The following is a 120,482-nucleotide window of genomic DNA, read 5'->3' as shown; positions in this document are numbered from 1 at the left end:
TAAATAAATAGTAAGTAAGTTAATAGGTTATTTAGGGGTGGGGGTGGAAATGGAATAAGAGAGGAAGAACAGGGCTTCCCCTGGTGGCGCAGTGGTTGAGAATCTGCCTGCTGATGCAGGGGACACGGGTTCGAGCCCTGGTCTGGAAAGATCCCACGTGCTGCGGAGCAACTAGGCCTGTGAGCCACAACTACTGAGCCTGCACGTCTGGAGCCTGTGCTCCGCAACAAGAGAGGCTGCGATAGTGAGAGGCCCACACACCGAGAGGAAGAGTGGCCCCCGCTTGCCACAACTAGAGAAAGCCCTCGCACAGAAACGAAGACCCAACACAGCCAAAAATAAAAAAAAAAAAAGAACAGACCAACTGAAGCAGTTGGGAGAGGTGTGCCTGCAAGGCTTGGTGAAGAAACAGAAATGGGTCAGTGGGTACAGTGAAATGGATGAGATGCTCCAACTGTCTCCCTGCCTAAAAAAAAAAAAAAGGAAAATCTAAGTAACAGGTAATTTGGATTTTCATGGAGAATTTGAAAGAAAATGGCTGAACTCATTTTTAAATTAAAATAGAAAAAAGCTCTCTGTAAAGGTTCTTGTGGCCTGTTGCAGGAGGTGGAGGGAAGAAGATGAGAAGCAGGCAGTAGATGGAACCAGAAAGAAAGAAACACAAGTTAAAGAATTTTTGTTTTTTAATTATTTTTGGCTGTGTTGGGTCTTCGTTGTTGCGCACGGGCTTTCTCTAGTTGCGGCGAGCGGGGGCTACTCTTCGTTGCAGTGCGCGGGCTTCTCATTGTGGTGGCTTCTCTGCTGAGCCCGGGCTCTAGGCGCGCAGGCTCAGTAGTTCTGGCTCACAGGCTTAGTTGCTCCGCGGCATGTGGGATCTTCCCAGACCAGGGCTCGAACCCGTGTCCCCTGCATTGGCAGGCGGATTCTTAACCACTGCGCCACCAGGAAGACCAAGTTAAAGAATTTTAAACTTTTTTTCACTTGAGTTGTCTGCTTCGTTGGTATTTCACCTCTTAGCTTGGCCCTTAGATTACATCTTTTGAGGACCTCTCCGAGTGTGAAGAGCAACAGTAGGCTGACTGAACACCCTCTTTCCAGAGAAGGGGCAAAAGGGAAGATAAAATTAGCACCACTGGCCTAAGTGTAGGTGGGACCTGTGAGGTTTAGGAAGTTGCTCCCCTCTTGTGGCCAATCCTGGAAACAACAGCCAAGAAACGTGTTCTAGGGCCGTGTCTTTTCAGTGTTTTCCAGATCAGCAGTCAGCAACACCTGGGAACTTGTTAGATATGCAAAATCTCGGAATTCATCCCAGACCTGATGAATCAGAAAGTTTGCTGAACCCCACCCCCAATCTCTTTTAAAAGCCCTTCAGATGATTCTGATGAATGCTGCAAGTTTGGAAACCACTATTCTCAACCTATACCCCAATATCCCTACCCTCCCTTTCCCTCTCCCCCCAAAATGTAATCTCCTAATTTCTAATTACAAGAATAGCAGAGCTTCCTATTTAAAGTTAATCCTCTCCCTCCATATTCTGGACTCCAAAACCTCCTGTCTCCCCAGGAATCTTTCTTTTTATAAAATATATCTTGAGGGCTTCCCTGGTGGCGCAGTGGTTGAGAATCCGCCTGCCAATGCAGGGGACACGGGTTCGAGCCCTGGTCTGGGAGGATCCCACATGCCACGGAGCAACTAGGCCCGTGAGCCACAATTACTGAGCCTGCGCATCTGGAGCCTGTGCTCCGCAACAAGAGAGGCCGCGATAGTGAGAGGCCCGCGCACCGCGATGAAGAGTGGCCCCCGCTTGCCACAACTAGAGAAAGCCCTCGCACAGAAATGAAGACCCAACACAGCCATAAATAAATAAATAAATAAGTATTAAAAAAAAAATCTATTAAAATATATCTTGATCCTACATCTTCTAGCAGCAGGCCTATTTCTCTGTACCCTGCAGAGCCCCTTTTTTGGGGGACAAGCAGGATCCACCTGTTTTTCCTTCCTTCCCCAGAAACTGCTCTTAGATTTTTCCTTTTTCAGCCACTCTTCCCTACTCCTCCCTTCTGCCCACCCTCACCTCACGTAAATCCCTTCCCTAAGCTACTCCACGGGGCTGGTAGGATCAGCTAGAATGGATGTGCCTGCGCCTTCTGCAGCTCAGGTGATCTGTGAGCTCTGCCTTCCCCAGCTATGGCATTTTATGTTCAAAGTACTCCTTCACCAGTATTTCACTTAACGCCAACAAAGGATTGAAAACCACATTCCACAAAGGTTTGTACTAATGAACTTTCAACAACAGCTGATAATGGCTTTTTTCTTTTTTCTTTTTAAACAGTCCAAGCACACCAGGGGTTAAATACTTCTCTTTCCACTGTTTATTATTAATGTACAAAATATACAAAACCAAAAGAAAAAAGAAAATACTTATCCTCAAATCCATTGTGGCTCTAACCCAAGACCCTGCACAAAACCCAACCAATCCAGTTTTCATAGAAAACAACTGATGCTGAGACAGGTGAAGGAGAGGGCTGGGAGAGGGCAGGTCATCTTATTGAATCCACCCAGGAAGGCACCTGGTGGGGATTCAGAGGTGGCTGACAGGGCAAGGGAGCTGGAGGCTTCACACCCACAAGGTTCCAGGTGGGGGCCAGGAGCGTGCTAACTCCCAGAGGCAGTGCGTGTAGTGTGACTGGCATGCCCAGCACGCCGGGCTTCAGTTGATGAAAAGCTGGTCTCACTGAAGTGTTTTAATTTCCAGAATGAGCTGCAGGCAAGGGTGGACCACCACCAATGGCCTCACCTATGCCAGCTAAAACTTTTCACCAGATGCCGATGTGAATTTGCCATCATTGAACCTAGCAGACCCATGATGCAAACTTGGGTGTTCACGGAAGATTGCAACGTCTTACTTGAGAAAGGACTCAATGTAAAGCCTGTGTCAGGGGAGGAGTGGGGATGATGTGTTCCAGAACTCAAATCCAGCCTGATTGAGTCCTCTCAGTGCAGTGGGATACACAATACCCCTTTTACCATCTCCCCACCCCATGAGGAAGCATGAACTTGGCTGGGATGATTTCATAAGTGCAGTTGATCCCGTGTCAGAGTTCTGTGTGCATGTGGAGGACCCACAAGAGGAGAGTAGAGGTGTTCTCCAGGATAACCAGCTTTAGGTTCTCAGGCATAAAGGGTAATACCGGAGAGGTGCTTGGCATAAAGGGCAAATCTCAAAAAGTGAAGCCAACAGGGTCTCCTCTTCGGCAGTCCAGGGTACAGAATGTGTCCAGTCTCTCTCCTCCCCAGACTGGAGGAAAATATGTACATCAATGCGCACCAGTGATCAGAAAACCCCCAGGAACCCAGGCAGGTGGGCACTGAGGGGGCCGGCTCCTCATCAGCTGGGGAAAGGGGAAAATGGGCCTCACAGAAGCCATAAAAGGGCGGAAGGAGCAAGGCTGCAGTCCACAGGGGTGTGGGCGGGGTGGGCAGGTGGTCCCTAGGGCAGGGGGGGCCCATTGACACCTGGGTGGTAGAAGGCACAGTTGTTCTCATAGCGGCAGTTACCCTTCATCATGAAATGTCGACAAACAGGGCGATTTGACATGTCTGTGGGAATGATGGTGGAATAGTTAGATAGGAAATGGCCAAGAGGTCAATGCCACCCTCATCCCACCCGTCCAAGGCATCCTGAGAACTGTCTTTGAGAGAGACCTAGTCTTGGGGACCTGGGGGAAGGGCTAAAGGAAGGAACTGCCATGCATGCTGGGAACTGGGAACGAGGTGACCTCATGTTCTGCCTGGCAGACCCGGGGTAGTGACGTTCCTCAGAAAGTTGTGTGGGACACCAAGAGCCATGTGGGGGACAGGGAGCATCCTCACCTCCTCCATGGCTGTGGCCTCCATCGTGCCCTCGGTGGCCCCCTCCGCCATGGCCAGGGCCATCATGGCCACGGTGCTCATGAGGGGGTGGCCCTCGATGGTCGTGGCCTCGGTGACCAGGGCCATCATGAGGCCGGTGGCCATGGGGTCCCCCATGTCCAGGGCCTTCATGGGGCCGATGTCCACCACCAGCACCCATTCCTCCACCAGGGCCTTCATGAGGACGATGGCCACTGCCACCACCCATGCCGCCGCCAGGGCCTTCATGGGGGCGATGTCCCCCACCCATGCTACCACCAGGGCCTTCGTGGGGGCGATGCCCACCGCCCATGCCACTGCCAGGGCCTTCATGGGGACGATGTCCGCTGCCACCGCTCATGCCCCCACCAGGGCCTTCATGGGGACGATGCCCACCACCTCCAACCATGCCCCCACCAGGGCCCCCTCGTCCATTTGGAGGTCCTCCTCCAGAGCGCCCTCCTCTGGCCCCTCGGAATGGAGGAGGAGGAGGAGGTGGTTCATTTCCTCCTCGGCCACCACGGCCTCTATGGTATGGCCCAGGACCCGGTCCTGGGCCCCCACGCATCGGGCCACCCCGCATGGGGTCACCTGGGCCATCCCAGAAGGGATCTCCCCCCCGGGGAGGGGGTGGGGGACCCAGGAGACGTGGACCCACTGGCCCACCAGGGCCCCCAGGGCCTCCATGGGGACCTGTTGGGGGAAAAAAAAGGGAGAGAGTATCAGCTACCTGTTGCACCCAGGGACCGCCATCTCCCAACCCAAACCAACCCCCGGCTTTGGTCAATCCTGTACTGTTACCAGGCCGAAATCAAGCAGACAAGCCCATTCCGACCTCTCACTCACCACCTACCTGGCATAGGTCCGCCAGGTCCAGGGGGGAAGTGCTGCATGCCCTTGGGGCCCCCGGGGCCTCCCGGTGGGAAACCATTGGCTATGGGACCAGGGCCTAAGAGTCCATGAGGCACTGTTAATGAAAAAGGAGTGAAGCAGTCAGCAAGATGATTCTAGAAGAGCGGCATGACGTCTTCCCGCTTAGGTGTGCCCAGCTGACCCCCTCAGACCAACGTGGCAGAGCACTGCTCTCTCTGTCCAGTCTTCCCCTCCCATGTCTTGCCGTCTAGTGGCAATACCCCTGCTCCCCCAATTCCACTGCAGGCCTCCTCGCCCAGGCCCCGGGGCCGGCCCTGAGGATTACCCAGCATCTGCTTGATCTTGTCTGAATAGTCTGGTTGCTTCAGCAGTTCCTCTGAGGGATGACTGTTAGGGCTACCCTGTGAGGCAAGGTCATTAAGGGACAAGGTCAACAGAGAATAAGGGTGACACCCGGCAGAGAAGGGAGAGCCCGAGGAGAAAGCAAGCGGGAAGGTGAGCAGAACGGGAGTAAGGAGAAATGGAGACAGTGGGGAAGAAAAGGGAGGCTCGTACCATGATGGAGGTGAGGATCTCCTGCACATTGATGCCTCCTCCTCCAGGACCCTGGGGGCTCTTCCCGGCACCCATGCTTCCCATAAGATTGGCCAGAACAGGAGGTAACTTGGAACCGCCTGCCCCATCGGGTGAGCCACCGGTCCCCCCAGGCTCCAGGGTCTCAACATACGGGGTCTCATCCATGGAACATTCCTGAAAGGACAGGAGAGAACAATCAGGACCAACAAAGAGTAAAGAGACAGTCTCACATGAAAGATGCATTAATGTCAATCACAACCTCCATCACCACATAACTCACCTCATCTAGGGGGATGAGTTTTGGGGGGATAGGCTCATAGGGCTCAGGATCAGGCTCGTGAGGACTGTCAGGAATGCAGAAGGCGATAGAAAAAAAAAGAGTGACAGTCAAATTATTTATTCAAGCCCTTGATTTTCTTCCTAACCCCCACCCCACTTCTAATTACCCCAGGGCACGTTCCCCTCAAGGGCTCAATACCTCAGGAAGTGAACCCCATTCTGCTCACCTTTCCTTGTTGAGGAAGAGCTCCTGAAGGATCCCCTTCTCCCGCTCAGCCTGGATGTACCGCTCCTGGCTGTTGCTTCCAGGGGTGACGAGAGGCGAGGGCAGCACAAGGGGCCGGGGGCACACCCAGGGCACCTTCTCCTCCATGTTGTCGTGGCTCAGACGCCGGGCCGTCTCAAACGCGTGTCTGTCTGACAGTATCTCTCGCTTAGCTGCCTCGCCGAAGTCCTTGATCTTATTCACATTCACTATTGCCAAGGAGAAAAAAAGCAAGAGGGAAAGTAAGCCCAACCAAGTCCTTTTTAAACTCTCTATACCCCACCTACTATAGAGGAAACTGGATCTCTAACCTCGTTCGGTTTCATCCAGTTCAAAATAGAAATACTCTCTCAGTTTGCCCTCCTCAGGCCAGGTCACAGTTTTCCTCTTCCTGCCTTTCCGGGTCAGCTGGCTAGGATCTCCGGGACTCTCCACTGGCTTTGCATCCAGAGCTCCTGGCTCCAAAGAGGCTGTAAACAGAAGTAGTTTCAGACCAGATCCTTCCTTTCAGAAAACCCTGAAACCTGAACCAGTTTCTAGACTTACCAGTATCCATGAGCTCTGGGACTTCAACAGGGGGAACTGGGGTCCCTGGACGTTCTGTGTCCATAGCCTCAGAAGGAGGTGCTGGCTCTGGGGAAGAAGGTTTGGCTGTGCTCGGTTCTGTGCTCGTTTTCCCTTCAAATGGGCTTGGCTATTGTGAACGAAAAAGAAGTTAATGAGCTGACAGGAAAGGCAAGGTCAAGGCAAGGCAATTAGTCCAGGGTCCTTGGGAGGATCTCCTAACAGTTCCTATAAAGGAAGACTCTGTCTCTAACAGTGCTCTGCTGCCACCAGTCTACGTCTGAGACACAGCTCCTCTTGTCCTCCCCAAGCATCCTAGCTGCTGGGCCCTTCCTTCACCTGTACCTTTTCTACCTGGTCACTGGCACCTACTGCACAGCACCCATACCTTGGCAGCTGTGGGTGACAGCACCTTCTTCTTCTTCTTAATTTTGATGCCTGGAACAGGGGCTGAATTGAGTGCATCCAGAAAGCCCAGGCCCTCCATAGCTACAAAAGAAAAGAGCATAAAATGGAATCATCAGACCTCCTTAATAATCCTATTCCTATAGACAAAATCTGGGCAGAAAATTGGCCAGTAGAGACCCTGCCTCAACTCTGGACACAATAAGCTCAAGGTGACCAGGAAGCATATGTAGGAGGATTCACACAAGAAATTCTTGTCATTATTCTATCTTTCTTTCAAAGGCAGGCAAGCATGGCTTTGGATAGGAATCAGAGCTCAGGTAATTGACAAAGCCAGCCCCCATGAACATGACAGCTGGGAGCGTACCCACCAGTCACTGAACAGCACACCTCCCTACTTCATCTCTAAAATCACTCCTAAGCAATCCTATGAAGGACTCCTATGAAGGGAGTTCCAGGGGCGTAAACATTAAAGGACACCAAGAAACCAGATGAAAATGGAGGAAAACACTTCATTTCCATGAAAAGAGTTTGCTCTCAATGCAAAGCACATCCCCCCAGTTTAGACTCACGCTGTGGCGGGATGATCTTCACTTTGATCTCTTTGGTGGCATTGGGTGTTGTGTTGAGTGGCTTGTATTTCTTCTCTGCAGGGGGCGCAGCATCTCCTGGGGCAGCTGCGGAACTGTTAGAAAGGGACCGGTCAACAACACCTGACTCACCCACTCTTTTCCCCTCACGTCCACAGACCCAGCCCATTCAAAAACCAAGAACGTGGTCCATACCTCTGACGCTTGAGGGGGATGGGTTTAAGGTTGTACTTGTCAGAAACCACCACTGCACTGGCATTCTTCTTCACAGGCACCAAAGATGGGGTCTCCAGCTCTAGTCCTGGGGCAGAAGACATGGTGTTGGGGCTGGACTCACTCCACACTCTCCTGACTCTTCCTCCCTTAACGTTCATCAAGCCCTGTAAACTCGCACAACGCTCCATCCACTAGTCTTCCCTCACTCCAGATTTACTGTACCATTAAGTCCAACTCTTCCACCATAAGGCCCGGGCTGTGCACCTACCCACAGACCCTCCAGAGGCCAGACGGCAGCCTTACCGGTAGAGCGGAACTTGGCGTGACTGGGCGCCGTGGTTCGGAGGGACTTGGGCTTCTCCCTCTTCTTCTCTGGGGCCTCCTCAGCCCGAGTCTCAGCCTTCACCTCAGTCAACGGTCGCTCAGGAGGGGTGGTTCGATTCTTTCCCTCTTCTTTCCGTTTCTTCTTATCTTTCTCTGTTGTGGAAAAACAGAGCAGAAAAGGATTTTATTTAGATAAAGAAAAAGACTGTCAGTCAGAGGTAGAAAGCAGGTTAGAGGCACGGAAGGCCACATCCCAGTGGGAAAGAAAGAAATACAAGGGATAAAGGGCCAAGGAACTTACCAGCAGGCTGGGTACTGCTCTGGGAGCGGATGACAGCCATCCAGTCGCTGACAAGGACTGAGGCCAATTTCCGGAGCTCTGCAGGTGAGAGAAAGGGGAAATGCCTAAATAATGTAAGAGACACTGAATCATGGAATTTTCCTCTATTCAGATAACTTTCAACCCTGATGCCATTGTAACACTGGGGGCGGGGGTGGCAAAAAGAAGGAACATTTATTAAAGTATGTTGTAAAAACTACACTAGTTGCTTTGCATACATCTCATGTAATTGTTATTACAACCTGAAAATTTTTAATCTCCCTTTATAGACACAGAAGCATGGAGATTAAAGTCACAAATCTAGAAGATGGCAGAATGAACCTAGTGCCTATGCTCTTCCCCTAACCACTTATTACAATAAAATAAGGAGAAAGGCAGAGGGGTTCAAGTATCCAAAGGGCTACCAGATTTTAAAAATTTCAAGGAGGCAGATTTAGATCCTCGTAAAAAAAGATCTTCTAGGGAAACTTTTTTCCTAGAATGTCACTAGTGATGACAGCTCTTAAAAAAAATAAAATAAGTGTTGCAAGAGTGAAAAAAGAACTTAAAAACAAACTGATTTAGGATGAAGGAAGCAGAGTTTATCTAGAGAAAAAAGATGGTCAGAGAATTTAAAGATAAAAAACAGAATTTATTTCTAAATATATGGAAAAATGCATTTGTAGCTCTTTCCTTCTGTACTTGGCAAATAATATCTCCTATCTATGGGACCTCTCTTCTTGCCAACATTTCCATTATGGGCTGATTTAATAATGAAATTGTTGTAGAATATTAAAACTTAACTTTTTAAAACAGTCACACAACTGCCAACTCCTATACCTAATGCAATATGAACCCCAATGCCCAGTGGGGGAATATCCTGAAACCTCTTTGGCGCAATCGATACTACGGTCCAGTAACACTTAACTACAGTCAATAAGCAATGTACAAATTTCAGTATCTAAAGGAAGCACAGAATAATAATTAAACCTATACTCAAAGACAGCAACACAATTAAGCCAGCTGGAACAAGGACCAATATACCTCAGTGAAGAAACAAAAGATAGGCAATGATTTAATGGCATCTTCTGTGTTACAGTTTATCCTACAAAGCTACTCTGAGATGTCAGAAAAATAGTGAAGTGCTCATTATATAAAAGGACCTAAAAACAGAATTAATACGACTAGAAGAACGCAAAGCTAGGGAATGTTTTTCACTTAAACAATACTGTGAGTTAAAACAAAATCGTGATCCTTTATACTGGAAAATGTTCCCAGTGTTTTCTCCTCTAGCTAAACTTTCCAAAGGGACCTAGCATACCATTCCCCATAGACAAAGAGCGGGGATCAGCTCTGCTACAATACTGCTCACTTGTGGGAAACCAGTGTCTTGTGCTCCCTGGTTTATGCCTTGGGTATAAAATTTTTGGGTTAACTCTTGGATATAAACCCTTTTCTTCTCTAAAGAAAAGCCTGTGACTTTCTGGAGCCAGGCTTTGTCTTCAAGCCAGAACTGTATGGCCCTTGCCAGGAGCTCCAAAACCCTTTGTCTTAGCAAAGGAAAGAATCTGTTGCTATCAAAGCTATGATATACTCCAGCAATCAGGATTCTGCCCATGCCCTACAGCAGGGTGTTTATTGGTAGAACAAGCATACTTGTTGTTAGGAAAATAGACATTGAGGGTCCCAGAATATGCTCTATTTATTGATATTTAGAGAAACAGAAGTAAATGATGACGAGACATTCTAGGATGACACTATTTCCCCCAAAGAATTTTAAGTGTATGCCTTTTACACCAAGAGAGCTTAAGAAATGAAGGTAACTGAGTGGAAGTAACGGAAGAAGGCCCAGGACACAGAAGAAGGGACTGGCCCCTACCTTCATCCTCACTTGACTTGCTCAGCTGCTTCACCAGTTTGGCTGTGTTGTTCTACGAGAGGAAGGGAGCAGCAGGATGGTAAGTGCCAGAAGGAAAAGCAGCCCACTCAGAGCTAACCACTCCCACAAACGCGCAATCTCTTAACAGCCACTAACACTGAGATAGACCTTCTCTCTTACAAAGCCCTTGGAGACATTCTTACTCCTTAAAACAACCCAGTTAGGTAGGTTCAATCATTCCCATTTTACAAATGAAGAAACTGAGGCTCAGATATATAAAGTGCCCCACGTCACACACCTATTAAAGGACATAAATTTGAACCAAATCTTGATTCCAAACTCCTACTTTTTTCTACCATTCTACCTCACAGGCCCAAGACTGCAGCCACATCGGAGCCGATGTGAGTTTTTCATCGGTGAGCCTAAACCAAAAAGGAAGAACCAGGATTATAAAGACTGAAGGTACCTGCTTGAGATGGTCAACAGTGAGTGGTAGGTGCTGCAGGGTCAGTAGAATTTGCTGCAAGAGGGGAATGTTGTTGGTTGTCTTTGAATATGTCAGCCAATTGTTAAGAAGCTTGTAACCACCAACGTCAATAAACCTGCAGGCAGGGAGGAGGCTCTGTGATGCCCTTCCTGGGTCTTGGGAGTATACCCCACCCTCCTAGTCCCCCATCAACAACTCAGGAACCCCGTGCCTCACCTCCCTCTGCCTTCGAAGTACCCAGCCACCCAGGTCCCCACTTACTTGACCAATATTTCTGGTGAACGGGTCTGCAGGAGAATGTTCAAGTAAGTGCACCGACTCACCATCTTTCGTGCTTCCTTCATCAGACTGTAAGAGATGAGTCAAGGTTAGAAATGTAGCAGCCCGAAAGCACCTCTTCTTTGAGCAGAAGTCTCTAATCTGCGGGAGTACCTCGAGATCCCTGATGACTTGGGACTTCGCTACTGGGTGGGGGGATCACACAGGCCCCTAGGAGGATGGGGTGGATCAGGATTGATGTGGAAACACCCAGAGGGATGGAACACAACGGAGGAGATGCACTGAAGTCTCCGATCTGAGGAGGTAAGTGTCACTGCTTCTCTAACCCACAGGACACATTTGATTCTGCTTCCAGGTGAAGAGCCCTAGCCTTCAACTACCATCTCTTCGGACTGGCTTAGTCACTCGCTTTCTCCTGGAAAACTTGAGGATCCCTGAAGGAAAATGACATTTGGGGCATGCAGAATGCAACCCAAAACAGAACTAAGAATCCTGTCACCTGACTCCCCTGCTTGCTTCCTTCCTTCCCTTGGGACTGTGGGTCTCCAAATATCCAGATGCCATAATGACCAGGGATCAAGGGGTCATCTTTTCCTATCACTAGTTCTAACATAATTGGATTTGAATCCTATTCCACTGACTCCCATTCCTCTTAGGGAACATTTTCTGCTATCTGCCTTAATTATAGTCATATTACAACACAAAATATTCTCCACTCACAACGAATTCAAAGGGTACAGACTCACCTGAAGATCTTCGAAATCCCATCCACACTCTTGACTTCCCCATCTCGGTTAAGGAAGCTATCCAGGCCCTTGAGAAGCTCTTTGGGGTCTATGGGACCCGAACCCATGGTTGAGGTTTTCTAAGATAAGAGGATAAAACAAACCCACAGAATAAATGGGTGGCAAGGACAGCCCCAGTTGCCCTCTAATAAATTCCATCTCTGTGTTTGACAAATTATTAGTGATTATTTAATCTACATTCAACTGCACTCACCATTATCTAGATAAGAAAAATCAACACAGACCATTGTCCCTACTGAGAAAACAGCCCTGGCAAGTGAAGCACTGTGTTAATACATGACTGAAGGGGATGACAATCAGACTGGAGGACTAAGGCAGCATCTCTCCTCTCGCTCCCAGTTACATCCTTCCTAGGACAGCTGAACTTCACCAGATGGTATCAGAGCTAAGATTCACATTCCCAAAACAAACACTCAACTCTCCAAGTCATTTTTGCTTATTAGGTCCCGTTTCTCCTTAGTTGCTAATGAATCTAGCTTAAAAAAAAACACCAAACCCATAGCTTGATAAGAACTGGGCCAATCATGGATGTTGGGCTGTCTTCCAAAAGTCAACTCCTTTCTATCTTAGCCCATGAAGAGTCAACCGCTTGGGAGATTGGGATTGACATATATACACCAATATGTATAAAATGGGTAACTAATAAGAACCTGCTGTATAAAAAAAAAAAAAAAAGAGTCAACTGCCACAGGTAGCAGGATATGTTCTGCTTGCACCAGCAGACAATCGTCTAAAGTTGTAGGTGAAAGAGAAGGAAACAAAACTTGAAAACAGAACCTCTCCCCTACGGGAGTTAGCGGTGGCTCCCAGAAATAGAGACAAATGGAGCAAAGAAAATCAAGCAGGTCCTCCTAAGCCTTGAAAAAATGTCACTCATTAACCAAACACTGCATGAGTTTTTATTGTTTCAAAGTTAAGGGAAGATTGGTTTGTGGTTTCAAAAGCAAAGATGCGAATCTGACTCCTACTCCCCACCTAAATCATAACACTATCCAAGATCCCCAAGGAGGGCCTGAAATTAGAAACCATGGAGCCAAAAAGAATGGAACAAATAAAACAAGAAGCTGGCAAAATGCCATTAAATTTTAAGTAGCTGCTTTAGACTAGGTTAGAAAATGAGTTAATTAAAAGCTGAACACAGCTGTTACGGGACAGAGACATGTGAAACAATTTCTAGGCCAGAACTGAAGTTCGAGAGAGGTAATTTAGAATCAATATGGTTCTGATTAGGATTTTTATCCACAATGCCTCTAAACATTGGCTTCTGAGAAGCAGAAAAGAAAGCCACTTTAGTAATATCGACATTTGGGAAATAAGACGAACACTGGGTAGGAAGGAGGCAAGAAGAAAGCCTCCTGAATCCCACATCTAGTACAGAGATGAAACACATGAGCCAGGCAGAAGGGTGGGAAAAATCAGTGTTTTACAAAGATGATTATATTTTCTGCAGAAAACAGGTTCCTTATAAGATCATGTTAATTAGTTCTATTTGTTCTCAAGCCAAAAGAGAAAAACAAGCATAACACTTTCAACCTTTTAATTCTCACAATAAAAAAGTCAATAAATTTCTACATTTACAGGTCCTAACAACCTAGGCCAAGAAGAGGCGGAGGCACGGGGGGAACTTGGTTCCTGAGATCATAACCTGTGGGCTGAATACAGGGAGAGGAGGTAAGGTAAGAAATACTGAGAGGTGAGCAAGTCTGGGTTAACTGTGCTTTGCTGCTGCCCTGGAATCTCCACGAGGACACGTAGAACCTAAGGTCAGAGGAAAAAACATTCAAGTCCAATACCAGATAAATTAGAAGTCCACAGGCCAAATCCACTTAAGTGTGGTGATTCTTATACACAGAGACAGACATGGGGATAAAGGAATTTTCCCCATGTAGTAAGACACTATAAAGTGAAATATAGACACTATAAGGACAGAAATACAATAAAGGGATACATAAAATAGATTCCCCATTTGCTGGAGACTGGAAAAGCAATGAGCGAATCCAAAGTAATAAAATATATCATCAGTAAAAAAAAATATATGCAATTTGACAAAAAGCTTTCAATTAAACTAACTTCACTTCCAACCAATGCCCCCTAAATACACCTGGCCCCTCAGATTCAAACCCAGTTGAATACACAGCACCTTGGAAAAGTCCCTTTTGCACACCCACCCACCAGTTAAGTCAACAGGCCTGCTCCCCCTACTTCCTTCAGAAACAAAAACTGTCACCTGAGCTCAAATGTTCCTTTGCTTAAGAGGGTAGCAGACAATAGAGAATAACCATCTTTAGAGAGAAAAGAAACCAGTGAGTACACAGCTAAACTCTGTCCAGTGCCTTCTGCTGGGAATGGGACCCAGGGACAACTTTTTAATTCCCATTCACAACAAGCAAGAATAAAAGACATTAACAGTCAAGGAAAACTAGAAGACAAAGCAGAAGAAATGTTAAATATTCATTTTCCACTGCAGTTTTCCTATTATTTACATTCTGGAAATATAATTAACAAAACTATAAATTTTGTCTCACAAGCACCAATCACGTGGTTTTAAAACGTAAGGGGGTTTTCTCATGACGGCTTCCTCCAGGCAGATTAGTTTTCACTCATTTAAAATTAAGGACCCCAAGTGTTTTACAACCTATTTCCTTATTTTGAAGTCATTACGTTTAGAAAGAAGTTCCAAGGCACTCAAGTGGAAAGGAATGAAGAGCCTAAATTCTCGGCACAGCCCTACAGGGGAAAAGGCAAACGACTTTACCAGGGAAAGAGGGGCAGTGACCAATTGTCATTAACATATCTGGAGCCTGGAACAAAAGCTTAAGGAAGCTTTCTGAAACCAAAAATAATCCAGGGCATGATATGTTTTAATTTCCTTGAAGGCAGAACATACGGGGTGGCCGGTGGGGAAGCAACCCCTGGCATCATCTCCACCTTGTCCTAAAGCTGGGCTCTCCTTATGGAGGATGTTGTCGGCAGACACAAGGCACTGGGGAATTTTCTTTCTTACCAGAGATAAAATTAAGTCCAGAAGTGACACCAACTCCTGCCTCCAAAATAAATAAGATGAAAAATATCTAGCTTGGCTAAAGTTACTCCATACCCATCACCAATGAAACAGAACTGAACTGGTTCAGGACAAAAATTCTAGGCGAGTTTAAAAACAATCACAACAATCTTCTAACAAAGGAGGAAGGTGTCCAAGTTTACCTTCACTTGGAGGTCTTCGCACTTCTGGAAATGAAGTGCTTTGTAGCTTACATTCCCCCCTTCCTTTCCACGGTAATTGAGGCATTTCCTAGTCTGACTCCAGAGTGGACTGAATTATGTCTCTCAGGTGATTCACAAGGTCACACCTCTCTTCAAGTAGTAAGCCCCTCCCCCTCAAAATCATTCCAAAACCGGGTAGCACATGCCCTTCCCAAACGCTTATTTGCCTTTCAATAAGGGTGTAAAGTCACCCCCCACCCCTGCCCTCACAGGACAGGATCCCAGATAGAACTGTGGCCACAAACTACAAGGATCAGGTTCTCCGAAGTTCTCTGGATGGATGTGGTTTCCCTAGAAGACTTTTTTTCCCATCTCCCATGTTAATGCAGATCTTCTTTATTATAATCCCCTGCTCACTAGAGCTCAGGAACCCCAGTGGGTAGAATGTTCAGCTCCCAAGGAAGGTATGCTGCAGAGGCACATGGCAAACTGCTTAAAAGATAAAAAACTTGTGGTCAGTAGGACATGTGGAAGAGTCCCTCCCATCCAATCCAGAAGTAATAGTGTGAGAATCCATACCCAGTAGAAAATTAGCCCTAAAGTCTCACCAAGTCACCACAGAACAGTTGTACAAAATGGCTTTCCAATTCTGCCTAGAACCTTCACGCTTCAGGGCAGGACTTTAAAAAATGACAAGTATATGGAAAGTCTGATAAAGATTTGACTTTGAAAAAGTTGGAAGAAGAAAGGTAAGAAAGGGACAGGACACCCAATACCACCCTCAGGTAGGGCACAGCTTTCGAACATGCACCAACTGCTACACCGCTGCACAAGTTGAAAAACGCAGAGGACATTATTTCCCCATTGTTTTTAAGGAATTTCTTTCAGAAGGGAAGGAAAAAGAAATTCAAAAAGGGTGGCTCTTTGGAAAAAAGAAATGAAGGTTGTGAAATGTAATACCAGAAAGGTTTTGCTTACCAGAAACCGTAGCTTGAATCCCCCTGCCTTGAGTTTACAACTGCCGCCTCCTTTCCTAAAGATTCACTTCTCATCCTAGTACCAATGTACAGGAGCTAAGCAACTGGAGAACGTGATACAGCACTGAACACAAAGAGCTTACCCCCAAACCCAGAGGCGGGAATAAGGGCGATTTAGAAGAAAGTCCTAAAGTACCCACTCTCCCCCAGATTCTCATCATACAAAGCCACCAAATGCAAGAGGCCCAAGGACTGATTCCCGAGCAGAAACGGCACATTTCAGTGTCATTAGGCCCCAGTTGTCTATTCCAGTTACTCATTCACAAGCCCTTGTGTCTTCCTCCAGTATCCCCCAACACACAGATAAGACACACACACGCTCACACACACTCCCCTCAAAAGCTTCCAGTCCTAGTATAGCTGTTTTGACTGGTTTCCACCCCTGGCAACTGAAGCGGGGAAAAATTCCAAGCAGTAGTGATGAAAGAGGGTGAAAATAAAAGCAACAGACTCGGGATCTTTAAATACAAAAACTAAAGCTGCCCAAGGAGACGGACAGCTTCAAGACCTAATTCCTATAAGTTTTTTTCCTTTTAAGATAATGGCTATAAAAGGTTTTAAAGAAAATAAGGAAAATGGCTTTTCCTGTCTAGCAGCAGCGTGCACAAGAGTCCAGAAGGCATCTGCTCGGGGTGGAGTTTAAAGAGGGTGGAGAAAGGAGGAAGAAAGCTGATTACATCACCTTTCAATGCTGCTCCTCCCCCTTGACCAAGTTTCTAGGGCGGCCCTAAGCTCTGGATGGCAAAAGGGGGAGAAAAACAACAAAGCAGGGACGCCATCTTGTTACGCAGAAGAGGACTCAAACTTAAAAAGCTATCCCGGCTCTGCCGGTAGCTTTTTACATTAAAAAACCTTTTAGTGAAAAAACCAAAAGACAAAAAGCAGCCCCCATCCTGAATAGTCTTTGACCTACTTTGAGTAAGAGCAGTGTGAAAATAAAAGCAATTAAAATATTAAAAAGAACAATTTTCTGCGGGGAAGAACTGAATTTCCAATTGAGGTTCAACTTGCTACTGTCGACCACCCCCCATCCTCCCTATAAAGGGAAAGGGGGGAGGACTTGGACCCCTCTCAACAAATAGGGTTGAGGTGGGAGGACAGGAGAAAAATGGGTGAAGACACAACCTGCAACGCCGCTTGGAAGACAAAAGGACAAAGAAAGTAGCCATATTGAAGCAGGGAAGAAAAAAATTCCTTTTAACGACACAAATCTTTTAGAAAGCTAGCATTCAATTGCACTAAATGGCTTTTAAAATTATACTCCTGAATTCCACATTTCCCCAACCTTTCCACCCTCTACTTAACTGTATTCCCACCAAAAAGTATCAAATTAAAATGTTAATCACTTTTTTTTGCTTTTAAATAACCTACGCAATCTGCAACAATTACAAGACATTCTTTACCTCCCCAGTATCTTGTATGTATTGGCACTAAGATTATATTTTGCCCTGAATTAAGTGTCTTGCAATCTTTATTCCTAGATTGCCACCTATATTAACCACACAAATATACCCCAAACAAATTACATTAAAATTGAGAGTTAACAATCATTTAAAAAGTCATAGCCACCTATTTCTCTCTGCCCATCTCCTTACCCTGCAATCTTTATGTACAGATTGCTTATTAATCTGGCAAATTGAAAGGCGCCCTGCTTGTCTCACACACAAAGAAGTGGGACTTCTGGGCCACAAAATCCACCATCTTTTGTATGTGAGCTCATTAACCCTTTTGAAGACTGCTAACGAGAGGAAGGTAACCATACCTCCTTATAAAAAGCAAACACTTATGGCTTTGGCAGTCTGGAAATTGGCTGGATTACCAAGGGTTAACCATCAAAATCTTAACTTGCGGGCCCTCCCTCCACCCTCTCCTAGCCTGCAGCAAAGCAGGGAAGAGGCAGGTGGTAGGGGAGAGAGAACACTGTTTAGACCCAAAGGCCCTTTTTAATGGAGATTAAGTGACCGGATCGGTCCTTCTCCAGTTCTCTATTTGTTCTACGGTCTCATTTCTTCCTCTCATTATTTTTGGTTTCACAAAGGGAAACGTTGATTTCTTGTTGCAAGGCTGGTTTTTGAAAATTCGACACTTACTATCCAATTTTTTTGCGACGTCAGCACCTCGGGCTCAGGGGGGGAGGGGGTTAAAATTTTGGAGAAAAAAAATAAAACCACCAACCAGGACCCAAAACTCAATTATTTGCGGGGCCTCATTGGATCAAAAAGTCTCCTTAAAAAAAATAAAGGCCAACTCAGTATTCATTTCCCCCCCACCCAACTCCATGTAGGGAGGGGGGTCGTAGAAAAAAAGTTCTGAGTGGATTAAAAAAAGTAAACGCTGGATGAGTGAATTTGGGTGGGTTTGGGAAGGGAGGGTGGTTGATTATTTTTGAAGTTATGTGGTGACGGTCCTTCGGCCACAGATTTCAAGTCCCAGGCAGCGTGGGCTGGTGGGGTGGGCAAGATAGGTGGGAAGGGGCAGAAGACACAAGTGGTTGGGCTGGTGGCTGCTGTTTTCCCTTTCCCCCCTCTCTCAGGATCCTTTCAAGGGCTTAGATGTTGCTGCGGCTTCTTTTCTCCTCGTGGCTGGCCCGTCTTTCTCCGAGAAAATTCAAACCTGGGATAAAAGGAACACAAGGGAGAAAAATATAATCAGTATGGGTTGCTCTTAAACACCCAAAAATACAATCTCTGTTGTCCCCAAACTCCTCCATGTCCCATCCCGAACACAGCCGCTTAAAAAGAGTCACGGCTCTCAACCGAGTCCTCGCCTAACCCATTTCCTAGGCCAACTGTCCCAGCAAAATTTTACCCTCCAACCAACAAAATGCCGAGACTTACCTCTAAACGAACCCCAGAATGGCGGCTGCCCGCTCGGGCTGAGTCTTTTATATCCGGACACCGCCCAACGCGCCCAAACGTGCTAGTGAAACGCCCTTGCGGCGAGAGACTGTGCGCGGGGCGTGAATTCATTGGTCAACCAGTAAGACAATTCGCCAGCTGATTGGCTATCCTGCCTTAACCTTCGCTCAGCCCCTTCCCCCGGGTACCCTCTTCCGCCTCCTTCCTGGCCCCCGAACGCGTGCGCTTGACCTAGCGGCCTAGCACCTCCCTTTCCTCTGCTTCCACCACTTCCGCCCTCGAGATCGTTTCTCACCAAAGGTTGGTAGAATCGGACCGGCGCATGCGCAGTGAGAGGATCTCGGTCAAAATCGACTTAAAAATTGCTTAAAATACAAACTGTAAGAATGGGATCTAAGAGTCGTAGTGGCTGGTTCAGCAAAAACGCAATTTTGAGGCCGAATTCGACAGTGACGCAGTTGAAATTGGCCTCTCCCTACGACTCCCCTTTCACGCTTCCGTCCTGACGCAGATGCGCTGCCGCCTTCCGCACTGCGGGGTCGTCCTTGGCCCTACCCTAATCTATTTCCTGGAGCATGCGCAGTCGCTTTTCCTGCTTTGTGCGTATGTCAAGATGGCTGCCTCCACGTTGAACGTGTTGCTGAGGCGCCTTCCTAGCATTTCGCCCTTCAGAGGTGCCTACGGAGTTCAGGTAACTCCTTGGGGCACATTTTGTACAACCCCAAATTTGGTTGTACCTTTTCAAGGTCGTCGCTCCACTGCTGGGAATCCAGGAGCGGAGACCTTCCCAAGTGCTTCTGCCTTGGCTGTCAAGGCAACGCTTTGCTTCCACCACCCTCCTCCTTCCCTTCTCATTCCTCAATACAGCGCACGTTTTCTAATCTCGAGTCGAGGGTAAAGAGCAAGGGTTGGATGTCCTCCTCTTCCCAAGTTTCCATCTCGGCTGAATAATTAGGCGGTGGAATGGATTTCTTGGCCATACACAAACCAACTGTCAACTGTACAGGTGGTGTCTAAATCTTCGATGCCAGGGAGTGTTCTTGGGTTGAGGGACACTAACTTCTACCAGCCCTACTATCTTCCAGTAAAGCCAGGATACATTCTCATGACCTGGGACCAGTTACTTGGCTCTTTTTCTCACTAAATCAGTTTCCTATCAAAGCATACATGAGAGCTTAACTTTGGATTGAGTTTTCCCTCCAGCCTCACATACTCACCACCCTGGAGGTTATGGGCAGGGCAGATTCTTGGTGGGGCAGGGTGAGATGGGAAGGTTTGCCCAACTGCCAGTCCCTAAAGTGGGACTGAAAAGTGGTGACAGGGGTCACCACAGAGTTAACCACAGGTCTGGTAGCTTTAGAGGTAGTGTTAGGACTCAAGTTTGTTCTGCCATATGGAATGTTGACCTTCAACTTCTTAGAAGGCTGGGCAACTGAGTGATTGGATTGGATCGAGTTGGAGACTCGCATGTCCTTTGCATCCCCTTCCTGCCACACATCTTAATTCCAAGAAGATGGACATTCTCCCTTTTCCTCCAGTAGACTGAGTTCATCCCAGAAAACATGAATGCCTTATACATGCCAGGTTTTGGAGTTGTCTTTTCAAATAAATTTGCTTCCCAGTCACCTGTGCTAGTTTATCTTCTAATGTTACCTTTTCTTTCAAGATCCAGTTGGAGGTAGGGATAGTCGTTGTTGATGTAAACTTAATCTCCCACAAAATACTACCTCCCATATACAGCATATTCCTGCTGTATTTCATTTACACAGTGGGCGTGCCTTCCCCTTTCTCCCTGAAGTGTGGGCAGCAAACCAATCAGGTCTTGTCCTTGAACTCATTGTCTCATTTCGCTTCTGCTCCTCCTTTTATAGGTTCCCCTCCAGACTCTTTGCACCAAAGCCCCCCCTGAGGACGATTCTTTGCCCCCAGTTCCCGTTTCCCCTTATAAGGATGAACCCTGGAAATATCTGGACTCAGAAGGTACTTCTAAATGGGGAAGGGGAGGGTCAAGTGAGGTCTGAAATAACTGGACAGAGACCCGCTCATCACCACCACCCAGGAATAACTTGTATGGTCTTTCATTTCAGAATACCAGAACCGCTATGGTTCTCGCCCTGTCTGGGCTGACTACCGTCGCAACCACAAAGGTGGAATACCCCCACAGCGGACTCGAAAGACATGTATTGTGAGTTTCTGAGTGTGGCACGTGGATGTGGAGTGGGGCTGGAGGCCATAGTGATAGCGGCAGCAGCACTCTTTTTTTTTTAAATTTATTATTTGTTTTATTTATTTTTATTTTTGGCTGCGTTGGGTCTTTGTTGCTGCATGCAGGCTTTCCCTAGTTGCACGGAGCAGGGGCTACTCTTTGTTGCAGTGCATGGACTTCTCATTGCAGTGGCTTCTCTTGTTGTGGAGCACGGGCTCTAGAGCGCAGGCTCAGTAGTTGTGGTGCACGAGCTTCGTTCCTTGGCATCATGTGGGATCTTCCCAGACCAGGGCTCGAACCCGTGTCCCCCTGCATTGGCAGGCGGATTCTTAAGCACCGTGCCACCAGGGAAGTCCCCAGCAGCACTCTTTCTGACAGGGCTTTGAACAGCTTCACCTGCCAGTTTCTTCTCTCTACAGCGTGGAAATAAAATTGCTGGGAATCCCTGCCCCATCTGCCGGGATCAGAAGTTGCACGTTGACTTTAGGGTAAGGAGAATCTTTTCTCCAGGATAAAGACTTGGAGACTTTTTTGCAGTGCTAAAGAGATTACCTTAGGTGCCCCGCTCTTCATATCCTGGTGCCCCTAAAGTCCATTTTGTATTGACTGTCTGGTAATATAAAAATATTCTTCCTTCTAGCCTTTTGCGCTCTACTATGGGTTTTACCAAAAAGTTTCATCTCTTGTCTATGAAATTTACAGTCTAAATTGGCAAGAGAAATGCTTGTTTCTAATGTGAGGGCAATGCCCAAAGGTTCATTTATATCAATCACAGTTGTTAGCAAGTAGATTGGACTAGTTTTTTCCTGAGATTTTCTTTATTTCGTTGTCATGTTGATGTTTGGTGGCATGCTGAGACTTGGGGCTGGAGGGCAGATACATGAAGCAAGGTATAATCTAGTTATTTTTTCAAAAAACCTTCATTGTGAGAAGGACAGAACTTGTTCCTTAACGGATTCAAAAACCTTATAAAGATGATAATGGAAAAGTGCCCTTCCGAGCTTGCAGTATTACAAGGTATTAGGGCAGAAGCTGAATGGCTGGTCATCAGGGAAGTCAGAGGGCATTCATGTGTCAATCAATCAGCAGATGGGGGTGTCTGACTGCTCTCAGGCTCCTTCTGATACAGGTTGTAGAGGAGTCCAGAAGATACTTCTCAATTTCAGCTGTGTATAATTGGTTACCAAAAAAAGGCTATAATCATTTGTATACAGTTTATAACAAATTACATGACTAAGGGAGAGAGAAAGATTACAGATTGAAGAGTGAAGATGATTCTGCTTGCCATTCCACTCCACAGATATACCTGCTTTTTCTTTGGGAGTCTTACCACCTGTGATTAATTACTGGCTGGGAGTCATTCTAATAATTAAATCTCTAAAATTGATTTTAGTAAACATATACATTACATATACCATGCTTTTATATAAGTTAATCATTTGTAAATGTACATTATAACACGTACTACATTTTCTGGGTGATTTCAGGGATTTTCCAACAGACTGTCCCTAATTTGTTGCATGAAGGGCTGACTTTAGAACCTAACCCCTGCAGAAGAGAATTCTATGTGAGTCTCAGTGACAAAACGCAGGATGTGTATGTGAAATGGTTGGAAGGCCAGGAAAGGGAAAAAGTTTGCAAGAATGTGTTCAGTAAAGGGATGGGGCTAAAACCAGGACCTGAAGGAAAGTAGCACCTGGAGAGATGTAGACGGGTCAAGGTCATTTGTGTGGGTGTGCAGGGATTGTGCACTTTTAGTCTCTAATCATCTTGCTACCTTCCCTTCCCTTTCTCTTGTTTCTCCACCACTTTTTCCTACAGAACGTGAAGCTCTTGGAACAGTTTGTCTGCGCCCACACGGGTATCATCTTCCATGCTCCATATACAGGTCAGCCCATCATCCCTGTCACCACTGGAATAGCTTTTCCTTACAGCACTTCTTATATTTATTAAGACAGACAACAGGTATTTATTTGGTGGTTCCTACTAATGGCCTAAAAAATGTGATGGAATCTTTTGGAAATCTTGGCCTAATGGGGATACTCACACGCTAAAACAGTTACATGTGGACAAAAGATACAGGCGAGTACCAGTATAAGCAAACTATCTAAATGGAACTGTTAAAAGGTAAATGGTGCTGATTGTTTCCTTTCTATAGGGTCTGTTCACTTTTACGGAAGGCTTTCTCATAAATTGACCTTACTTTTATTCCATTGACAATTCAGTTAGATCCCCCAAATTTGGTGTAAGCTCACTAATTCAAGATTACATCTGGGGCTTCCCTGGTGGCGCAGTGGTTGAGAGTCTGCCTGCTAATGCAGGGGACACGGGTTCGAGCCCTGGTCTGGGAAGATCCCACGTGCCACGGAGCGGCTGGGCCCGTGAGCCACAGCTGCTGAGCCTGCGCGTCTGGAGCCTGTGCCCCGCAATGGGAGGGGCCACGATGGTGAGAGGCCCGCGCACCGCGATGAAGAGCGGTCCCTGCACCGCGATGAAGAGTGGCCCCCACTTGCCGTAACTGGAGAAAGCCCTCGCACGAACCGAAGACCCAACACAGCCAAAAATAAAGAAATAAATAAATAAAGTAGCTATTAAAAAAAAAAAAAAAAAAAAAAAGATTACATCTGTTCCCTAACTACAGTCACAGGCCAAATCTGGCTCACTGTCATGTTCATTTATTTTCATATTGTCTACAACTCCTTCCAGGCTACAATGGCAGAGTTGAGGAGCTGAGACAGACTATAACATATGCCTAAAACATATGCCACATTGCCTCCAGTATATGGCCCTGTACAGAGAACATTTTGCCAACCCCTGCTCCAAAGCAAGATAAATTTGCAAAGAATAATCGGAGTCCACCCTTTCGTGGCGTGGTAGCATGATCCGTGGAGTTTGGTTTGTCAAGGAGTTTGTTTTTGTTTTGGCTTAGTTTGGTTTTTTGTGGGGTTTTTTGGCCACACCGCACGGCTTATGGGATTTTAGTTTCCCAACCAGGGATTGAAACCCGGGCTCGCGGCAGTGAGAGCACAGAGCCCCTAACCACTGGACCGCCAGGGAATTCCCAAGGAGTTTTAAGAACAATTCTATAGTCAAGCTGTAAAAGGCTGTGAAGGGACTATTTTGCTACTTTCTCAGATCGTCTTGCCCAGACCTGAAATCCATTCTTCCTTTATTGAATCTTTCTCTGTGGATTGTCCAGCTCAGCCCTTTAACTAACCACACTTGCCCTGTGAATTGTGTTCTGCTCCCTGTCTTGAAACCTTTACCGTTAAGTGGCTTCTCTATAGTGGCTAGACCCTCCTAAGTCTTCATCCTGGTTCTCAGAGAGAGAGAGAAGGTTCTTCCCACTGGGCAGAAGGGGAAACCGAGCCTTGCGGAGGGGTCAGGGGAATGGGGTCATTAGGTAGAGCTAGGTCTTCCAAATCTAAGCCTCTATCACCATGTAGAAGCAGTTGTGTTCTTTATTTACTGTGACTTATATAATGATCTCTGAGTTACCTTTTTTCACAGGGGTCTGTATGAAGCAACACAAGAAGTTGACCCAGGCCATCCAGAAAGCCAGGGATCATGGTAAGCATGAGAAGGGGCACAGGGCAGTTTTGTCAGGCATAAGGAAGGTGACTTAGGGCTGGAGGGTGGATATAAATGCTTCCACTTATCTGAGAAGGTAAGCACCCATGTTCTTCCAAAGAATCTCTTCTTTCATCACTCCACTGTCCCTTGTTTCCTCTCCTGAGTCTCTTATCTTGTCATTGCCCTGTCCCCTTTTTCTTCCTCTTTCTCTGCCTTCTTATTTTATAAATGTTGTCCCAATGCCATGTCTAAATCATAGGAGGAGCTTTGTATAAATTTCTGACCCTGGGCTCCATGACACTTTTGCACAAATTAGGAAAAGGTACCCCTCTGTTAAGGGCAGATGCAGCTTCAGAGCCCTGTCACAGGCCTGCACAGCTTGCCAGGCAAGAGCCTGGGCAGCATGTCAGCCCACACTTGCCCCCTTGGCCAGTTGCTTCTGTGCAGCATACCACATGCATAAATGTACCCAGTGGCTCTGACTGGTCCCTCCCTCCCTTTATAGGTCGTTTTTCTTATTATCTGTCTTAATCTGAAGTACCTTTCCTCCCTTCCCTGGCATTCTCTTTTTTTTAATCCCCCAGGTCTCCTCAGTTACCACATTCCCCAGGTTGAACCCCGGGACCCTGACTTCAGTACCTCTCATGGAGCTGTGAGTGCCACTCCGCCAGCTCCCACTCTGGTTTCAGGTGACCCCTGGTACCCATGGTACAGCTGGAAACAGCCACCAGAGAGAGAGCTGTCCCGCCTTCGTCGGCTGTACCAGGGCCATCTCCGAGAAGAAAGTGGCCCTCCGCCTGAGTCAATGCCCAAGGCGCCCCTCACAGCCCCAGTTGAAGCCTCCTCCACTGAGCAGGCGGGCCCCCAAACTGCTCTGTAGGAGCTGTAGACTAGGAAGGGAGCCGGAGGGTCCCTTACACAGTATTTCACCCTGAAGAGCTGTCTACATTGTGGCCAGTGGCAGGCCCAGGGCCAGAGAAAGGAAATGATTGTTGGTGAAAGGGATAAATACATCCGAGGCTGAGGGAGGGCAGTACAGATGTGTATCAGAAGCCCCAGCCCCTGTATGTTGTCAATAGATGGGCTATACATTCTGCTACTGTTTCAGACCTGTGCCAACTGGGTTTTTCCACAATAAAGCTGTATCCTGTCTCTGGGCTGCATTTCAGACGAATGCTATGGAGGATTGGGGGGTAGTGGGTGCTGCTGGGGGGAGAGGAGTGGTCAGGCTTGAGCCAGTCCGACCAGTGCCCTCGGGACCAGAAGCCACCTGGCATGAGCAGTTGTGCCATTATGTGATGATCGCTTGTGCCCCCCTGTGTCCGATGCACAGTGTTCCCACCATACCCAGCTGTTCACTGAGGGGCTAAAGGGTTGGAGAATGAGACACTAGGCCTAAGAAAAATGCGTTGCTATGGCACCCGCTGCCGTGGGAGGCGCGGATGGGATGAGTGGCGTTGCTAAGTGACAGCTGGTCTGGCAAAAAGAACGGGGTCTCCGGGCCGGCTGCCGGGATGCTGGCAGGTGGTGGGTGGGGGGCGGTGGTGGTGGAGGGGGGTGGGTGGGGCGACCCCCCTAGGGACCCGGGGGGCGCGGCAGGGGAAGTAAAGATTGCAGTGGGCGGAGCGGTGGCCGAGGGGCGGAAGTGACGTCGCGTGGGGCGGGTCCGGCCGCGCACAATGGGCCATGGAGTTCCCGTTCGATGTGGACGCGCTGCTCCCGGAGCGGATCACGGTGCTAGACCAGCACCTACGGCCACCGGCCCGCCGACCCGGAACCACAACGCCTGCCCGGTGACATCTCAAACCTGCCCCCACGGCCCTTCTCTCCCGGTTCCTCTCGAAACCTGGTCCAGGCACCACGCCCCCTTCTCACTGACTAGTGTCTGCTCCTTTTGATGTCCTGGCTCGCCTTTTTGGTGACCTTTGATCCTAGAACTAGTGGGGTTGATTGGGGCTTGAATCTGTCACCTTTCATCCCTTGGCCCCATGGTGGTCCCAACCAAAGGATGTGGTTGACCTGCCCTTCCTGCTTCCCCACAATAACTTCAAGGGAGGAGGGAGTGTACCACACTGAAAGGAAGTGTGGCAAAAGTTTGGGTTCCAGAAGAGTGGGGCGGGAAATCAGGTTGGAAGATTCCAAGGTAAAGGCAGAGGGCCTGAAGTACTGAACTGGGGTTGCGGTTATCGCCCAGATTCCCAGGGAGTGAGTGCCCAGGACCCTCTAATTCAGTGAGTATCTGACTCTTGATCTCCTCTCTTTCTGTAGTGTTGATCTGCAGCAGCAAATTATGACCATTGTAGATGAACTGGGCAAGGCTTCTGCTAAGGTAATGGGGAGTCTACATGGAATAATGGGAGGCCTCTCTGGGGACAGTTGGTAAGGGAGGCCTGGGTCCTGTGGAAGGGACTTGTAGAAGGTCTGTCTTCAAATTCCTGGCAGGCCCAGCATCTTCCTGCTCCCATCACCAGTGCATCAAGGATGCAGAGTAACCGCCACGTTATGTATATACTCAAAGATACTTCAGCTCGACTGTGAGTGCCAAATACCGTTCTACCCTATACTTAATTCCTCCCTCTCCCAGCCCCTCTCCCTATTTTGACTCTACCTCTTCCAGATAGCTGCTCATTATTGTTATTTTCCCCATCCTACAGGGCTGGAAAAGGAGCCATTGTTGGCTTCCTTAAAGTTGGATATAAGAAACTCTTTGTACTGGTGAGTGTCATTGGAAACTGAAAGTTCATATGGCTTGGCTCCTGAGAACAGAAGTGCTGGAGATTGGAAGGTGGCAATGATGTCTGGGTCCTAGAAGGTCTTTGTTGTTCTTTTACCTCTTAGGATGACCGTGAGGCTCACAATGAGGTAGAACCACTTTGCATCTTGGACTTTTACATCCATGAGTCACTTCAACGCCATGGCCATGGACGAGAACTCTTCCAGTATATGTTGCAGGTATTATTTATCTCTTCACCAGTTCATCCAAAATGGAGATCAAAGGCCCCTTGTCCTGAGTCCTTCCAGAGGCCCTGCCTCCCCACCCTCCCACCCCCCATGTTCCCATATCCTTCCCAGGTGACTGGGTTCCTGTTGGCCTGCTTTGCCCATGCATGCTCCTACCCTGAGTCTCCTGTTCCCTGCAGAAGGAGCGAGTTGAACCACACCAACTGGCTATTGACCGACCCTCGCAGAAGCTGCTGAAGTTCCTGAATAAACACTACAACCTGGAGACCACAGTCCCACAGGTTAGAGGTTTCAGAGAGTAGACCCCACTGAGCATTCCCACTGAATTTATTTATTTTTTGCAGGCAAACAAATGGCACCTTCCAAGCACTCCTTATTCCCCATTATATAGGACTTATTTTATACAGCTAAGTTCTGGGGGGCAGGGTACCATCTCTCATCCTGCAGCTGTTTCACTCTCATCTATTTTTATTCTTCATCATGGGCTGTTGTGTACACCCAGAAGTCTGTTTATGCCCCAAACATAGTCAGCTCATTTCCATCTCCTTGTTTTCACATAGACCATTACCTAGTCTATCAAGATTTAGTAAGGGCTCAGAATAATATACATTCCCTGTCCTCAGGGAGATTTGGTCTATTTTGGGCAAGGTGGTTTGTTTATAAGTAGATGCAATATAATGGTGCTAATGCTGTCCATTCATTCAACATATATTTATTAGAGTAGCTGGCACTGTTCTGGGCTCTAGAAAGACTTTATTCAATGAAACAGATAAAAGTCTCTGTTCTCACGGAGCTTATATTCTACTTGGGGAGACAGACAAACATAATAAACAAGTATATACTATGATTGATGATAAGTGCTCTAGGAAAATGAGAGCAAGTAAGAAGGCTTGGGAGTGCCATGGTGAGGATGGGAGTGTGTGGGATTGCAGGTTTAAATGGGATAAGCAGGAAAGGCCTCACTGAGAAAGTGTCACTTGAGCAATAACTTAAAGAGGTGAGACTATGAGCTAAGTAATATCTGGAGGGGGAGCATCCCAGGCAAAGGGAATGGCTAGTGCAAAGGCCACAGGTGGGAGTGCGCCTGGAAAATTGGCTGGTGTGCCTAGAGCAGCATGAGTGAGGGGGGAGTCTGGTAGATGAGATCAGAGCAGTAATGGGGGAGGAAAGACATTTAGGATTCTATAGGCTATTGCAAAGACTTTGGCCTTTACTCTAAGTGAGAAAAGGAGAGCCATCAGAGGGGTTTGAGCAGGGGGAGAATATGATGTGACTTACTTTAAACCAGAGCACTTTGCCTGTTAAGAATAGGTAGTAGAGGGGTGAGGGTACAAGCAAGTTAGGAAGCAACAATCCTGCTGAAAAATGGTGGTGGCTCAGTCTAAAATGGTAGCAGTAGAGATGGTAAGGAGTGGTCAGACTGCAGGTATTTTGAAGTTAAAGCAAATAATTTTTCTTGATAGATTGTTTGTGAAGAAAAAAGAGGGAGTTAAGTGTGATCCCAAAGTTGTTGGCCTGAGCACTTGGAAGGATGGCATTGCATTAACTGATGGAAGGTGGAGCAGCTTTGGGGGAACATAGTAGGAGTCCATCTTGAATATGTTAATTGGAGATGTCCGTGATGAGTCCAGGTTGGTTACTTCCCTGGAGTTCAGAGAAGAGGTTTGGGGTGGAGAGTTTTCACCACACGTAGGGTACTGAAAGCAGTGAGACAGGATGAAACCGCCATGGAGTGAGTATCTATAAAGAAGTGGTCCAAGGACTTGAGCCCTTGGGCACTCTTGGAAAGTCAGGAAGGAGAAGCAAATGCAGCTGAGGAGTGACTAGTGAAGTAGATGCAAACTTAGAAGTAAAGTGACCTGCAAGGCCAGTGAAGAAAGTGTTTGCAAAAGGAAGGAATGGCTTACTGAGTCAAGTGCTACTGATCACTGAGGTAAGAAGAGGTCTGAGAAGTGACCATTGTATTTAGCTGCCTGAAGCCACTGGTGTTCCTGACAAGCGGTTTCAGCACACTGGTGGGTGGAAGCCTGGATGGAGTGGCTTTAGGAGATTGAGAAGCTCAGAACTGGAGGCAGCAAGAATAGGCCACTCTTTTAAATGCTGCTTTAATGTGAACAGAAATAGAGCAAGAGCTAGAGGGGGTTATGGATCAAGAGAGGGTTGATTCTTTTCAGTTGCATAAAAATGAACAGCATAAGAATGACTCAGTAGAGAGAAAATCTGATGATGTCAGAGAAAGTGGGAAGAATTGCTGAAGCAATGTCGTTGAGTGGGCTTGGGATTGGGTTGACAAGCGAGCCTTGGGTAGGAGCACGGACAGTTAATCCCTTGTAACATGATTAATTGGTGTGCTTACAGAGGGGGCATAAAGTGAGTTAGGCTTATCTTAATCTTGAAGGGTGTTCGTCAGGTGGACAGAAGTGGGCAGGCTAAGGTGCTTTTCATGTAGGAACCAGCACGAGCAAAGTCAGAGAGATATTAATCTACCTTTCAGGGCACTGCAAGCAGCTTTGTTTGGCTGGAGTGCTGGGCATATGCTTGTTGGGGGAGGATGAGGGTGGGTGGGTTGGTAGACACTACAGCAGGGTGAAGGCAGGAGATAGACAGGGTCTCCTTAGAATGTGCTCCCAGAGTAGGACATCATTTTTCCATTAAGAGGCAGCAGAGAGCAACGGAAGGAACACAGTATCCAGCATCAAATGCATTACCCAGGTAATATGTAAGAGCAGGGCAGTATAGAGTGTAAATAATATTGGGTTGGCCAAAAAGTTCGTTCCAGTTTTTCTGTAACATCTGTCTGGGAATCCCGAACGAACTTTTTGGCCAACCCCATAACAACTGATGTTTCATGAGCTCTGTGTGGTATCTACATGCATTCTCTCTGTTGATCCTTGTACATGTCTTTGAGGTAGTTGCCATTACTGACCCCATTTTGGGTTTATACAGATTAGTGACTTGACCAAGTTTGCACAGCTAATAAATGGTAGAGCTTGAATTTGAACCTATAGGCCCCTCTAATGACTACACTGTATTCCTGGCTGAAATGCCTCAACTAGAATCAGGAGTCTGGGATTTGAGACCCAGTTCTGCCACTTGTAGCTACTAGACTTTGGGCAAGCCATGTCTCCAAGCACATATATTTCCACTTTTCCTGGGTATATACCTAAGAGTAGAATTGCTGGGTCATATGGTAATCCTGTGTTTAACTTTTTGAGGAACTAAGAAACGGTTTTTCCACAATGACAGCAACATTTTACATCTCCATCAGCAATGTGTGGTAGCTCTGGTATCTTGACATCCTCACCAAAATTTATTTTTCTTTTTTCTTTTTATAATAGCCATAATAATCGTGAAGTTGTATCTCTTTGTGTTTTGATTTGCATTTCCCTAATGACTAATGACGTTGAGCATCTTTTCAAGTGCTTATTGGCCATTTGTATATCTTCTTTGGAGAAATGTTTATTCAAGTCTTTGCCCTTTTTTTAAAAAATTAATTATTATTTTATTTTTGGCTGCACTGGGTCTTTGTTGCTGCATGTGGCTTTCTCTAGTTGCGGTGAGCGGGGGCTACTCTTCGTTGCGGTGCGCAGGCTTCTCATTGCGGTGGCTCCTCTTGTTGTGGAGCACAGGCTCTAGGCACACGAACTTCAGTAGTTGTGGCACACGGGCTCAGTAGTTGTGGCTTGCAGGCTCTGGAGCGCAGGCCCAGTAGTTGTGGCGCACGGGCTTAGTTGCTCCGTGGCATGTGGGATCTTCCTGGACCAGGACTCGAACCCATGTCTGCTGCATTGGCAGGTGGATTCTTAACCACTGTGCCACCAGGGAAGCCCTATGCCCATTTTTAAACTTATGTTTTTTGTCTGTTTGTTCTGGAAGAGTTCTTTATGTTCTGGATACAATACCCTTATTAGATATACGATTTGCAAATATTTCCTCCTATTCTTGGGTTTTCTTTTTTAAATTTATTTATTTTTATTTTTGGCTGTGTTGGGTCTTCATTTCCGTGCGAGGGCTTTCTCTAGTTGTGGCGAGTGGGGGCCACTCTTCATCACAGTGTGCTGGCCTCTCACTGTTGCGGCCTCTCTTGTTGCGAAGCACAGGCTCCAGACGCGCAGGCTCAGTAGTTGTGGCTCACGGGCCCAGTTGCTCTGCAGCATGTGGGATCTTCCCAGACCAAGGCTCGAACCCGTGTCCCCTGCATTGGCAGGCAGATTCTCAACCACTGCACCACCAGGGAAGCCCCTCATTTTCTTGATAGTGTCTTTTGACGCACAAAAGTTTTTACTTTTGATGAAGTGTAATTTATTTTTTCCTTTCGTTGCTTATGCTTTTGGTGTCATATTTAAGAAACCATGTCCAAAGTCATCAAGATTTTCCTCAATGTTTCCTTCCAAGAGTTTCATAGTGTTAGCGCTTACATTTAGTTTTGATCCATTTTTAGCTATTTTTTGGTCCAAATTAATTATCTTGCGTGTAGATACTCAGTTATCCAAACACCAGTTGTTGAAGAAGTTATACTTTCCCTGTTGAATGGCCTTAGCACCCTTATTGAAAATCAATTGACCATAGACATGGGTTTATTTCTGAACTCTATTCATTCCATTGGTCTATATGTCTATCCTGTGCCTCTACCACACTATTTTGATTACTGTAGCTTTGTAGTAAGTTTTGAAATCAGGAAGTGTGAATACTCCCCAAATTTGTTATTCCTTTGTTAATCTTGAAAGATTATTTTGGCTATTCGAGGTCCTCTGCAATTCAACTTTAGGATCAGCTTGTCAGGGTCTGAGATTTTGACTGAGTCTGTCAACAAGGACAGGAAGGCTGGCTTTTGTTCCTCCCACTGTGGTTTTTCTAGCACAGGGTTCTGTACGCAAGTATGTGCTGAGTGGCTGAATGGACAAATATATTTCACTTGTTTCATCTTACAGGTGAACAACTTCGTGATCTTCGAAGGATTCTTTGCCCATCAGCATCGTAAGTTTTCTCACCTTGTGTGTGTTGGCCAAGCAGCTGGGGTGAGGGGAAGGAAGGAGGTGGATTCTTGGTCCCATTGGACCCCTCACTGAGGGGCGCCACCGCTTCCTTCCTCACAGGGCCCCCTGCTACCTCTCTGAGGGCAACTCGACACTCTTGTGCTGCTGCGGTTGATCCTATGCCTGCTGGTAAAGCTGCATTGAATGGGTGGATCTGTAATGCTGTGATGGCTAGTCACTCTGGAGGCCACTGGGAACTCAGTGCAATCTGTGGGCAGTTTGGGAGAATTCTAAAGCAACCCAAGTCCCCAGCAGACATTACCCATGTCCTCTGCCCTCATGGGAGCTCAGTGTATTTATACTTGGCAAGACTTTCAACTAAGCAAGCTCATTGGGAGCCTGTTTGACAGTTGACATTGATGGAGCCTCTTGCTGCTTCAGGCCCATCAAAATAGGCCAGAGTCGTGTTCCTTCATAAACTCCTCAGGCTTCTGTCAGCCAGTGAGGGACAGGCAAGTGCAGTCAGCCCTTCCATTTCCAGTCATAGAATAGTGACATGAATGGTCCAAAGCTTAAATACTAGTTTTAGAAGATAACACTCAGAATTTATAACATTTCCAACCAAATAATGAAATTGATCTGGAGAAACCATACCTAGGAGGTACTGAAATGCTGCCCAGGTTCCACATTCCATCCTCATCCACACACATGCTCCCTGCCGGGCTGAGCCCCACCCCTTTCTCCTTCTCAAGGCCGAGGGGCACAGCCTTCTGCTGGCCGAGCTGTGCGCACTTGCACAGGAGGGCCCTTTCCTGAAGGAGCTGGCTCTCTGGCTAGCTCTCTCACCTCCTCCGTGGCCAGGAAACAGAGTAACCACCACCCAGACAGCAATCTGTCACCAGTGATTAGCATCTACCAGTGTCAGGCACAGAGAGGCAGTTCATATCCGTGACCGGCTCTGATTTCCAAGGCTTCCCCCATCTAGCTCCTGCTGACCAAAGCTGTGAGAGGGAGAGAGAGCCAACAAGGACGGTGAGGACCAGGTCCACACGGGAGGGGACCCTAAAGTTTAAGTGGATCCGCTGGGCAGTCTCTCATTTGCCACGCGTGATGGAGAAAGAACCTCTTGAGAGGGAAAGGGAGGGGCAAGTGGAGAAGTGAGGAGGCGGGAGGCAGGGCTGGGACAGTCCGTGAGCCTCCCATTTACTCTGTCTGGTAACTCCTTTCCAGGTGTCTGTATTTTTTCCTCATCCTTTTTTTCCCCTTATAAAACATAAATCTCTTTTCTATCTTTGCTCCGGAAGGGGAGATTCTGCCCCACCCCAGCCTCCCCTGACCTCTCCAAAGCAATTCCTGATTAACCAAGGGCTTTGTCCATCTTGTTTAGAGGGACCTGGGGTCCTCGATGGCCCAGCTGGGACCATTCCACTGCCCCAGAACCCCAGGGGGGCCTGACAGCGCCCACTGACAGTAAGAGCTCGCCTCCCTTGGCTGCCCTTCTCTTGCGTCTCCCAGGCCCCACAGTCTCCCCCAGATCTTTCCCCCCAACTCTGCATTCAGCCTACTCCTTCTGGCTCTCCTCAAAATGCTCCAGCCTTCTCCCCGAATTCCCTTTTGGTGTGATGGCAGTGCCACAGAGCTGCTTCTGCGGTGGAGCTGAAGTCTCCTTTCCCCAGAGGAACTGTGGTGTCAGGGATCAGAGGTTTGGGGTTGTGGGGATAGTGAAGGGGTGCACAGTATGCCTCCTAATGCTTACCTTGCCTGTGTCCTCTCCACTGCCAGCTCCAGCAAGGAAGCTGCCACCCAAGAGAGCAGAGGGAGACATAAAGCCATACTCCTCTAGTGACCGAGAATGTAAGACTGGGGTAGGGGGTCTGGGCCTGGGGGGGCCTTAACCCAGGGGAAAGATTTGTTTTCTCTAAAGGCTCTGATTTCTCTTTTTTCTACTCTAATCTTTGCTGTCATGACTCTCTTCCCTTTCCTTTTTCTTCTCTGTCTTGCTCTTTTTTCTCCCTCTCCCCAGTTCTGAAGGTAGCTGTGGAGCCTCCCTGGCCCTTGAACAGGGCCCCTCGCCGTGCTACACCTCCAGCCCACCCACCCCCGCGCTCCAGCAGCCTGGGAAACTCACCAGAACGGGGTCCCCTCCGCCCCTTCGTGCCAGAGCAGGAGCTGCTGCGTTCCCTGCGCCTCTGCCCCCCGCACCCCACTGCCCGCCTTCTGCTTGCTACTGACCCAGGGGGCAGCCCAGCCCAGCGTCGCCGCACCAGGTAATAGGAGCTGGAGGGTTAGGGAATGTCACGGCTGTCAGACAGGGTGTTAGAAATGGCAGAGGGCAGTGTAAATCCATCAGAGACATGAAGCAATAGGACAGGAGGACTGGAGAGTCCTGAAACCTTTCAAGAAGAATATATTGGAAAATATTTATGGGAGTGGTCTGGAAATAAATTACAGTGAAGGAGCAGAATAGGACTATGTAGAGTCTAGGGACTCTGGTTTAAGTGAGAGCTGGGAGGAAGTGTAGGAAGAACACAGATCCGTTGGGTGGGTGACTGAGCCTCTAAGATTGGGGAAATCATGGTTCAGCATTTGCTGGGAAGGGGCAGGATCTCTGACACAGTTTGGGGAGCCACCAGCCCTGGGTCAGTGCCTTGTGTGGCAGGAGCCCATCCCAGCAGGCAGAGAATGGGCCTCTCCTTTTTTTCTCTCCCCGGCTTTCTCTTCACCTCTGACTTCTCTTTCTGTTTTTCTCTCCCCCCCATTTCCCCTCTCCCCTCCTCCTGTCCATAACATCCTTCCACAGCTCCCTTCCCCGCTCTGATGAGAGTCGATACTGACAGACAGCTAAGCCCCTCCCCTCCCTGGGAGACCTGGCGAGGGCAGAGACCCCCTCCCTGAGAACCCCAGACCGGATCTTCCATTGTATCCCCCAACATCCAGGGGAACCTGACAGAGCCCATAGGATTCCCTCTTCCCCTTTCTTGGACAACTGGGTTGTCAGGGTCCCAGATGGCCTAATGCTTTGTAGCTTTTCTTACCATAGAAAGCACCCCCTCTCTCCTACTCGGGCTCTGAACACTCTCCCACAGACAGCCCATTTGCTGCCAGACTTCTTGGTTGGGCGGCTCCTAATTATCCAGAGAAGCATAGTCTTGCTTGCAGTCAGATTCTAGAACACCATGGAAGGTCCAAGGGCCTCCTCTACCAGGGAAACCTTTTAAAGAGTCTTGTCCATGGAATGAATCCTATAATCCCACTACACTGTCTCCTGGTAGCTCTAATACTGCTTCGTGCTACTGACCACAGCTACCCTATCAGCCTGCTGACGCCAGCCAGTGAGTGAGCTCTGCTTCAGAGCAGTCCAGTCAGGTAGGACAGGGACTTACCAGCTCCCCAGGGGATCCACTCAACATTGCCAAACTCTTTAATTTCCACATGCTGTGTGTATGTGTATCTGTCAGGGGACCCCCAAGCTGATGTCTGCTTTGAGGCTCTAGACTCGCCCCACTTCTACAGACACCACCACTTCCCCTGGGTCCAGGTTCTGTGAGGGAGTTTGTTTCTTGGCAGTAGATCCCAGCAACCACCCTAGGATCACTCTTAGCCAAGTTTCAGAAGCTAAGCCTGAGTCTCAAGGCTCTATTAGCTCCTGGAATACCCTCTCGCAGCCATCCCTCCCCCGTCGCTAGATACTGATAGATTCCTGTCTTGTGAGATTGTCTTGAGATGATGGGGGAACTCCTCCTCTGGCCTTCCTTTCTTCTTTCCTCCATAGCAAGAACCTTCTTCCCTGCTCCATACCCAGGGTATAGAACATCCTTCCCCCTCCCTACCCTCTGGATGTGTGCTAGTTCAGATACCCCTACTGTATTCCCCCAAACCCTTGGGAGCAGGATCTCCCTCTCTTCTGACTCACACCTTTTTCTTCTCCCTCTCAATGTTGTCTGAATAAAGTGTGAATTCTTTTGTGTTTTTTAAATGGACATTTTCAATGATAAAAACTACAAAAGAAAAAAAAAAAACACCAAACAAACCTTAAGGTCTCAGCCTCGTTTGTGCATCACCCCTTATTTTCCTGGGATCTCAGGACCTCTGTCCCTCTCTCTCCCTCACCTCTGAGATCTGCAGATCTTCCAGCAAGGAGTCTTAGAGCTCCCCTTGCAGGATCTGGTGTCTGCCTGTCCCCATCTTCATTGTGGGATCTTCTGCGGATTGTCTCCTCTCATGTAGTCGCTGGATCCCTCTGTGTAGCCTTCTACATCTACTCCTCCATTCTCTCCAGAAACCTCTAGCTCTCCCTAGTCACTTCTACCCTTTACCCCAGGCCAGCCCTTGCTGAGATGTTAAGATTTACTAACATCTCTGGGATCCACTAATTGCCTCCTGATAACAGTCCCCTAATTGTTTCCTGAATTCCTCTTCCCGCTGGTTTCCTGGCCTCTCCCTCACTAAACCCTTGGATCTCTTTCTCAAGACAGTCCTTTTCCTAAATTCAGCCTTAGCACTCCCTATATCCCTCTGGCTGAGGTATCCTAAAATTAAGGTAATCATGTTTTCCAAACCAAACATCAGGGCACCTGGTCCAACAAAAAAAATTTTTTTTGCATATATGTGAATCTGGTTGTGAGTGTGTGTTTGTTTTCGGCCGAACCACACGGCTTGTGGGATCTTAGTTCCCCGACCAGGCCCCAACCAGGGATCGAACCTGTGCCCCCTGCAGTGGAAGCATGGAGTCCTAACCACTGGACCGCCAGGGAATTCCCCTGAATTTGTTTTTATGACATGATTTGGAGCACATTTGGCCTTACTTTTAACACATTACCTCAACTAGGAGTAATAAAGCAGCAAGTCAGGACTGCTTCAGAAGATCTTGGGGTATAAAATGAGCTCCCTTCCCTTTTCTGGGGCACAACTTAGATTAAAATCCCATAGGAATGATAACTACCCCTCTCTCTGTTCCTGTGCTGTTCCTTTTATTATTCTCCTCTGATTCCTCCATACCCACTCATCTTTCATCCTGTAGCCTTTTCCCCATCATCTCACATTTCTTCTACAGCAGGACTCCCCCAGGGCTGGTAGCCCAAAGCTGCAGCTATAGCCGCCATGGGCGGTTGAATTCCTCATCCCCCAATACAGGTAAGTTATTCATCTCCTTATCCTCAAATCAAGTAGGCCATATTCACTACCTACTCCAGCCTTCCCATGCACATGCCTGGTATTTCCACAGGCAACCAAGAACTGAAGCAGGGGGAGCAGGAAACAGAGAATAGGTGAGGTCTGACCCCTCCCCTGCCAGCCTCGCACCACCTCTGTCTCCTTTCCTAACATCACTCTCAGCTACTTCCTCCTCCTAAATCTCACTCTCTGAACTGGACACCAGCTCCTCCCGCAAAGCCTTCCACCTAACACCCTACAAGCCTCTTTCCCCATAGGTTCGACTCGAGTGCTTCCCTTTGGCAGTCTCTGAGGGGTTTCAGGTTTGGACATAGCACTGATTGTTCCAGCCTCATACCCCATCATACGTCCTCTACACAAGAGCCAGTCAGCCCTTTAAGAAGCTGTGATCTTAATTCTCCCTTTAGTACCCCTGTAACCCACTCTCCATCTCCCTCCCACCTACTAGGTCTGCCAGTGAGGAGCAGGTCTTGTCACAGCATGGGTCTGGGGAGGAACCCATGCATACAGTTCCTCCACAGGCCCAGGCTCCACCAGCCCAGTCCTGGACAATGGGCGGGGACATGTTCAACGCCAGGTTCATTCGAAACTTGCAGGAACGTCGCAGCACCAGGCCTTGGTGACCGCAGCCCCCTGTCACACTTTCAAAGTCAGTATTATTTCTCTCTCACACAGGACCTAGCCAAAGCCCGCCCTCACAATGGATGTATTCATTCATTCATTCATTCGACAGGCTTTCTTATCAGTGCCAAGTCATTTGTATCTTATTTTTAACCACAGCAATAAAGTATTTATTTTTATCACGAGTTACTGAAAACCGCGATTGTCATTATTTCAATCCCACCCGTCACTCTTCGCACGCCCCGTTCAGCCCCATCATCGCCCACTTTTGCGCAAGCGCCACAGGTGAGAGCAGTGCTCGAGGCCGCTAATTTACTGCGCAAGCGCTCTAAGGCAGCCTCCGATCCGGCGAGCGCAGGCGCACTTACTGCAGACCCAGCGCCTCACCGCCTCCCTGGAACCCGTCGCAGTGCGCAAGCGCGCAACATCTCCGTTTCCCTCCCCTCAGCCCTTCACCCCCCCCTTCCTTTCCCCTTCAAGAAGCCGGCTCCGGGGCACGCTCACCCCTGTGAGGAGGCCGGACACGGGAGGCGCTCTCTCCATTCCCGGAAGATCATGTACCAGCCCAGCCGGGGGGCGGCCCGGCGCCTCGGCCCCTGCCTCCGTGCCTACCAGGCTCGTCCCCAGGTGAGAGCAGAGGGGAAGCGGGAGGGAAGGAGAGGGGGCGGGGAGAGACCCTCCCCAGAGTCGGCGTGTGGGGCGGAGCGCGCGCCCCGTTTCGCGCAGGCGCAGTGACGTCCCACCGCTCCTTCCCACCTGTGCGGGGCGGCGCGTTTAGGGGTTAGGGGTCGTGGGGATCGGAGGGCGGCGCCGCCTGCCCTGTAGAGCACGGGACGTCGGTCTCCCGGGCCTGCGGGGGCAGGGGGGCTGGAAGCTGGGGCGCGTCCGCATTTCGCCCGCGTTTCCGCGGTTACCTGTGCCTGGAGGTGATTTGAAGGGCAGGGGGCGGAGAAGTTCGCGGCGCCTCCCGGGAGCCGACCAGACAGACCTGCGGGCCGCGCTCTGCAGCCCGCGCATCTTGCACCCGGATAGCGGTCCCGGCGGGAAGGCCGGCCCGGGTGGACCCTGTTCGGGCCCCTGTGCCCGGGCGGGCAAGATGGCCACGCCCCCGGCGGAGACGGCGCCTCTGGGACACCGTTGGGGACAGAGGTACCCGCACGGCCCGCCCGCTCTCCCGATAATGAGTCCCCTCGGGGGGGTTCGTTGGAAACGGAGGGACTCGGGTCAGGCCTGGCTTTGGGTGACCTCTCCCTCATCGCAGTTTCGACATCAGTAAACCAGGGGCATGAGGTCCAGCCTTTAACAGTCTCCTGGGCCTTTTCGTGTCATTAGAGGAGCCCGAGTGATGAGCTTACTGCTTAACAGGTCGCAAAGTTTTATTTACAATTATTATCTCATATAGTCCTCATAACAACTCAGTGTGGTTTCATCGTCCTCGTTTATAGGAGGACATTTATGGGAAACTCAGGCTGAGGGAATGAGAGTGCCTAAGGTTACATGATAGAATTGGAACTCAAAAGTCTCCTAGTTCCAGTTGGATGTTCTTTTCTCTATATAACCTCTGCTTCACACACTCGTGGAGTTGTGTTAGAGGCCACAGTACAAGACCTGTAACTTATTCATTCATTTGTTCATTCTTCAAATATGCACTCTTATGATTCTTGCTGTAAGAGAGGCAGACCTGCCCCCAAACAGGTTTGGAATCTTAAACAAATCTAAAAGTATTTGCTAATGTTTGGGGGAGGTATTTGTACTTTTGTCACAGGAAAGTGTTTCCTTCTGTTTTAAGTAGAGATGGAGATGAATTTTCCCTCTAGTAGTTCCATCTCTCCTGTCAGAAGGACCAGGTGGGACTGGAAGCGTGTTAATGGGCAGTTTGGATGGCAGGGCATTAGGCAGCTGGATTCTTATCTTTTTCCCTTTTGTTCTTCCTCCTTAGGACCAGCTTTCTCCACGGGCCCTACCATTCCCACCTCTTTGGCCTCACTCCATGACAACCACTTCTCCACCTCTGCCTCTTTTCTGGTCTCCCCCACCCCCAAGCCCTCCCACCCGGCTGCTTCCCCGAGCTCCCCCACTACCTCTCCCTCAGGTCCAAGCCCTCACCTCACCATGGGTGGTTCTCCCCCCAGGAAAGGGGGAGGAGGGACCAGGACCTGAGTTACACAGTGGCTGCCTGGATGGGCTTAGGAGCCTATTTGAGGGACCTCCCTGCCCCTGTCCTGGGGCTTTGATACCTTTCCAAGCCTCTGGGACTGCCCACTCTTCCCCTGCCACTCCATCAGGAGATCCGAGTATGGAGGAGCACCTGGCTGTCATGTATGAGAGACTGAGACAAGAGGTAAGTCAGTTAAGAAGTGGCCTTTGTCCGAAATGGGAAGGGATGTAGGTAATTCTTAAAAATAGGGAGTCAGTCAACTGGATTCTTTCTGGGAACCACGAGACGGGCATAGAAATATGTTATAAACATTTCCCAAGGAAAAGATGCCCCTCAGTTTGGATTAGAGAAGTTAAACATGGGATGAGATGACCTTTCACTCGTGAATAAGGAGACACTAAATATAGAAAACTGAGAAATAGGATCATCTTTTCTTTCCTCCTGGTCTGATGCCTTCTTCCACCTAGCTTCCCAGTCTCTTCCTTCACTCCCACGACTACACTCTCTACTCATCGGATGTGGAATTCATCAATGAGATCCTGAACATGCGTACCAAGTGAGAATCCACGAATGGGTAGGGCCTTGGGGAGGAAAAGGACCCAATGCTATTTTCACTTATTAGAGAATGTCCTAGGCTGCTTCTCACTGCTGCTCCCCATCCCATTGTCAGATACCAGTTTGGTTTTCTGATTCTGCCATCATGAGATTTCTTTCCCATTCCTTCCTCCCAGAGGCCGGACATGGTACATCCTGTCACTGACCCTCTGCCGCTTCCTGGCCTGGAACTATTTTGCACAGCTTCGGCTGGAGGTTCTACAGCTGACCCGCCACCCTGAGAATTGGACCCTGCAAGCCCGCTGGCGGCTTGTGGGGCTGCCCATCCACCTACTCTTTCTGCGTTTCTATAAGCGTGACAAGGAAGAGCTTTACCGGTAAGAGAAGTGAGAAAAGAAACACACTACGATTTTCCTAATCTTACCCTTTTGGGAATCTATGGTCTAGTCTTCTAGACAATCCTGGATCTACCCTGACTTGACCGCAGGCTCCTTGAGGGCAGGATCTTTTTTTTTTGTCTACTTTAATCTAACAAAAAATAGGGACTCTGAATATATTAGGAAGCTTCTGAACTCAGTTTCTTCACGTACATTACCTGGCACATAGTAGGTACTCAAATACTTATTGAACAGGTGAAAATTCCTGTCTCATAAGTGGTGCCTCACAACCTTAGGTAAAGTACCTGGTAAATTTCTGGCACAGAGTAGAATCCCAAGAAATTCTTAGGCTCAGCCCAAACCAGTGGTTCCCAAACTTTGCTGCACAGTGGAATCATCCAGGAATCTTTTTAAAATATCGGTGCCAGACATTCTGATTTAATTGGGCCAGGGAACAACCTCAGGATTTTTAAAAGATCCCCAGGTGATATAATATGTAGTAAAGTTTAGGAACTACTAAACAAATGCTTGAATTAAACTTTGGGACCAGTCCCCTCCTCCCTCAGTGAGCCTTTCTCCCTTCACCAGGACCTATGATGCCTATTCCACCTTCTACCTGAATTCCGAAGGCCTCATTTGTCGCCATCGCCTAGACAAAGTGAGTCCTAGGGCTGGGTAGGGGTGGGGTGATGGGGTAGAACATCCCACCAGCTGGCATTAACCTTTCTCCCTGCAGCTGATGCCTTCACACTCACCCCCAACGCCCGTGAAGAAGCTGCTAGTGGGAGCCCTGGTGGCTCTGGGGCTGTCGGAGCCAGAACCCAACTTACACCTGTGTTCCAAGGGCTGATCAGGAACTGGGGCAGAGGCAGCACAGAAGACTTGCTACGCACAAGAGGAGGAGGTGGAGGTGGCCAAAGACCTCAGGAGCCAGCTTCCTCCCCTCTTCTCTCTCCTTCTTTACTTTCCATCTCATGCTGTGTAAAGCTGCTGTGTAATTTAACTTGTAAATAATAAAATCTAAGTGAATATATGAGATGGAATTTCCATGTCACTTTCTCTGAATCTCTAAAGTTCCCCATAGCTTTACTCTAAAAATATTTTTATTAATAGATATTAAATAATGTACAGAAGGAAAAGGAGCTGGTGTTAACGTTCTGTTTGTTCTGTTATGTTCTCTGCTCTCTACCCTAGCTCTTCTCGTGTCTTGCCTACTTTTTTGGGCATTTTCTTAGCGTGGGGATCTTCTAGCTCCTTGGCCTTGTAATAGTGCGGAGCCACCTCCAGAAGCCAACTGCTCTCAATCTCCAATACCTGGAAGGGAAGAGAACAAAATCAGCAGGGTTCCCTTCCGTCCAACCTAGTTTCTGATGTGTGTGTGTGATTTAAAAGAAGGTTCTCTTCTTTCCCCTTTGACTGCAGGGCTAGGGGAAAGGGTACCTGGCTCTAATACTCTGGATCCCAGGGGCAGACACACATCTCTACATGCTATTCAAGAGCACAAGTAAGCTAACCCTAAACAAAAGCCTGAACGTAAAGACTGAAATACACTCAGGACGGAGCTTATATCTGCTTTGTTCATTATCACCCCAGCACCTGAAACGCTGAGACAATGGGCATTCAAATACTTAGTGAATGAATAAACAGTTCTCAGATCTTAGTAGATGCTGAGACAGCTGTTAGAAAGGATGCATTTCTATCTTATCCTACCTTAAACCAAGGTGCTTTCCTGTTTCTCTGCCAGTCCCAGCAACTTGAACCTGGTTTTTTAGCTTGCCAGGATACCATCTCCCACACAATCCACCTGCCTGGGCAGGGCAAGGTCCCCTCACCTGTCTCATGAACTCTTTGGTGGTCAAGACAAGTTCGTGGTAGAGCAGCCAGCGTGGCTGTTCCTCAAAGAGGGAAGAGTTGGGATGAATGAACACCGTCTGCTGCTGTTTCACTGTGCGGTAGCCACTGCGAGTCAACCGTGCTGTGTGGTAAAAGTAACCAGCAGTGATAGCCTACGGAGCAGGCGGGAAAGGAAGTCAGTGGGAAAGGCAGGCGTCCAGGGACCCTCAGCACTCACTGCCTTTTTAGTTCAGGCTTTGGGAGAACTAGAAAGGTAAGGGCCTTTCAGGGGTCCGGGAAGAAAGCACAGGGAGAGCACACCTTCCACAGGGGAAGGGGCATGTTCTCAGGCTGCTGGCCCCAGGGAGAAGCTTGCTCCTCGGGAGATACTGGGTGGACAGCAGCAGACTAAAGAAACGCTGACCTTTCGGACACGGATATAGTCCCCCTGGCAGGAACTGAGACTGACTTCCACGCGTTCCAGGAGCCCCTCCAGCTGTTCCCGCACATCCCGGGCTCGGCGCATCGATCTGAACTGTACAAAGTTCTCATAGCACCACTGGGAAGAGTAACCACTCTCAGCCCACTGTGAAAAGGGTTGAAAAAGAGGGGGGAAGAGGGGGTGTTAAGTATACAGCGGGACCAGAGTCCCCCACGTCCCCCTCACTCCCACTCACCCAAGCCCAGTGACCTGCGTATAAACGTTCAGCAGAACCAGGTGGTCCCCACCAGGGAGGAAGAAGTTGACACGAGCATTGTCGGCATGGACGACCTTGTCCTTGGGTCGGTAGAAGATGGAGTTGTTGACAGAGAGCATGGCAGCCACTGTCAGGATCTCCTCTGAACAGCTGTACCTGGGGCAGGAAGGGAAAGGCATGGGAGTTCAAAGCGAGACACAGCAACAGGAACAGGCGCAGTGAGGAGGGAAGGGATTGCTGTGCGGTGGATGTCCTCACGTGGGGACAGCAAGTTGGGCTAACGGCTACAAATCAGAGAGTAGATTGATTTTGGTGGCAGAGGCAGCGGTATGGCGGTCAAGGAGGTGAGGGTCGGGTTATAGATAAAACGGTAACAGGAGAGATAACCAGGGAGGCAGGGGCAGGAAGGCCCCGGGGCCCTCTGAGGGTTCTGCAGTAAGAAGGTGCACATTATAGCAATCCCTTTAAGTTCACGTAATGACCTTTAACCTCAACCATAGCAGAGGAATGGCATTTAAAGGTGGTCCCTCCACAGCTGTATCTAAATGCTCTAGTCTGAAACCTTAGGAATGAGTAAGTCCCCAAACCAGCCCTCACTCAGCACTCCTCACGATGGAAAATCTTCCACTTTCATTCATGCCCCCAAATTTTCTACATGCTTGTCAATCTCACCCATTTGATAATCATAACCAAAGACAGGACAGTGTCTTACTGATCCCTCTGGGCCTCAAAAGGAGCAATAAAAGGTATCTAATAACTTGTTATTTGTTAAAGAATAATGTGGTGGAGAGAAAAAACAAGATCACAAAGATGGCCCCAGAGATAGAAAGAGGCAGGGCCAGTGTGTGTGCTGGGGGCCCGGCTGAGTCAGGGGCTTACTTCTCAGAGGCCAGGATCATTTTAGACAGCATGGGGTCCACCGGCAGCTCTGCCATCTTTCGACCAGACTAAGGAGAGGAAAGAGAGAGTTGAGGCCACTCCTCCCTCAGGTGTCCCTCCAACTCTCGAGGGGTCACCCCAGCCTTCCTCCTGCCCCAGCCTGCCGCCCTCCCACCTCACCGTGGTGAGCTCCCCAAGGTGGTTGAGGGCCCCCAGCGCATACAGCTGCTCCAAAGCCAGCAGCAGGGTCTCATATGGCGGAGGGTCCAGGAAATCAAAGTGCATTAGGTCATGGATCCCTGGAGAAAGATGTGAGGGGGTAGAACAGAGTCCCTTCACAAGGACCAGCTAGCCCCACCCCTTCTGTCTCAGGAGGACTGGGGGACCCCAGTCACCTAAACTCTTGAGCAGCAACACGACGTTGCCCAGGCTGGTCCTCTGAATCTCGGGCACTGTGGTTTCTTCCAGCTCGTGCTGATAGGCCCAGGCGGTATACAGGCGGAAGCACTTCCCTGCAGCCACCCGACCCGCCCGACCAGCTCGCTGACTGGCTGAGGCCTGGAAAGAAAGGACAATTTGTCAGGCCCACGGACAATCTGGTGATGGAAAAGAGAAAGGGCAGTATTTCTGCAAGAAATCTGGGAGGGTGTGGACCGCTAATCCCCCTTGCTCTAAGCAGCCTCCACCGCTTCTGAGCTGGCCTGTTCTCCCCCTCGCCCCATGGAGACCCTGCTCAAGCCCAGGCCAACCTTGCTGCAGGGTGTGACGGTGAGCGATTCCATGCCCGTGCGCGGGTTGTAGCTCTTCTGCTTACAGAACCCCGGGTCCAGCACGTAAATGATGCCCTCGATGGTGAGTGAGGTCTCGGCGATGTTCGTTGCCACAACTACCTGAATGAGGGGATGTGGGATCACCCGTAAATCCCACCCACCTAGTTACCCAGAGGAAGTAATTCTGGAAGACGTGGAGTAGACAAACAGGTGCAAAGGAGCAGGAGCTGAGGGGATTTGTGGCCAAGGTCGGGAGAGGGGGACAGGCCAGTAGAAGGGTGGGGGAGATGTGGGGATTAGCAGGGCATAAGGCGGAAAGGAAAAGGAAAGGAAATGAAGGGGGTTCAGGGTTTTTTTCAGAGGTGGGAGCTGGGGGTGTCAGGTTCTGGCCCCATCTTCCCCACTGTCAATTTTTTTTTTTTTAATTTGTTTTTTAGTTTTTGGCCGCACCGCACAGCATGTGGGATCTTAGTTCCCCCAACCAGGGATCAAACCCGCGCCCCCTGCAGTGGAAGCGTGGAGTCCTAACCACTGGACCTCGAGGGAAGCCCCACTGTCACTTTCATATTCACCTTTACACGTTACTTCCTAAAATAGCCCCCTGATGAGTCTCCCTGCTCTACTCCTAGCCCTGGTTACACGGCATCCAGAATGGTCCTTTTAAAATGTGAGCCTGTCACATCACTCCCCGCATCCATCAGTGGCTTCCCACCTTACCTGAGAATCACATCCAAGCCCCTTCAGGCCCCGAGTCCTCCAGGCCCTGGCTACTTTTCTGATCTCATCTCCTAGCACCAGGGCTCCTCACTCCACCCCTGCCCACTGCTGAGCACGCCTCACGCCCATCCTCACGCCCGCCCTCCGCGTACGCTATTCCCTCTACTTGGCGCGCTCTTCCCCCAGATGTCAGCCTGGCTCCTTCCCTCGCCTGGTTGAGGCCCCAGCTTCACTCTCACCTTATCAGAGAGGGAGAGGCCTTCCCTACACCCTAAGGAAAATCCCTTCCTGCCATTCCTCTCCCGACATCCCCAGAGTCAGCCTCCGTCCTCCTATGCCGCACTGTACCTCTTCAGAGCATTTGCCACAAATTGATGTTAGGTATTTATGTGTTCATTGTCTCCTAACTTATATTAGACTAAACTCCATGAGGCTAGCGACTTGTTTGACTTGTTTTGTTCATTGCTGTGTCCTCATCCCCTAGAACAGTACCTGGAACGTGGGAGGAACTCTTTAAATATTTGTTGAATGAAAAGTTACCTCTTTGCTCAAAATCCTTTGATGGCCACTCACTGGTCTAAAGTCCACACTCTTCCACCTGCCATCAAAGGCCCTCTCTAATCTCCATTCAAAGTTGTTTTTAACCTGTCTCCCACTACTTCACCATGTGGGCCTTCCACTAAGCCTGCTGGAGTCCTCTGACCTCAGACACCCCTTAAGCCTTCCTGTGATATTCCCCCATCATCTTCCCTAAAGGTCCAGACCAAATCCCACCTCCTGGCACACCAAGGGCCTCCCTTCTCCTCTGCACCTCTACCATGCTCACTTTCTGGATCACGCATTTGGCTATCTCGCCATTCCCGCTGTCGTCACCCTCTCTCTCCAGCTCCAGAGGCGAGGAACTGCCACCCAGCCTCGCAGCTGCAGCAGTGCCCAGGACACACCTTGCACAGGGCAGGCACACACTTTCCTTTTCACTACTAGTTGCGTGAACCGCAGGGGTGAAGAATGTGGGTTTCTCCAACTGACCTTCCGTGCCCCAGGGGGCGTGGGCTGGAAGATCCGCGCCTGCATGTCGGAAGGCAGGTTGGCATAAATGGGCAGCACCAGGAGCTCCCGGATTTTGGAGCCCAGGCGGCGGCAGCGATCCTGGAGCATCTCACAGGCAGCCTCAATCTCATCCTGGATTTGGGTGGGGAGAGCTGCGTGGGACCCAGAGTCACGCGAGGCTGACCTGCCAGCCCTGTCTTCCCCTGGGATACACATATCACACCCCCTCCCCCACGTCACGCACCTGTCCTGTCAGGAACACCAGGATATCCCCAGGGGGCTGGGTCACATGAATCTGCAGCACAGACACGACACAGGCCTCCAGGTAGTCCGCCTCTGGAGCCTGGCGGGGGAGGAGGCAGGGTCACAGGAAGGCCACCTGCTCAGGCAAATCTCTTCCTCTCCTCCCAGCTTGACGTACACTTTATCCCAGTTTCCCTTTGGACTCTCCATCCCGTCCTTCCCTCCTTGGGACAATTTCCTTCAAAGGCTCCACTGCCTTTACACTTAAGCCCATCCTCCCTGAGTGGGCACCTTGGTATAGAAGATGTCAACTGGAAACCTGCGTCCTGGGATCCGGAAGACGGGGGCGTCATCAAAGAAGGTGGAAAAGCGGGCAGTGTCCAGTGTGGCTGAAGCCACCAGGACCTTGAGCTCAGGTCGGAATCGAGCAACATCCTTGATCAACCCAAAGAGAATGTCTGTGTGCAGGGTCCGTTCGTGGGCCTCATCCACCATCACCACGCTGAGGAAGGAACGGGGGCACCAGTGAGCGAGGGGAGGTGGGTAATGCAGGAGGGGACACTGGGGTCATCAGATGAGAGGATAGGCCCACAGCCTGGCTAGGAAGGAACAGACAGACCTGAACCACCATGATGTGATCAGCCCCGAAGCTCCCGGGGTCCTCTGGGGCAGCAGCCGCGCATCCCTGATTGACCCTGATGCCTCTTTCTGGAGAGAGGGGCAAGGTGAGCCCTCCCACCCCAACCTGAGAGGACTCTGCAGGCTTCTTGGTCTCCTCGTAGCTTAGCTATATGTGTGCCACCTTCTTTCTCCTTGCTCTAGTCATTGGATTTCCTGCCAAGCCCGCAGGAGCTCATCCCCCACTTCAACCCTTTGTGCCTAACTGTGACCATGATGGTGAAGTCCTCAGCCATTTCACAAAGCAGGCTGGCGTGATGGGAAAACCCCACACCCTGAAAACTCTTGCATTAGCTGGCCTTCCATGGGTTCTCAGAGGTTTTTCCAAGGGATGTGAAGGACCAAATCATATCTGTCCCATTGCTCCACTGTAATCTTCTAGGACCAGAAATCCACAGTCTCCTAGGAGCTGAAAAGGCAAGTACTGCTCAGCTGGCCTGGCTCCACCCTCTTCCCATCCATGAATCACTTCTCCCGCACAAGACATGCGCATCCAACCCCTGCTTGGCCAATGCCGGCACTGAGAACTCATTATTCACAGATGAAGCCACTCCAAGACGTGGGCCAGAGGCTTAAGAGTCAGGGCGCAAGCACTCTGACAGCCCCTGCAATCTCTGCCACTCTATGGCTTCTAGGTATTGATCTGAAATCTGCCTCCCTGTAACCTCCCCCATGGCTCCTAGCTGTGCTCTCTGGGGTCACATAAAACAAGTTTGGTCCCTTTCTCATGTAATAATAGCCCTTCACATATTTAGAGGGAACCAGGATGTCTGAGTTTTCCCCTCTAAGCTGAACATTCTAAGTTTTTGCAAGTGGTCTTCATGTGGCTCCTCAAGTCCCCACAGCACCATTCTACCATCCTGATTGTTTTCTGAACTCTGGGAACAACTGGGGAGAGACAGAAAGGCTTTCTCTGTAGCCTCTTCTACCCTCCGGGCCCATCTCAGTTCTAAGACTGTTCGAACCATAAAGATTCAAAAACTGGTAGACAGGACTTCCCTGGTGGCGCAGTGGTTAAGAATCCGCCTGCCAAGGCAGGGGACACGGGTTCAGGCCCTGGTCCGGGGAGATCCCACATGCCGCGGAGCAACTAAGCCCGTGCGCCACAACTACTGAGCCCATGTGCTACAACTACTAAAGCCCATGCACCTAGACCCCATGCTCCACAACAGGAGAAGCCACCGCAATGAGAAGCCCGCGCACCGCAACGAAGAGTAGCCCCTCCTCGCCAGAGCTAGAGAAAACCTGCGCGCAGCAACAAAGATCCAACGCAGCCAAAAATAGATAAATAATTTAAGAAAAAAGAACTGGTGGATAAATCAAAAGAGAAGACAATGGCCAAACTGGCCAGGTGGGAAGAAAGGAGGGAAAAGCCAGAGATTAAAGGAGATAAAGGAAGGTACTGAAGAACAGGAGGGCAGCAGACCGGAGGGAGGCGAAGGCGGGCAGCGCCCCCTCTCATGGGAGCTGGGGGGCCTGTGCTACCTGTAACTCGCAAGGTCAGGCTCAGAGAGGAACTCCCGGAGAAGCATCCCGTCCGTCATGTAGCGCAGGACAGTTCGCTCTGATGTGCAGTCCTCAAAGCGGATGCTGTAGCCGACCTGTCATGTGGGCCATTAGTGATCGACAGTTGGGCTGGTGCCCCCAGAAGGGAGGGCAAAGGGACAAGGGTGAGCACCTGGACTGATGGGGGTTGAGGGGACCTGCAGGCAGCGGGGGCTGAGTCCAGGACCCTAGGGGCTCTCCTCGTCCCTCAGTCCCCACAGATCTCACCTCATTCCCAAGCTTCACACCCATCTCCCGGGCCACACGGGCAGCCACGCTCATGGCTGCCACTCTCCGGGGCTGGGTGCAGGCGATCTTCACGCCTTTCTTTGTGTAACCCTGCATGACAAGAAGAAAGAGGAGGTTTTCCCTTTGACAAATATGCAGCTGGGGCCCAGCAATTCAGAGAAGTTGGAAATGCAGGGCAGGGGGAACAGAGAAACAGACAGAAGCAGAAAACCAGACAAGAAGGGCAAACGGATAGGATGGCAGACCCAGGGCCCACAAAGGGTCCTCACCCAGCCCTAGGCAGTCCCAGCCCTTTGGGTCATCAAGTTCGGGGCTCTGCGAGATTCAAGCTGGAAAAGGACTGACCGGCTGGGCAGACCCAAAAGCAAGGGGAACAAGGGAAGGTAAAAAAGTAGGAAAAGTCTTTTCACTCCTCATCCCTCGGCCCTGCAGAGGAGCAGAGGCCGGGCTGGTGGAGCGGGGTCCATGTTCACACCCGTACGCCACCATCTAACCGTCTATACCTCCTTCCAACGCTAACCTACAGAACACCTATCAGGCATGGACACCGTGGCAGGAAGTGAAAACAGAAGCATGAAAAGGGCGTGGCCTTTATTCTCAAGAACCTCACCACTTAGCAGAAAAGACTAAAGGACTGAAGTAGAGAAGGAAAGTGACTACTCAAAATCGCACGTAAAGGAGCTGACAGGACTGTGCTGGTCAGTGCCAGCTGAGGCTGAGGCTGCCATACCTCCTCAAAGAGGTACTGTGGGATTTGGGTGGTCTTGCCCGAGCCTGTCTCGCCTTCGATGATGAGGACCTGATGATTAGCAATGGCGGCCAGGAGCTCCTCGCGGAACGGGAACACCGGGAGGCTGCGGCGGACGACCTGGATGGACTCCTTCTGCTTGGCCTGGGTTGGAGCGGGTGGGGCTGACGGCTCCTGAGAAGGAGGAGAAGGGCTGTGAGTTTCAGGGCCAGCTCCCCACGCTCCTCGGGACATCCCGCGCCCTCCCTCTCACCTCGTCACCCTGGAGCTGAGTGGCCCGGACGAACTCGATGGTCTCCTCTTCCTCCAGCACCAGCTGATACTTGGGCTCCTGGGAGGCAGCATCTCGGGCCCCAAACTTCAGGGACGCTGCCCCGAGCCGGGCCTCCTCCCAGCGCCGCTGCTCCTCCCCAGGGGCACCGGACTCCTCCTCCACTAGATCCACCGCTCGTGCTGGCTAAAGAGAGAGGGGTACGTGGAGACAGAGCTGCCCTCTCTGCCCAGCACCCCCTCCCCAGCCGCTACCCCCGCCCATGGAGAAAGGCAAGACAAAGAAGGGGCCAGCCAAGCCACCGCCCAAACCCCAGAAGCCTTCCCTCCCCTCCGCATGGGGACTGGGGCTGAAGCGGTGACCCCCTCGCCTCACCTGTCCTCGTGTCTCCTCGGGCATGTGGTAGCGATTGGTGGCCTCCAGCTTCTCCTGCTCCCCAGCCGCCCGGTACTCCCGGGCCAGATCCCGCACTCGCCGCTTGTATCTGAGCTCACGCCGCTCGTGTTGGCTCAGCTCCACATCCCCAAAGAGGAACTCCTCGTCCACCAGCTCGGCCTCCAGGTCCTCAAGCTTCTCGCGCTCCCGCTTGGCCAGGTATTCTCGGCGGGATTTCTTCCGCAGCTCAGGGACCTGGGTCAGCCCAGGGCAGTCAGAGCCTCCTCTCGCTGGAAGAGTGACCCTTTTCCTCACCTACCCCTAAGAGTGACAACCTCCGACAGGCCGGCAAGAGAACCTAAAGATGTGTCCTCTACCTTCCTTCCCTCTGCACTGGACAACGCGACTGACGACATGCCCAACGCTGGGCCCACACGCTGCCTTCCAGCAGGAAGACCCAGCTGGACGTCCTTCCAGGCAGCCTGACCATCTTCGCCAATATAAATTCACTAGAGCTAAGGTGATTATGTGCATATTTTATACTGTACTCTTGCTATTTTATTTGACTTAGTGGAAAGGGGAAAAACATAACAGCTGGTACCAGCATTTGGAAGCACAGGTCTCAAACTGAAAACAAGTGAGACAATTGGAAACCACTGGGTGAGCCAAAAATAGGTATTCTTCCTCCCCAGTGATATGCTCCCTGGTCTTGAACCAAATGACTGCAGTTTGAGGAAAAGGGAAAAATAAATTACACACAAAAAGGCTGGAAGCATCAGAGAGTGGTTCTGTGAGGCAAAATGTAATGAGGGATGTTTAGCTAGGGGACTAACTTCTCCCCCTCAGACAATGGGTCATTTGGCTTCTACATGTTTCCTTTCGATACAGGCTTTTCAGGACACATTGTGGATGACAGAAGACTGGCCACATGCTGAAGGCCTTTCTGGACCCTAACCCTAAGCCCTTCCACTGTGGCAACACGATCTTCCCTGTGTTCCCAACAAGCTCCTCTACTGCAGTGACAAAACCCCACTGCTGCCCTCCCCTTGGGGGCCCTGATTCGATTTAATTGCTTGGTTTTTCTTGTTTGTTCTATCACGTCTTAAAATGGAGTTTATGCTCATGACCTGATCTGAGTACCATAATCAAATACTCCTTTGGCCTGATGGGTGGGGCAGATGGATGTCTTTTTAAAATATGGGCAAGAAATCAGGGCAATCTGAGCATCAAAAAGAAAAATGATATGCAATTATAAAACATTGAGAAATAAAAATTCACGAGTCCAACGTGACACGCGTACAAACAACGGGAAAAAAACTTCTGTCACCGGTGAGGTGACTATTACAGCAGACTCTTTACTCCGAAAATTAGTAATTAAAAGGGAACAGTTTGGGCTTCCCTGGTGGCGCAGTGGTTGGGAGTCTGCTTGCTAATGCAGGGGACACGGGTTCGAGCCCTGGTCTGGGAGGATCCCACGTGCCGCGGAGCGACTGGGCCCGTGAGCCACAACTACTGAGCCTGCGCGTCTGGAGCCTGTGCCCCGCAACGGGAGGGGCCGCAATAGTGAAAGGCCCGCGCAGCGCGATGAAGAGTGGCCCCCGCACTGCGATGAAGAGTGGCCCCCACTTGCCGCAACTAGAGAAAGCCCTCACACGAAAACTAAGAGACCCAACACAGCCATAAATAAATAAATAAATAAATAAAGTATTTAAAAAAAAAAAAAATCAAATACTTTAAAAAAAAAAAAAAAAAAAGGGAACAGTTAAGCATTTGCCCTCACTCTGAGGAAGGCACTGTAGCCCATTCCTTGTTATTGAGGAAAAGTTCTTCTTTATATAAAAAGGTTAGCCGATAAATGTAGAAGGAATGTCAGAATCCAAAAATCACCACTTTGCAATCCCCCATGACATAAGTGATTCAGGAAAGGATTAGCAGTGGTTGCTAAACCATTAGCTGAGAGGCTGTTGGTAGGAAGGATACCAGCACTAACACGCACACAGCTGGACAGTGTGTCCCCCTGATATGACGTGCACATCACCACCCAAGAGGTGTTGCTGCCACAGTTGTTTAATCTGAGTCTAAGCAAGCTGTGGACCCAATTTCCACTTTAAAGTAAGCACTGGGACAGAACTTAATACCACAAGATAAGGATCAGATAAATCCAGAATGTAGGACATGGTACAACATGAGACAGAAAGAAAGAGAGAGAAGGGGGAAATAAAACAAACTGAAGAAACCTAACAACCAAATGCAATGCGTGAACCTTGACTGGATTCCAGTTTGGAAAAAGCAGTTATTAAAGACATTTTGGGGTAACTGGGGAAATTTTATTATAGGCAGGTTCTTAGTTGATATATGAGAATCATCAGCCTGGGTGTGACAATGGCACTGTGGTTTTAGAGAAATGTCTTACCAGGTACATGCTGATGGGACAAAATGCCATGATGTCTAAAACTTTTAAATGGTTCAAAAAGAGAGGAAAAGAAAAAAGCCGCCATTTACATAGGCATTGCAGGGACTTCCCTGGTGGCGCAGTGGTAAGAATCTGCCGGCCAATGCAGGGGACACAGGTTCGATCCCTGGTCCGGGAAGATCCCACATACCACAGAGCAACTAAGCCCGTGTGCCACAACTACTGAGCCTGCACTCTAGAGCCCACACGCCATAACTACTGAAGCCCGTGTGCCTAGAGCCCATGCTCCACAACAAGAAAAGCCACCACAATGAAAAGCCCGCGCGCCACAACGAAGAGTAGCTCCCGCTCGCTGCAACTAGAGAAAGCCCACGCACAGCAACAAAGACCCAACACAGCCAAAAATAAATAAATAAAACTTTAAATAAATAAATAAATAAAAATACATAGACACTGCAAATATTGCACACAGTATTAGCGATTTTTTAATCCAAATAGTCTGGATGAACGTTCATTATACTATTCTTTAGGGCTTCCCTGGTGGCTCAGTGGTTAAGAATCCGCCTGCCAATGCAGGGGACATGGGTTCGAGCCCTGGTCTGGGAAGATCCCACATGCCGCAGGGCAACTAAGCCCGTGCACCTAGAGTCCGTGCTCTGCAACAAGAGAAGCCACCACAATGAGAAGGCCGCGCACCGCAACGAAGAATAGCCCCCCATCTCTGCAACTAGAGAAAGCCCACGTGCAGCAACAAAGACCCAACTCAGCCAAAAATAAATAAATAAATAAATAAATTTTTTAAAAAATTGCCTTATACTATTCTTTCAATTTTCCTATTTGTTTGAAAATTTTCATAATTGAAAAAGAAAAGAAAAATTCAGGAAAGTAAAAACACTACACCAGCATCGAGAGATGTCTCAGAAGTCTCTGGCCACAGTCACTTTGTGGGGTGCGAGCTGAGATGGATATGTCAGGAGAGACCTGATGGCCACTAGGCCATTTTCAGGACACCAAGAGTCTCAGAATTCTTTGGGGAAATCTAAGTGTGACTTACATGGGAAGACCAGGCCTTGGGAAAACTGCAACCCTTCCTAGGCTAACCCCGTAACAAGTCCAGTTCATGAATTACAAGGGCTCTGTCCCTGTGCAGTGAGAAGACCAAATCAGGAAACCAGTGGGAGATCACAAGGCCCCGTGGGGCATGGAGGGATCAGGTGGTAAGAAGGTATGTGGAGATGCTGTACCCAAGCTCAGTGGTCAGCACATCCGTGGGCAGTAGGACTCTGCTCTGCTCCTGTCCTCCAGCCACCCCCTTGACCACCCAGCTGCCTTTGGAGTACATCTCTTTAAGTCTCAGGAACAGGGAAAGCTCACACTCCCCTCACTAACACACAGTGTGATCTGATCCTAAGGAGTCAAAGAGGGTTTCTGGGCCGTTTTCTTCCCTCTACAACTTAAGTCCACTCTCAGCAGGCTCCTGTCAACCAAGCCCCCTCCTCCAGAGACCCAACACTCCACCAGCAGCCCCACTGCACTTCCTGTGCACTCTTTCTCCCTATCCTTAACCACACTCCTTCAGTAAGTCTTTCTTTTTGTCTTCCTGGGCACTGGGACTCACCATGGCTTTCCGGTCTTCCTCAGCCATCTTGAGGCGCTTCTGAGCCTCTTCATAAGCCTAGGAGAAGAACGCAAGAGTGGCCAAAAGTCCCCACGCCCACAGCCATTGCCCTTCTAGAACCACAGGTATCATTCTGATGTTCCCTAGCAAAAAAAATGTTCCCCAGCACAAAGAAATGTTCCCCCTTCACTGAGGAATCTCTGGGGCTGCAGGTTCAGCAGAGAGCCACCTTAGCCCGAAGACCCAAAGACATTACCAGATCACTGGAGGCAGCCCCTTGTCTTCCCAGAGATCACTATCCGCAATCACACCCAACCTCAGACTGGACCCAGGGATCTTCTGGGGACTGACGGAACGTACTGCTCCTACGCACCTTCTTGTCTGACCGCTCCAGGACGTTGCGAGTCCGGTCCTTGTCCCGCTGCCGAACCCGCTTGGCGAACGCATCGCGCTCCTCCAGGTCCTGAAGGCGCTCTCGCTCTGTCCGCTCCCACTCATCCTCTGACTCTGGCTTCTCAGTCTGCTGTTTCCCCCCCCTGCAGCCCAGCCCGGAGCATTAACTAAGGGCATCCAGAGGCTTACTGTCCCATCATCCACCTGCCCCATCCTCTCTCACCCCACTTCTGACTTACTGTGTCTTCCTCTTTCCTTTCTCCGAAAACTCTTCCTCCTCTTCTTCTTCCTCTTCCTCCTGACGTTTCTTCCTGAGGTGTTTCCGTTTTTTCCGCTTCTTCTGGAGACTGCTCCCGGCCCTGCCTACAGTCTCCTCGCTGCTCCCTTCGCTGTCCTCCAGCAACCTGTATGATCGGTTCTTTTCCAGCAGGGCTCTGGCCTCTCGCTCAGCTGCCCGAGCTGGCTTTTCCACCACTGCCTTCCGTGGGACCTGTCAGAAGAGGAGAGGATAAGGGGATGTGAGCAACTCCTGATCCCTGCCCACCTACTCTGCCCTGTTCCTAATTTAAGGAGTAACTTGATCTTAAACCGGCCTTCATTCTCTCTCTTCCCCAAGGCTTCACACCATGTCCGTCAGCCTGAATGGGGCCTCTCAGCTTCATAAACTTCTTTTCAGTCGTTCATTTAACAAACATTTATCGAAGCCTGTTCCATGCACCCACTGGTAGATACTAGGGATACAGGGATAAATAAAGAGACAAAATCCTGCCCTCACGGAGTTTACATTCTCATATCCAATTCTCAACTGCTCAACCTCTCTTCTTCCCAATGACTAAGTCATTCCTACCCAAGGACTGGCCAGGATTGTTGTGCAGAGACCTGTCACAGGCCTGGCACTGTACCAGGCTCCAGGGATACACTGGTGAACAGATTAACATAAAGTTCCTACCCTCCCATCCCTTACGTTCTAACCTCATTTCTCACCAAGCATCTTATGGGATATCCACACCAGGTTATCCACCATTCTCTGAACAAGCTCAACACTTTTAGTATTACTGGATACTTTCTAAGCTCTTATTCTGCAAGGTACAGTTAGGTGGTAGGAATACAAAGACAAGAAATACAGTCTTGTCAGGCTTCCCTGGTGGTGCTGTGGTTAAGAATCCGCCTGCCAATGCAGGGGACATGGGTTTGAGCCCTGGTCTGGGAAGATCCCACATGCCGCGGAGCAACTAAGCCCCTGCACCACGACTACTGAGCCGGCGCTCTAGAGCCCACAAGCCACAACTACTGAGCCCACGTGTCACAACTACTGAAGCCTGCGCGCCTAGAGCCCATGCTCTGCAACGAGAAGCCACTGCAATGAGAATCCCGCACACCGCAACGCAGAGTAACCCCTGCTCTCCGCAACTAGAGAAAGCCCGCGTGCAGCAACGAAAACCCAACACAGCCAAAAATAAAATAAATAAATTTATTTAAAAAAATATTTCATTAAAAAAAGAAATACAGTCTTGTCTTCCAGGAGCTAACCTTTACACCTTTACTCTTCTCCCTTCTCTACCTGACAAATTCCAGAGAATCTTTGGGCCTGCTTTTCCCGGTCCCAACTCCCACCCCTTCTGCCCTCCCACAGCACGGGCCTACACATCTATTCTATAGCCTCACTATTCAAAGGGTGGTCTGTGGACCACCAGCATCACCTGTAAACTTGTTAGATTTGTTAGAAATGAACAAACGAAGAATCCATCCCAGACCTACCAAATCGGAACCCGCATTTTAACAAAAGCCCTGGATGAATTCTGTACCTGTTAAAGTTTGAGAAACATTGCTCTATAGCGCTTAATCCAAAACACTTAAACCATCCTCAATCTTCTCCACGGAAGTAGACGTCTAGCCCGTAGGCGATCACGGACAAAGAATAAATGCTGGTGAACTGAGCTTACTTAATTTTCGGTTGGACAGTTAGCCCGACCTCACCAGGACAAATAACCTGGGGGCGCCGCCCCTGCTCCACCCCCTCTCCTGCCGCTCCCACGCCCGGCCCCCCCCACCCCCGTCCCGCACCTTGTTCCAGAGTCTCAAGGCGAAGTCCCGGGCCGGCCCACTGAGATCCAGGGTATCGGTGTCTCGCAAGCGCTGCACGAACTCCTCTGCCGAGGCGCAGCGCTGCGCGGTACCGATGAGGAACTGGGCCACATGCCGCTCGCTCAGTCCCAGCACCGAGTGCAGCTCGTCTTGCACCCAGCGCTCCAGCCCCGCCGGCGTCGCCATGGCGACTCACGCTCCCTATTCCCGGCCCTGAAAGTGTCTCGAGCAGCCTCGCTGGCGGCCGGGCGGGTCACCCGGAGGCCTGAAGCCCCGGGCCGGAGCCTCTGTCCCACAAAGAAGCTGCCTTAGGACCTAGGGGTTCGGTTTCCGACAGCCCAAAGCAATCTTCCCGGATCTCGGAGGCCGGAAGTGGCTGCACTTTTCCGGCCTAAGCACTACGGTGGCCGAGCGAAGTCAAATCTTGCGGAATTGTACTCAAAGCTTGGGAAAAAACATTTTCATTTCCTCCCCCACCGAATCTCTGTCGCCCTCTGTTGGTCATTCCTGGGTGTTACACTCACTCATTTCATTCAACAAATGCTGAGAGCCTAATGTGTGCTAGGCACAGTTTTAGTCCCCAGGGATATACCAAAGAACAAATCAGAAACAAATCCCTCACAGAATTTACAGTGGCTTGAGGGGGGCGGAGACAAGATACATAAAAAATAAAACATGTAAGTTCTATGGAGCCAAAAATAATGCAAGGTGTGTGTGTGTGTGTGCGCGCGCGCGCGCGGCTGGTGGGGCAGTCTTTCAAATTAGAGGATCAGGTCCATGCTTGTTACAGATTCGGCCGTGCTGATTATAAGTGATCTTTGCTAGGACTGGTACTTTCCGCAGAAGTGAATACAGGTTAGGCTTAAAAGAGGACTCCAGGCAGGAGCAAACTTGGGATGTGGAGAAAAAATAAAGGTGCCCTCTTCTCTTGGTGCTGTCTCTGAAAGTTATTTTAAAAGATCTCCAGGGCTTCCCTGGTGGCGCAGTGGTTGAGAATCTGCCTGCTAATGCAGGGGACACGGGTTCGAGCCCTGGTCTGGGAAGATCCCACATGCCACGGAGCAGCTGGGCCCGTGAGCCACAATTGCTGAGCCTGCGCGTCTGGAGCCTGTGCCCCGTGACGGGAGGGGCCGCGATAGAGAAAGGCCCGCGCACCGCGATGAAGAGCGGTCCCCGCACCGCGATGAAGAGTGGCCCCCGCTTGCCGCAACTGGAGAAAGCCCTCGCACGAACCGAAGACCCAACACAACCAAAAATAAATAAATAAATAAATAAGAAAATCCTTAAAAAAAAAAAAAAAAAAAAAAAAAAGATCTCCAAACTAAGGAATGTGCAAACTGTATTCAGCATTTTTTTTTTTTTTTTTTTTTTTTTTTTGCTAACTGCTTGAGAAACTTACTGGTGGCTGCTTAATTTTAAATAAGCAGAGTTTGTTGCTTGACTGTGCCGTCCTGTGTTTGATCCTGCTTCATACTTTTACAATTAATTGGGTTTATCAGACACTACGCTGGGAAAAGAAACATTTGTTATTCCAGTTAACAGCCACAGGTAGCTCCACATCATTGACTTCTTTCTTTTTAAAAAATTTATTTGTTTATTTATTTTTATCTTTGGCTGCGTTGGGTCTTCGTTGCTGCGCGCGGGCTTTCTCTGGTTGCTGCGAGCAGGGGCGCAGGCTTGTCATTGCAGTGGCTTCTCTTATTGCGGAGCACCGGCTCTAGGCGTGCAGACTCAGTAGTTGTGGCACGTGGGCTCTAGACCGCAGGCTCAGTAGTGTGGTGCATGCCCTTAGTTGCCCGGCACATGTGGGATCTTCCTGGTCCAGGCCTCAAACCCGTGTTCCATGCATTGGCAGGTGAATTCTTAATCACTGCACCACCAAGGAAGCCCTCATTGACTTCTTGAATGCACTGCTTTCTATTTCTGAAATGTACTGTGGACACCCCTGGCACCTCAGAGCCTCTTGCTTCTGCTTTCCTGGGTCACAACTGATTAGGATCTTTACCTAATTAGCTACTAATGTAAGTATCCTGTTTCCCTCCTACCCACATCCTCTCTGAAGTGGCTCATTCTTTTGACACCTTGCTTGTTCCCTTGCTGGTAAATTAAAGACCTTTGGCATATGTTTAAGATCAATTTGTCTAATACACTTTGTTTTTAATAAAGGAGGAATCTCCTCTGACTAGTCTGAGAGGAGCATCCTCTAGTGATAGGAGGACTACAACTACTTAACCATGTCTTTATTAGCCTGGAGAACTTAAAAAAAAAAAAAAACCTGATAAGTAAAATACAGATATTCTACATTTGTAGAAAATAAAAATTCATTGAAATGGGGAAACCTCCCAGTACCAACTACACTTGGGCCACAAAGCCATGAATTATCCCATTGTCTATCAGAGGAGACTCTTTTGAGGAATCTGCACTTCTGTATATACACTATACTTGCAGCAATTTCAGGAGACTTATTATTTATGGTCCTGAGTCTTGGAGTAAAATCCCCTGGATTAGCCACTACTGATCACATACTATCTGGCTGCTTGCATTGCACTAGGCTTCTGAATACCAGAATCCTTCAATTCAGAGTGTCCTTTGCTTCCAAATTTTTAGCTCTTTTCATCTTTTCATTCATTTGTTCAGTCATTCATTCTAAAAATAAATTTTTGTATCTACTAGGTGCCAGGCGTGGGGATGCCGCAGTAAACCCAACCAACACAGTTCGTCCTCATGGTACTTCCAGTCTACTGGATGCTTCAACTGCCCTTTCTCAAACCAGCCCTAGACTAAAAAAAAATTTAAGTTAATTAAAAAAAAAAAGAATTAAAAAAAAACAGGGAGTTCCCTGGTGGTCCAGTGGTTTGGATTTGGCGATTTCACCGCGGAGGCCCAGGTTCAATCCCTGGTCGAGGAACTGAGATGCTGCAAACCGTGAGGCGCAGCCAAAAACAAACAAACAAACAAACAACAACAACAACAAAAATCCAGTCCTTCACTTGCTAGTCCTTTGAGAAACCAGTGCCAGGCTCTCCCAGAGCCCTTTCTACATGTCATTGCTGAGTTCCTGGTTCACCTTCGTCATACTCCCCTCCCACAGCCGTGGCTGCTTCCTCTTCACGGCTAAGAAGAAGATGGGAGGGAGAGGCCTGGAAGGAGGAGCCCAGAGCCCACCCCACCCCCAACATGCACTTTTTCTAAAGAAGAAGCAGCAGGAGAGTCGGAGAGAGCTCCACTTTATTATGGAAAGTTAAAAAAGACAAACAAAACCAAAAAACCAGGCAATTGAGAGGGAAGGAGAATTGGGGGAAGAAAGTTGAGGCGCCTCATTACTCACCCCACACCCTCGCAATTCAGTTCAATTGTGAACCACTAGGAGGAACAGAATTAAATAACTAGAGGGGGATACAGAGTTAAGGTTCCCAGCCTTCCCTCTTGGGGAAAACTGAGACAGTAATACTGAGCAAAGGTGGAGGAAGCCATACCCCCAGGTCACCCCAATGAGGTGACTTCAGGGGACAGGGGAGAGGATTCTATGTGGACACACAAGTAGATGTGGCTTGTAAACCCGGGACTTTGGCAGGTGGGGCTGGGAACTGGGGGGTTTTGTAAACCAGGCTGTGGTCAAGAGAGGAGGCAGGCGCTGTAAACAAAGGGGCAGTGACCTAAGGAACAGGAGGGAGAGGTGCCTGTAAATGCAGTGTGGGCCAGGTCTCCCAGGGACATGGGTACTTAAATCCCGAGAGCCCCAGGGGGTGGTGGGGAGTCAAGGAAGGCTGTGGGGAGAGTTACCCTGACCATGGAGATGGAGAGGGTGCTCCATCCGTACCCCCACACCGCGCCCCGTGAGCTCTGTGCTCCTCCCCAGGACTTGATGGGGATCCTGGGTCACCTAGGATGCACCAGCATGTCTGATAAGGGTGGAAACTGTGCGGTTGCCTCCGCCCCCAGAAACAGGATGAGGAAAGCAAGTTGGAAGGTGTTGGTTGCTCTTCCCTGCCAGGCTCATATTCAGGGTCTGTCTGCTCTGAATCTTCTGGGCTCCAGGATCTTCAGTTCTGGGAAGGAGGGAGGTATATCCCAGTGTTGGAAGAGGGTCACCTCCGACAAGACTCATCTGTGGGAGAGGAGGCAATAAGGATAGAGAATGAGTGACGGTCTCTGCTTCCCGCCTTCCCTACCCACTGCCCACACTGAAGGCCAGTTGGCATGTAGGAAATCTTATAATATCTTCCACATCCTGAGTGCCTGTTACTACTAGTAACAGCAGCCATCACTCATTTAGCCTGGATTCTGTGCCAGCCATTCTCATAACTTGCTTAATCTCACAATAACCCCAGGAGAGGTTAAGTAATTTGATGTCCAGCCATAGTTCCTAGGTGTTCTACAAAAATTACTTAACCCTCTCAACAATTCCAAGAGGTAGTTATTATTAACCCCATTTCACAATAATAAACTGAGGCCAGAGGTCAGGTGATTTCCCTGAGGTCACACCACAATTAAGAGACAAGATGGAATTCAAACTCAGGCCTGTCTGATCCAAACCCTGTGTTTTTAACCACACTAGAGCGCTCAGAAAGAGGCCTGGTTTTGAAATATGGAGACCTCACGTGCACTTCGCTTCCCAGGACCTCCGTTTTCCCATCTGTTAAAGGAGCAGTTGGGCTAGAGGCCCTGCCAAGGCCCTTCCAAGCGCCAACATTAAATCCTCCCCCTCCCTCCTGGACCGCAGTGTCCATTCCGAACACCAGAGGGCGCCGTCGGGCCGGCGGAGGCCGCACTCACCCACTATCAGGGCCTTGGTGCGCAGCCCGCCCTGGAGCTCTGGCTGCAGCAGTAGCAGTTCCTCCTCATCCTCTTCGTCGTCGGGTTGGGCCGCTGGCGGACTGGAGGCACTGGGGGCCTCAGGCTCCGGGCCCAGCTCCTCCAGCACCGAACTCTCGGAGGGGTATTGGTACGTGGTCTCCAGGGCTGTCTCGCTGAAGGAGATCTTGAGCTGAGGATGGGAGAGAAAGGGGGGAGGAGGCGAGGTCAGCAGGGGGAAGACTGCAGGTTAACAGGTGCAGGATGGAGAGTTGGGACTGGATTTGGGCACTCGCTGATTTTGTCCTCCCCAGCCACTCTGGAAGCCAGTTTTCCTTTCAGTACTCTCTCTCCAATCCCAGATTTTCCCTCTTCAATCATATCATTTCAAAAACATTGACTTTGACCTGAGCTTTGGCAGGGGACTAGGTGGCAGAAGTGAGTAACACAGGACCAAGGTTCTGCTTTTAGAGTGTGGGAGGCAGAAGGGTAAAAACAAATTAAAAACATGGAGGTAAGTCCTGTGATCAGAACTGAGTCTTTGGGCACCCTGGGAGCAATCAGGACGGCTACCCAGAGGAGGTGAGGTTTGAAAAGAGCTGGAAAGAGCTGGCTGGGAGGGATCCCCACCAAAAGCAAAGACAGGCACAATGGTTTCCATAGCCTCGGCCCCTTGCTGTTCGGGGGAAACCCAGGACCCTGGTCACCAGCCCCTCCCACCCCCCTCACTCCCCTCCTCCAGCTGGAGTGGACCCACAGGAAAGGGTCTTGGGTCTGAGAGGGGAGCGGAGACCAACAGAAAAGCCCAGAGGAAATGAGACTCCCCCCAAAACACAGGGAGAAGATGAGCCCGAGTGCCTGAAAGGTGCAGCTGGGGGAGGTGACAGGGGCAGAGAGGAAAGTCCGGGCAAACATGGGATGGGGGTGGAGAATGCACCAGAAGGGACGTGCAGAGACAGAGGCAAATGACCAGAAGGGATCTGGACGGGGCAGAAAATCCTTCCTAAACATACTGTCTCAAGAGCAGGCGAGCCCCAGCTGCTCTCACTACCTTTTTACCCTTCCCCTTTGCCCTCCTAAGAAGCTCAGGGGGAAGGGGCAGGGTGGGATTAACTCTGGGAGCCAAAGCGATTAAGGAGACATACAGGAGGATTCCATGTGAACTGCTCAGAAAGGTCCAGATGATCTCCCCAGGCCTCCTCTGGCATCTGTTTGGGAAACTCGGGGCTGGAGCCCTGCACCCCTGAGTCTCTGCAGGGACTGGGGTATGAGGAGAGAAACCAGGACGGTGGCTGGACAGGTGGTTGCTAACACCTGGGTCCCTGAGGGAAGCTAGAACTCAGAGACTGTGTGTGTCACTCCCTGGGTCCAAACCTGGCATTGGCCCCCACCTCACTGGGAGCAAAAGCCAGAGACTGGCCAAGGCCTACAAGGGGCTCCCAGTGTGCCTCTCCCCACTCCTCTCCAGCATCCTCCTCCACTCCAGCCACATTGGCTGTGATTTCCTCCAGCCCCACCAGGGGCACTCTTACCTCAGGGCCTTTGCACTGGCTGTTCCCTCCGCCTGGAACACTCTTCCCCCAAATATCGCTGTGGCTCCCTCTCTCTGCATCACGCTATTATAAAGTTGTCATATTTGCTCCTCCTACCTCCTGGCCCTCTAGGTTCCACTTGTCCCTGTTCTAATGTTTTCCCATAATCACTTACCACCTTCTAACCTAACCTACCAGAGAATTTACTTATTTGTTTACTTATTTGTGTCTGCTGTCAATAGAAACGTGGAAGTTGCCACAATGGGCAAGGAAGGCTTCATCCAGACCTCAGATGTGGTCCCAACAGAGGACCAACACTGGGGGAATACTGGGGGCGGGGGCAGTCCAGTCTGTACACAGTCAACCCCCAGTCTGTGTCTGTGGAACAGCTGGCTGGTAGAATCAAGTGACAGGAACCAGACCCCTTATATCCCAGTTTCTCAAAAGGAACTACTTCTATTGCTGACAGATTTACCCAAACTTCTGGGAACCCATTTCGGTTTTCTTTTCATATCACCTTTTGAGATAACAAGCTGCGTAGTTTATTATCTGCTCTGGAAAAGGATCCATTTTATTTGCTCTCCCTCCACGTTTGTCTCTCTCCCCCCACCCTGCTTCCCTCCTCACCACCAGCCCCAGCTTCTGACTGGGCTTCTCAGGAATGCACAGCCTGCATGGGGCATGTGGGGTGGGGGGTACGGAGGGGGTGACTCACTCCTCTCATCAGCTATATAAGGTCACAAGGGGGCTGGAGAGGGGAGGGGCTGGTCTCCCTGCCAGAGGGGCCTCTGGGGAAGGGCACCAGCCACAGCCCAACCCCTGGGCTCCAGTGGCAGGGCTGGGATTTCTCTCCCAGTGGCAGGGATACATTTGATGGAATTAGCCTGCAAAACAGGAGTTATTTAGGGAAGGGGGGGGAGTGTTGGGTGGCAGGGTCCTCATATTCCTGATCTGGAAGCTGGGGACAGGACATGCCTGTCCCTGATGAGCAGGGTGCTGGGCGAGTGGAGAAGGCCTGAGGGAGGGCTGAGGGGAAGGTGTCTGGGCCTAGAAAACTCTGTGTTGCTTCTTCCCCACCCCCACCCCGAGCGGCTGCTTCCTTATTCTCTCACCACATCCTGAGCACAGTTCTGGCAGGCCCATGGCCCTGCATTTGCCACTCAGCCCCACCAGCCTTCCGGTCCCCCCCCACAGGCTTCCTGTTTGGGCGATCTGCTTCCGGCTCCCCTGCTCCCTGACCTAGGTATGGTCACCCTCACAGGTCCTGCCCTGCGCTCAGACAGTCCCTGGGCTTTGGGACCCCAAATTCATGCTTTCTCCTCTTTGCTTCTCCCCAGAGGCACAAGCCAACCTCTACAGTAGGAAGTGACTTCTCTGAACACCTCGCCCTGGTCGTTCCTCACCTACTTCCTTGCATCTGCCCAGCCTGAAGGGGAAGGGGCTGGTAGCAGTCAGAGAGCTCAGGACAGACTCAGGGACCATGGCTCGGGGATGGGAGCTTAAGCTTCATGTGAAGATGAACTGGGGTCTCAAGTGACCCCGAGCTTTGGTCCCTGTGTTTTCCCACCGATACTGAGGACACAAAAAACAAGTCTGAGGCTGTCACACATGAGATGAGGACTGGAGACTAGGAAGGTCTTCCCAGCCTCTGGAGAGATGAGTTAGAGGCAGAGCCCTCTCTTTCCTTAGAGTTTTTCAAGCTGGAAACTGGTGTATGGGGAAGGAGTTGGGCCAGGGCCAGGGGAAGAAGTCAGCTTGGCTGTTCCCAGCTTCCCTGCGCTGCCTTCTTCTGCTGGCCTCGGCCCCCACCCCACCCCGTCCTTAACTCCCATTGTACTCCCTGCTCTCAGCTCAGTGCCTCCAAATTCACTTCTCTTTCTTTCTACCCCAAGAGGAGGGAGAGGCCGGGATGGCAGGAAGAGAGGGGAAAACCAACTGCTGAGCCAGTTCTGGGGAGGGAGGGGAAGCCCAGGGAGGAAGGACAGGGAGGGAGTGGCGAGGGGGTATTTTGGAAGAGGAGAAGGCTTTTCTTGTCCCAAGAGAGAAGGGAGTACTGTCTGAAGCAGCGGCCCAGCTGGGGGTGTGCAACCTCGAGGTCACCCACTTCAAATGGCCTCTGTGTGAGTCTCTCCCATGGGGCAGACTCAGGGTTCAAAAGCCTTCTCTCTGCTCCTCGGCCAGCCCTGTTCCACTCCCCTCCCCCTGCTATCCTAAGGTGTCCCTACTCCACTCTGCACCCCTCTTCCTCGGGTCTGTGAGACCCTCCTCCACTCACTTCTCCCTACAAGCCCAAAGCTACCCCCTCCACCTCCCCAGGCTTCCCACCCCGACATTCTCCCCGATGGAAGGCTGGAAGTGCTTTTGCCCTGCGGACCCTGCCCTCATAAGCTCCAGGCTGTGGCCTCAGCTCAAGTCTCCCACCAGACGGCCTGGGTTGGGTCACAGACTCAGAAATGGAAAGAATTGGGGGGCTGGGGGCTCAGAGCCTGAGGGAAAGGAGGGTGAGCAGCCTGGGCACACCCTGAGAGGGACACACCCAGGACAGCGCTTGGTTGCGGGGCAGGCTCCTTGGGCTGGGAAGTGAATGGATAAGAAGGGCTACGAGAAGGAAGGGTGTGTGTGCAGGGGAGAAAGAGTGGCGGCAGGAATTAACAAGAATGCATAGACCAAGACAAGAATACAGGCATATGAGACAGACAGGAGCCCACAGAGAGCTGACAAGGGGGCTTCTAAGGAGTCTGACTTGGCTGCTCCCTACCTGTTTGTGGTGCCTTTCAGGGGACCCCTTGACAAGGCAGCTGCGGCCGAGGCGGAGGTAGCCCCCCAGAACCAAGATCTCCTCGGCAGTTGGGTACCGCTTCTTCCCAGCCCCAGGGACTGCAGCGTCAGCTGTGGCTGGGTTGGCCGGAGTGGCAGGGGCTGCAGGGGGCACGGACCTCCGGGGGTTGACTGTGAAGGTGTGTCCGCTGCGGCGGGGGGCCCCCACCCCTGGCCCTGCCTTCACCCCATAGAACAGACGGCTCATGAGGGGATCCCCAGGGGACTGGGGGGCAGGTGGGGCTGGGGGTGGGGGAGACAGTGGGGCTGCTGGTGGGGGCCGGAGTTCCCCTGCTTCCTCTTCCTGCTGTCTAGAGCCTCCAGTCCCAGCGTCCTCTGGTGGGAGGGGGGAGGGCACAGAGCAGCGGTTCTGCAGGGCGCTCAGAGGCCTGCCCTGAGCCCCTGCCTCCTCCTTCTCAGCTTCCCCTTCTCCAGCCTCTGCAGCGAGAGGACTCAGGTGCTTCTCGGCAGACTCTGGAGGGTCTGGTTTCTGAGTTTGAGTCTCTGTGTCCCTGGGTGTCCAATCTCGAACCTTCCCAGAGTTCAGGGTCCATTTCCACCCTTCTGTCAGCCTCAAGCCCCTCTCGCCATCCTCCGCAGGGGTGGGCCTCTGTTCTGCTGCCTCCACTCCTCCAGAACTGCTGTCTGGAGCCTCCCTTGTCAGGGTCTCTGAGGACGCTGTAATCTCTTCTGGGACCATCCTTGGACTTGGCCTCTCTTCTTGTCTCCCACATTCCTCTGAGCAGTCTTTTCTTTCTTCTCCTGAGCTCAGCCTCCACTCTGATGCCTCCGGTTGTATCCAAATCTGTTCCTGAGACTCTCTGGAATCAGGCCTCCATTTATGGGCCTCTGTCAGGCCCAACTTCTGGTTGTCAGACTCCACTGGGCTCAGTCTATTTTCCACCACCTCTTTTCTCCTGGGGCTTTGTTCTTGAGGCTCTGCCAGTCTCAGACTCCGCTCTGGAGTTTCTCCAGGGCTCAGCCTCCATTTCCTCACCTCTGACAGTCTGGAGCTCCTGTCTCCAGCCTCTCCTGGGCTCTGCCTCCAGTCTCGAGCCTCCAAAGGCCTGGGGCTCGACTCTCGAGCTCCCCCTATCCCCAGCCTCCTCTCTCTGGCTTCCCTGGGACTGAGCCGCTCTTCCCTTGACTCTCTTCCCTTGGGGCTCTGATCCCGCATCTCCCCAGGGCTGGGTCTCCGCTCCCAGGCCTCTAAAGACCCAGGCCGTCTCTCTGCAAGTAGCTCTTCACTCCGCTGCTGTTGCTGCTGCTGGCGCTCTTGCCGAATAAATCGGTTCTGGTGCACTGGCCCAATGGCCTCCAGGAGGACAGCAGACTCGTCTGGGTCTGGAGGTCCAGCCTCCGTAGTCCCAGGCGCAGGGCTAGGCTCCCCGGGAGACAGACCAAGCTTGGCCCGGCGGCGCTCCAGAAGCCCCCGCTTCCAGGCTGGCATCTGGGACAGCCGCTCCTGCTCTGCCTTCTCCCGGCCACGAACGGCTGCCTCCTCCTGCCGGCGCCGGGCTAGCAGCTGTAGCTTCCAGTCCGGGATGGTGGCCATGGTCCCCTTGGGGAGGGTGGGGAACGCTGGGGGCAGAGAACAGGAAGGAGAGGCTCCAGAGAGGCCCAGGGGGTGAGAATGGGGGTGGGAGGGGAGGAAGTGGAGCGGAGAGGTGGGACACAGAGGAGGGCAGAGGAGCTGAGGGTGAGGACAGAGGGAAAGAGGGGGGAGCAGGGAAAGGGGAAAAACTGAGAAAGTGAAGAGGAAACTAAGAGCCAAGTTGATGGCGGTCGGGGGATGGGTTGAGAGGAAGAGTGGAGATTCAGGGCAAAGAGGCAGGAGTCAGATTTGTCAGTACAGGTTATTGGGTATCAGAGACAGTCCCCAGGATGTGAGAAGAGAGGAAAACGAGAGAAGTTGGCGCGAGGGCGAAGAGAGAAAAGAGAGGCTGGGCGTGAGAGGGACAGGGTCCAGGCGAGGTTGCCTCACCGCTACCCCAGGAGCGGTGAGAGTGGGAAGTAGAGGTCAGGGAATCCCGCCGGAGAGGGGGCAGTGGGACCTGAGGGGGTGTCGGGGAGGTGGGAGGGCGGAGAGTGGAGAGGTCTAAGGGAGAAGGGGAAGTCAGGGGGCAGAGGGGCGAGGGGGTTCCGCGGCTGCAGCCCGGCGCGTCTCAGCGTGGGCCCCGTAGGTCCGGGCTCCCCTTCCAGCTCTACTCGGGCCACGCCTCTCCGGCCCCCCAGCCCCCACCCCTCCGCCCCGCACTCCGCCCCGAGGCGGGTCAGGGGAAATACCCTCCCCCGGGGACTTTCGGAACCCGGGTGTCGGAGCTGCCTGCACGTTCCCAGAACCCTGGCGTCCACCCCCACCCTAACGCGGTCCCGGCACCACCGCCTGCCTCCCCCACCGGCGGTGCCCCGAGACCCAGACGTGCGGAGCACCGGCCCTACACCTCTTTTTTCCGGAGCCTGCCAGTCCCGTGCCCGGGTCTTGGCTCTCACGGAACCCCGACATAGCCGGCCATCCCCACCCGGCTCTGACCGCACAGACAGGCAATCTCGGCACAAAGAGGAGACAGCCCAAGGTCCGGGCCGGGGACGGGAGCGGGGACGGGAGAGGAGACACCCCCTCCCCAAGTCTGAAGCCCCTCAGTCAACTCACACGCCGCGGGGCTCCCAGGGGAGGGGGTGCGAAAGAGCCTGACGTCCGGAGAGAGGAGGAGAGAGGAAGAGGAGGAGAGAGGGATCGAGGGAGATCCGGAGACAGGAGGGAGGGGAGGAGGGAGGGAGAGGAGGAGGGAAAGAGGGAGCCAAGGAGGAGGGACGGAGACAGAGACCAGGGGGCCGGGCGGGGGGAGACGGCCGCTTTGTCTGAGGACAATGGGGAGAGGGAAGGGGGCGCGGGGCGGAGCCGGGCGAGGGGGCGGAGCCTCGCTCCCTCCGACCCCGCGTGGGACTCGGCTCCGGGTCTCCTCTCTTCCCGCCGCCAGCCCTGGCGCTCCGCCGTCTGTCCCCAGGGCCTCTCACCCGGCTCCCGGATAACCCAGGTGTCCAGACCTCCGCCCCCAGCTCGCCAACCCAGGGCGGCGGCCCATGACTCAGGCCCCTCGAGGGACTTGGGGAGGAAGCGGCAGCTGCTCCGAGCCGGGCCCGCCCTTCCCATCTCCTGCCACTCCTCCCCACGCGTTTGCCTTCCCGGGCCAGCCTTTGTTACCCTGGGGGCCGGGGCGGCCGCCGGGCTGCGGGGGACCCGTAGGGACGGGGCGTCAGCAGGAGCGGCGCTCGGAAGCCAACGGTTTTGGAAGCTAGCTCCCTTACTGGAGCCGCTGCCCCACTCTTCCGCTTCAACCTGTCTGCCGTGGGTCCCCAGGTCTGCAGCGAGGAAACGGGGATTTGGAGGAAGGGGGACCGGGTGCTCCGGGAAGGGGGGGGGTGGTCCGCGGGGAGTGGCCGCCACCCAGCGGTCACCAGAGGGCGCGGCCGATGCCCAGACTCGAGTCTGGCTCGCCTGTCCTTCCCAGAGTCAGCCCTGCAGCTTGAGAGACACTGACAGACTGCATGCTACACGTAGAAAAACCAGGCTGAATTTTATTTTCCTGTAGCGCGAGTTACTCGGGAGAGCAGGGAGCCCTTAGTCCCCCGAATTAAGAGCAGGAGAATCCGCTCAACTAGGTTCATGAATCTGGAGCCCAGGGCCAGGGCCTAGGGAGCTGGAAAGGCCAGACAGTGGGGCTGGGCTGCAGCTTCAAGGTGTGGAGCCTGATGGGGCGGCCACTATCATCAAACTTGGCAGGCCTTGGTCCAGCTCCTAGGAGGGGAGCTAGACGTGGAGAAGAGGATCCTTGAGGCGCAGAGGCCAGAAATAGAACCAGGGGAGTGGTCAGGCCAGACCCTTCTCCTTGTGAGGAGGTTGTTAATGGAGGGTCAAGCCCTAAACTCTGAGGAGACAGATAAGTTCCCCACTCCCTCTTCCTGGCTGGTGAGAAGCGGCCCTTGGAGTCCAATGGCTGAAACTCAGAATTTAAGATATGGAGCTGGACCCAAGGAGTGGAGGCTCAAGCAAGGGAAGGGACAGCTCCTTCAGTCCATGGATTTGGGCCTCTGGTCTGAGGCAGCCAAGGCCTGGATGTTAAGGGGATTTGGAATTGGAGGGGAAAAGGAAGTACAGGGCTTGGAACCAGGGCTAGCCCCTCACTCGGCCTCCCCGTCCTGGGGCCGGGAGAGCAGGTGGAGTTTTCTTTGCAGCTGGGCCCGGAGGTAGCGGAGATCTTGCTGGTCAAGTCCGTGAGCCAGGCCCAGGTAGAGGGTAAGGAGGAGAGCAAGGAGGAGGCGGTCAGTGCCCAGGGTGGGCACCACCCATAGCACAGTCAGCAGCTCCACACACACTGGGTGGCGCAGGTGGGAGAAGAGTCTCAGAGCCCGGGGAGACTTCAGGGCCAGAGGCTCACCCAGCCCCAGCACATGGTAGTACACCTAGGAGAGGGAGAATGGCTTAGAAATGGAGTCAAGCCCTTGTCGCAACTTAGCTGCCTCTTTCCTCCCCTTCCAGGCATCCTCCTTCTATAACGCAGGCCCAGGAACCACCCTTCTGAGACTGGGATCCCTGACCCTCATCTCTGGTCCATGAAACTTCCCCAGGCCCAGGAAGCCCATGGTTTCTGGCCTTTGAGGGAGGGCTGAGGGGAGACTATCTTACAAGAAAGGGAGGTGAGGGAGTCAAAAGCAAGAGGCAGATGGAAGAGTAGGGGAGGAGGAGGGACATCCTTGGAGGGGAAAGAGGTATTCTAGAAAGGATCAGAGGTCTTGGGTAGGGATCTGGGAGCCTCACCTGTTTGAGGCCCATGAGCTCTGCGTAGTCAAAGACGAGAAGGATGCTGAAGATAAGGAGCCAGGAAATGACGTGGAGCACAAAGCAGAGGAGGGGCACCCAAGTGGCCCATGGCTCGGCCCGAGCCTCCCACAACACGGGGCCCCTGGGCACGGGCTCCCAGTACCGCATCACCAGCTGAAGGAGGATGAGGGACTGGGTATCCCAGCAGCCCACCCTTGAAAGACCTAGACCCAGAGGCTGCCCCCACCCCAGGCTGGCCTGCTGCTCTCCCCGCCTCTACCATGAGCATGTTCAACATGTGGAGGGTACTGGATGGGGTCCCAAGTATGTAAGAATGACTTGTCTCTACTCTGAGGACTTAAAAGAATGGATGAGAGTCACCAGATAGGTACACAAAGTAGCCTAGGCCAAGCACCCACTGAGAAACAGATGAGTACTAACTGGGAAGCTTTCTCTTGCGCCCTAGGGAAGTGCTTTTGAAGAAAGGATAGGACTGAAGAGGAGTTAACAAGGGAATCTCAAGCAGGACAACATGAACAAAATTGCAACGGTGAGAATGCATATATCATGCTCGGGGAATGACAAGCAGTACACCATTCTTGATAAAAAGTAGGATATGTGCTGTGGAGGAATGGGAGCTGAGATTACAGTCCTGAACACCCTTAGTTCTCCTCCTAAACCCATGTTTTATCAGAAGCCTAAGGTCCTTGCCTCTCCAATCGATGGACTCCTTCCCACAGACTGTTTCCCTTGAGGACTCAGCTGCCAGGGCTTCATACCTGCAAGGCCAGGGCAGTGCATGCCACGTACAGTGACCTCTGAAGGACCCCAAAGTACCGGGACATCCATGACTTCACTGTCTCAGTTGCCATGAGGCTGTGCTGCCCCACAAATAGTAGCAGGAGCCCCAGATCCCAAGCCAGGGGGACAAGAATGCTTTGGTCCTGCAGGGCAGCCAGCCATCCCTGGCGGGCATCTAGCGGGAGTTGGAGAAAGGGACAAAAGATCAAGAAGACTGTGGGAGAAACTCCCTACCCTTATCTCCTCTTGGGACCCCAGGCCATGTCCCTTAATGCTTTCAAGAGCCTTAATGCTTCCTCTCTAGGCTTTGCCCACCTCACTTTTCTATTCCCTGTTTCTTCCCTCTTCCCCAGGCCTCCTTCAGAGCTGGGGAAGAGGATTCATGCTGGTCAGTCACGAAAGGCATGGCTGGAGTGCCCTTCTTGTTTCGGTTCTCCAAATGCTCCCTCTTTATAACACTCTCCATAGTCCTCTTTACGAAGCCTTTCCTTAGAATACTCTGCTCATCGCCCTTTCTCCCCCCTCAGTCCTCACTCTCCCGCCTCTCCAAACCGCTAATCCCTGAGTACCTAATTTAGCCCTCTGGTCTCGCCTGCAGCGTCTCGGCGGCTTTCATGGTTCTAGTTCCCTCTCCTGGACTTCCCCTGTCATTTGTCTCCAAGCCCCGCCCCCGCTCCCTCTGCTCCGGCTCCACCTCCCTACCCCAGAGCTCATCCTCGCTCCCTCCCGCTCACCCAGACCACCAGACTCCGAGATTCCTCCAAGAAGTGGCCGAAGGGAGGTAAAGCGCACGAACTCCACTCCAGTGCCAAAGGCCAGGATGAAAGAGGCGAGCGCAGCAGGGACGAGTAGCAGTGCAGGGGCCATGGCGAGAAATGGAGGGGTGGGGAAAGGGGCGGGTTTGGGATTCCCGCGGCCGTAGGCTCCGCCCCGACCCCGCCTCCCGCCTGGGACCCTGCCCAGGAGGGCGGGGCTCCCGCGCGCCGACGCCCAGGCTTCCGGCTGGCGCGCGCGGCTCTTTCACACCGAGCTGCAGGGCCGATCCCTGAGTGCCTTTCCCCGGTCTGCGATCTCCGCGTCACAGAAGGGAATGTTAGAATCCCAAGTGAGAGGTGAGAAGGGCAGCGGCTGTTCAGTCAGTCACGTGGTTTGAATCGCAGCTGGGCTAGTTTTCGCATCTAAAATGAAGACAGTTCCTCTCTTGCAGGGTTCTTGCAGAAACAGCATTATGATCCCACTTTCCTTTAACAGCTTTGACTAGAAAACAGCCAGAGTCAGAGGTTACAAAGCCTCAGTTAACACTTTAATAATGAACGGTGAGAGAACGGAAGACTGTTGACCCAGGCTGAGAACCCAAAGCTCTGAATCACCCATTACAGCTTGTTAGATGAAAAAGAGTGACTATTTTACCACAAATTAACGCTTAGTCTGTAATTTATTATAAAGTTGAGTTGTTGCCTCTCCACTTGCTAAGGGGAGAGAACTTGTCTGTAACACTGAAAGATTTGTTGTTAATGCCAAAGGCTGTTACTTTGTAACCATGAGAGTAACAATATGTTAAAATATTTGTGATAGAAAACTTTATTACAGTTGTAAACTTTGTAGTATGTTCATTTTATCCAAGCTTGTGATAATTAACTACCTATACAACCTCATTAGTTTGACTCCACTTACTAGTCAGAAAGCACTAAGATCTTTTGTCCAAAATTTTTCCTACAGACCTGTTTGTAATACCTACAGACTAACATTCACATCTAAAAATCAAAGTAAAGTAAGGTTTTTCTCCATTAGAGTTAAAGATCATGTAGCTAAGGACCTGGTCACAGTAGCTATGACCATAGTAAGGAACTTAGAGATCATGAAGCTAATTCCCTCAGCTAATAGATAGAAGAAACATAGGCCTAAAGAGATCAAGAAAATTTCCCAAGATAAGAATTAAGGAGCTGCCAGTCCTGTGGGCTCAGGGATGACAAAATTGCCAAACAGCATCCTACAGGTTCTATATTCCTTCTCCCTCCTGGAGGCTTAGTATTCCCATTCTCCTCTGAATCAATGCTATTTTATACTGTACCAGACATCATTATGTTTTCCCTCCTGATTCACTCTCCATCCTGCTTTCTGCCTCAGGAAGTTGTCCCGAATGGACTACATCAAAGAAAATCACAGCATTTGAGGGAAGCCTTTCTATGTAACTGTTCCCTCCTCTCAACCTTTTGGGTTTACAGGTGGCCACAACAGAGCTGTGGGTACTGGCAATATTCTTTGTGATTTCTCTACACTCTGCCTACTTCTAATTTTCACTTCATTGAACTCTCTCCAAATTATCCTAATTTGACTGTGCCATAGTTTCCTCTTAGGATCCTGACTGACAGAGACATTTATTACACAATGTGCTATGAGCTGTAGGATTCATTGGAAGTGTAAGAAAAGATCTCTCTTCTCTAGAAATTTAAATTGGGGCACTTAAATTGTACCAGTCATGGAGTGGGTGTGCACATGAGTGCTAAGTGGGGCTATAGAGACAGCAGGTGCTGTAAGGAATCCAGTGGACCTCAAGGACACAGGCAGCTTCACACAGTACAAGGCTTTGAGCAGTGCAAGGGGACTAATATTTATCTGGGTCCTACTGTGTGCCACACCCACTATGGCTATGCTTAATACATATTGTGAGATTAGGTATGTTTAAAAGCCAGCACAGTGTTTGGCAAAGCTCATCCTGTTTCTACTACACCAAAGTTTTCCAAACTTAAGTATAACTTACCTGCAGAAAACTGCCCAAAACTAATCAGTATTTTTTTAAATTGAAGTGAAATTCACATAACATGAAATTAGCCACTTTAAAGAGAACAGTCCAGTGGCATTTAGTACATTCATAATGTGTGAAACCACCACCTCTCTCTAGTACCAAAGCATTTTCTCTTCACCCCAAAATAAAACCCTGTACCCATTAAGCGGTCATTCCCCATTTTCTCTCCCTGCCAGCCCTGGCAACCACCATCTACTGTCTCTATGGATTTACCTATCCTGCGTATTTCCTACAGGTGGAGTCATACAATGTGACCTTTTGTGTCTGGCTTCTTTTACTTAGCACAAGCTTTTGAGATTCATCCTCAAAACACTGTAGCACAATTAGTACCTCATCCCCTTTTATGGCTGAATATATTCCATTGTATGGATATGCCACAATTTGTTTATCCATTCATCTGCTGATGAACATTTGTGGTGTTTTCATCTTTCGGCTCTTGTGAAAGTGTTGATATGAACATTTGTATACAAGTATTTGTTTGAACATCTGTTTTAATTCTTTTGGGTATATACCTATGAGTAGAAGTGCTGGGTCATATGGTAATTCTATAATTAACTTTTTGAGAAACTGTCAAACTGCTTATCACAGTGGATGAATCATTTTACATTCCCATGAGCAATGTAGATGGGTTCCAATTTCTCTACATCCTTGTAATCAACCAACTTCTAAAATTTACAAAATAAAACTGTACTACACCATAAGGCACATAGTGAATATTTATTTATCACAGAGGTTAAGCCTAAGCTAACTTTATAAATACTGGAAAAGCAGGCCAGAAAAAAAAAAAAGGGCAGAGATTTGCTCAACGTCAAAGCTAAAGGATGCTTCTAACGAGATAGGTCAAGGAGAGAGGAAAATATTTTAGTAGCATTCCATAACTCCACCTTCAAATTTACTCACTCCAAGCATTCTTTCAAGTTCAGGACACTAAAATTGTTTCCACTATCTTTTGCAGGATGAGTAAGAATCCCAGTAAGAAAAGAAGAAGAGAAACAAATGGTTTCCAAACAGGAGGCAGGACACTGTGCATGCCATAGAGCAATAAGCACATCAGTCCAGCTAAATATGAGCAGCAACTTAAGATATCTGAGCATGGGATTGGCCAACTTTAAATGGCCATTTAAGAAAATCTGTGGCTCCCAATCTCCCTGTCTTTGTTTACCAACAAGCCTTTTCGGCCCCACCCATGTTCCAAGACAAATCAGATCAGTACACCCCAATCCTTTCTAAAGCCCTAAGTTCTTTCTTCCAGATATTTCTAACACTTTATATATTGGTCTGGGAGGAAAAGCATACTGGGGTGGGGTTTTCAGGTGGATGACATTTCCAAAGTGGAGAGGACAAAGGCCTCTGGCTTGGCTTCCTGCTTTAGCACTCCTGTGAGCAAGAACTCAGGTGAGAGGATGGGCAGCCCAACCCGAAATGGAATGGCACATCGAGGGAAGTCCTGGGAACATGTGATCACAACTCTCTGAGGCTGGAAGAAAGAGAAAACAGAAAATCAGGGGTGAAAAAGAATCCTAGAAATACGTTCGGGACCCACTAATCAGTCTTAGCAGCACAAAAGCAGTACCTCCTGATGGGAAGCCATATGACACACACTGTGTATGAAGAACTCTTGCCACAAAAGTTGAACCTGAATTTGTTCAACCTTTTAAAGTTAACTACGAAGAGCTTCCCTGGTGGCGCAGTGGTTGAGAATCTGCCTGTCAATGCAGGGGACACGGGATCGAGCCCTGGTCTGGGAAGATCCTACATGCCACGGAGCAACTGGGCCCGTGAGCCACAACTACTGAGCCTGCGCGTCTGGAGCCTGTGCTCCGCAGCAAGAGAGGCTGCGATAGTGAGAGGCCCGCGCACCGTGATGAAGAGTGGCCCCCGCTTGCCACAACTAGAGAAAGCCCTCGCACAGAAACGAAGACACAACACAGCCATAAATAAATTAAAAAAAAAAAAAAAAAAAACTTGACCTTTAAAATAAAAAAAATAAAAAAATAAAAAAAAATAAATAAAGTTAACTACGATTTATTTACAGGAAATATAAAAGATAGAAAAATAAGATAAATGACACAACAAGGGAGCAAACAGAAAAATCCAGACTGTGGAACATTCTAAAGGACAAGTGACCTAGTTTCTGCAGGAAGTCAATGGCAGGAAAAAGGCTAGGTGGGTTGGGGGGTATGCCCTAGAGTAAAAGCAAATTAAGAGATACAGCGCCAGGGCTTCCCTGGTGGCGCAGTGGTTGAGAATCTGCCTGCTAATGCAGGGGACACGGGTTCGAGCCCTGGTCTGGGAAGATCCCACATGCCACGGAGCAGCTGGGCCCGTGAGCCACAGCTGCTGAGCCTGCGCGTCTGGAGCCTGTGCCCCGCAACGGGAGGGGCCGCGATAGTGAAAGGCCCGCGCACCGCGATGAAGAGCGGTCCCCGCACCGCGATGAAGAGTGGCCCCCACTTGCCGCAACTAGAGAAAGCCCTCGCACGAACCGAAGACCCAGCACAGCCAAAAATAAATAAATAAATAAATAAATAAATAAATAAATAATTAAAAAAAAAAAAAAAAGAGATACAGCGCCATTGTGGGGATACATGGACCTTGTTTGAGTCCTGATTTGAACTGTAAAGAGACATTTTCAGATGACTCGAGAAATTTGATTAATGGAGTAAGACAAAGTTACCAGGAAACAATTGTTAATTTTGTTATTGACCAATAACGGCATGTGATTATGTAAGAAATGTACATATTTCTTAGAGATGTATATTTTAAGTATGTAGGAAAAAATAATAATGACCTTTGCAGTTTCCCTTAAAAATTTCAGCAAAGAAAATGAAAGAAAAAGGAAAAAAAAAAGGGATAGAGCAAATGCAGCAAAATCTAAATTAACCTGTTGAATCTGAGTGATTGGTATATGGTGGTTCGCTGCATTATTCCCTCTCCCTTTGTGTATATTTCAAAAAATTGTAAATACAAAAATAAAAATAAGTCCATTTGGTATCAGCAGACCTCTTCCTTCTCCATCCCTCTCTATACCAGAGGTCTTCTCCCAGCCTCTCACTACTCCGTGTTCCCATCTGTACCTCCATTTTTCCTCTAACCTGTTCCCATTCCAGCCACCTCTCTAACTGCCACCTCACCAGATCCTGAACACACCACCCCTACCTTATAGGACCGGGGCATGCTGGGTAGGACGGTGCCTCCACAGCAGCTGATGATCTCTCCCATCTGAGGTGGTGGTGGCTGGACTCCTGGGGTCACGTGAATCTCATAGCCCTAGGAGGAAGAGAATGGCGGAGACAGTAGATGATGCACTGAGAGGCCGTGGACCGCTGGGAAACAGCTGAAGTGTGGGGCAGAAGATGGCCTCTCACCTCCAGCAGCCTTCGCTCCCGAGCCCGGCTCAGGGCCTCCCGAAGGCTGAAGCCAAAGTTCTTCTCCTGCTCAGGATCAGTCACCACATATTCAGCCGGGGGCAAGAAGCAACCTGCCTTGCGGGACTAAGGACGGTAACAGTATCAAAGCTCAGCCCAGCCCTTCACCCAGCTCTTCTGTCTAGCGTTTACAGGGAGCTCACGAGGTGTTTTCAGAATTAAGCCTTCTGCTTCACTAACCTCGTCTTCCTGTACCCACATTCCTCCCACCGCTTTCTAGAGCCCCATGTGAGCAGCCTTCTCCCGTCACTATCTCTACGGGTCTGTCATCATCTCCTGGCCTCCCACCTGGTGCAGCCAGTCCAGGGAGAGGATGGGGATGCCCCGCCCCAGGGCACACAGGAACTTGACTGTCCGGCGGATCCGATCCGTCACCAGGTGGGAAGCCTCAGCCACTGAGCTGGCCATACTGCCCCCCAGGGCCAGCACTGCCCGCTCTCCATGAGCATCTACCACGCCTGTGAAGAGCACCTGTGAAGGGGGTTAGCCTGAGCTGGTCACGGCAACCAGCGCCATCGTCTCCCAAATCCCCTGGGTCTCCTCCCGTCCTACCACATCTCCGCCTCCCACAAAGCCCCAGGGCCCTTCTCTCCTACTTTGGGGGCCGTGGACTCTTGGATAGGTTTGGTCCGTCGCAGGCTGCGGCTCGGTATTTCCCGGGGCTCCTCCTCTGTCTGCTCTCTCTTTCTCTTGCCTGGTTCTGGAATCACTACATCCTGGGATTGAGAGAGAACTTGGTGGGAGTTTCCAAGCCCCCAAGCTCTTTCCAAACTAGGTGACTCCAGCCCCCTCCTCACCTCTATCTTCCTCAGCTTCGCTGCAGGATTTTCTTCTTCTTCCTTAAGGAATGCTGTCTTCTGGGGAACTTCTCCTCTTTGGAGCCGTTTTTGAAGTGGAGGTGAGTCCACAGTAGCTAAAGGCCTCTTGTGATTTTGAGAGGCCTCAGGCTGGGGCTCTGGGGTGAAGCCAGATCTATCTGCTGCCTCCCCCTTTGGGATCTGGGGAGCATGAGTGGGTGCCTCGGGAAGCTGGGCAAAGGCAGGCTCAGGAATGGTGCTAAGGGACTCGGCTGCTCTCACCGCCCCTCGTCTCTGGTTCCTTGAGGACCGGGAGTTAGGTTCGGAGGGCGCAGAGTAGGGTTCATGAACGTGAGCTGTGAGAGACCCAGGTTTCCTAGTGGCCCTTGGCCTCCTGCTGCAATTGGCTTCAGGGATGGGCTCAGGAGGAATAGGCTGTTCTGTGGGGACTGGAGAGTGGACCTCAGGGGTGGTAGGCACTGGCACAGCACTTACTGTAGAAGACCTTAGTGTCCTGCTCTGACCACCCTGAGCTATGACTTTGGGGGTGACAGGCTGGTGTGTGGGGGACGAAGGTTCAAGGTCAGGAGCTGTGGGTTCAGTTGGCTGGGATGTCTTGACAGAGGACCTATGTGTCCTGCCCCGAGTGGCCTGAGATGTGGGCTCAGGGGTGAGAGACTGGTCTTTAGAGGTGGAAGGCTGGGGCTCAGGAGTTATGGGGACAACTGGTTCAGGGGTCTTAGCAGAAGACCTAAGTGTCCTGCCCCGAGGGGCCTGAGATGTGGGTTTGGGGGTGACAGGGTGGTCTGTGTGGGCAGAAGGCCGGAGCTCAGGAGCTGTGGAGACATTTCGTTCAGGGGTTTTGACAGAGGCCCTAAGTGTCCTGCCCCGAGTGGCCCGAGATGTGGGTTTGGGGGTGACAGGCTGGTCTGTGGAAGTGGAAGGCTGGGGCTCAGGGGCTGTGGAGATAACTGGTTCGGGAGTCTTGACAGAAGCCCTCTGTGTCCTGCCCCGAGATGTGGGTTTGGGGGTGACAGGCTGGTCTGTGTGGGCCGAAGGCTGGAGCTCAGGGGCCGTGGGGACATTTTGTTCAGGGGTTTTGACAGAGGACCTAAGTGCCCTGCCCCGAGTGGCCTGAGATGTGGGTTTGGGGGTGACAGGCTGGTCTGTGTGGGCAGAATTCTGGAGCTCAGGGGCTGTGGAGACATTTCGTTCAGGGGTTTTGACTGAGGACCTGAGTGCCCTGCCCCGAGTGGCCCGAGATGTGGGTTTAGGGGTGACAGGCTGGTCTGTGTGGGCAGAATTCTGGAGCTCAGGGGCTGTGGGGACATTTCGTTCAGGGGTTTTGACTGAGGACCTGAGTGCCCTGCCCCGAGTGGCCCGAGATGTGGGTTTGGGGGTGACAGGCTGGTCTGTGGAAGTGCAAGGCTGGGGCTCAGGGGCTGTGGAGATAACTGGTTCGGGAGTCTTGACAGAAGCCCTCTGTGTCCTGCCCCGAGTGGCCCGAGATGTGGGTTTGGGGGTGACAGGCTGGTCTGTGTGGGCAGAAGGCTGGAACTCAGGGGCTGTGGAGACATTTCGTTCAGGGGTTTTGACGGAGGACCTAAGTGTCCTGCCCCGAGTGGCCCGAGATGTGGGCTTGGGGGTGACAGGCTGGTCTGTGGAGGTGGTAGGGTGGGGCTCAAGGGGTACAGAAGAAACTGGAGAGGACCCTTGGGGCTTGACTTTGGGTTTTGGGTGGAGAGCGTCCAGCTCTGAGGAAAAGGGAGTCTCCAGAGCTTCCTGACTCTCATTTTGTCTGGTCCTGGGAATGGGCGGTTCTGAAGGAGGTGGAGAGGGCGAAAGGAGGGACTGAGGGGCAGGACGTTTGGGGCTCTGAGAGATGAGGGGGTTCTGGAGTGGCGTGGAAGCTTCCTGCACTGCCGGAGGCCGACAAGCAGCTGGGGATTCCTGATCACCCTGGGGAGAAATGGAAGCCAGTGAGGGAGGAGGAGACAGAGAGAAGAGAGACAGGACTTGGATACTGTTCTTGATCCTTGTTTATAGAGTGTACTCGTGGCATTTCTCTTTCTGTCTGTTCCATTAGACTGGGAATTTCCTCTTTCCCAAAGACCTCTCCCCAAAATGCCAGTATAGTATTCTCCATATATGGATGATGCTAATAAAGAGGACGGTTACGAGAAAGAGGGAAGGGACTTGAAAAAAGGAGCTTTCTGAGTCAGGGAGAGGGAGACAGAACTTGGGGAACAGATACGGAAAACAACAGGTGTCAAAGTAAACGGATAGAAGCCAACTAAGGAGCCAACTAAGAAGCCAACTAAGGAGCAGTGAAAATGGAAGAAAAGTTAAAAACATGGGGAAAGGAGTAGATGAAAGCAAGGTCAGGGGAAGGGGCAGTGGAGGAGATGCAGAGATGACCTGTGGAGTGGGGAGGTGGGTACAGAAAGCAGCTCTCACCCTGGAAGCCTTCTCAGCAGGTGGCATCTTACAATTCAAGTAGCCTAGACAGAAGGGAAAGACAAGTAGCTGAGGTCTAAGCAGTCAGTCACTTAGGGGTTGATTATCATGAGGGCTGTGTACCACCTTAGGCTCCCCTCTACCTTTACTTACCTCTCTGCTGCCTCCTGGGTCTCACTGGGGCACCCCTTCCTCCACCTGACTGGCTCCCAGAAGCTATGGGGTCTGAAGCAAGTCCCTGAAGGTCTCCCGCCCCCGCTCCAGGCTCTGGTGTCGAACCTGAGGCCTGGCCTTTCTGGTCCTGGCCCCCCGCCTCTGTCTCCCCTGTCTGTGGGCCTCTGTCCAGCATCACTTTGGGTACCTTCCCTTCTAACCCACCTGCCTCACACTCTCTCTCTGCTACTGGTTTCTCTGCTTCTCTGTCAAATATTTCGCTTGTAAGGGTCTGCTTTTCTCTCTCTTTCTCTTGTATTTCCTTAGGTGTCTCAATTTCTACCTTCAAACTCTCCATATCCCTTTCAGTACTTGCACTTTTTACTCTTTTGTCTGACTCTTGTTTCTGAGTATCCCTAGCTAACACCTGTTTTTGTTCTCTGTCCTGTATCCCCCTGGTTGATTCTTCCTCTCCCATCACATCTTCCCTCTCTCCTTCCGAGGGCAGTTTCTCAGTTTCCCTCTCCAATGGCCCTCTCTCAGGGGTCACCCTCTCTGCTGTTTCTCTTGGTGTACCCATGTCTTCCTCCACAGTCTGCATCCCTCTGCCTTGAATCCCCAGTGACTCTGCATGAACTGGACTTTGTGGATGTTGCTCTTGTGGTGCTGCCGTAGGTGGAGAGGGGCAAGGTCCATGGGCTTCAATGTGGGTGGCAATGGGCTGGGTCTCAGAGGCTTCAGACTCTCTCGGACAGAATGGCTGTGTAGCCAAGACCTCCCATGGCTCATCCAGGGAACCTGAAAGCAGAGTGAGTGAGAGAGAGAGAGAGAGAGAGAGAGAGAGGAATGTAGGTTGAAAAGGTAATAGCTTGAGAAAAGATGAAGACAAATTCATGCATAATAAATTTAAATGGGTTATTAAAGGAAAGCTGGGAATAAGGAAGATAGTCATAACATTTAACATTTGTCTCAAAAAGTAAGCCCAAACCTTCATATAAAAGCTCTCTCAGTAGCCTCTTAAAAACTTATGCTAGACTAGTTGCTCTATGGGTCTGACTTAATATGGCATTTTTTTCTGATGAGATGGAGGAACATCAGCAAAATGTCAAGGAATATAAAAGAAACATGTAGAGGGGGAAAATAAGGATGCCAAGTTAGGGACACAGAGGAGGGGAGAGTTTCTTATACCTGTGGCCTGGAAGCTGCAACGGGAAGGGCCAGGCTCTTGGGGCAGAGTAAACAGGAAGGCCTGGGTGGGTTCATCCTCCATGCTGGGGACTGTTGCACAAGAAAGCATGGCCTGAGCACTGCTCCACAGAACTCCGGGGTCCCATTCTTAGTTTCCCACCCTGCCCGTCCCAGCTTTCACACCCTCAAGGACTACCAGTCTGATCTCCAAGCTCCTGTTTGTACCAGTATCCACATGACACAGATGTCCTCACCTTCCAGGCTCTGATTCTCTCTCTCCACAAAGCACTGGGTAGCTTGTAGGTCCAGATCTTCAGAATCTGGTGGGGGAGGAATATAGGATAATTAAAAAATCACAGCTGACCCTTAACTCCTTCCTTTTTCTCTACTATTCTCTCCTCAGCCCCAACCCCATGCAGTAGGCTGAATCTCTGTGTCTCCCCCAAAATTCTTACATTGAAACCTAATTTCCAATGTGAGGGTATTAGGAGGTGGGGCTTCTGGGAGGTGATTAGGTCATGAGGTTGGAGCCCGTGTGAATGGGATCAGTGCCCTTACAAAAGAGACTCCAGAGAGCTTCCTTGGGCCCTTTTGCCATGTGAGGACATAGTGAGAAGATGGCTGCCTATGAAGAAGGAAGCGGGGCCTCACCAGACACTGAATCTGCTGGTATCTTGGACCTCCCAGGCTTTAGAACTGTGAAAAATAAACTTCTGTTGTTTATAAGCTACCCAGTCTATGGTATTTTGTTATAGCAGCTCAAATGAACTAAGATACCCTAGAAGCATTTTTTATTGCGGGGGTTAAGGGAAGAAGGAAGGCCAGCACTAACCATCGTGGTTGTCTCCAGAGTTCATGGTCCTATCCACATGTGGTTCTCTCTCCCTTTCTGTGGGGGTCTGGGCCCCCTCTCTCTGTGGCTGGGTGGGTTCCCCTGGAGTGCCTGTGTCCACCACCAGATGTGCTATGTTATTCCTTGAGACAGGGAGAAGGTCCTGCTCCACTTGGGCCGCGGGTGACCCACCCTGGGCCCCAGCCATAAAAGCTCTGCCCTGTTCAAGAACGGCTGCAGCCCACTCTGTCCCAGTATCTTCTTCTGCATGAAGCTGGCTCTTTCTTACATCTGCCACTGCTGAGGCTGCTAAGGATGTGTTCTCCTCCGCATCTGGGCCACAGTCCCCAGCTAGAGGAGGCTGGGCTTCTTCTAGATACACCACAGGCAGCTTTGCTGGGCCTCCTTCAGCTTCCACATCTGTTTGATGTGTCCATGCTACAGGTACTTGATGCTTCTCCAGAAGTATAACAGCTGGCCCTGGTAGGACTTCCTCCACCACTTGTGTGTTGACATGCACTGTGGCAGAGGCTTGGCTTCTCTGCAGGTGGAACCCCAGTGAGCTCTTCTCTTCCATCACCTCTGTATCACTGTCCCTGAGAGGAGGTTGACTCTTTTCCGAATATGCCTTGCCCGTGTGACCCCTGGGAACAGTTCCTGTCTTCTCCACTGGGAGCCCCTTTTCCTTCACGTCTGTGTCACTGTCTCTCCCAGCAGAGGCTTGGCTTTGCTCCAGAAGGGCCACCGGTTGGGCCCTATCCTCTTCTGCATCTGCATCTCTGTTCCACGCAACGGCCCGGCTCTCTCTTAGATGTGCCAGTGTGAGCGCTGCTGAGACTTCTTCCTTGTCATCTGTATTGCTATCGATCACGACAGAGGCTCGGCTTCTGTCCAGAGGGACGGTCAGGGGGGCCTCCCTCTCCTCTATATCTGTATCACTACCAGCCGGGCTCTCCTGCCGATGTGCCACGCCAGGTGCCCGAGGACTCTCTGTACCAACTTCATGGAAGATGTGCCTCTTCCTCACAGGAACTACTGCTGGGGTCGCAGGGATCCCCTCTTCTTCCACATCAGTATCACTGTCTATGAAGCCACAAGGCTGGGCCCTTTCCAGATGGACCCCAGTGAGCCTTCTCAGAGGCCCGCTCTCATCATCCACGTCTGTGTCACTGTCCTCCCCAGCAGGCTGGCTCCTCTCCAGAATCACTCCAACTGGAACCACCCCACTCCTCGCATTCCTCTCAACTTTCGTGTCATTGTTCTTCTCCTTCACTGAACACTGATCCTTTTCAAGCTGGATTTCAGTTGTGACAGGTTTAGGCTGTTCTGTCTCTGCAGCGGTGACTCTTCTGACAGCTGAGGAGGCCTCCCCTGCTCCTGGTTGCTGACTTTCTTCCTCATCTGTGTCACTGTTCAAGTTGAAGGCAAAAGGTGGCCCAGGGCCATCCAGGGCAGACGAAGGTCCCTCCTCATCGCTGTGAAGGGAAGAGAAGAGAGAGTCTATAGAATCTATTTCCCCAGAAGGGATACCCCACTCAACTAGGAGCTCCTTGAGGGCAGACATGAGGTAGTATTTTCTTTTCTATCTCCAGCAATTAGTTTTCTACTTGACACATCAGAGGTGCTCAATAAAAATTCAGTTGATTGAACAAGTATGTGTAGTTCCCCAGCCCGGACTTTCATGGTAATAAGTTCTCATAGAGATGGATCCTCCAGCCCCTGATTCCTCCTTCTTTTGAAGACTCAGGTGTCTGGCCCTTTGGCACTCACCTCTCTGGAACTACTGTTGCCAAAAAGGAGGTCCTTGGTCCTTTCACCACACACTTTTCAGAAAGAGAATCTGTCAGTTGTAGAAAGGAGTAAGTTGACAGTTTTACACTCACAATCCCCATCTCCTCACCCGCCCTCCCAATACACAAACTTACCTACTTCTTCCTCTGAGTCCTCAGCCAACAGAAGCCTGTGGGGTTGAGTTCCTCCCTGTACCCTGGGTGTCTCCTCTACAGTTAGAGGGCCCCGGGAGACAAAGGGCAGGGGGACATCCAAGCGATGGTACTGGCAGGGCAAGTCAGCAAAGAGAATCAACTCCCGGTCCCTCAAACGATGACTCACCCCAGGGCCCAGGACCTTAGGAGGCCTCAGGATTTGAGTACCATTGAGGCTCCCACAATCCCGGAGGACAGGTGCCTTGTCCCAGGCCAAGATTTCAATCACCGCATGTTGTTTGGAGATAGATGAATAGGGCAGGGCCACAGAGCAATCAGGCATTCGGCCTACCACATTCTTCCCGAGGTATAATGGGAAATCTAAGAATTAGAGAGGTAGATGGTTTCCAAGGCCAGAGTCCTGACCTGCTATTAGGAAAACGTTCCTGTTAAGTACCTCACTACTCACTCCTGTTAAGTACCTCACTACTCACTCAAGGTCCCCCCATGCATTAGAAAAATAAAAGGCCCCAGGATAACTAGCTAATAAAGAATATATGCAATGCATTATTCATAATCAATACCCCATCCATCCACACTGGATTATTTTCTATTGTGGTAAAATATACATAAAATTTACCATTCAGCCAACTTTTCAGTGTACAGTTCAGTGACGTTAAGTACATTCACATTGTTGTGCAAAACATCACCACCACCCGTTTCCAGACCTCACTGGATTTTTATCTGAATCCCTTCATCTTCTCCTACCAAAGTAAAATCACCCCCATTGAGTCCAGGGCACTTGCCTGGAGCAATCAGATCAATCAGCCCCCTCTTCTCCATTCCTAGTAAAACCTTTTTTCAGATCTCCCAGATGCGTATCTAAGCTTACAACCCTCCAACTACCTCCCCACAGAAATAAGAGGCCTATACCAGTACTTCAGCACCCAATAACCCCTGACCTTTTTCTGGTCCATAGGAACTACTGAAGATACGCAGTCGCCCAAGGGGCTCCGAGCTACACCCCAAAGATTCACTGGGTCTCTCTTCAACCTCCTCCTCTTCTTCAACTTCCCAGTTAATAACCTGGGTGTCTTCCATGATCTGAGAAAAAAACACATTATTATCACCTCTTTCAGTGGGTCACACACACAGCCTCAGAGAGGAGACTGCTAACTGCTGTAAACCTGGATAGCTATGGAGGCTGATGTTTCCCTTTCTGCCGATCATTCTGTTGTTATTCTTCTGAAGCACTTAAGAAATATCTTTGACCATGATACGGAATAAGAAATAAATATTATAGAGTCCCCAGTACAGAAATATATATAAAAACACATGCTTGGGACTTCCCTGGTGGTCCAGTGGTAAAGAATCTGCCTCCCAATGCAGGGGACTCAGGTTCGATCCCTGATCAGGGAACTAAGATCCCACATGTCGCAGGGCAACTAAACCCGTGTGCCACAACTACTAAGCTCGGGCGCCTCAACTAGAGAGCCTGCGTGCCACAAACTACAGAGCCCACGTGCCCTGGAGCCTGCGCGCCACAACTAGAGAAGAGAAAACCCGCACACTACAACTAGAGAGAAGCCCCCGCACCGCAATGAAAGATCCCGCATGCCTCAACGAAGATCCCACGTGCTGCAACTAAGACCCGACACAGCCAAAAATAAATAAATAATAATAAATAAATAAATCTTTAAAAAAACAAAAAACAAAAAAACTCCACATGCTTATTTATAGATAAATGTTTTGAGAAACAATGTTAAGCCTTTATACAACACACTGATAGTTGTCATTCTGTATTTTTTCTCTTCTCAATTTTTTAAACGCCGACTTGCAATCCACTAAATTGATTTCACTATCCACTATTGGGATAACTTTCGCCAAACATCAACTATGTATCAGGCATAGTAGCCATGAGGCAGGCGTTTAGAACACTAAGGCTAAAAATATTCAATCAGGATAACACAGCAGGTAAATGAAAAGGGTAGAAATAATTGTGCTTCTGGCTGCAAAGCCCATGCTTTTTACACTTTATCAGATCATCTCAGTGTGATCAGACTAAACTGCAAAAAATCGTAACAGCCAAAAGAGAGGCTTGGTAGGTGTCAAGCACTGCTCTAATTACTTTACTTTACTCTAATTACTGCTCTATTCACTGACTTATTTAATTATCACAAGAATCCTGTAAACTATTATTATTACTTTTTGTTTTTGGTTGTTTTCCTTTTGGACACGCAGCATGGCATGTGGGATCTTAGTTCCCTGGCCAGGGATCGAACCCCTGGCCCCTGCAGTGGAAGCACGGAGTCCTAACCACTCGACCGCCAGGGAATTCCTTATTATTACTTTCTATTTCTCAGATAAAGAAACTGCAATACAGATGGATTAAGGAATTTGTCCAGGACCACCCAGATAATGTCTCTCCTCTGTTTAATATTCTTTGATGGATTTCCATGCCCATAGGATAAAATAAAATCTAAACTCCTTAGCAAGACCCTCCACAATCAGAACCTCATATCCTCAAATGTATGTCCCACCCGCACCTCACTCAAGCCTATGATTCAGCCACATGGACCTTCTCCCCAGTCTCTGAACACACTGCTCCTGCTGTCCCTCTCATCTGCAGGCCTTAGCCAGCTCCTTAGCCCTTTGTTCATAGTTTTTTGGTCCAAATCCTACCCATCCTTTACAATTCAGTTCAAATGTCACTTCCTCAGCAAAGCCTTGCCTGGAGTCTTCTCTGCTTTCTGGTGTTCCCCATGTTCCTAAGTGTTTCACGGTGGTTGGTGGACTTGTACTTATCCTGATAGTTCTCACCATAGTGTAACTATAACATTCCATTTCTGCCTCACACCCCACCTCGAGAACTGGACCAGGCAGAAGAACTGTGTCTTTTCCCCAAGGGTCCATCATATTCATTCAACAGTTATTGCGCACCTGGTACCGCTGTAAGTATTCGGGATACATTCCTGAACCAAAAGTAAAACTAACTCTGCCCTCCTAATTAAAGAACAAATAAGATGAAAACTCAAAACGGTATGAAAGAGGCTACTCTAAAGGGAAACTGTTGACAGGTTGGGAAAGTAGGACACCTCCATGGAGATAGTGTTAACTCCGTTCTTATGACTGGCGAACTCAGCTGGTGCCCATGACCCTCGGCTCCAATCCATGGGCCACCACCTTTGATCTCCCTCCATCCCATGGGTTCCCTCCTAGCCCAACGTCTCCCTGTGTCTTCATACCTAAGGTCAGGAAGGGGCGTCAAGTAAGGATGAGTATTATAATTCGAGAAGCAAATTTCCAAGTATCCTCCGCCCAGTCGTACCAAAGGCACGCCCCTCCCGCCCACCGGGGAAAACCAAGATGGCACCCGGGGAACCGTGGGCGAGGCCCCCTCAGAACTCACCTACTTTGAGTCCCCGCGCGCGCCACCAGTAACGGCCGCGACCGGGATGGCGCGAGTGCCTGAGCGGGGCGAGGGCCGATTCGCTGATTGGCTCCTGCCGCTGTCTTTCACAGCCCGGCTGCACGCCGACAGAGCAAGCCGCCAACTCTGAGGCACAGCCAGAGCCCCGCCCCGTCCCCGCCCCCTTACAGCTCAAAGGGGCGGCTTCTCCGGCGAGGCTGAGATCAGTTGGCTGAGGCTGTAATCAGAGGCCGCCGAAGGCGCACAGAATAGTGCACCTCGATTGGGCAGCTTCAAAGGACAACCCACCGCCGCTTCACCGCACCGCCCACTTCCCGCGCAGATTTCCAAATCGCGACCACAGAGTCTGGCCGCCAGCGACGGATAGAGGGGCTTATCATAGTCGTCGCCCCAAGCATCTAGTGCGGCCAGAGCGTCCTTCCCCGGTCCTCCCAGACATGGTGTCCGCTGACTCATGAGAAATGAAAATGGGTTGCGGGTTGTAGTCGTGGCTGAAGGCTGCAGTTTGGAAAATATCCCGTAGGCGTGGCGCTTGAGGACTCATTGCAATGGAAGTTCATTTTCTTATGAGTTAGCTCGTCTTGAAGTCATGTCATTTCCTCTCTGAGAATACATTCCTGATGAACATTTTGAGGTCATTCTCCAAGAGTAAAGATCCCTAGGCAAACAGAACTGTTTCGTTAACCATCTTGAAGGCTGACCGAGGTCTTTGAAGGGTTCAAGGATGATAAATATCATTTATTTCATTAAATGTCATACTAAGACAAGAATAATAATTTGACATGAATAATTTAGGAAGACCTTTTGCATTCTTATCTCACTTCATTCTGACTACAATAGGCAGAAATAGGTTTTATAGAAAGAATCGGAGCTCTGCCGATAACTTGCCTACAACTAATGTAAGGTAGAGACAAATTGAAACCAGTTCCCTAATTGTAAACCCTGAACTCTCTTCACTACCACAAAATACGTAATTACTTTCATTGTGATCATGCCCTAAAACATGAACATTCTATTTTAAGTGGGTAGGCGGGTCTTACACAACTTGATGTTCTCTTATTTATAAAATGACTGAGAAATGTGTGTTGAATCCAATGTGAATTAACAATGATGACCTTGATATCACATGTCCTTTATCACAGTGCTTACCACACTCAATTATTGTTTATACACTTCTCACGAAATTGCAAGATCCTGGAGAACAGTGAGCTACTTCTTAATCATTTTTGTATCCCTAGCTCCTGGTTTGGTGGACACTTAGTATCTCTCAAGTTGAATTAATCCCTGAGATGAAACATGCCACTCAGACTTCAGCTCATCCAGTTTTTTCCCCATCACCTTCCTACCCCTTTTATTTCAATCCTGAGGCTCCTGGAAGGTTGCCATGGTCAGCCACCTAGTCAGTGAAATCAGTGAACTGAAAAAACACTGACTTCATCAAAGTTTCTAGAGAGGCAGGCTGGAAGACACTGAAATTCTATCAGGTATCTCACCCCATAGTTCTCCGCTGGACAATACAGTGTGTTAAACGCTGCTCTAAGGCCCAGACCCCCCACATGGACAGACACTTCTGGCATATCAACTTCTCTAAACCATTCAACTTATTCTTGAACATACCCTTCACACAATTACTTCTCTATCTTGAAAAGCCCTTGCTGCAATTTTGTTTCTAAACATTATCATTAGAAAACTCCCAAGGAAATAGCAGGAGGGCAATCCCCTCCTTCTTCCTGAGGTATCTGGGGGAGCAGCAGCTTACTGAAGTCCATGCCTTGGGTCACCAAAGGACCAGCTGTTAGATAGCGGATCAGGGTGCCGCATTTCTCCCCAGTTTTCGCTGAGCTAAGCAGTCCTGTCTTCTCAAGAGCTACCGCAGCGGGGAGCTTTCAGGGCGTGCCCCCACTCCACCTTCCAACGCCTGGCACCCCCGGGTTCCCAATTTCTGTATCCGTAAACTACCCTCTTTTTATACCAGGAAAGTCCGGCATAGAGGAAGGAACCCTTGCGCAAGGTCATTTTTCATTAAAAACTCCCAAACCAAAACCCCCATACCCAGTACCCACCCATTTGTTCTTTCATCTTGCAGCGTGGACAACAATAGAGGACTACAACTCCCAGGGAGGACTGCGCTCGTCCTGCAGAGCAGGGACCAATGGACGTCTGATACATGACCAGCACGGACTAATCAGGGCCAGCCTCGGTGAGGCTTTGTCTCCCCACCACCTCGCGGGGCTCGTTCTCCCGCCTCCCGGCCCCAGCGCACGCGCGCCCCGCCCTGCCCGCCTTTCCTCCCGCGCCCTCCCCTCTCCTTTCTCCCTCTCAGAACCTTCCTGCCGCCGAGTTCGGACCTCGCTGCTCCAGCCTCCGGGCCCCGTCCCATCCTTCCAGCCTGCGACCAGCAGCAGAGAAAAACTAATTACATATCATTTTCTTGCCCCGTACACACTTGTGAGGCGAGCAAAAAGATTACAATAAATTTTAAAAATGAGGGAAATCGTGCACATCCAGGCCGGTCAGTGTGGCAATCAGATCGGTGCCAAGGTAAGGATTTTTAACCTCTTTTGACTATATTTATTTTTGAGAAGAAAAAAATCCAGGTAAATTATGACGAATGGCTCTGGGACATTCGCATCCTCCATTCTTAGTCAGGCTTTGCCCCTTAAAAGTTGTATGTATATATAATACACGTTTGTATTATGCAAAGCTGGGATTTGCTTTTGAAAAATGGGGAATTTTTCTTGGCAGGCTCATTTTGGGGAAGCTGTTAAAAGCACCCTTCAGGTTTAGGGGGCGGGAAAACCGAGTTTCTGTAAAATTTTACTTAAAAAGGGCATCTGCTAACGGTCCGAGGACCCGGGAGCGAGGGAGATGCGGAAACGGCCCGAGACAAAGCGAGATGAGGTTTTCCCCATGTGCATCCCCCTTGGCGGGGCTTCGGAGGGCTAAGCCGGAGGGGGAAGGGGCGAGGCTGGCGGGCAGCTGCAGAGAGGTCAGATCCAAATGTGGGGGACACGATGCGCCAGGGTGGGCTGCACTACGCGATATCCTTTACAAAAGATCAGGTGTCTCCGGGCACCCGCGATCCCCAAGGGGCGGTCCCCCAGTTTTTCGTGCATGGAAGGCTAATATGTGCTGGACTAATTTCAGTTTCTTTCATTTGCCCTTAACCGAGACCCTTTTAGGGCGTGAACAGATATGGAGAAAGAGCGAGGGGAAAGGGGGAGTGCTTTCTTTAAAAGGGCTCCTCAGGGCCAAAGAGTAGGACAAAGGAAGAAAAACCTCATTTAAAGCAAGGGGGTTAAAATTAAAAGCTAAAGAAGAAATAAAATTCCGAGGCCAAGGGGGAGGTTTTTTTTTTTTTCCTTTGCGCGCGGTTACAGTGTAGCGGGGGAGGGGCGGGGAGGAAGCGCGGCTGCTACGTTAGAGCAGAAGGGCGGGACCCTGGCGCGCTGGGACAATGCGGCCGGGCCAGCCGGCTGGGGGCGCGCGAGCCCGAGCCAAGTCCCGCCCTTACCGCGCGGAATTCGCGCTTCGGCCCCGCCCACGCGCGGCGCCTCCCTTTGTCGGCGGCTCGGCGCGCGCCTGCGCCGCGGTCACGTGCCAGGCGGGGTGGGCGCCTGCGGCAGTGGCTCCTTTCTCCGGCCCCCAGCTCTTTGTGCCCTGCGAAGGGGGGGCGGGGAGGTGCGCTTCTCCGAGCAAGTCGGCCGCCTCCATGTACCAACCTCGGTGCCTGCGATCGCCGGGACCTTCCACAGCATCTCACATCCCAAGCAGTGAAAGCTGCAGTTTTCCCGCGTGTGCAGGTGTTTAGGCGAAGGGTGTGGTAGGCAGAAGGAATGCCAGGCCCTAGGGGAGGGCCCGCCACAGGCGTATCTGGAATTAAAATGGCGGTAGAGGGCGTATAATTGGCTGGAACCTGAGCTGTTGAGGACCCATTGCTCTCCCCCGGCAGTTCTGGGAGGTGATCAGTGATGAACATGGCATCGACCCCACCGGCACCTATCATGGGGATAGCGACCTGCAGCTGGACCGCATCTCCGTGTACTACAATGAAGCCACAGGTGAGGGCAGGAGGCCGTGAATCACGGGTCCCATCACTCCCACTTTGCTGGGGTCTCTGCCTCCCTGGGAAACCCTTTATCCCCTTTGAATGAATCCATTCTCTCCCTTTGGAGGCCTTTCATTTCCCCCATCGGGGCTCAAAAGCGGCTCTGCTGCCACCTGGTGGCAGTGCCTGGAATCACTAGTTTGGGTCCCCGGCTGCCTCCCAGCCCCCAAATATTTACCTTTATGTCTGTCAGTTTTTACAATGCTACGTTATTCTCTGTAGGTGGCAAATATGTTCCTCGTGCTATCTTGGTGGATCTAGAGCCTGGGACCATGGACTCTGTTCGCTCAGGGCCTTTTGGTCAGATCTTCAGACCAGACAACTTTGTTTTTGGTGAGTTACACACACAATAGTAGATACTTATTCAAGTTATTTGGGTGCAGCAAGAGTTAGGAAATGATTGTACTGAAGAACTTATACAGGGCTGTGTTTTGAAATCTAACGGAGGATGGAGGTAGTGACTGCTTTAAATAGTAAATTGGGGGGGCGACAGGTGTATCACAGGAGAGGGAGAGAAGATACATCCACTGGCATTACTCCAAAAGTTGAAAGGTAGAAATGTGGCCATGTATCTTCCACACTTTACTAACCAAGCTTGCCTTCTGACCCCATTGCAGGTCAGTCTGGGGCAGGCAACAACTGGGCCAAGGGCCACTATACAGAGGGGGCCGAGCTGGTTGACTCGGTCCTGGATGTGGTTCGGAAGGAGGCTGAGAGCTGTGACTGCCTGCAGGGCTTCCAGCTGACCCACTCACTGGGCGGGGGCACCGGCTCTGGAATGGGCACCTTGCTCATCAGCAAGATCCGTGAAGAGTATCCTGACCGCATCATGAACACCTTCAGTGTGGTGCCCTCACCCAAAGTGTCCGACACTGTGGTTGAGCCCTACAATGCCACCCTCTCCGTCCATCAGCTGGTGGAGAACACTGATGAGACCTACTGCATTGACAACGAGGCCCTTTACGACATCTGCTTCCGCACCCTCAAGCTGACCACGCCAACCTACGGGGACCTGAACCACCTCGTCTCGGCCACCATGAGTGGTGTCACCACCTGCCTCCGCTTCCCTGGCCAGCTCAATGCTGACCTCCGCAAGCTGGCAGTCAACATGGTGCCCTTCCCACGTCTCCACTTTTTCATGCCTGGCTTTGCCCCTCTAACCAGCCGTGGAAGCCAGCAGTATCGGGCCCTCACTGTGCCGGAGCTCACCCAGCAGGTCTTCGATGCCAAGAACATGATGGCTGCCTGTGACCCCCGCCATGGCCGGTACCTCACCGTGGCTGCTGTCTTCCGTGGGCGGATGTCCATGAAGGAGGTGGATGAGCAGATGCTCAACGTGCAGAACAAGAACAGCAGCTACTTCGTGGAATGGATCCCCAACAATGTCAAGACGGCTGTCTGCGACATCCCACCCCGTGGCCTCAAGATGGCGGTCACCTTCATTGGAAACAGCACAGCCATCCAGGAGCTGTTCAAGCGCATCTCAGAGCAGTTCACTGCCATGTTCCGCCGGAAGGCCTTTCTCCACTGGTACACAGGTGAGGGCATGGACGAGATGGAGTTCACCGAGGCTGAGAGCAACATGAATGACCTCGTCTCCGAGTACCAGCAGTACCAGGATGCCACCGCAGAAGAGGAGGAGGATTTCGGTGAGGAGGCCGAAGAGGAGGCCTAAGGCCGAGTCCCCATCACCTCAGGCTTCTCAGTCCCCTCCGCCTTCTTCCTCAACCGCCCCTTTCCTCTCCCTCAGAATTTGCGTTTTCTGCCTCTGTCTTTTTTTTTCTTTTTTGGGGGGGGGGTTCTAGAACAGTGCCTGGCACATAACAGGCGCTCAATAAATATCTGTTGTTTGTTGAATGTCTCCTCTCTCTTTCCACTCTGGGGAACCTAGATTTCTGCCATTCTGGGTAACCCTGTATTTCCTTCTGGTGCCCACTCCTCCCATCTGTCCAGTTAACATTTCCCTCTCTGTTTTCAAGATAAACTCTCAAGAAGCTGGGTCTCATCAAATCCCATTCAGAACCATGTGCTGATAACCCGGATAGATGACCACCATCCTAGGCCCATGTGGTAGCCCAGGGGAAAGGAAACCAAGCAGCAGGTAGAAGTCCCTACCGGGAAGGGGTGGGGTTTTGGAGAGGGGCATCCAGGCTACTGAAGTCCTAGTTTCCAGGTATCTCTCTGCTCCTCTCTCAGCTTCTGGGGAGGTGTTAACAGTATTATTTCCATTTTCAGTCTCCCTCCAAGCTCTGTCCTGGGCTTCTTCCCTCTTCCACTTTACCTCCTTCATAATGTTGGATTCCTTCCTTTCCCCTGGTCAGAAAAGGGGATCAAGAGGAGCAAGAGAGACTAGTCTCTAAGCCTCCAGAAAGCCCCTCCCCAGCCCTGCCTTTCTTACAGAAAAAAATGACTATCAGCCCTTCTGTACCTATATGGAAAGCTATGTGCTACCTACCCCCTAAATGTCATTCCCCAGAGAGGGGACAGGACACCCTCCATCTTTTGGCAACACCTCATCTCTTACTTTTGCTACTGCCTTCCCGCCTACCCTTGGTTTTGTCCTATTCTACACTTCAGATTTCTATTGTGTTGAACTTGCTGCTTTTTTTCATATTGAAAAGATGACATTGCCCCAAGAGCCAAAAATAAACGGGAACTGAAAAAAAAAGTTGCGAGATGTGTGCTCATTCAGGGAAAGATCGCTGGTGGAGGCATGGGGCTCAAGTTCAGTTATATAATATATTCTACTTCCCATAAACTGATGAGAAGAATATCCTTACACCTTAATCCCTGGTACCCACCACCTGTACCTGTCTTAGTAACTGGGGTAGGTATAGGCTCAGATGCAAGATCTAGGGACAGAAAAGGGAACTGAGATGAATGTCACATGGTTGCAAGATCAGCATCCCCTTGAACAATCCTGCCCAGATGTACTGAACCAGAATGGGTTGGACCCCAGCAGTCTGTTTTTAACAGTGCTCCAGAAGAATCCCGAATGCAGACTGCATCCAGGGTTCCTTTCTGTTATGGGTAACGCTGATGTCTGTAATCCTGTGGATTTTCTCAGCCTAAGGCAAAAAATCACTAGTGAGGGATGTCACACCATGGTCCCATTCTAAACTATGTTCCATCTAATACCTCATGCTTCAAAGAGCACAATGTAATAGTCTCAAAGCTGCCCTGGAAATTTAACAAATGTAACAATTTCCCTTGGCCGTATTTTCAGTAATTCTAGGGACTAATGCAATTATTGATATTGCTTCCACTTCAGCATGCTTTGCTGACTATAAGGAACTTCAGGGTTGGGAGGGGGATTAATTCTATAACAACATACAAGTAACTACTGCCTCTCTCCCATTGTAAAAAGCCTATTGAATGCAAAGGCGAAAGCTACATTCTAGCATTCATTTTGAATTAGTTCTGCTGTATTAACTGTTCATAAGTATCAGTACTTATTAATAGCAATTTATTTGACAAAGTTGAGAACCTACAGACCACCCCTCAAGGCTTGGTCAAGGAAGAATTCTGGACAACAGGCTCAGACAGTAGATTAAGTTAAATAAGTTGGGGGTGGGATCATCAGAAGGCTGGCATGGGACCCCTGCGGGACTGGCAGTCTGCAGTACGGGGCTGGAAAAGGGAGCAACCCTTCCCTTCCAAGGCAAGGGACAGGCTATTTGGCAAGGAGAGACAAGCGGTGGAACTCCGCTGTCAAACGATGTGCTTGGGGAGCCAGCTGAAGTGCATGCAGTATTGGGACCATTCAGGCAACTTGAGTTATGAGGCTTGGCATCGCGAAGGTCGAGGGCTCAGGCTGTTCTCAGAGGCTTGTGGTTCACCTGGCAAAAGACAACAGTGATGACTATGGGAGCCAGGTGCCCTGCTCTCCCAGGCTCCCATCTGGATGAACAGGCTGCAGGGAGGACGCATACTTCCGTGAGTATTCTAGTTTTTTCTGGTACCCGACCTCACCCCCTTTGCCAAGCGGTCATTTGGATTCTTGTATAATAATGAATTACTTACTGCAAAGGGGTGAAGGGAGCCAGATCCCTGCTTGCACAGGCCCTCCTTAGCTCCCAATTATCCACTACAGACCTCAAGGAGACTCCAATGAACCCAGCTCGAAGGTAACTGATTTAGTCTGGTGCTTTTATTTATATATGCATTTTTTATTTAACACACTCTTTGTTTTGTTTTTGTTGTTGTTTTGGCTGTGCAGAATGCGGGATCTTAGTTCCCCGACCAGGGATCGAACCCACACCCCCTGCATTGGGAACGTGGAGTATTAACTACTGGACTGCCAGCGAAGTCCTTTAACACGCTTATATAGTACTTACTACATGCTAGGCACTGTTCTAAACACTGCAAATATCTACTCATTTAATCCCCTTAACAATTCAACAGGGTAGTTACTTTTATTAACCCAGTTTTAAGGTGAAGAAACAGGTGCAGAGAAGATTAACTTTTCCAAGGTCACAGCATGCATTGGGGCCACGATTCACACCAAAACAGTCTGGCTCTAGGTCCTACTCTCTGATCTCTACCATAATCTACAGGTGAATAAACAGGCACCAAGAAAAGCAGTGATATGCCTTGGAATTAATTGTCAACAGGCTGCAGCTAGTTCCTTCTACTAGTGGGGTGACCAAGAGCACAGGCTCCAGAGATAGCTGGCCTGGGTTTGAAGCCCAGCTTCACCAGCTGTATGACATGGGCTAAACTGGAAGTTCAGTTTCTTTACTTTGTAAAACCCTACATACCCCAAAGGAAGTTTGATTTTAAAAAAATTTTAAACCATTTGTGTAGAAGCTTAGCACTGTGTCTGGCACACAGAAAGCAATTAATAAACGTCAGCGGCCCCCAGGCCTCCTGGGTGCTGGCCCCATGCTAGGCCCGCTGCATCACATGCCATAAGAACCTGGCGATTCGGCTCCACAGCCCCCGCCCTAGAAACCCTCACCTGGGAGATGCTGATGCCTGTGAGTCTCTCCACGCTCTCCGGCAGGCGGCTCAGGATGTCCAGCACTTCCCCGGTCACTTTGGCCGCCCCCATGGCCCCACTTCCACTGGACACCAGTGTGATCTTATTGGCCGAGGTCAAGGGACCACTGATCTCCTCTGCCACCTGGTAGGTAAGATGCCCACTCAGCACCTGCAGTCTGACCACACCCATCCTAAGACTCCTTACTCTGGGTTTTAAGATCCCTGTCCTTCACTTTTGTGAGGATCACCCTCCCTCACTCTGGTCACTGGCTTGTAATTCTCACCCCGAATTTATGGCCCCTAGCCTGGTTCTCTCCCAGCCCCTCATTTCCCCCACCCCTCATTCCCTCTTCCTGTCCCTCCGCTGCTTTTGTCCACACGACCCCCAGACCTGGGGCAGCTTCTCCAGCAGCATGTCCAACTGAGCAGCCTCCTGGTACAGCTGGAATGCCTCTGCCTTCTTGGCCATCTGCTCAGCCTCGGCCCGAGCTCGGGCCCCTACGGCAAAGGCCTCGGCTTCCCCACGCATCTGAGGAGGGTACAGGACGCCTGGGGTACTGATGGCGGTAGTTAAGGACAAGAAATCCCAGCACAATCCCAGCACAATCCCACTCCCTCCACAAGCCGGCAAGAGCCACCTGCTGACTCACCCGCACAGACTCGGCTTCTGCCTCTGCCTGCATGATCAGCTGGGACCTGGGCAGACAAGGGAGTGGAGGGAGGAGCTGAGGAAGAGCCCTCGCTCTGAGAGAAAGACTCCACAGGAGGAGTACGGGTAAAGAAGGCCTCAGCAATTCGCCTGGGGGCGCCCAGGTGGTGAAGGAGCCGCAGGGGGCCAGGAAGGGGTGTTTACTTCTCTGCCGCTGCTAGGCGCTCCAGCTTGTAGCGCTCGGCTTCCGCCGGCTTCCGCACGCGGGCCTCCAGCTCCTTCTCCCGGCGGGCGATCTCCTGCTCCTGCACTGCCACCTGCTGGGCCCGCTCCACCACCTGCACCTGGACCCGCTGCTCCTCGATCTGCTGCTTCGTCTTGGCCACCTGGGAAGGAGGGATGCTCAGAGTCAGAGCTGAAGAGCAAGCGGCCAGGAAGCAGGCAGGGAAGCTAGGGCCGGGGCTCCAGGGCGGGATATAAAAATAGAGCAGGGGGACTTCCCTGGTGGCGCAGTGGTTAAGAATCCGCCTGCCAATGCAGGGGACACGGGTTTGAGCCCTGGTCTGGGAAGATCCTACGTGCCTTGGCCACAACTACTGTAGCCCTCGCACCTACAGCCCGTGCTCCGCAACAAGAGAAGCCACCGCAATGAGAAGCCCGTGCACCGCAACGAAGAGTAGCCCCCACTCGCCGCAACTAGGGAAAGCCTGCACGCAGCAACGAAGACCCAGTGCAGCCAAAAATAAATAAATTACTTACTTAAAAAAAAAAAGACTTGATATTGTGTCAATTCAAAAAAATTAAAAAAAAAAAAAAGAGCGGGCACATGAAGGCGGTCCCAGTGGGTTCAGCCTGCCCAAGGGAGTCCATTTCCCGTACAGATCCAAGGCATGGCCTGGGGGGCGAGGGGGGGTGGCCTGATCTTCCCTATCAGAGCCAATAGCAACGGTTAGGGCTGTTCCCCACGTAGTCTCAGCTTCAGGGCTGGATAGGGCTGGAACCCAGCCGCTGTTCTCCCTCAGGCCAGGTGAAGTATCCCTCCACTGAACTCCTATCACCTTGTTTCTCCACCAAGTCTCCCTCTAGAGTATGAACACGTGGTGGGCACTGAGTGCATGGTGGCCATCCTCCACCTCCAGTCACGCTCAAATCCATGCACTTCTCTCCATCTGTGTGGCGGTTACCTTAGTGCAAGCCACTGTCAACTAACTCCTGAAAAGTTCTCTCACCAACTTTTTTTTTTTTCTTTCTCTCACCAACTATCTTTTTGGGGGCTGTGTGTGTGTCATTTTTATCTTTTGTATGTGGTTCAAATTTTTAAAAAAAGTAAACAGTGATAAGCAAGGCTTCCTCCCACCTATTTCTCAAGCCACCTGGTTGGTTCACTTCCCCTGAAACAACCACCATGACCAGCTTGTCGTGTATCCTTCCCAGTATACTGTAAGCAACTACAGGAACATGTATACATAGACTTTCTCTTACTTAGGCAGATTTCATTTTCTTATCCCTTGCAGAGTAGAGGGATCAGAAGGCTCTTGCCAAGATGTCAGTGAGGAGAGGTTCGGGGGAGGAACACACTTTTTGCTTCATTGCTCTGGCTCAGATGTGCACCATCTTCCCTGTGGGGCTCATCAACACAAGAGATGGTGCCCCTGCCTTTACAGTGAACACCCATCTGTTCACTCCAGAGGAAGGGTGCTTCTGGATGTGGCACCCTGTACTGTCTTTGACCCTAAAAGTTCAAACCTGTTCCAAACTGGACTAGTTGCTCTTGGCCCCCATGTGAAGCATCACGGTGTTCCTGTGTTGGAGCCTACCCACCCCTCCTTCTCTCTCTTCTTCAGACTCAACCTCCGGCAGCTCCCTCAGAAAGAGTATGTGGAGGACTTCCCTGGTGGCACAGTGGTTAAGAATCCACCTGCCAATGCAGGGGACACAGGTTCGATCCCTGGTCTGGGAAGATCCCACATGCTGCGGAGCAACTAAGCCCGTGCACCACAACTACTGAGCCTGTGCTCTAGAGCCCACGAGCCACAACTACTGAAGCCCGCGCGCCTAGGGCTCGTGCTCCACAACAAGAGAAGCCACCACAATGAGAAGCCCATGCACCGCAACGAAGAGTGGTCCCTGCTCACTGCAACTAGAGAAAGCCCGCGTGCAGCAATGAAGACCCAATGCAGCCAAAAATTAATTAGTTAATTAATTAAAAAAAAAAAGAAAGAGTTTGTGGGCAATAAGTTTTTTCAGATCTTGCTTCTCTGAGATTTTCACTCCACTCTTTTTTTTTTTAACTATATTCTCAATTTCTTTTTTTTAAAAAATAAATTTATTTATTTATTTATTTATTTTTGGCTGTGTTGGGTCTTCGTTTCTGTGCAAGGGCTTTCTCCAGTTGCGGCGAGCGGGGGCCACTCTTCATCGCGGTGCGTGGGCCTCTCACTGTCATGGCCTCTCCCGTTGCGGAGCACAGGCTCCAGACGCGCAGGCTCAGTAGTTGTGGCTCACGGGCCTAGCCGCTCCGCGGCATGTGGGATCTTCCCAGACCAGGGCACGAACCTGTGTCCCCTGCATTGGCAGGCGGATTCCTAACCACTGCGCCACCAGGGAAGCCCCACTCCACTCTTCTATTTGAATGACGATTAGGTTGAGTACAGGTTACTAGGTTGTTATTAATCTTCCACCAGATTTTTAAGGCATTGTTCCAGGGTCTTCTAGCTTCTTGAGAAATCTGAAGTCATTCTGATGCCTGACCCTTTGCTTGAGATCTGTTCATTCTCTCTGGAAGCTTTTAGTTCTTTTCTTTATTCTCAGTGTTCTGAAATTTCACAGTGATGTTCTTCAAGGTAGATGTTTTTCATTCACTGTTTTGGGCACTTGGTGGACCATTTCAATCCAGAAAGTCAGATAAACATGTTTGAATCTTTTCACTGATGATTTCCTTCTGATGTTTCCTTCTGTCTTGTTCTATTTTCTGGGAAATTTATTAGAATTTCTCTTCCACTGTGATTTTTTTTTTCAGTTCTTCCATCTTATTAATTTCTAAAAGCTTTTTGTTTTCTATGTCCTGATTTCCTAGATGTGAATTACTCTCTTATCACTGAGGATATTAACTTTTTTTTTAAGCTTTCTTCTCCCTGCGTAGTATGTATCCTTCAAATTGCTTTGCTCTGCTTGTGGTTTTGGCCTGTCTTCCATGCTGCAGGATCCCTCATATGTCAGGGATTCCTTGCTTGTCTGCTCACAGGGAGGAAGGTCTGAAACACTGAAGGGAAACTCTGGGTATGTGGGTGAGGCTCATTGGCTTTGAGCTTCAATCTAGGCTTACCTAGGCAGTTCATCTGCTGAGGAACCTCAGATTCAGGATCTTCAAGTCATTCATCTTGGATTGGTCATGTTCCCCAGAGCAGTCTTCTGATCTCTTCTTTGGAAGATGGGGGTTCTGAGAGCCATGTAGGGTGAGTGGTTAGGGGAAGTGGTCAGTATTCAGCATTCAATAGGCAGACAGTCTCTTCATGCCTGTTACTGGTTAAGTACTTAGGCCCTCACCTGTGCCTGGCTGGCCCCAGGTCATGTCCTCTGGTCTACTCTCATCAGATAATAAACCTCCAGAAGTCTACTGGGGCAGAGAAGGGAGCATTACCCAGAGGCAGGGAGCCAGAGCGCTCTGAGAAGTCACTTTTCACCTGTTTCTCCTTATTTCAACAGTCTTCATCACAGCTCCAGAGGCCCCTGGTGCTGCCAGCTCCTGAGCCTCAGATCATTTCATTGTTTTCTCCCCTGCAGCTTTGGGCTCAGCTGTCTCAGACCTCCTTGGTCAATTACCACGGCTTTCCAGCGTCCAAAATGATGCTATGGTTTCTGTTGCTTCTGTTCCTATTCTTTCCATCTATTTTTTTTTTAATCACCTTATGTGGATTTAGTGAGGTTTTAAGAGGGAGTGCTATTTGCTGCATTTATGCAATCCATCATCTTTGAAAAACCTTCTAACTCATCTCCCTGCTTCCTCTTTTTTTTTTAAAATTTATTTATTTAATTTATTTATTTTTGGCTGCGTTGGGTCTTCGTTGCTGTTCTAGTTGCAGCGAGCGGGGGCTATTCTTCATTGCAGTGCGCGGGCTTCTCATTGCGGTGGCTTCTCTTGTTGCGGAGCACGGGCTCTAGGTGCGCGGTCTTTAGTAGTTGTGGTTCGCGGGCTCTACAGCGCAGGCTCAGTAGTTGTGGCGCACGGACCTAGTTGCTCCACGACATGTGGGATCTTCCCGGACCAGAGCTCCAACCCGTGTGCCCTGTGTTGGCAGGCGGATTCTTAACCACTGCGCCACCAGGGAAGCCCCCTTCTCTTCTCTTTTGACAATCAATTCTCCACGTAACAGCTGTACTGATCCTTGTAAAAATGTAAATTAGACCAGAGCACCTCCCTGCTTAAAGTTCTCCAATAGCTTCCCATTGTGCTTTGAATCTTCTAAGTCTCCATCACGGCCACCCCAACCCTAGGAGACCTGGTCCCGCCTGCCTCTCCCTACTCACAGCACACCAGCCATACTGGATCAGAAACCTCCTTTCTGTTCCTGGGACACGCCGAGCTCTTTGCTACATCAGGGTCTTTGCATGTGCCAGTCCCCTGCCTAGTCACTTGCCACATATAGCTATTTAAATCAAAATAAAAAATTTAAAAATTCAGTTCCTCAGTCACACGAGCCACATTACAAGTGCTCAACGTCACAGCACAGATATAGAGCATTTCCATCATTTCAGAAAGTTCTATTTGAACAGCACTGGACTAGAATGTTCTTGGCCCACAACTCTTTACATCATTGGCTCTTTCTCATCTTCAGGGTTTATCTCATGTATCACTTCCTCACCGAAGCTTTCTCTAATCACCCCCGACCTAATAGAGTATCCCCCCAGTAAAGTACCACCCATGTATTTCCTTCATAACACTTCATGTAATTAGAGCCAGTGAAGGTTATTTGCTTATTAGTGGTTTCGTGTATTATAATGTAAAGCTCCATGAGGGCAGGAATCTTATTCTGTCTCATTCATACTTATATACTCACCTCCAAAACAATGCCTGGCACATAACAGGCATTTAACAGATACCTGTTGAGTAAATCCTTATTTCCCCAGCACCTAGCACAAAGCCTGGCTGGCACAAAATGAGGAACTAATAAAAGCTGAACAGAACCCAAACCAGCCCAGCCCTTTGATGTGCAGACAAGGAGAGCCATGTTGAGAAGAAGATTAAGGACCTTATCCTTGGGTGGGTTAAGTCCCACCCAAGCTGGTGGTTTCCACTATGTTAATGCTTCTCAAACTCCAATGTGTATCAATACATGAATCACCTAGGGATTTTGTTAAAATACAGATTCTGACTTGGTCAGCTGGGCTGGAGCCTCAGATTTTGTATTTCTAACAAGCTCCCCAGGGATACTGATGTTGCTGGGAGGCAGACCACGCTTTGAGTAGCAAAGTACTATGCCACACTCAGGTACCTGTCAAGCCATCCAGGGATTTAACATCATAACTAAAGATGTGTTGCATTTCATAATTTCACCCTGTACCAACTCTTGGCAAAAATGAATTTCATAATATTGCTACCCTTTGGGTAAAGGTCTCAGAGTACAGTTGATTCTCGTTATTTATGGTAGTTCTGTTTTATAAAGTAGCCATAAACACTGAATTAACAGAACACTTATTTTGTTCCTAAGGGAAATACAGGTTTAGGTTCCTGTGAGCCTCTGGTCATAACAGATAAACAGATCAATATATATCCTTTTTTTTGGCCGAGATGTGCAGCATGTGGGATCTTAGTTCCCCGACCAGGGATCGAACCCGCACCACCTGCACTGGAAGCACGGAGTCTTAACCACTGGACCGCCCGGGAAATCCTATATATCCTTGTTTTATGTGTTTCTGCTTAAAGACACCATATGTAACATATCTGTTGATTCATTAACAACGAACTCATGGCCAGCAGCACTGTAACTCATACCTAAAAGAAGCTTATCTAACACACATATCTTCTCCATCAGGCACATCACAGCCTTCTTGCACTTAGGAACACCAGACAGCACTTCAGCACTACATTTGGGGACATTTTAAACTGTGAAATCACCAAAAAAAAGCACAAAAGTGCAAAAAATGTGGCAGTGAATATACTATGAAAATGACACTGTTTACAGTATGAGCCGAAACAAGAAGGCAGAACATCTTCTTGTTCAACCTCAACTGGGAGGCACATATCAGGCAACTCAAAGTTTTCTCCACTCTGCGCATGTTTGCAAATGGTCATCAGTACAAAAAATACTGGTTCTGAGATAACCAATAAATTTTAGTGATGAGGCAAATTCTCAAATATGGGATCCACAAACGATGAGGATCGACTACACCTCCCTGCATTTTCAAGGGCCCCCATGTCTCATTTTGTGGGATTCAAAGCCCAAGTACACGTTTTCCTTCCTCACGCACTTCTGTGATCACCAGGGCTGCTGTGGGCCCACGGAGTACCCCTGTGCAAATTAGAAAAAGGCACCCCTTCCTCTGGGTGGATGCAGACCCATTCACCCAGGCCCGATGTGGAGCATGGTTGGACCTTAGCTCTGGTTCACCCCCTCATCCAGGTGCCCTGGCACAGGGCACAACCTGCCCCAAGCCCGTGATCAGCCCTATCGAGCGCATCCTTTCTAGGCCTTTTCTTTGCTTTTCAGCTGAAACGTTTAGGTCTTTTAAATCTTCCTCATAAGGAGGAGTGGGGTCAGAAATGGAGGGCCAGAATAAGGGGATCAGAGTTAGAATATGAGAGAGAGTGGTGGCCTGAGAAGAACGGGGAGGGAGTGAAGTCCAGCCTGGCCACCGGGCCAGCATGGGGGCTCTGACCTGAAGCTGATAGGCCAGGTCAGCCTGTGCTCGGCGGGTGTTGACCTCAATGTCATATGCAGCCTTCTTGAGCTCGTAGTCCCTCTGCGCCTTGGCCATCTCGATCTCACTCAGGTACTGAGCAGACACCTTTTCCTGCTTGGCTTTGGCCTCCTGTCCATGCAGGCAGGGAGTCAGAGTAGGGAGGGGAAGGCCCCAGGGGGAGAGCCTGCTCTCCACCAAGCTCCTCTGTCTTCACCCCAGGCCCGGCCTCATTTATATCTTCTGCCAACCCTGCTCCACCAGCCCCCATGCCATCCCCTCTTCCACCAGGTGCACAATAAGCCCACGGTGACCAAGCAACCCCCAGATCTCTCACCCGGATCCCAGCGTCTCTCTTGGCCTCCGCTTCCCCAATCCGAGCATCTTTTTGGACTTGAGCTGTTCGAGCCTTCCCCAAGGAGTGCAAATAGTCCTGTGGGAGAGTTGCAGATATCACAGTCCTCGGGAAGGTTTAACAGATGGGAGCAGGAAAGCGGGGAGAAGCAACTGCCTAGGTTTACCTGATCGTCGTGAATGTCCTTCAGGGTGTAGCTGACCACGCTGATGCCCATGTTGACCAGGTCTGAGGAGGCCACTTTGAAAACCTGCTCTGAGAATTTCTGCCTGTCCTTATAGATTTCCTAGGATAACACGGTGGAGGGAAGAAGGAACGTAAGCTCTCAGATCCTCTGACCACTGTCTCCTACAGACTAGCTCGGTCCTTAGGCCCCTCTCACTCTGGCATCCCTTCCAGATCTTTCCCTGCCCTCAGGCCCACCTCCACAGTCATGTGGGCCATGATAGCCCTCTGGTGGCCCTCCAGCGTCTCCAGTGCGATGTGGGCAATCTCAGCCTCCGTCTTGCCCAGGAACATCTGGCAGGCAGCTGCCAACATTTCCTTGTTCTGGCCCTGAATTTTCACCTGTAGCCAGAATAGGATTAGGGAGGGTGTGGTGAAGGTCTCATGAAGACAGGGAGGAAGCAGGGAGAGTCAAGTGCCTTGGGGATCCCTGGAGAAGCTGAGACTAGCAGAGAAATTTCTCCATAGGCAGAGGTAGGGAAGGCCATGGTCAGAAGATTCTTAATGTCTGGGGACAGAGAAGGTGATGGGGGAGTGGACTTTGGGGGAAAGGCTCTGAAAGCCTCACCTGGGCAATGCCAGTGACTGAGATGGGGACCCCATGGCGAGTGTAAACCTTTTCACTCTTGACATTGAGGGTCAGTGTGTTGAGAGAGATCCTAGGGGAAAAAGAAGGGGTGGACAGTGTGAAAAGGAGAAAAGAGAGAAAAGGGGGGTTCCCTTTCCCTAGCTCTCTTGTTACCTACCTTTGGATTTGCTGGATGCAGGGCAGGACAAAGACACGTCCTCCAGCCACCATGACTGGGGGGCTCCGGCAGAAACCTGCACGGTGAGGAGGCAATGAGCTGTGGTGGCCGGTGGCCACGGTGGAGCTGGAATGTGGACGACAACTGGGGAAGGGAGGGGGGAGCAATCCCCACGAAGAAATCTGGGCGCTGGCAGGAGCGGTGGGCAGTGTAGGCCTTGGAAGCATAGCGGCAGGGAATCACCACAAGTGGGTGGCTTGCAGCCATGGGGGTGGGGTGGGCAGAAGGTCTGGTGCTGGGGAGCTGGTGGGGAGAGGGGGAAGAGACCTCTGCGGGGACTTGGGGGTCACTGGCTGAGCAGAGAACAATACTTACCGGAGACCACCATGGCCTCGTTTGGGCCACAGGTGAAAAACATGGCTCAGGCTGGAGCTGGAGGAGGAGGAGAGAAAGCCTTTGCTGATAGCAAGGGGCACTGTGGAGTCCACAGGAGTGAACCCTTTCGCTTTCCTGTCAGTCCCGCCCCGCCTGCAGACAACGCGGCCCAGTCCCTTCCGCGCCCACGGATCCGCTAAGGCTTTACCCTGTGAAATTTCGCAGTCACCCAGCGACTCCCAGCCCCTTGCCGCGCCCCACCTTCAGTGACGACGGTTTCCCCCTTATCTGATAAAGCTCTCCCGGACCTTGGAGACCCCCAGACCCCTGCGCCACCGTCTCTGCTCCTCCACAGCCCGACTCCATCTCCCCACCCCACCCCCACCTACCTTCCCGGACGCGGGCAGCGGCCTGGCCGGGGTCCGGGGCAGTGTTGGGACGCGCAGGGGACCTGTGAGCCGAGCAGGGGCCGCTCGCGCACAGCCTGCCTGGGAGCTGGGCCCGCGCTGGCGCCCTTGCCCCCCACCAGGCCGCACCCTGTCGCTGCGGCAGACGCGACCCCGCCCCCGCGGCGGACCAACAGCCCCCCCCCTCGGCCCGCCCCTTTCCCAGCAGGCCGCGCTCCGGTCCGCAGCCCGCCCGAGCCCCGGCTCACCCGGGCTGCCGAGCCAGCCCGGGGTCGGGTGGAGCGGCCCCCAATTCGCCGCCCTTCCGGGTTCCGGAGCCCCGCCCAGACCGCTCCACGCCCCGCCCTACGGGACGTGACCTCAGCGGGTCTGGCACCCCGGGGCAAGGGAGATTGACTCACCTCGGATTTGCCCCTCGAGAACAAACTGGGAAAATCGCAGACTGGGCAACGTACGACAGCATCCGATTACCGGATGCTGGGTTCCGTGACTCGGGAAAAAGGGGCTCAGGGGCCCGGGGAGGAGCGCCCGCTGGTGACTTGGCCGCGGCTCTTCCGGCCGGGCCCAGGCGCTTGAAGGCCATGAGGAATGGGGGACTATGGCTTGCAAAGAGACACTCACATGACTGCTGACGGTAAATCAAGTTTATTTGTGTTCACAGAACATACCTGGCGACCGCATAGCCGCCCCCTGACAGCCCACCGACCCCGCAGCCACCCCTTGGGGGCAACTTCGAGGAGATCGAAGGCCAAGGACCTTATTCTCAACGGTCCACCGAAGCCTCACACAGTAGACCCGCGAGTTGAGATGCTGGAGGGCTGAGTATGTCACCCGCTAAACCTACTACGACCCACCACCGTCCTTGACTCCCAGCCCGGGCGCCTTCTCGGACCCGGGTTTCCTCCATCCCTCTTCCCAGCCTCGCTCAGTTCTGGGCGCCGGCCTCCACCAATCCCCCAGAGCCCAATAAATACCCAGAGATCTGCATTTGCAGCAAGGAGCACATCTCGCACTCCTGCATAAGTTAAAATAAATATTACATACACCCCTCCATCACCTAGGGGGACATACATAAATACATATAAATATTATTAGAAGCAATGAGAAATAACGACGCTCTCCTTCCCCACCCGGCCTAGCCCCGGCATGTCGGTGCCTGTCTCTCCCAGGCTCGGGCTGGCATCTCCGCTGTAGTGTTCTGAGTGCGAATTGCCTTGGGAGTCCCAGTTTGGGATACGCTCTCTCTCGCACCAGGTACACCCAGTGTTTCTTGGTTTTTCAGATTCTTCTGGGGGTGTAGGGAGTCCGGTTAGAAGGCGGCCGGGTGTTGCTGGAGAAAAGTGCTGAAGTCCAAAGCGTAGTCCGAGGGCTCCGAGGTCAGATTAAGGGGCTCGAGGACCGGGGGCGCAACGGTGGGCGCGGGGGACTGCGCGCTGGGGGTGTCCTCCGGGACCAGGGGTGTCGACACACCCTCTTCAGCCATCAGGATCTGGCAGAAGATGATGGTGAGCAGGAGAAAGAGCAGCCTTTTGGCAGGGTTCGGATCCTCGACTGGCAGCTGACGCCGGACCTGTGGGGAGATAACAAAGGCAACAGGTCAGGTCGGGGCCCCGGCGTCCGGCGGTTCACCCTGCTCTTCCCTCGGGCTGTCCACTTCGGCGACACTCACCACTCGTGGGTAGAGGACCCTACGGCTGCGCTTTCGGTGCCCGCGGGAGGCGCTGGGGCGCGCAGCGGGGGCCACCGCAGTCTCCGGGAGAGGGTCGAAGGTGAAGATCTCGGGACCGGAGCCCCGTTGGGGTCCCGGGCTGGTGGAGGGGACCGGTGTCGGAGCCCGCAGGACGGTCATGGTGGGGAGGGAGCTTCGAGAATGACACATTGTGCTCTGAGCTGAAGGACAAGTGGCCGCGCAGTCCTGCAGAGCTAGTTTTGTACCCCGAGAACTGGGCGGGCCCTTCTCAACTCCACCCGCTGCTGGGAGCGGTTGGCCGGTCGGCTGGAAATTCCGAAGTTTAAGCAAAGGAAGGGGGTGGAGACTTGGCCAGTGCAACCGTAGGCACCCAAGTGTGTGTCGTGAGTGTGTGAGTTGTGAGTGGAGGCGGGTAAAATTCCGGACTGCGGGCACATGTCGGGACATGTGGCAGCTGGAGAGGGGCTCACAGACAGTTTGAGAAGGTTCAGCCACAAGCCCCATCTCTGGAGAGGCAGGAAGGGTTACATAAGGAAGTCTGCCCATCCTACTACAATACTGACCCAGCAAAGTCAAGGAACCACAGTTACAGGTGCACATTCACAAGTTTGTAGGAACACAGAAAACATACAGCCTAGGAGGGAAGTCACTACAGAAATAGCCAAGATGCCTAAGAGAAGTGAACACACTAGCACACACAGACGGACACAACCCTGCCTGCTTTAGCGCACACACACACACACACACACACACACACACACACACACACCACATTGTAGAGGCGGAAAAATTTCTCCTTTCCTTCTAGTTTCTTTGGCTGGTCTAATAATTAGACATAGGACAGATTAACAGGAGAAAACAAATTTAATTGCGTACTTACAGGAGCCCACGAAGACTTGAGACTCAAACGCAGTCGGGCAATTGAGGCTTACATGCCATCTTGAGCTAAGGAATGGGAAAGAGGCCTGGGGCTTGAAGGGGAGGTGGGTAATTCACAGGAAGATGATAAAAGCTGATGTTTGCTAATTAGATGTTTGCCCTGCTAAGCAGGTAAGTCTTTCAGATGAAAGCTATCTCTGGGCCAGGCCCCATGCCTAAATTATTTAGGCAGTTGTCTGCGGGGGTCTTGATTTCCTTCAGCTCCAAATAATCCACATGCCAAAGTGGGACATTTTGGGGTGGCATATTCTGCTCCCCTTCAATATGCACATCACACACACACAGAACAAAGGTGCAGAGACTGCACAGGGGCAACCCAGCAATGTGCAGAAATGTTCATACATGGCTGGAGCAGAGGACCACAAAATACAAAGGTGAGAAGTTAGCAGCCATCTGGATTTAAGTTTATGTGAAGAACATTTAAACTGTGAGACATTATGCAAATGTTGTGGTAATGATAATTACACAAGAGAGAATTGACACATTTTCATAACTGCCTTAGAGAAAGCTGCTCATGGACACAGAATTTAACATCTTTTGAGCACTCAACAGGGCCAGACACCCTGTTAAAAGGTACTGTTGAGTACTGAGGTAGGTTTCAGCACGTATGCTGCTAAGTGAGCCAAGTGCTTTATCTAAAGCAAGCGCATCAGGTTCCAAGAAAATGGAAGACTAAGTATAAGGGGAACCCAATAGAGCTGCTGTTCCTGTCTGTCTAATCAATCACATGAGGCATCAGGGAAGAATGGCATTTGAGATGACCTTAAATGGTGGGTGGGATACCACAGAGTCAGATGTGGAAGATGACTGAGAAAGAGAATGGAATCAGCAAAGGCCTTGAGCTGGAAAAGTACAGGATGTGTTTGGGGAATCACAAGAAAAACAAATCTCAGGACAAGTTTCCCGTAATGGAGTAGTGTTGAAACCCAGCAGGACCCTGTGGGGCCCTCCTGGGTACCAAAGCCTTTCCATGTCCCCCCTAGACCTTCCCTGGGTTCCAAAGGACAGATTCAAACAGTTGCTGATTAGGGAAGGAAGGGAATGCAGAAACAGGAGGAGTAGTCAAGAAACAATAGTGCAGGACTTCCTTGGTGGTCCAGTGGTTAAGACTGAGCTTCTACTGCAGGGGGCGTGGGTTTGATCCTTAGTCCGGGCCAAAACTTTTTAAAAAAAGGAATGTTGCAGATAAAGCAGGGGCCTGGTTCCTCCTCAAGGGATATGCATAAAAATATATCTTTGAGTTCTTCTCCAGGAACTAAGGCCCTCACTCAATTGGAGGATGGTAACTTCAGGCTGAGTACAAGATTCCTGGAGCACCACCCTGTTACCTCACCACCAACCAATCAGAAGAAAGTCACACACCCTGCAGCCCACACCCCAAATTTTACCTATAGAATCTTTTCCCCAAAAAACTGCCAGGGAGTTTGGGGTTTTTTGAGCACAAGCCACCCATTCTCCTTGCTTGGCCCTGCAATAAACCTTTCTCCGACGTTTCAGTTTATTTGGCCTCACTGTGCATTGGGCACATGAACTTGTTCCATAACAGTATCTTCAAAATCTCATTTCTTCCTCTCCAAACTCATTTTTACCCCTCTTCTCCTCTTGTGCTGTGCTCCAGCCACCCAGGGCCTCCTCCTTTCAGTTCCCAGGACTTGCCAAGCTCTTTCTCACCTTAGGTCCTCTGCTTAAATTGCTCTGCCCTGGCACTTGCAGTTTTTGGCAACTTCTCATCCTCATCATAAACAGGAGGGAAGGGGGCAGGGCACAACCTTTAAAAGAATGACATAGCCCTTGAGGATCCAAATTTTGCCTTTAAAAACTCTTCCCTGAAAACCATCAGGGAGTTTGGGGTTTTTGAGCAAGAGCCACCTGTTCTTTTTGCTTGGCGCTTGCAATAAACCTTTCTCTGCCCCAAACCCAATGTTTCAGTTTGTTTGGCCTCACTGTGCATCAGGCACACAAATCTGGGTTCGACAACAGTGGGAAGTGATGATGGCTGGAAAGGAATTAGGCAGTGAGGAGAGCTTAGCTGTCAGGCAGGGGACTGGGTTTGAGCTTGTGGGTCATGGAATGACATCAAAGGAGGGCAAGTTCAAAGCTGGGAACTGAGTGGGACAAGGAGTATGCTCTGGATGGGGAAACACTGAGGCAGAGACAGGATACTATTGGAGAGGCTTGGGTAGGAGGAAAGGGCCTGAAATGGGCTATGACATAGGGAACACAAGGAGGGGTGGCTTTAAGAGACATTCCTAGTGTAAGATTACCAGAATTTAGTGATAAGACAGGTAGCATTAGAGTCAGGGAGCATGAAGGGACCAAAGCTGTCTCCATGGATTTGAAATGCATCTGCCACAGAGCTTTGTACCAGATCATATTATGCCTGGTGCAGAGGATGAGAACATGTATGAGCTCTTTCATTAAAGGCTGTGTCACACATGTCTTTGTGTCTTCCACAGAGCCTAGCAGGGTGCCTTGCATGTACTAGTTGTTCAATAATCTTGATAAATGAAAGATGAAAATGCAGAACTAAAAAATGCACATATAGTATACATACACTGGCTGGATCACCCCAAGATTTTGAGACAGGCATATACTCCTTCAAATCCCACATATGAATTTATAACCTCTTAAGAAAAGTTGGGACAAGTCTTACACAGACACCAAACAAAGAACACCTAAGGGCATTTCTCAGCCAAGGATGTGCGGGGTTGCAAATAAGGGGACAGCCCACAATTGGGCTATAAATAGAGACATTATTGCTGTATATACTATTGCCTCCTGGGCTTATATGTTGCTTTATTTTACACCCACCACTCCTGTTTAAGCACACTAGAAACTTTCAGCATTACACACTTCTTCCTGATGAGGCATAAAACACACCTCCTCTACAAACAAAGGCACATCCCTTTCCCACACCTGCCTTTCACATCTGCCATCATCGTTACATTTACACCCAAGCACAGTGAGCCTACCCACCCACCTACACCCTCATTCCAAAGCAACCTGCACACTACACAACGATCAACATAAATACATGACAATTTACATGTGTGGACAGGCTCACATGCTCACACAGACATAAACTGGGGATGGGAGAGATAGTGATGATGGAAGAAAACTGCTTGGTGGGAGAAGGGGAGAGTCACCCAAGGTTAGGAATGCATAACTTGTTTATGATGGAAAATTTCTCCAGGGCATTAGGCGGGGAGGGGAAATGAAGGGGACGTCAGGATCCTGTTTCACACTACCTCCTATATCTGGAATCCGGGCCCCAGCTGGACCTAGTTATCCTCACTGTCCTCCTGGCACAGAGAGACCTTTCTTTGTGGCAAAGTCAGAATGAGACCAAGAGAAGAACCAGAGAACCCAGACGGCTCACCATTCCTTCTCAACCAATCCCATCCCGATTCTGGGACTCTCAGAGAGCCAGGGCTCTGCCCCACCCCATCCCTGCCGCACAGGAAGCTGGGGAAGGTTGAGAGTGAATCATTAAGTCAATGACAGGGTGCAGGGGTGACAGCTGGGGGATGAGTTAAGGCCAGAAAGGGCCAGGGGCTGAGACCGGCAGCTGCACGGGTTCTCACTGCCCTAATACTGGGGAAAGGTCTTTGCCCCTTTCCATTTCCAGCTCTCCTCATATCATCCCTATCTGCCCAAGATCACCAAGTTCCTTCAGTCCCCTCCTTTGACCTGTGTTCTTGACCTCCCACTAACCTCTTTCTTAGCCCCTTGTTTGTTTTCTTGTTAATGCTCACCACAGTAGGGAATCATTTTACGTATTTGTTTACTTTTTGTTGTTGTGTCTCTCCCCCACTGGAATATCATCTCCTCGAGCATACAGGACCACATCCTCCCTTTTTCCTCATGGTATCTCTGTGGTTTCTCTAGTACTTGGCCTTTCACCCAGTAGGGGCTTAATAAATATATATTTTTAATTGAAGTATAGTTTTTTTACAATATTATATTAGTTTCAGGTGTACAACATAGTGATTCAATATTTTATAGATTGTACTCCATTTAAAGTTATTACAAAATAATGGCTGTATTTCCCTGTGCCATACAATACATCCTTGTCGCTTATCTTTTTTTTTTTTTTAATTTTATTTATTTATTTATTATTTATTTTTGGCTGTGTTGGATCTTCATTTCTGTGCAAGGGCTTTCTCTAGCTGCGGCAAGCGGGGGCCACTCTTCATCGCGGTGCGTGGGCCTCTCACTGTCGCGGCCTCTCTTGTGGAGCACAGGCTCCAGACGCGCAGGCTCAGCAATTGTGGCTCACGGGCCTAGTTGCTCAGCGGCATGTGGGATCTTCCCAGACCAGGGCTCGAACCCGTGTCCCCTGCATTGGCAGGCGGATTCCCAACCACTGCGCCACCAGGGAAGCCCGCTTATCTTTTTTATACCTAGTAGTTTGTATCTCTTAATCCTATACCCCTATCTTGCCCCTCCCCCTTTCCCTCTCCCTATTGGTAACCACTAGTTTGTTCTCAACATCTATGATTTGGTTTCTGTTTTGTTATATACATTAGTTTTATTTTTTAGATTCCACATATAAATGATAACAGAGTATTTGCCTTTCTCCGTCTGACTTATTTCACTAAGCATGATACTCTCTAGGTCCATCCACGTTGCTGCAAATGGCAAAATTTCATTCTTTTTTATGGCCAAGTAACATTCCATTGTGTGTGTGTGTGTGTGTGTGTGTGTGTGTGTGTGTGTGTGTGTGTGTATATACACTACATCTTTATCCTTTCATCTATTGATGGACATTTAGGTTGCTTCCACGTCTTGACTATTGTAAATAATGCTGCTCTGAACATGTAGGTGCATGTATCTTTTCAAATTAGTGTTTTTGTTTTCTTCAGATATGTACCCAGGGGTGGAATTGCTGGATTATATGGTAGTTCTAGTTTCAGTTTTTTGAGGAACCTGCATACTGTTTTCCATAGTGGCTGCACCAATTAACATTCCCACCAACAGTGTACAAGAGTTCCCTTAATAAATATTCTTAAATTCATCTCCTCTGAGGAGCTACCCCTCACCCCCAGAGGTGTCTGTTTATACAGCTGTGTCTCCTCAGAGGCCTCTACGTTTCCTCTTCAAAGGGGATACTCAACTGTGGCTCAGGGTGACCTGCCATTGAGTCAGGAATAACTGTGTAGTTGATGGATGGCAAAGCCCTGGCTCTTACCCTTTATAAGTAACATAAGAGTGAGTCATGCCTACTGCCCCACCTGGAATACTGCTGCATTGCTAACCACAGGCTAGAATGGGGGACAGAGGTAATGGGAAGGAGGCAGAATCAGCAGAGGAGAGGGAGACAGATATTTGGAAGTGGGCGCTTCTGAGAAAGGGAAGCAGGGATAGAGGGATGGAGCCAGGGCCTTGGGGTCAGGGAATGAAAATTGAAAACTCTCAGCTGCACCTGGCATTTAGTAGATGCTCAATAACTATTTATTGACTTGAGGTGGGTTTGAGATAGAAGGGAAACATGGGGTAGCAAAAAGAGTATATTATCATCTAGTGGCATTAGAGGAAAGTGGGTTTAAATTCCAGCTCTGGTACTTATCAACCACGAGGTATTGGGCCAGCTACTTAACTTCTCTGAAAATGTTTCCTTAATTGAAATATGGGCCAACTGGCCTTAAGGTTGTTGTAAGGATTAAGAATATGAATAGGCACAATGTGGGTGTTTTTCCCATAGTGGCCATTATTATAATTATGGGAAGAGGGGCTGCTTTGGAGCAGATGTGGACAGTAGTGAACTAACCCAGGAGTAGGAGACCAGGATGATAAAATAGCCTCCAAGTGCTAAGATCATCAGGGGATACAGTTTCTCTCTTTTCGTCCTCCCTTCTCTCCCTCTCCATTTCAGGTAGGTTTTGTGGCTTTTTCTTTTCTCCAGAGAAGCAGAGACTTCTGCATTCCTAGTTCTTGTTCAGCCAATGAGAATGACTGTAAACAACTTTCCCCTGGCCCCCATATACACACACATTCTAGCCAGAACAATTCTTGCCAGAGGCATGGGGGGGGGGGTGGCGGTGGTGAGTTCTAGGCAGCAAGTTAATAAATGACCCCCAAAGACTTTCATCTGGGCCTTAGGAGGGCCAAGATCAGGCCCTGGCAGTTTTCCCTGACGCAAAAGGATGGCAAGGGTGCCTGGAGGCCCAAGGCAAGGTCACAAAAGAACATGATATCCCCTGCCCTGGATTCAGCCCAGCCTGGCCCGGCCCAGCCCAGTCCAACTCAGCCAAACTTCCCCAGAGGCTGCTGAGAGTGGGGAGCTGAGAAAAGAACCCAGCATCCCTGTTCTGGTCCAACACTGGCTTCCTAGGACCCCAGGGTTGTGGCTCCTCCCTCTGGCCTCAGTTTCCTTCTCACCAGATTATAACTCCTTGAAAGCAGGACTTTATCCATCTTGTTCATCGTTCTATTTTCAGTGTCTAGAGCATACAGACTGCCTGAAAAGGCTAGAAACATAGGGCTCTTTAACTCATTAATATTAGAGGTGTTCATGTGGGAGTCTCTCTGTAGATTGCTCCAATGTCAGCATTGGAGAATATGACTGAGATTTAATTCAAAGCATAATGTGGGGGCTGGGCAGGAAGGGCAACAAATAAAGCATTTCCCCTTTTGTCCTGCCTTTTCAGACACCCTGTTCTTACTGAATGAGTTGATCTGTAAAGTCAAGGGCTTAGATTAAAGGCTCTCGAATGGGCCTCCCTCCCCGGCAGCTCCTTGATTCAGCAGCGTCTCCCCTGTGCGTTCAAAAGTTAGCCAGTGCCTCCCTCCTACCTCCAAAGCAGCTGCCTGCATAGGCTCTTTTCTTTGAAGGTTGGGAGGGGCCCAGCCTCCGCCCAGAGAGGCCTGGGGGCGGGGCGGGTGCTCCCGGCTGGCCCGCCTCCAGCGAGAATGGGGATCGCGTGTTAGGACTGGAGCTTGATCGGCTGCCCCGGGGTGAAACCTAAGGCGGTCTTCTGGGAAGGGTAGATGCCCTGTGTGACTCAGAACCAAGTTAGGGAAAAAACAAGCTCAGTCAATCGCTGGCACCCTCCCTGTCTGGCCTGGCTTTGACCATGAGCTCATGAAAGAGGAAGCTGGGCTGGGCTGGCCAGTAGCCCTGCTTTCCCTCAAGTTCTCTCTCCATCACTCATGGATTCCCTAGAGTGTCTGGGCCCCATGCTACCGTCATCCTGGCTCGGGCGGCCCTGGCCCTTTTATGACACTCTCTCTTCCCAGACCATTGGTCAGTTGTTTCCCCAGGTTGGAAATACCACCCGACACTGAAGGGGATTGCTCACAAGGGGAGGCTGGAAATATCATGTGTCCCTTGGCTCTGATGATCTTCTCCACTGCCAACCATGACCATTTGGGCTTGCTCCTGTGACTGCTGCATCTCCCACACAGACCAACTGGTGGTAACCCTGGGAGCCCGAATGAAGAGGTTGCTTGAGAGCTAGGGTTCCCCAGTTCAGGAAAGAGACAGAGGGTCCCAAAGTACTGGGCAGCTGAGCCACCTTCAGGGCTGATGTATCCTAGTTGAGACCTACTTACCTAATACTTTTGGTATTCAGAACAATACACCACCAGAAAGGCACATTTGATTTCAATGGAAACAATGACAAGGATGGGACACAGAGAAACTTCCTAACTCTTCTCCCTCCATTCCATCTTCTATCTTCTCTGACTTCCCCAGAGCTTTCTTTTTTTTTCTTTTTTCTTTTTTTTGGCCGCGCTGCGTGGCATGCAGGATCTTGTTCCCCTGAACCCGTGCCCCCTGCAGTGGAAGCGTGGAGTCCTAACCACTGGACCACCAGGGAATTCCCTCCCCAGAGCTTTCTTGTTAAAAGATGGACTTGACCAAGTCAGTGTCTGGGTTGGTAACTTCAGTGCCTCTAAACTCTCTAGTGGGGCTGACACTGGCCTCCCAACCCGAATCAGGCAACTTTACAGGCTTCTCTTTCAACTCCCTGACTGCTTTCCCTGCTCCCTGAGCTAGGGTACCATATACGATTTTGCACTTTTTCTCATTCATGCCAAACTCTTACCCGTTAGACTCTTCACATGCTGTTTTCTCTCCAGCCTCCTGGGGAAACCGTGCCCGTGACTCCTCCATGTAGAATTAGTCCATCTACTTTGTACGTAAATCTCTTGAGGCACCAAACACAGTATTTTATAGATATTTGTCTGTTGATCTTTCTGATTGCTTAGAAGTGCACATGGCATTGTGATGCAGCCATTTTGATGCCAGGGACCTTTTGACAAGGCCCCCTAAAGTTATTAAATTGTCAGCATTTAGGGACTTCTCTGCCAGTCCAGTGGTTAATGGACTTTGTGGGCACGGGTTTGATCCCTGGTTGGGAAATGAAGATCCTGCATGCCGCACGGAGGAGCCAAAAAAACAAAAACAAAGGAAGAGAAATGTACAAACCAGATACTCTCAGCCCATCCCTGTGGGTTGTGCTCATCCTGTCTCTCTCTGACTCCCACGCTTTCACATAGAATTTGGTAGTGCTTGGTGATATTACATTTTTTTTTTTAAGCCAGGTATATTGGGGAATTCCCTGGCAGTCCAGTGGTTAGGACTCCGCGCTTTCACTGCCGAGGGCCCAGGTTCGATCCCTGGTCGGGGAACTAAGATCCCACAAGCCTTGCGGCACAGCCAAAAAAAGCCAGGTATATTGAAGTATAGCTTATATACAGTAAAATCCATCCTTTTTAGGAGTACAGTTTGATGAGTTTTGACAAATTCATATAGTTGTATAAATGCCACTGTAATCATGATACAGAATATTTCCGTTGCTCCAGAAAGTTCCTTATGCCCCTGTAGAATCAATACCCTCTCTTCGCTCCTAGCCCCTAGTGACCACTGACCTGATTTCTGTTCCTGTAGTTTTGCCTATTCTAGAATGTCATATAAATAAAACTACAGTAGACACTCTTTTGTGTCTGGATTCTTTTGCTCAGTATAATATTTCTGTGATTCATCCATATTCTTGCATGAATCAGTAGTTCTTTCCTTTTGATTTCTGAATAGTATTTCATTGTATAAGTATGATACAGTTGGCTTATTCATTCACCATTGAAGGACATTTGTGTTTTTTTCTTGATTTTGGCTATTATGAATAAAACTGCTGTGAAGAGTCATATACAACTTTTTTTGTGGATGTGTATTTTTCTCTTGAGTAAATATCTAGGAGTAGTATAACTCAGAATATATTTAACTTTATAAGAAATGGCCGTGGTTTACCATTTTACACTCTGACAGGACTGTTCTAAGGAGGCTGCATCAAAATGTCCCTGTTGTAAG

The 120,482-nt window shown here is 50.3% G+C and overlaps 11 protein-coding genes and 1 long non-coding RNA gene across 32 annotated transcripts; 5 read left to right on the top strand and 7 right to left on the bottom strand.

Moving 5' to 3' along the window:
- Positions 1 to 2,349: 2,349 nt before the first annotated feature.
- On the bottom strand, positions 2,350 to 18,910 carry PPP1R10 (protein phosphatase 1 regulatory subunit 10). Its single transcript, XM_007194020.3, has 20 exons — positions 18,832 to 18,910; positions 18,085 to 18,607; positions 11,694 to 11,812; positions 10,930 to 11,016; positions 10,648 to 10,783; positions 10,182 to 10,233; positions 8,285 to 8,362; positions 7,963 to 8,136; positions 7,639 to 7,744; positions 7,426 to 7,538; positions 6,837 to 6,937; positions 6,431 to 6,578; positions 6,196 to 6,354; positions 5,847 to 6,093; positions 5,621 to 5,684; positions 5,320 to 5,514; positions 5,090 to 5,165; positions 4,745 to 4,858; positions 3,874 to 4,584; positions 2,350 to 3,600 (listed from the first exon to the last, which is right to left on the bottom strand). Exons 3-20 carry the CDS (start codon positions 11,798 to 11,800, stop codon positions 3,491 to 3,493), a joined length of 2,778 nt encoding a protein of 925 aa, XP_007194082.2. The 5' UTR covers positions 11,801 to 11,812; positions 18,085 to 18,607; positions 18,832 to 18,910; the 3' UTR covers positions 2,350 to 3,490.
- Positions 18,911 to 19,395: 485 nt separating this feature from the next.
- MRPS18B (mitochondrial ribosomal protein S18B) lies at positions 19,396 to 25,783 on the top strand. The gene is made up of 7 exons (XM_007194019.3): positions 19,396 to 19,543; positions 20,724 to 20,832; positions 20,940 to 21,037; positions 21,478 to 21,546; positions 22,880 to 22,946; positions 24,569 to 24,628; positions 25,216 to 25,783. Exons 1-7 carry the CDS (start codon positions 19,466 to 19,468, stop codon positions 25,509 to 25,511), a joined length of 777 nt encoding a protein of 258 aa, XP_007194081.3. The 5' UTR covers positions 19,396 to 19,465; the 3' UTR covers positions 25,512 to 25,783.
- Positions 25,784 to 26,268: 485 nt separating this feature from the next.
- Positions 26,269 to 38,546, top strand: ATAT1 (alpha tubulin acetyltransferase 1). 11 transcript variants are annotated; one of them, XM_057554594.1, is made up of 13 exons: positions 26,269 to 26,424; positions 26,900 to 26,960; positions 27,074 to 27,165; positions 27,286 to 27,346; positions 27,470 to 27,583; positions 27,772 to 27,873; positions 32,524 to 32,569; positions 32,689 to 32,757; positions 34,351 to 34,422; positions 34,592 to 34,835; positions 37,625 to 37,701; positions 37,793 to 37,835; positions 38,189 to 38,546. In XM_057554594.1, exons 1-13 carry the CDS (start codon positions 26,318 to 26,320, stop codon positions 38,361 to 38,363), a joined length of 1,263 nt encoding a protein of 420 aa, XP_057410577.1. In that variant the 5' UTR covers positions 26,269 to 26,317; the 3' UTR covers positions 38,364 to 38,546. The 11 variants fall into 11 exon arrangements, 10 of the variants coding, with proteins under 10 accessions (XP_057410577.1, XP_007194079.1, XP_057410578.1 ...); XM_007194017.2 differs by having other exon boundaries at positions 37,622 to 37,701; XM_007194018.2 differs by lacking the exon at positions 26,269 to 26,424 and adding an exon at positions 26,438 to 26,713 and having other exon boundaries at positions 37,622 to 37,701.
- A 224-nt stretch (positions 38,547 to 38,770) lies between these two features.
- On the top strand, positions 38,771 to 42,487 carry C10H6orf136 (chromosome 10 C6orf136 homolog). 3 transcript variants are annotated; one of them, XM_007194013.3, is made up of 6 exons: positions 38,771 to 38,988; positions 40,301 to 40,702; positions 40,987 to 41,075; positions 41,251 to 41,451; positions 42,040 to 42,109; positions 42,188 to 42,487. In XM_007194013.3, exons 1-6 carry the CDS (start codon positions 38,917 to 38,919, stop codon positions 42,299 to 42,301), a joined length of 948 nt encoding a protein of 315 aa, XP_007194075.1. In that variant the 5' UTR covers positions 38,771 to 38,916; the 3' UTR covers positions 42,302 to 42,487. The 3 variants fall into 3 exon arrangements, with proteins under 3 accessions (XP_007194075.1, XP_028017591.1, XP_028017590.1); XM_028161790.2 differs by having other exon boundaries at positions 38,781 to 38,988; positions 40,494 to 40,702; XM_028161789.2 differs by lacking the exon at positions 38,771 to 38,988 and adding an exon at positions 39,135 to 39,510.
- A 20-nt stretch (positions 42,488 to 42,507) lies between these two features.
- DHX16 (DEAH-box helicase 16) lies at positions 42,508 to 58,399 on the bottom strand. The gene is made up of 20 exons (XM_007194014.2): positions 57,996 to 58,399; positions 56,171 to 56,421; positions 55,912 to 56,074; positions 55,539 to 55,595; positions 51,508 to 51,762; positions 51,115 to 51,318; positions 50,844 to 51,035; positions 50,093 to 50,203; positions 49,805 to 49,920; positions 47,933 to 48,143; positions 47,643 to 47,741; positions 47,378 to 47,530; positions 45,611 to 45,751; positions 45,257 to 45,419; positions 45,042 to 45,160; positions 44,862 to 44,929; positions 43,976 to 44,138; positions 43,709 to 43,870; positions 43,284 to 43,457; positions 42,508 to 42,765 (listed from the first exon to the last, which is right to left on the bottom strand). The coding sequence occupies exons 1-20, from the start codon at positions 58,200 to 58,202 to the stop codon at positions 42,637 to 42,639; spliced, it is 3,138 nt and encodes a 1,045-aa protein (XP_007194076.2). The 5' UTR covers positions 58,203 to 58,399; the 3' UTR covers positions 42,508 to 42,636.
- A 2,828-nt stretch (positions 58,400 to 61,227) lies between these two features.
- On the bottom strand, positions 61,228 to 70,077 carry PPP1R18 (protein phosphatase 1 regulatory subunit 18). 2 transcript variants are annotated; one of them, XM_028161788.2, is made up of 4 exons: positions 69,813 to 70,077; positions 67,101 to 68,740; positions 62,793 to 63,003; positions 61,228 to 62,124 (listed from the first exon to the last, which is right to left on the bottom strand). In XM_028161788.2, exons 2-4 carry the CDS (start codon positions 68,712 to 68,714, stop codon positions 62,105 to 62,107), a joined length of 1,845 nt encoding a protein of 614 aa, XP_028017589.2. In that variant the 5' UTR covers positions 68,715 to 68,740; positions 69,813 to 70,077; the 3' UTR covers positions 61,228 to 62,104. The 2 variants fall into 2 exon arrangements, with proteins under 2 accessions (XP_028017589.2, XP_057410695.1); XM_057554712.1 differs by lacking the exon at positions 69,813 to 70,077 and having other exon boundaries at positions 67,101 to 69,804.
- A 19-nt stretch (positions 70,078 to 70,096) lies between these two features.
- LOC130709042 (uncharacterized) lies at positions 70,097 to 76,679 on the top strand. Of its 2 annotated transcripts, XR_009009491.1 has the most exons (4): positions 70,097 to 70,520; positions 72,448 to 72,531; positions 73,136 to 73,894; positions 76,544 to 76,679. It is a non-coding gene; the product is annotated as an uncharacterized LOC130709042 (long non-coding RNA). The 2 variants fall into 2 exon arrangements; XR_009009490.1 differs by lacking the exon at positions 73,136 to 73,894 and having other exon boundaries at positions 70,158 to 70,520; positions 76,544 to 76,667.
- Positions 70,713 to 73,650, bottom strand: NRM (nurim). 2 transcript variants are annotated; one of them, XM_007194011.3, is made up of 4 exons: positions 73,517 to 73,650; positions 72,761 to 72,957; positions 71,979 to 72,155; positions 70,713 to 71,623 (listed from the first exon to the last, which is right to left on the bottom strand). In XM_007194011.3, exons 1-4 carry the CDS (start codon positions 73,647 to 73,649, stop codon positions 71,342 to 71,344), a joined length of 789 nt encoding a protein of 262 aa, XP_007194073.2. In that variant the 5' UTR covers position 73,650; the 3' UTR covers positions 70,713 to 71,341. The 2 variants fall into 2 exon arrangements, with proteins under 2 accessions (XP_007194073.2, XP_007194074.2); XM_007194012.3 differs by lacking the exon at positions 71,979 to 72,155.
- On the bottom strand, positions 76,287 to 91,967 carry MDC1 (mediator of DNA damage checkpoint 1). 5 transcript variants are annotated; one of them, XM_007194005.2, is made up of 16 exons: positions 91,862 to 91,967; positions 89,778 to 90,456; positions 87,331 to 87,472; positions 86,369 to 86,749; positions 86,214 to 86,283; positions 84,444 to 85,918; positions 83,866 to 83,931; positions 83,612 to 83,701; positions 82,424 to 83,221; positions 82,271 to 82,314; positions 79,814 to 81,772; positions 79,613 to 79,732; positions 79,305 to 79,487; positions 78,957 to 79,082; positions 78,748 to 78,858; positions 76,287 to 77,065 (listed from the first exon to the last, which is right to left on the bottom strand). In XM_007194005.2, the coding sequence occupies exons 3-16, from the start codon at positions 87,467 to 87,469 to the stop codon at positions 76,898 to 76,900; spliced, it is 5,730 nt and encodes a 1,909-aa protein (XP_007194067.2). In that variant the 5' UTR covers positions 87,470 to 87,472; positions 89,778 to 90,456; positions 91,862 to 91,967; the 3' UTR covers positions 76,287 to 76,897. The 5 variants fall into 5 exon arrangements, with proteins under 5 accessions (XP_007194067.2, XP_057410694.1, XP_007194070.2 ...); XM_057554711.1 differs by having other exon boundaries at positions 78,957 to 79,022; XM_007194008.2 differs by having other exon boundaries at positions 83,000 to 83,221.
- A 132-nt stretch (positions 91,968 to 92,099) lies between these two features.
- Positions 92,100 to 95,763, top strand: TUBB (tubulin beta class I). Its single transcript, XM_007198380.3, has 4 exons — positions 92,100 to 92,339; positions 93,751 to 93,859; positions 94,129 to 94,239; positions 94,524 to 95,763. The coding sequence occupies exons 1-4, from the start codon at positions 92,283 to 92,285 to the stop codon at positions 95,579 to 95,581; spliced, it is 1,335 nt and encodes a 444-aa protein (XP_007198442.1). The 5' UTR covers positions 92,100 to 92,282; the 3' UTR covers positions 95,582 to 95,763.
- Positions 95,764 to 97,358: 1,595 nt separating this feature from the next.
- On the bottom strand, positions 97,359 to 108,712 carry FLOT1 (flotillin 1). 2 transcript variants are annotated; one of them, XM_007194004.2, is made up of 13 exons: positions 108,526 to 108,712; positions 108,137 to 108,345; positions 107,762 to 107,837; positions 107,584 to 107,674; positions 107,214 to 107,357; positions 106,957 to 107,076; positions 106,773 to 106,868; positions 106,415 to 106,567; positions 99,743 to 99,924; positions 99,540 to 99,585; positions 99,281 to 99,418; positions 98,867 to 99,031; positions 97,359 to 97,745 (listed from the first exon to the last, which is right to left on the bottom strand). In XM_007194004.2, the coding sequence occupies exons 2-13, from the start codon at positions 108,177 to 108,179 to the stop codon at positions 97,716 to 97,718; spliced, it is 1,284 nt and encodes a 427-aa protein (XP_007194066.1). In that variant the 5' UTR covers positions 108,180 to 108,345; positions 108,526 to 108,712; the 3' UTR covers positions 97,359 to 97,715. The 2 variants fall into 2 exon arrangements, with proteins under 2 accessions (XP_007194066.1, XP_007194065.1); XM_007194003.2 differs by having other exon boundaries at positions 108,137 to 108,193.
- A 460-nt stretch (positions 108,713 to 109,172) lies between these two features.
- IER3 (immediate early response 3) lies at positions 109,173 to 110,467 on the bottom strand. The gene is made up of 2 exons (XM_007194002.3): positions 110,213 to 110,467; positions 109,173 to 110,113 (listed from the first exon to the last, which is right to left on the bottom strand). The coding sequence occupies exons 1-2, from the start codon at positions 110,420 to 110,422 to the stop codon at positions 109,853 to 109,855; spliced, it is 471 nt and encodes a 156-aa protein (XP_007194064.2). The 5' UTR covers positions 110,423 to 110,467; the 3' UTR covers positions 109,173 to 109,852.
- Between the last annotated feature and the right edge of the window lie 10,015 nt (positions 110,468 to 120,482).

This window comes from Balaenoptera acutorostrata, chromosome 10, assembly GCF_949987535.1.
Source record: "Balaenoptera acutorostrata chromosome 10, mBalAcu1.1, whole genome shotgun sequence".
NCBI lineage: Eukaryota > Metazoa > Chordata > Mammalia > Artiodactyla > Balaenopteridae > Balaenoptera > Balaenoptera acutorostrata.
The sequence above is the reverse complement of the archived record's forward strand: the minus strand, read 5'-3'. Positions and strand labels throughout refer to the sequence as shown.

What these genes read in the sequence shown, in the direction of transcription:
- PPP1R10 (XM_007194020.3), bottom strand. Translation starts at nt 11,800, where the DNA reads ATGGGTTCGGGTCCCATAGACCCCAAAGAGCTTCTCAAGGGCCTGGAT. An exon ending in ACTGGATGAAACCGAACGAG is followed by an intron (nt 6,094 to 6,195) that starts GTTAGAGATCCA and finishes CCTTGGCAATAG; the next exon opens with TGAATGTGAATAAGATCAAG. An exon ending in CTCTTCCTCAACAAGGAAAG is followed by an intron (nt 5,685 to 5,846) that starts GTGAGCAGAATG and finishes CATTCCTGACAG; the next exon opens with TCCTCACGAGCCTGATCCTG.
- MRPS18B (XM_007194019.3), top strand. Translation starts at nt 19,466, where the DNA reads ATGGCTGCCTCCACGTTGAACGTGTTGCTGAGGCGCCTTCCTAGCATT. An exon ending in GGACTCGAAAGACATGTATT is followed by an intron (nt 21,038 to 21,477) that starts GTGAGTTTCTGA and finishes TTCTCTCTACAG; the next exon opens with CGTGGAAATAAAATTGCTGG. An exon ending in AGTTGCACGTTGACTTTAGG is followed by an intron (nt 21,547 to 22,879) that starts GTAAGGAGAATC and finishes TTTTTCCTACAG; the next exon opens with AACGTGAAGCTCTTGGAACA.
- ATAT1 (XM_007194018.2), top strand. Translation starts at nt 26,529, where the DNA reads ATGTCCTGGCTCGCCTTTTTGGTGACCTTTGATCCTAGAACTAGTGGG. An exon ending in ATTCTTTGCCCATCAGCATC is followed by an intron (nt 32,570 to 32,688) that starts GTAAGTTTTCTC and finishes CCTTCCTCACAG; the next exon opens with GGCCCCCTGCTACCTCTCTG. An exon ending in GAGCAGGAAACAGAGAATAG is followed by an intron (nt 37,836 to 38,188) that starts GTGAGGTCTGAC and finishes CCCACCTACTAG; the next exon opens with GTCTGCCAGTGAGGAGCAGG.
- C10H6orf136 (XM_007194013.3), top strand. Translation starts at nt 38,917, where the DNA reads ATGTACCAGCCCAGCCGGGGGGCGGCCCGGCGCCTCGGCCCCTGCCTC. An exon ending in CCTACCAGGCTCGTCCCCAG is followed by an intron (nt 38,989 to 40,300) that starts GTGAGAGCAGAG and finishes CTTCCTCCTTAG; the next exon opens with GACCAGCTTTCTCCACGGGC. An exon ending in GTCGCCATCGCCTAGACAAA is followed by an intron (nt 42,110 to 42,187) that starts GTGAGTCCTAGG and finishes TTCTCCCTGCAG; the next exon opens with CTGATGCCTTCACACTCACC.
- DHX16 (XM_007194014.2), bottom strand. Translation starts at nt 58,202, where the DNA reads ATGGCGACGCCGGCGGGGCTGGAGCGCTGGGTGCAAGACGAGCTGCAC. An exon ending in AGGAAGACCGGAAAGCCATG is followed by an intron (nt 51,763 to 55,538) that starts GTGAGTCCCAGT and finishes GGGCTGACCCAG; the next exon opens with GTCCCTGAGCTGCGGAAGAA. An exon ending in TGCTGAACGTTTATACGCAG is followed by an intron (nt 43,871 to 43,975) that starts GTCACTGGGCTT and finishes CCCTTTTCACAG; the next exon opens with TGGGCTGAGAGTGGTTACTC.
- PPP1R18 (XM_028161788.2), bottom strand. Translation starts at nt 68,714, where the DNA reads ATGGCCACCATCCCGGACTGGAAGCTACAGCTGCTAGCCCGGCGCCGG. An exon ending in CTGAAAGGCACCACAAACAG is followed by an intron (nt 63,004 to 67,100) that starts GTAGGGAGCAGC and finishes TCCCATCCTCAG; the next exon opens with CTCAAGATCTCCTTCAGCGA. An exon ending in CACCAAGGCCCTGATAGTGG is followed by an intron (nt 62,125 to 62,792) that starts GTGAGTGCGGCC and finishes CCTCTCCCACAG; the next exon opens with ATGAGTCTTGTCGGAGGTGA.
- NRM (XM_007194011.3), bottom strand. Translation starts at nt 73,649, where the DNA reads ATGGCCCCTGCACTGCTACTCGTCCCTGCTGCGCTCGCCTCTTTCATC. An exon ending in CTCGGAGTCTGGTGGTCTGG is followed by an intron (nt 72,958 to 73,516) that starts GTGAGCGGGAGG and finishes AACTCCCGCTAG; the next exon opens with ATGCCCGCCAGGGATGGCTG. An exon ending in AGCTCATGGGCCTCAAACAG is followed by an intron (nt 71,624 to 71,978) that starts GTGAGGCTCCCA and finishes TCCCTCTCCTAG; the next exon opens with GTGTACTACCATGTGCTGGG.
- MDC1 (XM_007194005.2), bottom strand. Translation starts at nt 87,469, where the DNA reads ATGGAAGACACCCAGGTTATTAACTGGGAAGTTGAAGAAGAGGAGGAG. An exon ending in TTGCAGCTTCCAGGCCACAG is followed by an intron (nt 83,222 to 83,611) that starts GTATAAGAAACT and finishes CTCTGCTTTCAG; the next exon opens with GTTCCCTGGATGAGCCATGG. An exon ending in GCATGCCCCGGTCCTATAAG is followed by an intron (nt 77,066 to 78,747) that starts GTAGGGGTGGTG and finishes TCTTTCTTCCAG; the next exon opens with CCTCAGAGAGTTGTGATCAC.
- TUBB (XM_007198380.3), top strand. Translation starts at nt 92,283, where the DNA reads ATGAGGGAAATCGTGCACATCCAGGCCGGTCAGTGTGGCAATCAGATC. An exon ending in GCAATCAGATCGGTGCCAAG is followed by an intron (nt 92,340 to 93,750) that starts GTAAGGATTTTT and finishes CTCCCCCGGCAG; the next exon opens with TTCTGGGAGGTGATCAGTGA. An exon ending in ACCAGACAACTTTGTTTTTG is followed by an intron (nt 94,240 to 94,523) that starts GTGAGTTACACA and finishes ACCCCATTGCAG; the next exon opens with GTCAGTCTGGGGCAGGCAAC.
- FLOT1 (XM_007194004.2), bottom strand. Translation starts at nt 108,179, where the DNA reads ATGTTTTTCACCTGTGGCCCAAACGAGGCCATGGTGGTCTCCG. An exon ending in TGCATCCAGCAAATCCAAAG is followed by an intron (nt 107,675 to 107,761) that starts GTAGGTAACAAG and finishes TTTTTCCCCTAG; the next exon opens with GATCTCTCTCAACACACTGA. An exon ending in CGCCTAGCAGCGGCAGAGAA is followed by an intron (nt 99,586 to 99,742) that starts GTAAACACCCCT and finishes TTGTCTGCCCAG; the next exon opens with GTCCCAGCTGATCATGCAGG.
- IER3 (XM_007194002.3), bottom strand. Translation starts at nt 110,422, where the DNA reads ATGTGTCATTCTCGAAGCTCCCTCCCCACCATGACCGTCCTGCGGGCT. An exon ending in GGGTCCTCTACCCACGAGTG is followed by an intron (nt 110,114 to 110,212) that starts GTGAGTGTCGCC and finishes ATCTCCCCACAG; the next exon opens with GTCCGGCGTCAGCTGCCAGT.